The sequence below is a fragment of the Cucurbita pepo genome, chromosome 5 (assembly GCF_057944985.1).
Source record: "Cucurbita pepo subsp. pepo isolate OVF chromosome 5, ASM5794498v1, whole genome shotgun sequence".
Lineage (NCBI taxonomy): Eukaryota > Viridiplantae > Streptophyta > Magnoliopsida > Cucurbitales > Cucurbitaceae > Cucurbita > Cucurbita pepo.
Genome location: NC_141802.1, coordinates 1,047,321 through 1,168,764, shown reverse-complemented (window position 1 = coordinate 1,168,764; position 121,444 = coordinate 1,047,321). Strand labels below are relative to the sequence as shown.

Here is a 121,444-nt window from a genome sequence, read left to right as displayed (position 1 = left end):
GCATATTCTCACAAGCACATTTACATATCATTAGAATATGTTGTGTTTCACTTATAAATTAATTTTTTTAAAAAAAGTCCGGAATAGTTTGAAAATTACGAATGAAAAAAAAAAAAAAAAAACGAGCTAGCTCAATCTCTAGCCTCGGTATCTCTAACCCCACATAAGGATTTAGGCTCCGAGACTTATATTTTGTTATACTAGACCATACGTTATGATCGCTTTCTGGAAATCTTCGGAGCAACAGAGACTATTAGTCGGTCTTCTATATTTTTTTAAAAATCGTATCGTGAGAGTAAGAAAAAGAAAATATTCGAAGGAGAAATAAATATTAAATTAATGTCTATGGTTTTAAGAAAATGGTAGAAGTGAATGTTGACCTCTCAAAATATAAAATGAGGAGAAAATAAAGTAAACCAAGAAGCAATGAAGAGTGATGAGATTCGAGATGCTTTTAGGAGTAATTTTAACCAATAAATTGCATCTGACACACGATTTGATTCTTAGATACACTTTTCTTTTCTTATTGCCATTAAAAATTATGAACACAACAGACGAAATTCACTGTGAAGGTTCCATTCTGATGGCTCCTAAAACCCATCAACTTTTCTGAGGTAAAAAATTAAATAAACAACACAACCAAACACGACATGTTTTGTTTCACACCAATTTTATGTTGTTTTTATTTGGCTGTTCTGTTTGGATATTGTCTTCCAAACTGTCTTTCTAATCGGTTGTTTTTATTTGGAGCTTCATATATATATATATATATATGGGGAGAGAAACAAAACATTCTTTATAAGACAGCGGAAACTTCTCACTTGTAGATGTGTCTTAAAATCGTGAGGCTGACAACGATACGTAACGGGTCAAAGCAAACAATATCTGCTAGTAGTTGGATTTGACTATTACAAATAGTATCAGAGCCAGACACTGGGCCGTGTGCCAACAAAGACGTTGGGTTCCCAAGGGAGATGGATGGTTAGATCTTACATCGGTTGGAGAGAAAAAGGAAGCATTCCTTATAAGAGTGTGAAAATAGACACTGGGTCGTGTGCCAACGAGGACACTAGATGTCACAACCATACTATGGGTGCCATTTGAGGGTCGCGGAAATAGACATCGGGTCGTGTGCCAACGAGGACACTAGATGTCACAACCATACTATGGGTGCCACTTGAGGGTCGCGGAAATAGACAATGGGTCATGTGCCAACGAAGACGCTGGATGTCACAACCATACTATCGGCCTCTTGAGGGTCGCTACTTTACTTGTCTCGACGAAGGCCACAACCTACTCTCTTCATAGTATGGTTGTGACAGTGGACACACTCCTGTGCACTCAAGGAGGATGGATTGTGAGATGTTACATTGGTTAAAGAGGGGGACGAAGTATTCCTCGTAAGAGTATGGAAACCTCTGGTTTTTTAGACGGATGGCGATACCGAGATCCAAAAATTACATTTAAAAGAGAGAGAGAAAAAAAAAAGTAAAGAGAATATATAACTTTCCATAATATTACATAAATATTGTAGAGGTCCAAGATCCTCTCTCCAAACACTTATTTAAAAACCCCTCTTTACCTCCATTTCTCTCCATACTCCACAACAACAAGAAAAAGACCAACCCCTTTAATTTATTCCCTTCACACTCTAACCCTTCCTTCTCAGCCTCCCACCTCCATGGCCGCCGCCGTGAACTCCGCCTTCCTCCGCCACTACATCCACTCCCTATCTCAAACCCCTCACCGCCTCAAAAAGAGAATGCTAGCAACATGGACTCCTGATCAAGAACTCAACCAAGTCAGGCAAAGATCAGGAGCTGACATGAAGAGAAAGCTCAAGTGGTTCGATTTAATCGCTCTCGGCGTCGGGGGAATGCTCGGCGTAGGTGTCTTCGTCACCACCGGCCCCGTCGCCCTCCATGTCACCGGCCCCGCCGTCTTCTTATCCTATATCATCGCCGGAATATCCGCTCTCCTTTCCTCCCTTTGTTACACCGAATTCTCCGTCCATATCTCCGCCGCAGGCGGCGCCTTCAGTTACTTGAGACTCACTTTCGGTACGATAAAAACTCGCTAATAGTATGAATAAACGATTAAATTTATCGTAATCTATTATTCGAGTCGATTTGAATTTTTTATTTTAATTTTTCAGGAGAATTTGTGGGTTATTTTGCTGGAGCCAACATAATAATGGAATATGTGCTGTCAAACGCAGCCGTGGCAAGAAGCTTTACAGAATATCTTTGTGTTGCATTTGGTGAAAAAGAAGCAAATGCATGGAGAGTTGAAGTTCATGGCTTATTAAAGGGTTATAATATGTTGGATTTTCCTGCCGTGGCTCTCATTCTTCTCATCACTCTTTGTCTTTGCCACAGGTCTTTTTTCTCGATTGTTCGATCGTCGTTTTCAAATAATTAATAACTTTTGTTTTCGAACGAACGAGAGAAAAACTATTAAAAGTATTTTAATTTTGACGTGTTTTTGTGTGTTTTGCAGCACGAAGGAGAGCTCGACGTTAAACCTAATAATGACGGTGTTCCATGTGATATTCTTCGGGTTTATAATCGGGTGTGGGATGTACAAAGGAAGTGCAAATAATTTAGTAAAGCCTGGTGGGTTAGCTCCTTTTGGAGCTAAAGGTGTTTTGGATGGTGCAGCCATTGTTTACTTCAGCTACATAGGCTATGATTCAGCTTCAACGCTTGCTGAAGAAATCCAAAACCCTACAAAAAGTCTTCCAATTGGCATAGTGGGTTCTGTTATCATTACTTCAGCTCTCTATTGTCTCATGGCTTTGTCTCTCTCTCTAATGGTCCCATACAATCAGGTGACTGACACTACTTCTTCTCTCGTGACTTTGTTTTTTAAATTGTTTTTTCTCGATCGATCGATGAAAAAAAACATGTTATGTTGTTTAAGGTTTTGTGTTCGTAAAATGAAAACGGTGGTTTTTTTAGAATTGGGATTGGATGATTTTCTCTATATTAAATTTATTGATTGGTCTACATGTTGGGTCTAAAAAATGGTTCATCAAATGGGAAGCAATCATTATATGTATAAAGAATTCTAAGTGTTAATGGGTTATGGCTAAGAAATAGTTTCCTTTGGCCAATTGGGTCATTGCTAATAATTATTAATACCTATTATACAAAAAAATTGTGAACAGATATCAGAGAAAGCAGCATTTTCAATAGCCTTTCAAAGGATTGGTTGGAAGTGGGCTAGCAATTTAATAGGTGGTGGAGCAAGCCTAGGCATTGTGGCTTCTCTTCTTGTTGCTATGTTGGGTCAAGCAAGATACCTTTGTGCTATTGGGAGGGCGAGGTTGGTCCCTTTTTGGCTAGCCAAGGTCCATCCTTCAACTGGCACACCATTGAATGCCACACTCTTCTTAGGTAACCTCGGTCTCTAATTTTCGAACGAATCATTGTTTATAAGGGTGTAGAAACTTCTCACTAACAGACGCGTTTTAAAAACTTTGAAGGAAAGTCTGAAAGAGAAAGCCCAAAGAAAACAGTATCTGGTTACAATGGGCTTGGGCCGTTACACTATTAGTACCCATTTGTTCTTATGCAAATTTTTTTTTTTTTTTTTTTCAGGGCTTTGTACGGCATCGATTGCACTTTTTACTGAGCTTTACATAGTGATTGAAATGATCTCGATTGGGACACTCATGGTGTTCTACCTAGTAGCAAATGCAACTATCTATCGTAGATACGTTATGGTAAGCAAACATCCTCCATCTCGTGTTCTCTTGTTCCTCGTCTTCCTTTCGTGTTCGGCCATCGGTTTCTCCCTATCATGGAAGCTCAACCAACAATGGTGGGGTCTTTCGTTCTTTAGTGCATCGACCATCTTCATCATCGCCCTATTTCACTACAAAGTGCCGAGCCACCACTCGTCCGAGGAGTGGTCGGTACCGCTCATGCCATGGCCAGCTGCTATATCCATATTCCTTAATGTGTTTCTGATGACCACATTGAAGATGTTGTCATTTCAAAGATTTGGAATTTGGTCTTGTTTGATAACTCTGTTCTATGTGATGTATGGTGTTCATTCAACCTACAAAGCTGAGGAGATGGAGATGAATAATAGGGTTGGTGAAGTGACCAATGTGAATTCAACTCTCCAACCAAACAAGCTGGACATACAAGTTCTATGATCAAAGTTGACTTTCTAACACTACTTTTTTGCTCAAATTCTTTCCCCTTTTTTCCTTTTTAGCACTCTATGAAGTCTAGGGATATGTAAGGTTCTTTTTTGTGTAAAATACTATAGATTTTGAAGCTCGACCCATTTAACTGCCCTCTGTCAGAAATCACGATCCTCCACAATGGTACAATACGGTTCACTTTGAGAATAGGCTCTCGTGGCTTTACTCTCATATCAATGAAGATGTATTCTTTACTTATAAACTCATGATCAACCTCTTAATTAACCCGATTAGGGACTCTTCTATTGAATTGTGATCATCGTGATTCACTTTGAGCATAGGCTCTCATGGCTTTGCTCTCACATCAATGAAGATGTATTCCTTACTTATAAACTCATGATCAACCTCTTAATTAACCCGATGTGGGACTCTTCTATTGAATTGTGATCATCGTGATTCACTTTGAGCATAGGCTCTCATGGCTTTGCTCTCATATCAATGAAGAAGTATTCCTTACTTATAAACTCATGATCAACCTCTTAATTAACCCGATGTGGGACTCTTCTACTGAATTATGATCATCGTGATCATCGTATCATGGTTTCTTGAATTTGAGAGAGTGGGTCTCTCAAAAAAGACATTTTTATTCCACTTTCTTACAAAAACAGCCCTATTTCATAGGTTCTAAGAAAGAAATTGAGTTGTTTGATAATGATGGAGGACATTTCATGTGGAGATCTATATGGGTAATAACCAATAACCCTCTTTTTCCCACTCATAAAGGGAAACATTAACAAAGAGAAAAAGGGAAAGGGAAAGAAGAGGCTGTTCTACACATTCTTGTGTTGGCTGAACATTCTCTTTTGACTTGTAATCTGTCATCACAGCAACAACAAAAGCGTATGTCGTGAAAGAAGTGATCTTTTTGAGAAGTGGGTGAAGAAGATTGAAGCAATTTGGGACATATCCAAACAGTTTAATGAACTTTGGCACACAGTTTAATGAGCTATGTCTTGTCTTTTCCCAACTTGGGTTTGTGTTTTGTCTTGTTGCAAAATCAACTTGGGTTCTTTATGTTTATCGTCTTAATCTCAATCTAAGTAACTTGCATCCTAATATTCTCGATAAGATATTGAATCTTATTATAATCGTTTTAAGTATATCCATGTTGATTTTGCATTGGAAAATGATTCGATTTTTTTTTTCATTTATAAATTCTAGTCGTTTGATTCATATGATGTTGTATTGTGTATGATTTGATGTCGGAGGTGGGACGAAATGTGCATTATCTTTAAATATATTCTTATTGAAATGATGATAGGTGGATGGTTATCATTCGGTGGGATTTGATACAAATTTGTATTCTTGTCTTAATCTACTTTTGTAATTATCGCCACTTGAATCATTTTAAACTTTGATTGATATATACGATAAAAATATCAAAATTTTAAATTTTACCAAATTAAGAAGAGTACTAAATAGTTTTTATTAGTGAAAAAAAAAAAGTTGAATTGTGAAAGAATTGGCTTCAAATCGAGCTACCTATCTCGTCTATAATGGTATCATGTCTTGTCTATCAATATACTAATATGTTATATAATTGATTTGATAATTAGCCTTTTGGTGGGATTTGATGCAAATTCACAAGCCTAAAGAAAAAAAAAGACGGGAATTTGACTAATAAAGATACTATCTTATGATTTAACAAGATAATGTCTCTTTTCTTCAATATTTTCATAATGCGTCGATTAAGGAAAGATTTTCACACCCTTATAATGAATGTTTCATTCATTTCTTCAACTGATGTGGGATCTCACAACCGTTGGAGAGGAGAACGAAGCATTCGTTATGAGTGTGTGGAAACATTTCTTAGTAAACGCGTTTTAAAAATTTTGAGGAAAAATTTAAAAAGAATAATATGAATTTAGACGATTATATAAATAATATTGTGTGACGTTTTTGATAGAAGAGTCAATACGAAATGGGATGTGTAGATAATGGAGGGGAAAGGAAGGGATTAAGGTCCAAAGAATGAGAGGCAGAAGCCATTAAAGAAGCTTAAAACCCATCATTTTGCCGTTTAATTAATTTCAACATTTATTGGATCATTTGGATCCAATCATTCATATTTAGACTTTTCAAAAAAAGAAAAAGAAAAAGAAAAAAATTAATAATAAACAGAAGTGTGTGAAAATGGTGTTCAATCTGTCTCCATCTTTTAAAATTCTCAATTTTATTTTTAATGTATTAAAAACTTCCCTAAAATATATTTTATTCACCCTCCATTACCAAAGTTTAATCATCCATTAGTAAACTTAATAAAACTATAATTTAATGACCAACACATTTTAACCATTTTTTTCAAAATAATAAAATAATTGAGAATTGAGAATTTTTAAAAATTAAGCGCTGAAATTGAAAGGAAAAAAACGAGATTAAATGGCACTATACTGAGCCAATTTAAAAATCAATTAAGAATTTAATAAATAATAATAAGACAAAAAAAAAAAAAAAAAAAGAATCGAGGGCGGCGGAAGGAAGAGAAGTAGGATAAAAAGAAATGGAAATTAATATTCCGGCAGGGGCAAAAAGGTAATTCCGACGGTAGCTATATTTCGGGGAATTTGAACCCGACGTCAATCGAACACGCAACCTTCTGATCTGGAGTCAGACGCGCTACCATTGCGCCACGGATCCGAAGATGTTAGCATGATGAAATGCTTGTATATTATTTATTAAAATATGAAATTTATATTTTTATTGCAGGATATTTCATGATCGTCTTAAAATATTGTAATTCTCCGTCTAAAATTTTCAAGAGTTATTAAATTTAGTTATTATAAAAGTTTCGTTATTTTGTGTTTATTTCCTCTTTTTTTTTATTGTTTAAATCTGTACTACAACGTTAATGTTTGAAATGATAATATGTCTTATTCCTGAATCTTACGATCAAATTAGCTCTTTTGAATATTTCACAAGTTTATTTATTTTAAATTATGATTTATTTAAAGTAATTTATTTAAAGTAATTTTAGCGAAGAGGAAATTCGTATTTTCAAGTGTAAAAGTAAGTTAAAAACGTTATAAAATTAACTTAATTTAAATTAAAAATCACACTTATGAAAAAAAATCAAAAGTTGCAACATTAAAGAGCCAAAAATACATAATCCAACAAAACGTCAAATTTATTGTAATTCAATTAGTTTTGACATTATAACTTTGACCAAAATGTCAAAAAGTTCAAATTCTCAGATGAACTAATATTCTCTTAAAAAAAAAACATATAAATTCACAAATTCCAAACTTACTAAAATAGAATCAGACACCCTCAAAACGTATGTGACCAAATGGTTATTGCAAATATGAAATGAAGCATCTTGCAATCGAATCAAGAAATTTTAACAAAAAAAGAAACACATGCTAATGCAGCAGATAAATCTTTATTCAACTTCTGGATTCTGAAATCCAGCTAACTTCCATAAATAATTACACGCACACTCAGAGCTGGAGAAGAAGAAGATTCAAAGCTACAAAGTCTAAGGATCAATAAGAGAGTGGAACAATAATTTTACAAATGTAGTAAGAAGAACCTGTCCTTGTATGAACTAAAAGAACTGCTACTCTGAGAGCCTCTTTCCTTTACAGCTCTGAAGTTGGATCGAACATAAATAGAGACCTCAATCGAACAGTCATAATAAGGTTGGATACTTAGCATCAAGAAACTCTCTGAGAGTTCGAGCGGCTTGCTGACCACCCATTAATACTGCAAGCTTCTCAACAGGAAGAAGAGAGAGCTCTGCTAAGCTCTTGCATCCATCCATTATTGCCCTGTAATTTGAATCCGTCACACCCGGAAGCCGCCTTAGAAACTCAACCGCAGAGGTGTTGTAATTTTCCGCTCTGAAATGGCCACACCACCAAACAATTTACTTCATAATAGGTGGTTCTATAAATCGTATTACATCGACTCGACTTACGACAGTTGTGCTTTTTATGTTTAGTCAAAGCAGTGCCAACCGAAACCGATACTTGTCTAAGATATCAGCAGTACTATGTTCCAATGAAAAAGATTAAAAAGGGATGGAAGGGCAGACGATATATATCGAACCATTTTACCTCACATCGTTCTCGACAATGCCCTCCTCAGAGGGAACCCCAACTCTAACAGCCTTGGTTTCATCCGGTTCGTCTTGATTTGCCTTCAGAGAAGCAAATATTTCAGCAGTAGCATGGAGGCTGCGAGACCAAAGTATTCGAAGACGAGGAAAATGAAGAACGAGGAGAGAAAGCTTAGACATAATGTTTGTTGGTGTCAAATCATCGCCGATATCACTTGCGGACTGCAAGAGGCAAACAACAAACTATTGGTCATAACTATCACCATGAAATTAAAACATTGCCCTTTTCCGTGCTGAAACTCGAATTGAATTACCTGAAAAGAGAAGCTTTTGTCCTGTGAGAACTCAATCAAGAGAACAGGTATTCTGTAATAGCGCACCATTGTCTCCACTTGATGATAAAGGCGTCCTGACGCAAAGCTCATGAAGAGATCCTGAATGCTCTTTCTCTCAACGCATATAAGAGGTGAAAGAATATAATCCCCAACTTCTAATGTTATTGGAATTATGCGCATGCCTTTCTGGTGGAGAACATTTGGAAGGCTACTCATGAACTCCCTCATGTCCACTATGACCTGAGGAAGTACAAATTTATTGAAAAGGAAGTAATGGAAGTAATGGAAGGAAGCAGAAAAGAAAAAGAAACATCACATACCTGCATTTCTTTCTCCAAGTCTTTCCTTCCACCAGCCTTTCTGGTTGAATTCTGTGTAGTTGCTAGTGGTTCTACAGAAGAATTTATTCCTAAGCAGTATCCATTCTGATTGGGACAAAGTTTGTTTTAATCAGATATAAAACAGAAGAAATAAAGGAATTTCACATCTTAAAGTTCATAACCCAGTAAGCGATCCACCTTTGACAAGGAAAACCAACTATAAAAGTGCAACAATAAATAGAAACTAAAAAAGAAAACTAGAAGACTAATATGGCCACAAATTACTTCTAGAACATCATATAATACAATTGCCTTCCTAAATACACGAAGAACAATTCATTTCATGGGGAGTTAGGCATTTATAAATAGCATATTACTGCAGCAAACACCATCATTGTTTATCACCTCCCTTGAAACAATTTGAATATCCACAAACTTTCGACCAAGTTGGGGCAAAATGAGTAAGCATCTTCCATTTCATTGAAGAGAACCACAAATGCAAAAGAAAAACACCACAGCAGATGAACTTGTGGTAGATAAAATGCAATGCTCATCACGGCCATGTTTCTGCTCTACCAAGCAAGTTCTAATGAACTAAAAGGTTAAAACGTGCGCACACGCATTTATATATGAAAATGCAAGTGTGTCCACACACATGCAAGACAAACCATAAAATAACAATAATAAGGATTGGAGATTGTGAAAGGAAAAGGAGAGGGTTACTTCCCCCTTCTAAAGAGAAATATTAAAAAATCATTGACGGACAATAAAAATTCCAAATGAGAAATATAAATGTTCTTTACGAATTCCAGAACCATTCTAAAAGATGAAAAATAACCTGATCAACGGGGATCATCATCAGTGACTTCTGTCTGATCAAGGATTCAAATGCACTATTCTCCCTCCGAATGCTGGCCTGAAACTTTTGTACCTCAGTAGAATCTTCATAGAAAAGAAAATAGACTTTCAAATGTTTAGATGGATTCTCAGCTTTATAGACTTCTATCTGCCTCACAAAGGTAATGTCTGGATGGTACACAATAACAATGGAAGGCTTCAAGGTGTCTAGGATTGGTTGATCACTTTCAAGAGCATAAAAGTGCACTGGAGGTAGCAGCTTCGTCTTTTCTCTGCCCTTCTCTCCCTCCGGATGAGAAGGTGCAACCAGGCAAGTGGCTTCTGAAAAGCCATCCAAAGCCCCTGGATTTTCCTCATTTGTCCAATCTTCACAACCTGATACACATGCTTCGACTTTATCATTTATTGATGCTTTCCGATTGCAAACGTTCTTATCCTTAGATTCATTAGAATCGCCAACATCTACGGAATCTTTTTTACTCAGTTTTCTCTTTCCCTTTGAATATCCTATATTATCAGCGTCAGGCTGGTGATCATCAATTGCTACCTTCTGATCATCAACAGGTTTTTGATCCACAGAATTATTGATCTTGGAAGCACCTTCTCTACTCCTTCCTTTTCTCTTTTTGGTTGCCTGTTTTGTACTATCCTTGTCATTCCGTGGATCCTCCTCTACAGCAGAATCATTTTTTGCTCGATTTCTTATTTCTGATGCTGCTGCTAACAGTGCCTTACGCTCTTGTTTGTCTAAGCTGCTAGCTTCAGCATTTTCTGCAGGTGCTATCAGAACAACTCCATCAAGAACCCCAAAACCTTTGGGATCCTTATGCTTCTTCTTCTTATGGGGTTTTATGTCACGTAGCTGTATTTTATTCAGCAAGTATTTCTCCCATTCAACCCGTAGGACCTTCACAAGAAAATACATCATCATCCTATTATTCCTATATATCATATAACATATACCTTTGAGAAAGCTAACCGGCTTTGAATGGAAAAGAATAAGCAAACATTTGGACAGTATAGATCTTTGCAACCCACTTCAAGGGTTCTGAGAGAAAATTATGCTTCAAAATTGTATCTACATGTGATAGTATTTCAACATGTAAATAGTTTTAACAATGTCATTTCATTGGAAGCTGTGGACAAAATCTGCAAGTTTATTTCTTTTTCTTGTAAGACTTGTAAAAAAGAATAACCTACTGAAACATAAGAAGGGCATCATAAGGTCAATGATTCTGAAGACACTAATTCACCACATAATCAATTATTCTCCAGAAAATTGTCAGATTAATTTCTTTAACATTAAAACCAGCGTAAGTTTAAAATGAGAGACCCGCTAGTGAAAATGGATCAAGGAAGAAAAATATCTGCAACCATACTTCAAAATAAGATCTAACAAGGAAATCAGCAGTGCTTGGATTAAAATGCAGAGGGCTGTATGGATTTATAGCACATTTGGATACATTCAGATTCCAGAAAAAAACTATGGAACATGCTACATAACCAAAATAAATAAATAAAATGCATCGTGAAAGTTGAAGTAAATGTAATTCAACTGAACAGAAAAAAAAATATATATATCAGAACTAATAGAGAGTCAAATGACCTTCTGCGGGTTGTTCATAATGCACTCTTCAAGTTGCATGCATGAGCGCTCATCTTTGCATGCCACTAGAACGATTCCACTGCTGTCCTTGTCACTTTCTAGCAGATTCTCTTCTCCTTCAGAGAGCCGCTTCCGTCTTTCCTCTTCTATTTCTTCGAGAACCTCCTGTAAAAAATGAGAAGAATTAACTTTGAAAATCTGACAGAGCTTATTCTCTTGTTCTGCTTCATAAAACCATACAAATTTAAAGAATGTTGACATCTGAAGAGCATTGGTTCAATGACCAAAACTAAGCCATAGATCGCAAATTTATAACCAAGTTTATTACAGCCGTTCAACAGAAAATGTTGCACGGGAACTGGAACTCACTCACTCACACGTAAGACCTTCCACTTTGGCGCCTCTTCCAAAACTTCATCCAAAAGTATTCTACCAGTCGTACCTGATAAGATGGCAAACATCTATCACAAGAACTGTAAAAAGAACCAAATAAACATAATAATGTTCACGCAGTTTCTTCAAAAATTTCCCCTTGACCCCATTTCTACCTTATTCCCGTTAATTTAATGGATCCGAGTTGCTACCTTAATCTGTTTAGAAGATTTGGAGTCTCGGGATAGACATAGGAAAATAAATACATAAACTTATGCCCTCACCCTCTTCCTCATTACTGTCATCTCCTTTCGTTTTTCGCCTTTTGCCCACCACACCCTTACCCTGCTCGTGTATTTTCGAACCATCAGGTCTAACAATTCGATATACCCGTTTCTTGGCATAGTCAAAGATCTTGTAGCTCGATTCTGCAAATATCCAGACAGACCTAAAGCTCTCAGACACTCTCAGAGTGTCTAGATACTTCAAAAAAGTCACTGCATCGTACCTACCCAAGTAACATTTCAAAACAATACGCATCTTCTTGTTAGTATTTAAACATGTAGAGAGATTCTTCCACTATTCACCACCAAAAATTTAATTTCCGAACGAAGTTAAAATTAGATATTGAATTATTTTCATATGCTCAAAATACAAATAAGAAAATAGAATCAGAAAGGGAAAGGAAAAGTAACAATAAAACTGAATTCAAACAAACCTAACGAGATAATCCAATAATTTCCTCAAAGTTTTCAAGTCTGACACGAGCTGCTTCGTTCTCTTCCCTAACGTATGCCAAATTGGATCCAACTGTCGTCTCACAATTTCATCGAATGATTTGAATAACCCATTCTCCACAGTCAAATCCTCGACATCAACTTTATTAGTCTTCCTCATTTCTTTCAAGCACGCGTCCATAACCTCAATTATAGCTTTTTGTATCCCTACCATGTACTTCGTCATCGGCACTCTTATATCCACCACGTCCGGTGGGTTCCTCTCCAATTCCTCCGAAACATAAACCTGGAACCTCGGCCACAAATGCAACCTCCGAACATACAAGCACTTCATGATCCTCTCCGCCTTGGCAAACCCAGAAACCATCGCGTGTGGCTTATCAGAAAAAACTCGAACATAAGCATTTCGGTTGTGGGAACGGATGATTCGAACAATGAAAGCTTCAGTGGACGTTTCCGACAGAGAATGAGCATTGAGAAGAATAATCCCGGCGATATTAGAGGTGGGAAGCTTGTTCGTGAGAAGATCAACAATGAGAATCCGAGGAGTGACGAAAAACGCAGAGCCGGATGAGTAGAGAGAGAGACGGTGGTGGGCAGGGAGATCGGCGGTGATTTCAGAAGGGAAAGTTATGGAATCTGATTGATGGAGCTTGAGGTAGAAAATGATTTGGGATTTAAGCAAGAGTTGGAAGTGAGAAGAAGGAGATACGAGGAGGAGAGTGCCTTGAGCCGGAGAGTGAAGAAGGAGGAGAGAGGAAACAAGTTTTGCAAGATTTAGACCTGAAGAGATGATTACTAAGCCTCCATTAGAGTCTTCAAGAAGCTCTGTGATTATGTGCTCGTGAAATTGAACCATAGGATTCGACTGAAGCTCTGTCAACGACGAATTTGCTGTGCTAGGGCTTTCTTTCCAAAGGTGGCGGGAAAATGGGGGCGCGGGTGAAGAGGATTGGCAGTTGACGAGTTTTGCAGGGACTAGCAATACGACGTCGTGAGAGCCCAATGAAAAGCCCAACAATCGCCTTTCTGCGACCTGTAAGACCATTAGTAAGTGGTAATTGGGCCCAATGAAAAGCCCAACAAATATTGGGCTTTTGTCAAATTCAGCCCAACCTTCAGAGCTTTAATTGGATTTTTTAATTCACAAATTCAAATTAGGAGTTGAAAGTGACCACCTTTTGACAGGGTATATATATTGCTTAACAACTAAGTTATGCTTTAATTTGACATACAATATATCATTTAATTTTTTTTTTTTTACAATTAATTTATTGTTAATATATAAATAAAGGTTAAAAAGGTTTAATTATAAAATTAGATCTAATAGGACCTTAAATGTTAAATTTTAAATTCACAAGAGTTTTCAGAAATATCAAATAGATTATAAAATACTAAAATACTAAAATTATTCAATAAAATTTTATAGACTTGATAGATGCTAAAATATAATAATCTATTCAATAATTTAGCATTTTAATTATTTTTTGGAATTTAAATTTTAGTATTTGAAAAATATATTTTTAATTATTTATTATTATTTTTTCATTATTATTATTATTAACGGCATGACCAGACCATCTATTTGTTTATTGTAAACTTATTTTCGTAAAATATTAATCATTAAATTAAAAACATATATTTTATTTTCTCTTTCCTTTATTATTATTTTTTTTTTAATTTCCTACGTAGGTCTTCTTCTTTGGAAATTTGAGGTTACTTGTTGAGACTGCAACGCGTGGAGTACATTTGACTTCGTGGTCAGTTCACGCGCAATGTTCAAAAGCGGACGAAAATCGCCATTATCTGGCTGACACGTGGAATTTTCTGCTATTAAAAAATCAAAATGGGGTCCAAGCAAAAAAGTATTTATCCCCGCCAATATGCTTGGTGCCACGTACAGTAATGCGATTGGATGACGTGACATCTTGACTCTTGTAAAATAAAAACGCACTCTATCCTTCAAAAAAATTTCACGCGCTTCTGGAAGTTGAAGTGCACGCGCTTACAAACCCTAATTTCTTTCCCATGCTTTTTTTTTTCTTTCAATTTTCTTAAAATGATTATTGTACTTTTAAAAAAAAAGCATTTCAATTATCAGCCAAATTTCATTTTTTTCGTTTATTTACCATAAATTCTGTATAATTATATATTTAGCTCTCCTACCATATTTGACTATTTATCATAAGCAAATATTTTGACATTTAGCTTTCTACTAAGTTACAATCGGTATCATATTTATTATTTTATTATAGGTAAATATCTTATATATATTTATCGCTATTTTCATTTTCTTTTGTGCTTTATTTGATTTTGTAAATGATTATAAATATAAAATTTTCACCGATGTTTACGTGTGGCATTATCCGTAAGTATATGTATTTAATAGGTAGAAGTGTTTGTAAATTCAATTGAAAAAATAAAATTTAAAATTGAGATTAAATTATACAAAATATCCCATTAATTATTGAGATATAAGAAACGGTAAGAAAGATGTTAATTTTTTAGACTGTTATAAATAATATTATATATCAGTTATGACGTGTATTTTTATAATTTTATTTTAATGAAAAATATGTTTTATCTAGAACAATTTAATGTTCTATAGAAAAAGATTCGATTTTATTGTAATATTGTTGCTAAAAAAATGACATACCAAATCAGGGCTCTTCCGTTTCCAATTCGCGCTCCAATTCCAACACCGCTTCCTTTGGCCGCTGCTGCTTTTAGAATCAACTCATCAGTTTCGAAATTTGCGCGTTCTATTTCCAATTGCATTCCCAAATTCTCACGTTCCGCCGCTTATTTTGCTCTTAACATTTTGGCGGCGTCTCCTCTTTTTCATTGGGTCCGCCATATCTCTCTTTTGGGATTCTACAGAGTTTGTTTTCTCTCTGGAATTTCCCCTTCTCCTCCTCCTGAAGAACACTCCTTGGTGGGTCTCCTATTTCCTTCTCCTCGTTGTTATTTGGGAATTTCGATTGTTTTCTCCTCTTTTCTGCTGAATTGTTATTGGTAGGTTTTTGTTTTGGGATCCGATTTCTGTGGATTGTTGGATTTTGAATTGATTTCTGGGTTTGTTCAATTATTTTCGATTGTTTTACCGACTACGATTGAATTTAATACGCATGTTTCAATTTCTGGGGTCAACAAAAAGCTAAGTCAAAACGTTTTATCTTGAATTTATGCGCCGCAGTCTTAATTTGAATTATCTGTCGACTAATCCGAGGATGTTTGGTTGTTGTTTGAATTTTGGGGTTGTTAAATGCAAGGGGTAAGATGGTTTTCACCGTTGTTGTAGTGAAACCCAGAAGGCAGCTGTTGTTAGTGGGCTGTTCCATTCTCTTTCAGTAAATGGGCTGTGGTCCGTCTAAAGGAAGAAGGCAATACCTTGGATACGAGGATCCTGTTTCCCTTGCTTCACAAACGACCTGTAAGTTCTCTGTTTCATTTAGCTTCTGCATGATCTGCCCTGTTTGTTCTTCATAAAGAATTATAATTTGAAGTTTCCCTTGTAATTTGCCCCTAAAGTTTTGGTATTATTGTTTCGTTTCTCCCTATCAACATTTCTGGCTTTGTTTTTTATTGCATGGGGAGGGAAGGTCTCGACTATGATCTTGTATGATCGGGATTGAGCTCAGTTGACTTGGAATTGGTTGGATTTGGCACCAAATAAGCCAAGTTCTGCCCTGTATAAAGTCAAAGTTTCTTCTAGATCTTGATTGTGTCATCATTGTGAGATCCCACATCGGTTGGGGAGGAGATCGAAACATTCTTTATAAGGGTGTGGAAATCTCTCCCTAGTAAACGCGTTTTAAAAACCTTGAGGGGAAGCCCCAAAGGGAAAGCCGAAATAGGACAATATCGGTTAGTGGGAGGCTTGGGCCGTTACAGTTGGTATCATAGCCAGACACTAGGCGATGTGCCAGCGAGGAGGCTGAGCCCCGAAAAGGGTGGATACGAGGTGGTGTGTCAGCAAGGACGCTAGGCCCCAAAGGGGGTGGACTGGGGGGGTCCCACATCGATTGGAGAAGGGAACGAGTGCCCGCGAGAACGTTGGGCCTCAAAGGAGGGTGGATTGTGAGATCTCACATCAGTTGGGGAGGAGAACGAAGCATTCTTGATAAGGGTGTAGAAACCTCTCCCTAGAAAGCGCGTTTTAAAAACCTTGAGAGGAAGCCTGAAAGGAAAAACCCAAATAGGATAATATCTTCTAGCGGTGGGCTTGGGACGTTACATATATACTCGAGAGTGGGGACGGGAGCTGTTTGTATTATCCTTTGATTTGATGATCATATTATGATCTAATTTGGTTTTTGTTGTCTTGTTTTTCCTCATATTTCTCCCATTTTCATGCATCTTAGTGCTGATTTTCTCATTGTTGTACCATGTTCTGATTTCCAGTTAGTGTCAGTGAAGTCGAAGCTCTATTCGAGCTTTTCAAAACTATAAGCAGTTCAGTGATAGACGATGGGCTAATAAACAAGGTATTTTATTCATCATACCAAATCTTCTATATTATGCAATTGTTAAGCATGATCCCGAGAAACCTCAAGCGTTGACAGATGTTATTAAACGTGCAGGAAGAATTTGTATTGGCTCTTTTCAAGAACAGGACGAAAGAAAACCTCTTTGCAAGTCGGGTAATGTTTATTGTATGAACTAGTTTATAGTTCGATAATAATAATAATAACAACAACAACCCTTCTTGGGCACACATGAATTATCTGAAGCGTTGATCGACTCCAATTTTATTGGAATCAATCCAACTCACGAGCAGCACTAGCTGTGTCGATGCGTTTGTACTTACATGTCTGTAGTATCCATAGCTACGCTTACTCGGCTTATCGTAGAGGTTGCAGTAAAACTGAGGAGCCTTTTTTGTGATTGTAGATCTTTGATCTATTTGATGTGAAGCATAGAGGAGTTATTGATTTCGGGGACTTTGTTCGTTCGCTCCACATATTTCATCCAAATACTCCTTTGGAAGACAAGATAGGCTGTACGTATAAACGACACGTTCAAAATTTTATAAGTTTCTTTACTCGTACTCGGAATTCTTGTGGTGTAAACGTTAATGTAATATTTTGCAGTTTCTTTTAAGCTGTATGATCTAGATAACACGGGCTTTATCGAGCGCAAAGGGGTATGCCGAAGTTCTCTTTACTCCTTTCGTTTTCGTTGCTTGCTTCACCAATTAGTAACCGAGTTCTATTAGTTGGGGCTCGAGGCTCTAACTCCGTGTCGATCCCAATTATAATTATGACAGGTTAAGCAAATGTTACTAGCACTTCTTGGCGAATCTGAAATGAAGTTGGCGGATGAGATGATTGAGATGATACTCGATAAGGTGAATAATAGATAACCGATCTCGTTGTGTGACATGTCGTTTACATAATACGTGTGACGAAGTTATTCGTGCATTGCAGACATTTTTGGAAGCTGATATAAACCAAGATGGGAAGATCGACATGGCGGAGTGGCAACACTTTGTTTCTAAGAACCCGTCGTTACTAAAGATCATGACACTCCCTTATTTGAGGTAAGAATACGGGAATTTGGACTAGGTTTGTTCGTTCGTTGGTTCGTTGCGGAGTAATTTGTGAATTGATGTTGAAAATGCAGGGATATAACAACAGCATTCCCAAGTTTTGTGTTTAATTCTGAGGTTGATGAGGATGCTGCTTGAAGAGAGTAAATAGAATTAGAGTTGTGATTAACTTTTGTTATTCTTGGAGACCAAACTGTTTGAGCTGAGATGAAATAAGGAGAAGAATTTTGGCTATAGAAGAATTTTGCGGGAGGAGATGTCCTAGTGTGAGCATAAAAACTAGTGAGAGGCTCAGTTTTGTGTAAACCATCTTCTTCTTCCCACTTTTCTCATACTTTCAGATAATATTATTTCATATTATAAAATATTTTATTTTTAATTAGCCTTCTAGACTCAGTTTAATATTTAGTTGACTAATTTACTTTGATTCAAGTTCGGTCTGAACCTGAACTTTGACTTATACGATTCGAAATTGGTCAATACTTTGACTTATACGATTCGAGATTGATCAATACTTTGACATATATAAGTCCTAGAGTTAGGTAGTGAGTTTAACTATTTAAAACCAAGGTGACTTATGGGTGTCGTAGGTTGCCGGACTTAGACCTACACAATTCAAATAATTGAATGACGGTGTTAAATTTAAAATAACATTTAGATCAAATATATTTTTTAATCAATAAAATGATTTTTTATTATTATTTTGAAAAAATAATAGAGAAAATTACTATAATAAAATTACCATTTTCATTATCAATGAATATTTTAATTTTATTTTAAAATATTCAAATGAAAAATAAATAGAAAACCGAGAATGGACAAGGCCTCGAGTAAACTGTAAAACTGGGCCGCGATTTTCGACCTAGAAATGCAAAACGACGTAGTTTAACTAATACTTGGTTCTTCCCCGCCGTCCTCGGCCCTTCGCCGATCGGAGGAGGCGGCGGTTTTTTTTTTTTCTTCTCTGGTTTCTGCTAGCGATAGTCCTTGGAAATTTTCGGGTTAGTTTGATTGTTCATATTATTCATCGCCGATTCTGAATTTTTGATCCTCGTATTCGATTTTAAGTTTCATCCTTCTCTTCTTCTTTACCATTTGTTGTTTCCATATGAAATTTCATGGTTCCGGCCGCGCGCTGTATCTTCGTTTTCAAGCTAGGTTAATTTTCAATCGAGCGCTTAGTAAGCAATTTCTCTTTCGGTTTATTAATTATAATCCTATCGACTTGTTTTACCGAAGATATTTGCAGCAGCCGTCTTCAATTATTTTGTAAATTTCTAGCATCATATCTCATTCATGGATAATTTGTAGTGTAATCTCTTATTTTTTTTATGGCCTTGATCTTAGCAAGAGAAAGACTACTTCAATCCCGTGTATTAACGGGCTTTTCTTTGAAATCTGGACTAGTTTCAGCTCTGCAGAGCTCTGCTTCAATATCAGCTTGTAGTGAGAAACTGTTCTTCATTAAAAAATTAGTAAACCCTGGATTTGCTGAGCTATGTTGTATTCGATTTTGTCGTTGTGTTCATACTTCTGTAAACACTACAACATTATGTTGGGGAGGTTCCTCACATACAGTGCTTTTGGGAAAGCTAGAAATTGCTTTGAGAGATCATCAAATTGATGAAGCATGGGAATTGTTTAATGATTTCAGAAGGCTGTATGGTTTTCCAAAGGATAATATTTTGCTCATGTTGATTTCTCAATTATCTTATACTTTTGATTGCAATTGGCTACAAAAGGCATGTAACTTGGTTCTTCAAATCTGGAAAGAGAAGCCAGTGGTATTGCAACTCAATGCCTTAACTAAACTTACCCTCGGATTGGCGAGATCCCAAATGCCGATTCCTGCTTCCGAGATGCTTAGATTGATGCTGCAGATAAAGAGATTACCACAAATGGAACTGTTGCAGATGATTATTATGCACATGGTGAAGACAGAGGTTGGAACATATCTTGCTTCTAATATATTAGTCCAGATTTGTGATTGCTTCTCACAACAGGCTGCAAGTAGAAATGACCAAGCGAAATCAATGAAACCAGATACTGGGATCTTTAACCTGGTGCTCCATGCCTGTGTCGGGTTTCGATTATCTTTTAAGGGTCAGCAGCTTGTGGAATTGATGTCTCGAACTGGGGTTGTTGCTGAGGCACAGACAATTGTCCTAATTGCTCGGATTTATGACATGAATGGTCAAAGAGATGATCTAAAGAACTTCAAAATGCATATTGACCAAGTTTCTCCTTCACTGGTTTGTCATTACTGTCATTTCTATGATAGCTTGTTGAGCTTACACTTTAAGTTCGATAACTTTGATTCCGCTACTAACCTTGTGCTGGAAATATGTCGATTCGGTGATTCTCGTAGCATTCAAAAACGTTGGATGGACTTCCAAAAATCTAGCCTTGTTCCAATTGGATCACCTCATCTAAAGGACGGATTGAAGATAAAGATTATGCCAGAACTACTGCAGAGAGATTCTGTTCTCAATGTTGAAGTGAAACCAGAGTTTATAAATTATAAGAATGGGAAACTTGTTGCCAGTAACAAGACCCTTGCTAAACTCATTGTTGAATTCAAGAGACTTGGAAAAACTTCTGAGCTCTCTAAACTTCTACTTCAAGTTCAAAAAGGGTTGGCATCAGTTAAGGGTTCTAATTTGTGTTCTGATGTAGTTAAAGCTTGCATTTATTTAGGTTGGCTCGAAACTGCTCACGACATTTTGGACGACATCGAAGTAGCTGGCTCGGCAATGGACTCAGCAGTATATTTCTTGCTCTTGGAAGCATATTACAAACAGGAAATGCTCAGAGAAGCAGATGTACTGCAAAAACAAATGGCAAAGGCCGGACTGTCCACTGCTATGGCAGAAGACATGGCTAACCGAAGTTTGTTGCACGAAAACGAACCAAACACCCACGACACGCCTCTCGCTGAATCTATAGTTCAAGAAATGGAAGAGACCAGTGGCATATCTTCTAGAGTTTACAAGTTCAATTCTTCCATTTACTTTTTCTGCAAGGCCAAAATGATTGAGGATGCCTTACAGGCATACAAAAGAATGCAGCTGACAGGCATTCAACCTACCGCCCGAACTTTTGCCGATCTAGCTTTCGGTTTCTCTTCTTTGCAAAGGTATCGCGACATAACGTTCCTATGGGGAGATATGAAGAGGAATATGCAGAGTAAAGGCTTAGTGTTGAGCAGAGATCTGTATGAGTTCTTGTTGCTGTGCTTTCTTCAAGGTGGTTACTTTGAGAGAGTGATGGAAGTGGTTGGACATATGGAGGAGCAGAAGATGTTCACCGACAAGGGAATGTACAAAGATCAGTATCTAAAGCTTCATAAGAATCTTTATAGGAGCTTAAAGCCATCAGAAGCCAGAACTGAGGCACAGAAGAATAGATTAGAACATGTTAGAGCATTCAAAAAATGGGTTGGTATTTACTGAAATTTTGCTTGAAGCTTGAAACTAGTTTTGACAAAGATTTAGTTTGTTTGTTTTTGTGCAGAACCATCTCCAAGGCTAGTTGACAGCCGGTGAGAAAAAAAAAATTGTATGAACTAGGGATCGAAGCAAATATATTAGGTTCAAAAAGGTGAAATAAAAACTCTTACCGTGAAAACACCTGACCTAGGTCACATCGTCTAGTTTCAAAGTCGTTTGTTTTTTTTTTTTTTTTAAGAATCATGAAAGAAGTGTACTTTTTTTTTGAGATGTGATCCCGAAACCGACACAGGTGGGTAGGTAGAGAATTCCTAGGGGTGTGAGACAACTCTCTTTAAGGAACTCGGCAAATAAGCCCCGTAACTTCGGGAGAAGGGTGCCCAGTACGTGAAAACTCCTGACCTAGGTCACATTGTCTAGTTTCAAAGTTGATTTTGTGACCTAGGTCACATTGTCTAATTTCAAAGTCGTTCATAAATACTACTTACCAACCGTGATATGAACCACTTACCAACCGTGTTTTCAGAATCCTAGCCAAGTTTGGAAAACTAATATATATATATTAAGAAACTAAAAGTTATTAGCATTTTAACAATTACATAATTCTTAACTTTCAAAATTAAAAGTAATTTATAATTTCACAAATTATTTTGTATTTACATATGGGCCGAAATAAAGGAATGGATACATGATATGGGCCCAAGTATTCCCTCAAGGCCCAACGAGTGAGGAACCGAGTCCACTCACATTGTCAATTTGGCCGAGCTGTGAATCAGATTCCCGAAACAAAAAAAAAAAAAAAAAAGGAAGGAAAAGAAACTCTTTGCAGAGGGAAAGGAAAAACCTCTCGAGTCATATTCCACTGAGAGAGGCCGTTCAGTTCCCTCCCATCAAAATTCCAACTCTTTTCTGCTCTTAAATTGATCGAAACCATCGCAATTCGTCACCCAGATTGCCGGAGTTCATCCCTCCAATGGATTTCTCCGAGCAAGATGTAGATATATTCGGTGAAGAGTTGGAAAACGAAGGCAACAACGACAACGACAACGACAACCATGACCGTGATGCTGCTCGGTCCTCCTCTCAATCTTCGTCCTCTTCGTCTTCTTCGTCTTCTTCGGATTCTTCATCGTCCAATGCTAGCGATGGAGGCGACAGTAGTAGTGGAGGTAGTGGGAGTGCGAGTAGTGCTGAAGAAGAAGACGAGGAAAAAGGCGAAGAAGTTCAGCAGAATCAAGATAGGGGGCATCTGGGGTATGAGGATAGAGATCTGTTTGGTTCTGATAATGAGGAATATTGTAAAACACTTGCTGCTAGTCCTTATCCTGTGCCAGGTAATTTTAGTTGGGCTAGCTACTGTTTAATTTGTGTACATGTTTAAGAACTTTCCTATTTGGTGTATTCTGCTGGTGTTTTCTGGATATGTTACTGTTCCTCTTTAGGCTACTGTTCTAGTCTGGGTATGAATTTTTGGAGGGAGTAATTGAAACGTTTTCTTTGTTGATTTATTATGTTTAGTATTTTACTCTTAAGTCTTTAGTTTGAATTATTCGAAGGGATTTGAAAATTGGAACCATTTCACAATTTTGGGTTGATTGGGAGGAAATATCGAACTAATTGCTGAACTGGAATGAAAGTAGCATCTATTCACCATCAGTAATTCGAAATATTAAATATGTAGTGGCAGCATGATAAATTTAATTTTTATTTTTCTATAGCTATATTACTAGAGAAGTTATGTACAAATGATAGAAGAGTTAGGGGAGAGATTCCCAATTTTCTCAGTTGATTAATTTAATGGCAGTCTTACCTGCGGCAAGGAGTAATAACAACCATGCTAGAGGAACATTTGGGCGAGGTCGTTGGGGGAATGATAGAGGGTCAGGCCTCCTTCCACGGCCTGGACCATTTCCCCAAAGGCATGGTTTTGGTGGCTATGGATCGAAGTTTTCAAATGGGCGTCATGATGAACGCTTTGTCTCAGACATGAAGCTTACTAAAAGTGAAGAAACACTGGCGAGGAAGTGTATTGCTTTCCAGGAGGTATGCATATTGTTTCTTCCTCTACACACATGCACAGATTGACAACATATAGATTCAGAGTAATTTTCTCAAACTGGTTGCTTAAGTGGCTTGTGTTTGTTTGGTAAGTTGCATATTGGGTGGTGGTGAAAAGACAGTTTTAGTGTGGTTTTATGATGTTTTTATTGTATTGTGGTTCATAATGCAGTTTTCATTCTATCGTGCTTCATGAGAAGCTAAACTTTTATGGATGCTATCTTTCTGTCATAAAGTTCGTTCATTTATCATTTATAATTGTTTGCTGATCATAATTTATTATATAGCCTTGTGAACTTGCTTGCTATAGTCGTGTTGAAGGTGGAGATGTGTACTTTGATGATCGCAGCTTGGTAAGCTAATTAGAATTTCTTTCTTCATATAATTTTCATGAACTTTCTGTTGTCATATACAAGCTGGTAAGGAGGTTTTCTTTTTGCTCATTTTTCTTGTTAATGTGCCATTGCTAGAGACTGTTTAAGCGCTTCATTACTGAAGACATTGGAGCTGATTTGAACGAAGGTTTTGACACTTTTATTGAGAAGAAAGGTATGCAAGTTTAAAAAATATTTTGATTTCATTTTTCCTTAAAAGCTATGTATAAGATGGTATGGACATCAAATTGATTCTTTTGGGATCAATATGTTGAAAGAACTTTTTTTTATGCTTTTGACTATCTTATAACTTTCTCTTCCTTTTATTCAGACTTAGGTTCTCAGGGTTTTGGTGACCTCCTTGCTTGCATTAGGGACAAAAACATTCCTCTTCAAAACATTCATTTTGTGGTGAGCCACATTTTAGCTTAAGGATTTTACTTCAATTATCGGTCAATTACTAACAACTTTCCCCTATTGTACTTCCAGACTTTCCGTAACAATCTTAACAAGGTACTTTTGATTATGCTTTGTCCTTTTTTCGCTGCTCAAATACTCCTTTTCTGCTTCTCTTAGAATATCTGTGGGTGTCATGGTTCATCAATGATTATATTCTCCTGATGAAAGATATAAGTTGTATAGAGAATTTTATGTTGGCGCTACGTATGAAGTTTTAATTTTAAACTTTTTCGGAATCTACCGGATTTCTCATACAATAGCTGAAGGAAGTCGAGATTTCTTTTTGGTTCTAATAATGCTCATATTCTCCTGATACTAATGACGTTGGAATGTGTGAATACATGTTCTTTATTGTCTGGAACTTTTCTTCGGTAACGAATATTTTCTGACTGATTTAGAATGCTCAAGTATCAATGTCATGTTATGCTGCTTTTGATGCAGATATTGGCTACTGCTTATATTCGTCACGAGCCTTGGGAAATGGGTGTGCATAAAAGAAATGGTGTTGTGTACCTTGATGTGCATAAATTACCAGAAAGACCACAAAGTGAATTGGAGCGTCGAAGGTACTAGAGCTTTAATATGCTTGCTCACGTGTTGGAGGAAGATTTCATAGAACTAATATGAGCAGATGTTGGCATGATCTCATTAGGCTGAGAATCATGAGTATTATAGATGATTGCTGGTAGTGTTTCCAGGTTTCTGTGGTTATCATACATAAGAATAAAAGAATTAGCTGAATGTTATTGCGGCAGAAGCTACAGGTTTCTGTGGTTGGACAATACATACACCTGTTGTTTTGTTTTGGTTTGTTTGCTATTATTCGTTAATTTCTGGACAAAATTGTGCTTTATTTATTCGTTTGTATCAAAAAGTTCTCATAGTGCCTTGGAAACCCTTGTCCTATAGGTGCTATTGGGGTTACTGTTTTGAGAGCCTTGCTACGGAGGACCCAAGAAGAGGTGATGGAGAAGGGATCCATCATGTAGATGCAAATGCTGAATATTGTGCTGTAATCAAAACCAAATTAGGTGCCCATCGCATCCTGATGGGTGCTGAAATGGATTGCTGTGATTCAACTGATGAGGGAAGGAGGTTTTATGTTGAACTAAAAACAAGTCGTGAGGTTGACATCAATGAAAAAAAATAATATACTACTTAAAATATTTCTTTCATGCTTTAGATTCAGTGTTTGGCCTTACTCCGATCTTATAACATTTATCTTTACCTTGTTATTTGCAGTTGGATCAGCGGACTGAAGAAAAATATGAGAGAGAGAAATTGCTTAAATTCTGGGTATATTTGCACTTCCTGTCTGCTGGGTCGATTAGTGTCTACTTTTGTTATTGACTTTGTAGTTGAAGCATGGGAACTATATATAAAACAAGTACCCACAATCAAGTATAAACAACTTTAACCATTGCTGGCTAGACTCTGGAAACACTGGACTATTAGAGGTAGCCATAGCTAAAGACATGAATTTAAGATCCTTATGCGAGAAAAGATGACGCCATTCTTAGATTTTAGAAGAAGAATGAAATCTTCCATGTTACCCTGCTGGTTCCATTTGGGCTTAAAGAAGGTAACAAAATCTTTCATGGAGCTGAAAACTGTGACAAGGGGCGTGATAGATGGCCATTTTTTGTTATTCTTCACATGGGTCCAATACCCTTGACAGTAGGCTGATTTTTGATGATTCGTACATGGCTTACGTTTTTTTTTTTTTTTCAGTGTTTGCATAAATGTTATATGTCGGGTGGATGATTGCATGATACAGTTTTAGAACTATCCCTTTGTGTCACTTGGTCTATCCTTGAAAGTTCCAATAGCTGCGTACACAATGCTCTTTTTCTATGCACTCTATAAAATATTTTCTCTGCAAAAAAGATGATCGATTGATAATTCTAATGTTTCTTCCCGAAAAAAAAGTATCTTTGTTCCCTTGAAGATCTTAACTTTTGTCTCTGGATTCATCCAGTTTCTCCCCTTTTACTGTATGAAATGCTTATGTAGTTTTTCGTTCCATTCTAAGTACATGCATTGACTTGATTGCATTTTTTTCTTTTGTTGTTGTTGTAGATACAATCATTCTTAGCTGGGGTACCATATATCATTATCGGATTCAGGTAATTTATTCATCTAGCTGGGCTCTTTTATTTTGGTTGATTGAAGCTATTTGTTAATAGAAAGAAAGTCTGCAGGGTGAGTGGCTCTTTGCTAGGAGGTTTATCTATGAACGTCCCACGGAATTCCTTGCCTCACTTTGTCTTTCATTTCCTTCCTTTTTCTCATTTTAGAAGTGGTCAACGAAGTGTCAAGCAAGGAAATGGATTGAGCTTCTAGTATTTGGTCTTAGCTTGGGGATTGATGGCCACCTACTCATGCCATTTGTGTACCTTCTTGAGACTTTACCCATTTGAAGAATGACCATACTAGGGCCACGTTACACAGCCTTAAATATCCAAGTCCAAGACTTCTATACTCATCCAGGGTAGAGAAATTGTCTTCTAAATAACTTGGTGACTGCAACCCATCCTGAGTTTGTTTCCTTCTGGGGAAAATTGTTACTAAGCAAGCATTTGAAGTTGAATAAAACTAAAGTTGTGTGCTGTTTAAATCTTCCTCGTTTACACAAAATGTATTAGCACCCCGCAATTTTTCCTTTTTACTAAGTGATATCATTACCTTGTTGATGCATGAAGTATGTTGTAGGTTTTCGTATTTCCTACATCTAGTTTTAATTTTATTCACTGCCTTCATTTTATGCAGGAATGATGCTGGCCAACTAGTCCGCACAGAAAGATTGAGAACTAAAGACATAACACAGAGAGTGAAAATGAAGAACTATTGGCAGGTATTTGATATTTTGGAGGGGAGTTTCTTTAGAATTAATTGGATTAGGAAGCCTTAGCCTGGTCTAAGAAAGCTACAAAACACCCTTCCATTTTAGCCCAAACAGGAGATAAACGTAGTTTCTAAAAGGATAATATTCTGGAAGATAAAGCCGTAATAACATTACATGCCTAAAAAGTAAAAAATACTCTCTTCTACTTAGGGAGGCCCCTGGAACAAAAGTTAAAATATTACCGTTAGGATGATATGTCAACTGAAAGAGTTGAAGAGAGAATGCGGGAACTGAGAAGCTATTTTGTATGGAAAGATCTTCACCATTTTTATCAAATGTGCACCAATTTGGAGGAAGGGATTGTCCACGATCTCAATTTGTAATACCCTAAGAAGCACAAATAAGGATACGAGACATGATAAAACACAACACACTCATGGTAACATCATTTTCTTTTTAAATCTAGGATATGTACCGCACAAAGACATTTATTAAAATATACATTTTTATACAAGAAAGAAATTCAAATTGATACGTATTTGTCCCACCTCATTCTATGTCTAGTCGCATTTTTTCTCAAAGTTTTATGAATTTAGTTGTCTCTGTTTTTCTGTTCTCTGTTTCTTGTAATTTTGTTTCATACTGTTACCTGTCAACTCAAAGAACTAAATAATAATATCATATTTTTTTGTTAATTAAGCTTTGATTTGTATTGTTAACAGAAGTTTGGTACTTCGGTTTTTTTCTTCTTCTTATCCTTGTGCTCATAATGACAACTGATTGCAGGGAGGAGTCTGTCTGGCCTTTGCTGATGAAGTGTTATGCTGGCTTTATGGAACAGTCAAAGAAAGTAAGTTTGTGTTCTGCACTTCACAATACTTCGATTAGATTGGTTCAATTGGTTTCAGCATATTGTCATGGATCAAGAACTAATTTCAAAAGCTTCGTCTACTTGTCAAAGATAGCATGGATGAAAGAACTAATGTCTCATTCGCTGTCCAATGTTTACTTCAGATGAAGATTACATATTGCAGTTTGCAAATCCTTTCACTCGTTTAGAGCTTCTTCAAGCCTCCTCGTGCCCGGACGCTATCACTCATCACATGGATCTATTGTAGTCTTGTGAAGAACTCCCTCATTATTCCCTGTAAATCTGAAAGTCCAGATTCAAGGTTAAGTTAGCAATCATCTTTCTTTTCAAACTACAGTCGACCCTTATTGTGGTTTATTACACTTGTTATATGCTTCTTCGCCAATTAAAGTAAAGTTGAGACATGCCTGCCTAAGCTCTCAAGGAAAAAATGCAAAATATTGTATTACCTTACGTAACAGGTTTAACTACAACCCCGTAGGAGAGGAAAAAAATGGAACCAAAAAGGAAGCAAGGAGCTCTATTTTGCAGAGGTATTATAATTATCTTCTTGGGTAGTTTGATTTGATTCGGTGTTATCATGAGATATGAACTCCAAACTCCATTGGTGTTTGATAGATCACTTTTGTAATTGGTTAAGTTGCTGATTCGACCTGTTTCTATCATCAGAGAACAAGAAAATTTTGATCAGTTTTAGACCAAGGAACTTGTTTAGTTGATGATTGTTAAGTTGCTGGAACAAGTCATTTCTAGCCTTTTGATTTTCTTGATTAAGTTTATGTCTAAATTTGTTCATCCCAAACGAGTAACCTCATGGTGTAAGGGGTTGAGATGTTTGGAGAAAAGCTTTTGAAATCATAAGAATTTCGTCAATTTCTCTTAGCTTTTGGCCTTCAATTATGAGGAGTTTTAATTATTTGTGGCAGATTCACCTTTTTAATGTTTGCATAAATTTGGTGGACGTTTTAAGTGGCACTACTACTATAGGCTTGGCACGTGAAACATGTTATACCTCTTTTTCTTTCCCTTTTCCTTCTTCATACCTTTTTAACTTAAAATAGAAATTTAAACCAAAATAATAATAATAACAATGTATTAAAATATCTCTATTTTTAGAGCCTCATTTCTTCTATCAAAACATTTAAATATAATTATTTAAAAAAAAATACCACTTAATTTCATTATCCTCACGAGCAAGATCACGTCCCTCATTACGAGCTTGTACACATACTTCTAGAGCTACTCGGTTAGCAGTGAATCCACCTGTTAAGTAGTCATGCATTATGATAGGAACTCCCAATTCTCGAGCAAATATAGCACTTTTCATCATTTCTTCGCATGTACCCGCAGTAGCATTCGAAAGCTAGCTACTGAACCCATTTAGTAATGCAGAACTCCCAATTCTCGAGCAAATATAGCACTTTTCATCATTTCTTCGCATGTACCCGCAGTAGCATTCGAAAGCTAGCTACTGAACCCATTTACCTTATGAATGAGAGTGAACAGGAAGGGAAGAAAAAAGAAGGCGTCAATGAACCAAACATAACAGTGATGTTTTATAAACTTTTCAAAATTGTATTTTAGATGAAATATCTTAATGATTTGTTTAATTTTTTTTTTAAATAAAGAAAATAAGATTAAGTTGAAGAGTAATTTTCTTCAATAATTCAGTCGGAATAAAATTGGTTGTATATATATATAATGTATATAGAGACACACAGAGAATATAAAAGAGGACGAGTTGTCGCTGCCGATTAATCGTGAACCGTATAGCAAAGTTTAAAAGATTAAATCGCCGCCCTTCTCTTTCGCTGTGTCATTCTTCGTTGAGCTTTTGGAATCCCAGACAGACACAGACCACCATATCTACACATAGATAATGCCTTCTCTGCTCTCTCACTCTTTCTTCTCTCTCCCAGATTCTCCCTAGCAATTCCTCTGCTTCTCAATCCTTTTTCTTCTTCTTCTTCTCCTCCTCCGCTCGATTCCCTCTTTCTCCCCATGTTTTTCCCACAGATTTAGCCCCTTCTCCCCCTCTCTTTCCGCCCTACAACCGGCGGCGATGCACCGTGACCGAGGTGCGCTTGCCGGCGCCGGCGCCGGCGCTTCCAAGTTGGAGGTTACTCCTCTCGATCGGAAGCGTATCAACGAGGCTCTCGATAAGCAGCTCGAGCGATCCTCCCCCTCCACTTCTCGCGCGGTCCTTAACGGCAAGGATAAGCCCTCCGCGGCTCAGTCGTTGTTAATGGTGAAGCCGCCGTCTGATCAGAGAGACTCTCGTCCTTCGTCTCTATCTAAGACCAACTGTTCTGGTGGTTCCTCTTTTCCTCTTTGTTTTTGTTTTTCGATTTTTCTTGTCTGTGTACTATTCGACTTTTTGTTAGTTTGAGCTGTTTTTTTCCTCTCTTTTTTCGTCCTTTGTTCAGATTCGAATTGTGCTTGTTTTCTCTTGCGTGTTTTTGGGAATTTAAGGATCCGATACAGCCCTCGTATGGTTAATATGATTAAAAGTCTGGTTTTCTGGTGTATTGTGTTGACTGATATCAGTATTTCCAGGCCTTGTGCCTATGAAAGGATGGTTTTGATCACTACCTTTTGCAATAGCGTATACTTCCCATGCCATACTTTGTGGAACGATTGAATACTTGATTAGAATGATTGTTGTCCCCACTAATGAATTCTGACTTCGATTATTGGCTGATGAGAGGATAGGATAGGCTAAATGTTTGTGTGATTCTTTGTGACATAATTTCATAAATATTGATATAGATGTTATTCAGGTTAGTTTCCAGTCCAACTTTTGCTGTCTTCACCATTCTTCTCTATTATGAAACTAAAAAAAATAGCATATTGCTAATTACTCAATTGACAACAGGCAATAAATTATTGACATGCAGAGATAAAAATTATTGAGAACTTATATGCTTTGTTTGTCTGATTGTTTGGTTTTTAAGAGTTAGATAAATTAGTGACCATATGATTTTGTTATAGTTTGTTTATGTTTTGACTTCGAATCTTTTGGTATAATTGCAGAAGAGTCTGAGACTGACAGTGAAGATTCAGATGTCAGTGGATCTGATGGTGATGATACATCTTGGATTTCGTGGTTTTGTAATCTGCGAGGAAATGAGTTCTTTTGTGAAGTGGATGATGACTATATACAAGACGACTTCAACCTTTGTGGGTTAAGCAGCCAAGTTCCATACTATGACTATGCTCTTGATTTGATTTTGGATGTTGAGTCCTCTAATGGTATGCTTAATGCATTCTTAAGTATTCTGAAATGTTCTGTTTAGACGCATATCAAAGAAATCATTGATTGAGAAGACAAAGCTAATGCCATTACATGAGAAGTTGTATTTTTGTCTCTCAAAGATACTTTTGGCTGTTAAACATTTTGAAAATACTTAATTTTCCAACAACATTGCTTGCTTGACAATCCAAGGGAAGCCATCAATAGGATACTGAAAGTCATGGAACTCTTGAAATCGAGATAGTCATTCCATCCATTTCTTTGGAGATAAAGCTCTAAGTTGGGTTTATTCTCTCTCTCTCTCTCTTTATTCGTAAATATTTGGCCAGCTTGCGTGCACCTTGACCTATTTCATTGGCCATCTACTTGAACCTACTATATTTGTTGCTACGGAAACTCGTAGAACATTAAATTCTACTTGGTGGCTCCTTGCTTAAGCGCTTTACTTCTTTCTTTCTTTTTCATTTCTCACACTAGGTTCCATGTTGGTTTGTGCTTAATTTCTATAGTAATTATTGTTCTATCATTTGGGGCTTTTGACAGTATCCATTTTCAAAGTTCTTCTATATAAGTATTTGGGCTTCAATCTCCCATTTAGGTGCAGTTGTTACAAATCAATTTGAATGGGTGAAATGTGCAGGTGATATGTTTACAGAGGAACAGAATGAACTAATTGAATCTGCAGCTGAAATGCTTTATGGTCTAATTCATGCGAGATACATATTGACAAGTAAAGGCATGGCTGCTATGGTGAGAATCTTCTTTTGGGTTATGTTCTATTTTTATGCTTATAATGCCAGTGGTCAGAATAATCCATTATGGTCTTCGCAGCTGGACAAGTTCAAGAATTATGACTTTGGGAGATGCCCTAGAGTTTACTGCTGTGGACAACCATGTCTTCCTGTTGGTCAATCAGATATTCCTAGAGCAAGCACCGTCAAAATATACTGTCCAAGATGTGAGGATGTTTATTATCCTCGATCGAAATATCAAGGTAGTATCCTTTATTTGCATGATCATCTGTTCAACTACTTTCATGCACATTATACATTTCTTATCAATTTACTGCTACAATCATCCAATTTCTTTTGTGAGATCTCACATCAATTGGAGAGGAGAACGAAGCATTCCTTATAAGAGTGTGGAAACCTCTCCCTAGTAGACGCGTTTTAAAACCTTGAGGGGAAGCCAAGAAGGAAAAGCCCAAAGAGGATAATATCTGCTAGCGGTGGGCTTGGGCTATTACAAATGGTATCAGAGCCAGACACCGGGCGGCGTGCCAGTGAGGACACTGACCCTCGAGGGGGTGGATTGTAAGATCCCACATTGGTTGGAGAGAAGAACGAAGCATTCCTTGTAAGGGTGTGGAAATCTCTCTCTAGTAGACGTGTTTTAAAACCTTGAGGGGAAAGCTAGAGAGGACAATATCTGCTAACGGTGGGCTTGGGCTTGGGCTTGGGCTTGGGCTGTTACACTTTTTAGCGATAAATTAAACTTTTCATCGATGTGTAATAAAAAGAGACTAATACTCAAACTATACAATCTTTACATGGGAGTGAAAATGAAACAATAAATGAAAGCAAAACACATAGAAAGTTGCAGCAGGAAGATAAAGATATTCCAACAAAAACATCTATCTTATACAGAGAAATCAAGGTAAGACTTGGAGACTCTACAATGTAAGACTTAGAAGCATTGGTCTCCTTTGGGATTGTTTTTTTTTTAATTTGTATGTCGTATTTCTTTCCATTTGTTTAATAAAAGTTCAATTTCTCACCTAAAAAAGAAAAAAAAAGAAAACATAAGACATAGAAAGACAACACCATGAAGAAACTTCAAGACAAGCGGATTCAAATCTGTTTAACCAGGGAAGATTCTAATCATTCTAATTACCATGGTTGTTTCTTTGAGTTTATTTAAAAATCTTGATAAACTAGATATCCTCCTCAGTTAAGGTCTAGTGGGGAGTTATTCTTGAACGTTTACTTTTAAGTCTTGTTTCTTTGAGTTTATTTAAAAATCTTGATAAACTAGATATCCTCCTTAGTTAAGGTCTAGTGGGGAGTTATTCTTGAACGTTTACTTTTAAGTCTTGTTTCTTTGAGTTTATTTAAAAATCTTGATAAACTAGATATCCTCCTTAGTTAAGGTCTAGTGGGGAGTTATTCTTGAACGTTTAGTTTTAAGTCTTGTTCCTTCAAAATCCTATTGTACTCTAGAATAATTTGTTACTAAGTCAAGTAATCCGAAGAACTGTCAGTTTGTGGTACCCCTATTGGTGGGAGGATGTTATAGCGATCAGTTTGTCCTATGCCTGCAGGTTGAATTTGACTAATAGAAAATGGCAATTTTTCGATTTGACACGAAAGTTACAATCTACTCGGTGTTTATTTTACGTGAAACTGAAGTTGTCGGTTTTCAGGTTTTGTAGCACATGCATTTTAAGCGTACACAATACATGTTTTGAATCACTGAATTGCATGTAAGCCTTTGTAAATGATGAGAATTCAGTTTAGATAGACAGCAGTCTTCACAAGTTTCTTTAACTCTATATAGACATTGATGGAGCTTACTTCGGAACTACATTTTCTCACCTCTTTCTGATGACATATGGACACCTTAAGCCGCAAAAAGCCATTCAGAGCTACGTTCCGAGAGTGTTTGGATTCAAGATCCACAAGCCATGAAACTGAAACTTAAAAGCTTTCACTTGGGTGAGTTCTATGCATCTCGGACATACTTTGAGAGTTAGTGTAGCTCTGCCTCCTATGAGAATACTTTGAGAATTATCTGCGTCTGAATGTTATAATGAAGCATTCTTCTACCCCTTGTGAATGGAGGTGCCAATTCTCATGATGGCTCCTATTTGGTGAGCTTCTTTAGGATCCCCACACCCCCAAAAAAAAAAGAAAAAAAAAAGAAAGAAAAACTCTTTTTGGTAGGTTAAGTATGGAGATTACTTTCTTGTTTAATCTGTTTCTGCACCTAACAGTTTTATTAATGTCGATTCAAATATAGCTTTATCACTCTTCGTTCTATTGTTTGTCTTCTGGCTTTTGAGAATTTGTTCGACACAATATGAATATCTTTTTGAAAGATGGAAATTGCTTCGTTTTTCAAAGGCGTATTATGTGGGCATGGAGTCAAATGTTCGATCTTTTAAGAGACGTTAACTAGTAATAAAGAGAAGGTAACTTCTAGTATGCTTTTACTTATATTTTTCTATGCTTTAGAGTCGAAATTTCCTATATTTTTCTATCGTTTAAGTTCTCTATTCTTCTATCTTTATTGAAATTATAGGGATTCCACCCTCTTTTAAATGGTAGTATCCACCCAACTTCAAGCTCTATTGCTTTGATAATTCGATTAAAAATACGTGTGTAATAGAGAGGATGGGGATCTTATGGGGATCTTATTCTAAATTCTAGGTATAGTTAGTTGACCATGACATCAAAGAACTGATAGTAACTTGGACAATTGAACGCACATTCTCAACCTTAATGTCATCCCCCACTTCAAGGGATCAAACTACAACGAATTCAGTATATTCCTATCAACAATCAATTTTTTTTATCAATATATATATATATATAATAATAATAATTCTTTTAAATTATAAATTTCACCTCTAAACTTTTAACTTTTAAATTGGTATGAAAAAAAAGTATTTAATAAATTCTTAACTTCTCACTTTTATATATTTATTATTTATTAGATACTTGAATTCTAATGTTTTTTTTCTTATAATAATCCAAGTTCACCGTTAGAAGATATTGTCTATTTTGACTCGTATCACCATCGGCCTTACGATTTTAAAACATGTTAGGGAGAGATTTCCACACCGATATGGGATCTCACACAATTGTATACATATTATCAAAATTAAAAAAATAAAAATTAAAAAAAAGTACGTTTTCAAATTTTGGACCTTTTTTAACCTCTTTCTCAAATTAGTGAAAAGATATGTTATCAAACTATTGGGACCAAACAAACTTATTCTTAAAAATTTAAGGACAAACAAAATATTATATATATATATATATATATATTTCTTTTTATATATATATATATTATTACTATTATATATTTTTTTTTTTTGGTAGGTTGACTATTCTTCAACTTTTAGAAGACTAATTAGTTCATTCACAAACAAAATATAAAACTGAATTTTCATTTTCAGTTCAATAGGTGATAACAATTTAATAGATCGATCAAGCTAAACTGTTTGTTTACTATTTTTTCTACAAAATATTAAATAAAGAATTCAAACACTCCCATCCGAACCAACTCAATTTATTATATGAATGAATTGAGATTGCATCCTAATTTACAACGAAAATCTCTAAAAAAAGGGCCAAGTGGAGAATACCATTGAAGAACAGTCTTTCAGCCACTTGTATAATCATCAAAAGGTTGTAGTTACACCATGAATGCCACGAATATCTCTACTTTTATTCAAAGTTAATATCAATATTAAGGGGAAGTAACATATAAAAGAACCTCTGTTAGCATTTCCTTTTCACAGCAGCTTTTTCAGTTAAAACTAACTAAACTTGTGTATTCAATTTCTAACTAAACACTTTTCAAGATTCTGTAGTTTCTTTTGGGTAACTTATCCAAACGAAACTACAGTTCTTCGCTGTACATTGAGAAGTGAGACCAAAAAATTCATATAATATTTAACTGCCTGCTTCAAAAAATTAAGCACTCCATAAAAGACGGGGCAAAAAATGGCGTTACCCCCATCTAATGGATCCATTAAAAAAATAAATACGAGTTAGTAGTGCTTACGACCATTCTGGCGTATCGTCGCAAGAAGGCCACAAAAATCTGCAATATAAACAGGAAGACAGACAGATTTTCAGTGTTGCAGATGGTAGAAACCAAGGCCTAGCCTTGTTTGATAACTATTTAATCTTTTCTTTTGTTCGCCTATGAAAATTTATTTAATATTTTCTTTTGTTCGCCTGTGAAAATTAAGTTCGTAAATACTCAATTTCCTTCAAACTAGTAACTACAACCAGTTAGCCATATTTGATAACCATTTAATTTATTTTTTGTTTGCCTACGAAAATTAGGTTCATAAATACTCAATTTCCTTCAAACTAGTAACTACAACCAGTTAGCCATGTTTGATAACCATTTAATATTTTCTTTTGTTCGCCTACGAAAATTAAGTTCGTAAATACTCAATTTCCTTCAAACTAGTAACTACAACCAGTTAAAACAGGCACAGTGATATATAAACAAAGCTAAAGAGCTCAAAACTAATATAAAAGTAAAAATAGGTAAAATGATTGGTAAATTGAGAGTCGGGATTACCAGTGTCCAAAAGTACCACGGCTCAATAACTGTCTGTCTGCCAAGCTTCCGAAAGGGAATCGAACTTGAAAACAAAGGATGAGAGCATCAGGTTCCAGAGATGGTGATAACATTTTCAGTCCTAGTCTGCCAAGCCAAAATTCCCATTCATGCTGGACTGCTTTGATTGGTACGCTATCCTTTCGAATATATTTTTAAGCTTCTCATGTTGAAGAACTGCTTCCAAAATTCTGTCGTCCAGATCTGTGGATGATACTTTTACTTGATTACTGCTCTGTTCAGGAGAGAAAACTAACTCAGACAACCGATCTTTTTTCATTTGTCGACTGTATTTTTCCTCTTCCCTTGTCCCAGAGGTAATGAGATGATACACATAAACAACTTTTTTCTGCCCAAGTCTAAATGCACGGCATACAGCTTGCCTTTCCACTGAAGGATTCCATACAACATCAAGTAAAACTACCCTTGAAGCCCCAACAAGGTTTATACCTTCTGAGCAAGCCTTTGTTGATGCAAGCAAAACCCGAACCTCACTTGTCGGATCGTTAAATGTATTTATCAATGCTTGTCGCTTCTTTATATCACGCTTTCCATCCATATGAAATACCTCTACCCCTTCATTCCAATTAAAATGAAACTTAAGATTCTCATCTATAAAGGACAATGGTTCAATGTATTGGCTGAAAACCAAAACTTTTTCATTCAAAGCTTCACTCAGACGTATAATTTCCAGGAGAAACTGTATTTTCACTCCTAGTTCAGGATTCAATCTAACCTTCTCTAACATTTCCTTGTCGGTATCAAAATCTTCTTTATCACATTTCAGTTTCAGGGAAGGGTGTACGGATATCAAGGACTCAGCATATTCGACTTCAAAAGAATTGTTCCCTACTATGCTTTCAAGATACCTTTTCTGCAGCTCTGCTGGTCGTAGTATAACTATAGATTTCCTCAACCCCGGAAGCTTCTCTCGTAGAATGTTGCCCCTGTATACATGCACAAACGGACTGATCAAGGCTCTGATTTCTCTCAATTCCGGACTTTCCGGCAAGTTTTCAGAAGTTCTGTCAATGGAACTAATCAAAAGGTCCCATTTTCCTCTTGAGATATGTTTCGGGCGTCCACGCTTCTTATCTGGGCATTCATTACCTCCAGACTTACATACATCTGCAAAGTTTGGCCTCGCCAACCTTAGTGTATTAGAAAACTCAGTAAAATTATTCTGGAATGGTGTTCCGGAGAGAATGATGCGCCTTTCTGTTTTAATTTTAGACAAGGCCATCCAAATAAGACTATCATCGTTGCGTGGTATGTGCCCTTCATCAAAGACAACAAGATCAGGAAGCTCCAAAAGGACATTCCTTACTTTATCACATTTCGAATTCTTCCGAACTCCTGCAAGTCTCTCAAACAATCTGTAACTAACTCCCAAAATGCTTTTCTCCTTTTTCCAGGAAAGAAGTTTTACAAGCCGTACATTCTCCACAGTTTGTCCTGATGGAGAAGCTTGCATCAAGAACTTAAGAGCTGAAAAATTCTCCTTGAGAGTGAAATCTCTCTTGTTCAGGTTATGAAAGGGAATGCCAACCTTCCACTTCAAAAACTCCTCTTCCCAGGTAAGGAGCATGCTGCTAGGTGCAATAATTATAGGCCGGCAAGTTGGATTTAGTTCCATGTATGTCTGAAGAAAAACAATTGTTAGACGAGTTTTTCCTGTTCCAGGAGCATGTGATACAATGCATCCACTCCCCTTGTTTAAGCCGTTTATTTTTCTTAACTCATCAAGATAAATTCCTCCAGCTATATTTTCCCAAATAAATTCAAAGCCTTCACGCTGATGTGGATACATGCTCTCCCTTATACCGGGAATGATATCCCACACTGTACGTCCAACATGATATTGTGAATCAGATATGTCATGGGGGTCACGATCAAATTCCTGTTGAAGGTCATCAAATCTAACATGCTCAAATGAGCCAGATTCCCTCTTCTGCGACTTTCCAGATGGATTTGTACCCTGGAAGACATCAATATGCTTAACTCCTTTAATGTGAAGTCAACAAGCACATACTAACGACAGAACAATACATTATCTCACATCCAAGAATTTATTCAAAAAAACACAAAGATTGAGTTTTTAAAAGAAGAAGAAGACGAAAGATGATGTTTCAATCAGCAATGCAAACTATTTTTCTAACGTAATGAATGCAAGAAGTTTCAAACAAACACATCTAGATGCCACTTGACAAGACAAAATCAGATCCAACACACATCAACATCAAGGAATGAAAAATGGTTGATGCCTACTCATTCAACTATATTTCAATATGAAAGCATTCACAAAGACATTACTTCATCGAATATGCAAGGAAAGCAAATAATAATAATTAAAGTGATATCGCTCGAACCCTCTTAAAAGCCAGTTTTGTAGAATCAAACATAGAAAGCAAATAATAATAGTTACATTAGATTTGCTGTCCAGTCATTTACTGATTACTCATATAAAAGCATAATCTAAAGAAGAAAAAGAAAGTGCAAAAACTCACAAAACAATATACATCGATACACAGAAAAAGAAGATACTTTTCAGAACTACGTACATAAATAAACAGAGAGGTAGACGACTCACAAAAGAAGGTAGAATATCTTTGATTTCCAATTTGACATATGAACAACGTGTGCATCTAAGTCCGATTTGTTCATCAAGTATCAGCTGATGATCCCCACGAAGACAAAGATCCGCTTGGTCAAGCTTTGAAAGAAAGGCATCTTCATTTTCAACCTGCAAATCATTATGAATCACTTACTTCATAATCTGTAACAGAGAATTGGAGAATAGCAGGTTGAAAATCATTAGGAATATCTGTATTGAATAGAACTTGTCAACCTATTTGTGCAACTATATTAATGCTGTAATAACACATAACAAGCTTTAATCCAATGCTACAGAAAGGACCTACTGTATTAGAATCCACCGCACCAATCTCGCTGGATCTGAGAGCAAAGTCAAGCTCAGCCCACAGTTTATCCATTTCTTTTTCTTCCTCTAACCTCTCTGGAAGATGTGGTTCCTCAAATCTAAAATTGAACTTCAAAGGAAGAGGCATCTCAGGACAATGGGAGAGTGGACTTGTACGAGAATCTAAATCATCTGAAGGCAGTTCTTTGTCTGCAACTATGGAATCTACAAGAATATTGAAAACATCAAGATTTTTGCAGGCACTGTGGCCTTTTGTTTTGATAATACTATCAAACTCATGGAAATTCTTTGGGTGAACCTTCTGAAAATCTTCACAGTCTTCACTCCGTTTGTGTTTATCTGTTTCAGGAGAACTTTTACTATCCCAAAGTTTACTACCCCCATGAAAATTCTCGACCTTGTTTGTATGATCATCATTTTTTTCTGATAAGATAACATCATCACTTTGATTGTTGAACTGAGTTCTCTTTTTAATACCACTACTCCAGGCTCTTGGCTTGTAAATTCCATCATCAGCAATACGATCACGATCACGATCACTATCACGACCTCGACCACGACCACGACCACGACCACGACCACGACCACGACCACGATCATGATCATGATCACGATCACAAGCTCGACCACGATCGCTATCGCTGTCACTATCACAAGAATCTCCACTGTCATGCCTTGACGAAGAATGTATTTCTTTCTCATTGCCCTCAAAGTCTGACCCTTCCTCATCAATACAGAGTGGCTGACTGACAGTTCCAAGATCATTATTCATCTTTTTAACCTTCCAAACGTAGCGTGAACGGGTTCTTCGTGCAACACAATTCACCTGCTCACGAACCTTAACATTTCCATTTTTGTAATCAAAGTTATGATCATCCTTGTCAAGATCAGCCAATATGTCCAATCCATAAGCTTTACGTCTCTTTAGTCCACCTTCAATAACTTCTATCCTTTTCCTGCTTTCCTTTCTTTCCTTTCTACTTCCTGCTTCTACACAGTAACTTCCATTATTTTCCTCGTTTTCTGAACTACTAGAGGACTCTGAAATTGACTCTTCTGATTCTTCTAATTCATAATTCTCGTCACTCAATTCATCAGACTCCTCTTCATTTGATGATGCTCCCGATTCAGTGGACTCATCTACAGCATCATCAGGACAACACGCGGGCTCAGTGCTGTACGAGCAACCTCCACTCTCAAAGCAATTAGAATTCAAGCAATTACTTTCTCCCATGCTTTTATTTGGAGATGTCTCTAAAGCACCCTTTCCCTTGCCAGATGAAATCAAGCCACTACTACCATCTTCGTTATCCAAATCAAGGCAAGTGAAATCCCCGCCCTTCGCAGCAGCAGCAGCTGACTTAGAAATCGAACAGTTCGAATTCACAGAATCAAAACCCTCCTCCTCGTCAAGAAAAATCACCTCATTCTCTAAATCGATTACATCAACATTCCCCTTCGTACCAAATCCTTTCACATTCTTCAACCCCGAACTCTCAGAACCTACAAATGTGACCGAATCCCCACCTTCTCTACCAAACATAACAGCATCAATCTCCTCGACGCTCTCCTCCTCGCTATCAACACTTATAGCCACTTTTTCTACCTCCATTCGACGATTAACACTACAATTTTCAGAAGCATTAACCCACTTGCCTCGATCACGAAATCCTCCGCTCGAAAATTGACCTCGAACATTGTCACTAGCGGAATCCCTGCTCTTCTTCCTACGCTTCTTCCTCTGCTCCAAATGCTCCTCTCTAGCCATTGCTCGCCTCAGCCTCGTTCTCTTCGCTACGGAGTCCACCATCTTCACGTAAGCCCCAAATAAACTAAAAAATCACGCAAATAGTTCACAGAAACGGAATGGAATCGGTTGAAACAGGAAATCACAATAAAATCATTAGAACTGTTCATACGAATTGAGCGGGAAGCGTGTGTCTGAATGTGATAGAGAAAGAGAACCGACGAAGAAGCGCGAGACGGGCGCGAAGAGAATTAGTGCATGGTGAGGGAAGACTGCAAGTAGAGGAATCGACGATTTTTTTTTACTTTACAAATTGCGTTACGGTTACCAATTACTACTGATTTAAAGCACCATTTTCATTCTTTTACTATATATTATATATATATATATCATTAAATCCATTAATACTTTTAGTTTTCTTTTTTGGAATTTATTTAGTTTTAATTCCCCTCTTTGCCTCCTTTTTTTTTATTTTATTCTTTTTCCTATTCAAATAACAAAATAAATAAATATTTTTTCCTTTATTTTAATTTTTAAATATTATATTTCTTTTTTTATATTACACAAAATTATATAATATCGTCACATGCCCAAAATGTTCCCTTTGTCGGTTCACAAATCACGTTATTCACGCTCATTGACCGTTTAAGATAAATATAAGGTAACATGGCTGGCCACATTGTCGAATTCGAATCCCATGCACCAATGATATAAAAAAGAGACCGAGATTCAGGGTCAAATTGAGATATTTATTATTTTTTTTATTTTTAAGATAAAGTAAATATTTTTTTTATTCTTATCCAAATTAATTAAAACAAAATTTATTGTTTCTAGTTTTTCAAACTTAAACTTTTTTTTTTTTAAATATATATATATTTTCTAGTTGAAATTTGGAAGTAGTATTTATATAGAAATAATTTTAGAAAATAAAATCAAAATACATTCATTTGTTGGTATAAATTACCAAAAATTCCAAATAAATCCTAACAAACTTTTTTTATTAATTTATATTTGACGTCATGCACTCTGCGTCTCCGATTCTCCTATTTAATATATAATTTCCTGTTTAGAGAAAAAAAAAAGAAGAAGAAAATAAATCTGATAAGATATTTATTTCCGTTTAATAGAATATAGTCTCATAATTGAAGCTTAATTAAAGAAAAAATAGATGCTATTAATAAATAAGTATTGTAATTAAAATTATAATTTGGCATTTTAAGTTTTCCTTATTTTGTTTTATATTTCCTTTTATAATTTTTTAATATTTCCAATCTAGTAACTGGACATATAAGGAACGAGGTCTAGTTCCATTTTAGAAGACGAGATTGGAACCAAGGCTAAGGACAAAAGCTCCACTAATAAGAACCATATCATCAACCAATAAACCCGAAAATAGAAATCGACAAGCTCTCATAAAAATCCAACTAAAGAGCCATTCTTATTCAATTTTTAGGGTATTTTTAAAAAGTCCATTAAAAAAACGTAACAAATAGTGAAATATTTTATCAATATATAAATACGAAGAAAAAAAAAACAAACAAACTTAGCTTAAAGATAATTATAATTAATACATTTGACTTGTCTACTACATATAAAAATAATTATATTAAATTAAAAACATAGCTAAACACATGTGCTAAATTCCCTAGGCATCTTAGTTGCAATGCTATAAAAATTAATCATATAAAAAAGAAAAACTTTGCCATAAACACAATAATTAATATTATTTTATTTCATTAACATCACGTCACGGCACGCTTCATTAAAATTATATACTATAATTTGATTGGAAAATGACGCATTCTCTATCAACTTCCAGAAGTAAATTTATTTTTAGAAGAAATTCAATTATCGTTTCATATTTGTTGACTCAAATACACTGAAAAGTTCCTACACGCAAATGTCATAAATTGTATACTTGACTTCACATGTAGAATAATTTTATTGTTAGACTAAAGTTAAAACAAAATACGACCAAATTTGCTTTAAAGTTGAGCCGTTCAAATCTCTCACTTTATGCGTTGTAGAAACTTCACGGGAGTGTTGCCAATATGTTTTGTTAATTTAACCTAACGTGACTCGATGTCACCAAGATGAGTATAGTTTAATAGATAATATACTAATTATCATTCAAAAAGTCGATGATTCGATCCTTTAACTCTCCAATCACTACTAGAATTTAAATGAATGTCGACCCATTCTTTATTCACAATTTCTATACGACCCAACGAGGTCATCCGGGAATTAAATGTTTTAAAAATATAAACAATAGAAGAAAAAAAACCAGCCAAAGGGTATATTTGGTCAATTTTCACACAAGGGAAGAAATGTTGAGTAAAATGAAATTGGGTGGATGAGTTTTATGATACAACAACAAAGCTGTTCTGTTTGTCGTTGAGAAATTTTGGTCTCTGTTCTGTCTGATACCAGCCCACAGGACAACATTAAATCCTGCAAAACGCCCTTTTTGTTTTGCTCGTCCAATTGACCTCCAGCTGCAATGCCCTCGGGATTAAGGCACAATTTTTTTGCTGGCAGACATTAAATTCATTTCAATAATTTTTATTCACACTTGGCATTCTTGTTGGCACATCGTCCAATGTTTGGCTTTGATATCATTTTTAACGGTTCAAACCCACCATTAGAAAATATTGTCCAATTTAGTTCGTTATATATCACCGTCAGTCTCACGATTTTAAAATGCATCTATTAAGGAGAGATTTTCATACTCTTATAAAAATTATTTTGTTAAAATAGATAGAAACTAACTATCTAATTTGCGAGCGACTTTTCTAACCTAATTTGTAGAAGGCTTATTGTCAACAAATTAGACTTTACATTTTCCAACGTACAAAAGTTGTCAACTGGTCAAACAATTAAGTCCATTATCTCAGGCATATCCATTTAAATTGACCAATGTTTTATTGTTCTAAACATTATTTTACTTTTTTTAATATATATAACATATTAATATTAAAAACTGATATAGTTGAAAAGCAAAACATTTTTTTTCAACACTTTTGTCATTTCTCTAATTTACTAATTTTCAAATTATATCGGATGGGTTCGAAGCAATCAAATTTAAAAGATTATTACGGGTCAAACCCAATAATGATATGAGTTTCATTTCTTTGAATCAAAATGGGGTATTTGTAGAATGTTTTTTATCAAACATTTTCATGTTTCTTTTAAGATAAAGATTCGAACAAATTTTTCCTTTATTTAAGAGCTCAATTTGAAAAGTTAAATCTGAACATGTTGGTTTCGTTTGGCATATTTTTTCTTTATGGTTGAAATTTTACTCCCCGTAGAACAATTTCGTTTAATAAAATTTGAATTCAAAGAATTTTTGAAATGACGCGAAAATATTTTTTAAAATTGATATTTTATCTCAAAGAACTTACCATAGTTCTTTTTAAATAACATCAAATAAATAATAGAATTAAAATTTTATTTTTTAATCTCAAGTAAAAGAAAAATTATATATATATATATATATATATTATATATTTTTTTTAATTTGCATAAAAAAGGAGAAAAAAATTATTTTCAAATACTTAAATCTCACGTTGGTTGGTGATGAGAACAAAGCATTCCTTGTAAGGGTGTAGAAACATCTCTTTAGACGCGTTTTAAAACTTTGAGGGAAAACCTAAGAGCAAAAGTCCAAATAGAACAATATCTGCTCACCAGGGCTTGAGCTGTTACAAATAATATCATTAGCAAGGATGCTAAGCCTCTAATGGGGTGAATTGTGAAATCCCACAAAGACATTTGAGCCTTCAAGAGGATGGATTGTGAGATCCTACATTAGTTGGTGCGGATAACAAAACATTTTTTATAAGGGTATGGAAATCTCTCCGAACAGAGTTTTAAAACTTTGAAAAACCAATAAAAGACAATATATGGAGCTGTTACACTCTTTTTGTTCCACGTGCTTCGAGGCTTATTTAAGAATTTAGGATTTAAGAAGAAATGGTGGCCATATTTTAGAGATTTAAATATAATTTTAAAGATATCGATGTAAGGGCGTAACGATATATCCAATAATTATGAAAGTGATTATTATATTTGATTAGGTATATGCTACATGGATTAACTATATAATAATGCCATGATATGTAAATAAATCTAAAAAAATTAGAAAGATGGTGGCCAACTTCAAGGAATACGTTCAATAATTTAAAAATAGTCTAAGTGATTAGGTGGGTTTTTTATAACTATTTTCCATAAATTAATATATAAAATTTGGAGGAAAATAAGAGGGAGAATATTTCCTTGCACGCAACTAGTTTTCTTTAACGTTTAATTTATATATTTAATTATACTAAATATTCCTTAATCTTGGAATATTTTTCAATTATGTTAGTCAATCTGAACAATAAATTCAAAATTGATTAAAAATAATTTTATAAATATTTTTTTTCGTTAAAATAAGAATGAGAATTGACGCAACAAGAAAAAGTATTTTTAAAAATTATTTGAAATATATTGAATTATATATATTAAGGTTATAAGATTGATATCTTGTCTTTATATTTATATGTATTTATTTTTCTTTTAAGTTTTAACATTAAAAAATAAAATAAAATAAAAAAATTATAACTATTTAATCTCTATATTTAAAATTTATAACGATTCGATTATTGGAGGATAAAAGTCCAACATAGACTAATTTAGGAAATGATCATGAGTTTATAATCAAATAATATTTTTTATATTGGTAGGAGGCATTTTGGAAGAGTAGAAACGAAAGAAAATGGGTTAAATTATTGTTTTTTTTTAAGAAAATAGTTATTATGGTCGAAATCAATGTCTAAATATCTAAATACACAACTAACATGTAATTTAATAACTAATTGTTGATTTTTTAAAAAGGAAAATCAGAGGAAAAGGGACGCATGTGAAAACGGCGACTTTTCGTCAAGGAAGCCGAAGGGAAGCCTGTTTTAACCGCCATGCGTCGCTTGCTTGGTGCATTTGGCCGCTCGAATTCATGGAAACCATACCAAATTCTTGAAAGGTCTTCTTCTTCTTCACATAGTCTTTGTTTCATTTACGTGTACAGTTTTGATTCAGTTCCATAGCTTTGTCTATCTAATGGATCGATCTTTTCTCCCGTTTTGTTCACGACAAATCCTTATTTGATCAAACCCTGTTTTTTTCCATTTCAAGCTCTGCTGTTCCGCATCTGGAATTTCTCTACCTTTTTGAACCGTGTACACGATTGCTTGTCGGTTTCTGATTTTTCTGTATATAGTTTTCTTGGCATCCAAGTTTCTGCTTGGATTTTCCTCGGTTGATTAATTTGTGAACATAATTCTGCTTTGGGATTGTTAATCTCGTAACCAATTTGACTTTGTTGGGCTTTTGGAACTCTGTACTGGGTGCTCTTGTCTGCAACTTTTTGTTTTCCACGAGTGAATTGCGGAGAGTTTCATTTTTCGGGAGTTTTGAGTATGGGTTGTTTCTTCAATTTTAATCGGAAAAAGAAGATCAAAAGAGGAGCAGGACCGACTAAGGAACCGAATCAAAGGAACAAATCGGATCGTGTGATTGATGCATTGGAAACGTTGCCTACGCCCCGGAGCATACCTGAGTTGTACAAAGAGAAGGAGCATAGTCTTAGAGCCTTTACTCTCGAAGAGCTCAAAATCGCGACGAATGGGTTCAGTAGGTCGCTTAGGATTGGAGAAGGTGGCTTTGGGAGTGTATATAAGGGGAAAATAAGGCTGGAAGGTGATCAGGGAGAGGAAACCATAGTTGCTATCAAGAGGCTTAAGCCAAATAGCACACAGGTATCTTCAAATTCTTTGCCGTAGTTAGTCTTTAGTTGCCTAAGGAGCTTAAACAGGGCTGAAGATGATTGATTATTCTATTATTTTCCAATGTTTTTAGTTGCTAGTTAAGGAGCTTAAACAGGGTTGAAGATGATCGATTAGTATTTATTTCATAACGTTATTTTCTTCTTTTGTTCAAGGGTCATAAACAATGGCTTGCAGAAGTTCAATTTCTTGGTGTTGTTAGTCATCCAAACCTGGTAAAACTTTTGGGATACTGTTCAGAAGATGGAGAAAGAGGGATCCAAAGACTGTTAGTGTATGAATTCATGTCTAATGGAAGCCTAGAAGATCATCTCTTTAGCAGGAGTGCGACTCTTTTGACTTGGAAAACTAGGCTACAGATTATCCTTGGTGCAGCTCAAGGATTGGCTTATCTACATGAAGGATTAGAAGTTCAGGTACAATCTGACTTCTACTTGTTTGATTTATTTAGGGACCCCATCATTCTTTTGATGCATTTGAACCATAATTATCACCTGATGTTTGCATCAATCAAGGTTTCATGCTAAGTTCCACATTGTGTTGCCTTTGTATCATTTGGTTTTGCCCTCTTGAAGTGCTAAAGCGCATTTCATTTTGAACAACTAATGTCGAGTTGCATATGCTCTTTCGAGGCATGCATATAGACTGACGTTTATTCAATTTCTTGCTGTATTACATAATTTTCAAAATTTTCCTGGTAAATTGATGTATTTTGCTGCCTCTGCATTGAAAGGTGATATATCGGGACTTCAAATCGTCGAACGTGCTATTGGATGAAGAATTTTCTCCTAAACTTTCGGACTTTGGGCTTGCTAGAGAGGGGCCAACTGGTGATCACACGCATGTGTCCACTGCAGTAAGTTCCCGACTTAACGAGTTCATGTTAGTCTTCAAGAACGGCCATTTTTAGCTTGCTGCAATATGTGGCTAGCTTTCTATTTCATGTTTAAAAATAAAAGCCTCTGTTAACATCTCTAACAAAAGCTTGCAATAATAGTATTCCAAGGAACTAGACACCAGTGATCTTAAAATGCATAATATTTCTCAATGTAGTTTTGACATAGGAATTTTGCTACTTTGCCTTTAAGAATTGGGAAAATTGAAACATGGCCATGGCCATGGCCATGGCCGTGTTTTTGAGTCAAGTTACAGGAACGTGACTCAATAACGCAGGCACAAGACCTTTGAATGCAAACAAAGAATTCTGATTAACTTGGATGAGTTATATGAAAATAAGCATGTATGGTGAAGTTTGATGACTTTGTAAAGCTGATTTTTGCCGGTTGCACAATGATCAGGTGGTTGGGACATACGGATATGCAGCACCCGAATATGTTGTCACAGGACATCTAACAATGCAAAGTGATATATGGAGTTTTGGAGTAGTTCTATATGAGATCCTCACAGGCAGGCGAGTTCTCGAACGAAACCGCCCCACGGTGGAGCAAAAGCTACTCGAATGGGTTAAACAGTTTCCTGCAAACAGCAGAAGGTTCAAGACAATAATGGATCCTCGGCTTCAAAACCAGTATAACCTGGCTGCAGCTCGAAAAGTTGCCAATCTAGCCAATCAATGTCTCAACAAGACTGCAAGAGATCGGCCAACGATGTCGAAAGTCGTCGAAATCCTGAAACAAGCACTAGAAGAGTCCGAGGAGGATCGTGTTTGAGGATTCCTGTTAATCATCTGGGTGTTTACTGCAAAAAAACTGAAATGGTTGAAATGGTTGAAATGGTTGTGAGGTATCACTTTTTTGTATGAAAGCTTAGTGGAGGTGCCTCCCCTTTTGACGTTTGCTCTTCATTCATCATCTTTAAGATTAGAATATGAGTGGGAAGATTAGGCGATTGATTGATTTTGATTGGTTGCTGGTTTGAGATGCAGAGATTTTTTTTTTTTTTTTTTTTTTTTTTTTTTTTTTTTTTAAGTATCAGATTCAAAGTTTCTTGAAGTACAGAATATAAAAAATTTCATTATTTTATGATTTAATTGTCCAGACCCTTTACAAACGCGGTTTAATTTATTTTAATACAAGTGAATGCTAATATAATAATACTTGTTTAAAGCCCAACATTATTGGGCCTAAAGTATTTAAAGCCCAAAACATATTAGAGCCGAACATTAACCTCTTTTCTTCTCACCATCTCATTCGGTGAAAACCTGAGGCATGCATGTGTCCTGAATTGGGCGGAAATTCTCCAGAGATTGAAATGGAGAAATCCTTCACTCTGATTCAGACCATTGCAACTGCTGGAGCTTTCTCTGCGATTTCCTTCTGGTGCGAATTTATTTCTCATTTTCACTTCTTGATCCATTGTGCGTGAATTTGGTCGCGATTTCTTCTGTGAATTTTGTAACTCATTCATCTTCCTTCACTTTTGTTTGGTGTTTTTATGTTTGGAAGAGAGTCTGCTCGAAAAGACTTGGGAGATTTGTTTGAAGATCTACGTCGTGGAATCTCCTACTGCGATTCTTCTTCTGAAACTCCTCATTCTCGACCTGGCACTGTATGTCCTTTCCTTCAATATGTTTTGGTAGTGATTTTGGATGAACTAACGTTCGGAAGCTATTAATCTTACCGTTCTCTTGCTTTTACTGATCGGTGTGATTGTGTGGTAGAAGTTTAGTCTGGACTAATGAGCAACAGATTTTAACATAACGAACAAGGAGATTCGTAGTTTTTAATTAGAGGCGTTTGAAGTATCAATTAACCTAGGTATTTGAAACATCGTTTTTTAGGCATTTGAAAGGAAGAAGTGTTTAGAAAATTTCCTTTGGAAGGTAGATGGAGACCAGTGTTTTTACCATTTGGATGACATCTTCATAGTTGTTTAGACAAATTGGAAGTAATACAGAGAGGCAATGTTCCTCGTCATCTCGGTGGCTTCCTCTTGTTTGTTTTTAGTTCTTCAGTAAATCCTCATTAATCCTCGTAAAGAAAAGAAAGACAACTGAAAACCAATTCAAACCTTGACACTCGTCTCCAGCAGAAAGATTCTGAGACAAGTAAGAGATATAAAAACGATGCTGTAAACAGTGACAAGTATATATCCCTCTTGAACAAAAAGAAAACATGGGATGCGTAATTGAACAAATAGGATATGCCTCCTTAAATTTAAATATAAAGCAAGAACTGACTAAGGCCGAGACTTAGGTGATCAGAATTAGCTACAAATCTCAGTCCAATCCAAAATATAAATCATAATGCAGGAAGTTAAAAAGATGTGAATAATATGAGTATTATGTCGAGGGTTATTGGGAGTGAGTCCCACATTTATTGATTAATTTAGTGGAAGATCATTGGTACGACGCATTTTGGGGAAGCCCAAAGCAAGTCATGAGAGCTTATGCCCAAAGTCGACAATATCAATATCTCATACCATTGTGGAGAATCGTGATTTCTAACATATTATGTCTTGGAATACCTAATTCAATGACTTTAGCGCAATGTTGAGATTTATACTCTATAGTTTTGTAATTATGTTTTAATTTTGATTATTTTATTTGTTATCATCATCTATTATATGTAAAATCTAATATTATTAACGTAATATCGAACAATATATGATTGATACATAGAGTATCATGTTCAATAAATAACCTAAAGAAGTTTATAATATAGAAATAGCGTAGAAGTATATAGATAAAGTTATGTGACTTATTTTGATTTAAATTGCATCCAACTTTTATTCGTCTACGAATAATTGAATCAATGGGAAGCTCACTCAAATAAAATAAATATTTTTTATGTGTGTGAAAGTATAAATTTGAAATTAATAATTGAACCAACAAACTTTTTTTAAATATAATAATAAACGTATTTTTATTCTTCAAAGATATTTCGTTGCTCAGAATTAGAATATCTCGTAATTTGCATCATAGCATTAGTTGTAACTTGCAAGGCATCTAAAAGAAAATGAAAAGAAAAAAAAAGAACAGAGAAAATGAGTCATCCCTTCGAGTCTTCACCATTATTAATATTCCGAAAAAAAAAAAGAAAAAAAAAAAGAAGAATCTTGAATTCAGCAATATTCCAACTTATATTAAAAAAATATCTTATTTATGCTGAATAAAATAAGTAAATGAATAGAAACAAAGTAAATAAAAGAGGAATCCATCGAAATTCTAGTAAAAAGCTAAATTTCTCATTTCATTAGTATTTCTTCACCATCCATTAAAGCTTATAATATAATATACATAAACAAAGCCCCAAAAAGATGCACAGAAGAAAAAAAAACGAAAAGATGAGCAAATCCCAGTAGAAAAATGAACACAAGACTTCCTCACTGATCACCACCACCATCCATAAACATAATTCATTCACAGTTGCATAATTTTTTTTTTACGAGAATCTAAACAAAAACGAACTCTCTGCTCTTCCCGGTTTTCTTTTTCTTCTTTACTCTTCAAATTTTCTCCTCTTTTTCCGGGAATGATTAATACGTATAGGTATGAGTATCTATCGATCTACGCCGCCACCACCGTGCCGACGAGGAAACAGCAGTCGTGGTTGGTGATAGACTTGTCCGTAGAAGTGGATTGATCTAAATTTCTCATGGCTTTTATGGACGATGATAGATTCATCTTATGCTCTTTCGCTTCGTCCATGTCGATTTGCTTCTGTCGACACTCTTCGCTGCAAAATGGAGTGTCTCCTCTGCAGAAGATAATCGTAACAATATCGTCAGAATCAGAATCATGGCCGAGGATAATATTTGTCATCTCTTCGTAATTGAAACGTTCATATTTAAGATCTGATTCGAAAAATTTTCAGAAAAAGACGTTTTCTGATCTTGATATTTTGTTCGTCAAATACCGGAAGGAATTAAAAGATCGATCCTATTTCCACAAGGATCCATCGATATAATTAGTAAAATGCTTATCTGCAAAAACTGAATTCCTCTCTTGATCAGAGAATTAAATGTTTCTCTCGGATTCATCTTTGCTACGGAAAATTAAAACACAAAATGTCGAACACACAACAAATCTAAACCAATAACCAGATGCAAAATCTACAGTTCAGAATCCGAAAACAACTCTAATATAACTCTCATCTTCATCCTTACAGAAATCATAAGAATAAAAGGAAAAGAAAAACTAACCTGTACATGAAAATGTCTTTGTCATCATTAAGCGCCTTCTTGCAGAGAAAACAAGCTTCCAAGAAACGGTAAGGATGATCTTCAAATCTCCCGCGGCAAAACCTCGGAGAAATGCTCGAGCAGGAAATCGAGATGTTTCTGGAACCACCGCAAGGGTGAGCGCCACCATGGCAAATCCTCGGCCGGGGGAAGAAAAGATGAGGATATTGGCTGTACTGGTTTCCAGAAAATCCAGCTTCCACATCCAGAAAAGAATCTGATCCATCGTCCTCAACAAAGAAATACGGCATTCTCACAGAAGCATCCATCGTTCCTCCTTCCCGGACTGTAGAGAGAGAAAGAGAACGTAAAGAGAAGAGAGAGAGAGAGGCAAAAAAAGAGAGGAGAGAGCTGGAGGTTTCAGAGGAGTGGGGTGGGCTTTTATAAAGGAGACGGTAGAGTGAAAAAGAATCCACACCTAAACTAAACATGTGTAATGAGATAGTGGCGTTTGTGTAATTTAGAGGAAAATGAAGGGTTAAACAGTAATGAAGCTATATTTTTGTAGCTACCATGCGTTTGCCCGACCAGCCGGATCATATATTAACTTTTAAGTGGAAGATCTCATGACTTTACTTTGGGCTTCTCAAAAGGCCTAACCCTTCCATCATCCAACAAGGACCATGGCCCTATCCAATTCTACCAGCCTATCTGTCCTCCATCTCACTCACTTTTTATATATAAATACAAATATATCTATATATTTATATATGAAAATAAGGCGAAAAATATTTGAACCTAATTGACACGAACAATTTCTATTCCAGACGTCACAAAAATAAATGAAATTTATTGGTAACACGAACATTGAAATGGACATGCCCCATGAATATCTATAGTCGTGACCTAGTAGAACATTTATATTATATATATTTAAATTTCAGATTCTTCCGGTCGTTTTCCTACCTACCTCACGGCCCGGCCCACTTAGCCAGTTGTGGAAGATGGGCCCACCAAAACGGCCCTTTTGGAGAGTATTATATATTAACATATTTTTTTAAATCTATATTTTATTTTAATTTAATTACGAGGGAGCTGTTTTTCAAGGTTGTTGTCACCTCTGCCCATCAATAACGGGGCAGAAATGACTATAGTTTCCTTTACACGTGTATAAATTAGGGCCAACTTTATGGGGGCGTAGATGAAGACAATATTGCCACGTGTCCCCATCAATGCAGAGTCAAACCTAGCCCTCTCACTCGTTTAATACCAAATCCCAATACGTCGTCGTTTGCTGTTTTCAATTTCCATCCAATTATTTGTTAAAATTTTCCAAAACATACCTTAATTGTTAATTTTATTATACTATAATTTTTTTTAAAAAAAGTCATTTTTATTTAGTAACTATTTTATTTGAAATAAATTTAGTGGTTATTGTTTGATTAATTGTTAATTTTAATTTTGTTATTTTTCAATTAATTATTTCATCTTAATTAATAAATTATTGAACAGTGCAATTAAAACCATAACATTAGTTACATCACCTTAAACACTTAAGGTTTATTTGTTTTTAATTAAATTTTATTTAAAATTAACTAATTTTGATTGATAAATTTATGAAGTGATGTAAATTTTATTATTTTACAAATTTGATATAAATTATAATATATTATATTATATATTTTTTTAATTGAATTAAAATAAAGGGTGTGAATAAAGCGATTCTGACACTTTTTTCCACCTCAGGTGCAGAGAATTTGTCTAAGAGACACGTGGCAACGCCACGTTTGTTTCCTAGTGAACCAGCATGTCCCCTAAATTGAAGGCCACCCTTCCCTTAATTATTTAATATTTTATAAAAGAAAAAAAAATTACAATATGGGGAACTGCTTGTCCTCAAGCAAGGCAGGCGCCAACGGCAAAGTGCCCTAAAAAGAATAATTACAATAATTTAAAAGAAAAAAAAAGGAAAAAGAATAAATTCTCTCGAATAATTAAATATTTTATTCGATGCCACGACCGTCAAGATATAAGTGCCACGTGTTTGTACTTTTAAGACACGTGTGCGGGTGTCAATTGGCTCGCTGCACCAGAAAAGTAAAAGCTCGGGAACTAAAGTTACGAATCCGACTATGGTTTTTTTCGTTATAATATTATTTTTATATTTCTTTACTTTTTAAAAAATAAAAAATTCGTTCCTTTTAGTAAATCTCAAGTTAAATTTTCTACAAATTATTTTTAATTATTTTTTATTTTTTTAATATAAACTTTAGTAACAAATTTCCATTAAAAAATCAATATTAGTTATCAATTAAAAAGAGAAATTTAAGAATTTAAATGTGATATAATAGAAATATTGGAGGCTTTTAAAATGTTGATGGAAATATCGTTTTAAAAACAAAATATTTAAAAGCATTTAAATTAATAAATAACTATAAAACCCTTTACTTCCATGTCATTTCTTATTTATATTTTTATCGACATTTAAAATTATAAAAAACTTAAAATAGTATTTATTTATTTTTTTTCCTACTTTCCATTTTTACTACGGATCTTGTTGACCCTTCTTGGAGAAGGGCCATTGATGGATGGTAAAGATGGAATTACCGTCGTGGGCGGTGCTTTTTTTTTTTTTTTTACCTTAAAGAAGGGTAAATTATTTGGTAAAATTGTCAAAAGTGCTCGGTCATTGATGTGACTGTCCACAGTTATTATTTTAAAAGAAAACAAAAAATTAAAAAAAAAGGTAAATTTGGAAAAAGCCGTTGATGCTGCCTAAGAAAGCCCATCAATTTCACTACCTATACTTAATTTAACCTAATAGCCAAAGAATATAATATATATATATATATATCGAAAAAAAATAATAAAAGAAATGAATATTAGCGTGGCATGAGTTTGATATTAACGTCAAATTAAACATCATTGAACGAAAGACACGTTATTCTAAAGTCAGAGAGTAACACTATCTCAAATAGAGCACCTTCCTTGAGCTATCGTCTGAAATTCTAATGATTTGATAGATAGCAACTTTGATCGGCTATCACTGTGTGATTAATAATTGAGCAAAGTCGAGTAGAGTTACACCGACGTCTTCGAGCTTAATTTCTTACTTTGAGCATTATGTCTATCACTCTATAAGCTAAATTGAGGCACTTACCTTCTCAGTTGTGGTGTGGTAGGTCCCTTGAGAGTAAGTAAAAGTTAGAAGCTAAATTGACGTGCTTGACTAATATGCGTGGATTTTGACATGACATGTTTAACTTTGCTCGTGAGTGATAACGATTGATAAACTTTGAATAATAAGTCCGTTAGTTCAACCTAACTTCAACTTGAAAATTATTTTGATCGAGTATATGTTAAAATGAATTAAATATTATTTTATTTGAATCATAACCATTATAAACACAAGTATTTAGTATTAAAAAAAGCTAACCACTACACTAAAATAAGAATAAAATAAATGTTGGAACATAATGGGATGGGTTTTTGGAATAATTAATTAACACTAATCTTCATTTAATTTGAATAATAATGTGGAGAATCCAACTCCATTATGTATTGATTCGATTCTATGTGGCAAAAACATCAGACTCCAAGTCTATTTAGCCACTACACTACAATAGCTAGCCTTAGCTCAATGATGGCTTAAAAAAAACCCTTTTATTAATTTTTTATTCGCCTAAATTATAAAAAGTAAAATATATTAGGCTTAATGATACCTACAAATGTTAACCGAACCAGTCATTGGGCGATGTGTTAAGGAAGACGTTGGATCCCTAAGCGAGGTGGATTGAGATATCTCACATTAGTTGTAAGGTTGTTGAAACCGCGGTGGGCTTGGATTGGTACAAATGGTATCACACCCACGTATCGAATGGTGCGTGAACGAGGACACTGGCCCCAACAAGAGTGAATTATGATGATCTATAATTGCGACATGTAATGAGTGTTATGCTTGACAACGGTTGTTTCCCATTCATCTAGATCTCAATAATTCATGTATTTATTAAGGGAATCCACATTAAAACTCAATTATAAAGCTAAACCCAAGTAGCCCTAAGGTTTGTCATTATTTCAATTTAATAAGATTTAATTCAATGTTTCCGAGGTGGCACCGTGTAAGCTAATGACTCCATCCCACATTGACGTTATTATATTATATGGTTGCATCATATAAAAATTGGAGCAATCTTATTATATTATATAGTTCCACCATATCAAAAGTTGAAATGATGTTATGCGAACTCTTTATAACATTTGTGATGTCCATCTTCATTATACTATATTTAAATTAAAAAAAAAAAATAACCGTAAGAATAATTTTTTTATAATAAAGTAAGATTTGGACTTAAAGGCATGGGCCCATTTTGTTCAGGCCCATTTCGTTGAAGGCCCATGATGTATCCGGCCCAATACAAGCCCAAACTTTTGTAAACAAATCCCATATAATTATTTATAATTAATTAGTCGCAAATTAAGATGTTTTAATATAATATAAATTAGAAGATATAAATAAACCTTTAACCTAAGATATATAATATGAAAATATTCATTGACGTGGAAGAAGTTTTTTGAATAAATAATTTAGGAGATGAATGAATGAAATTCCATAAAAATTAAAATAAAAAAAAAAAAGGAAAATCCGCAATGTGGCCAATTTACATTACCTCCACGGCCATTCCAAAAAAGAAAAAAGGAAAAAGAAGGAAAAAAAAATAATTTCGGATGGTCTATCAGAATATTTCGAAAAATAATAATGAAAAAAAGGTAATGTAATTCTTTTATTACTTAAATACTTTTTTTAAAATTTTAAGAAAAAAAGAAGGAAAAAAACCGCCAATTGAACTGTCTGGGCCGGTTTATAGGCGTAACCCGCATTGGGCCGTGGGATTGGGCCCTACGAGAGAAAGACCTCTACGCTGGAGCTTCGCTGAATGTGGCACAACGGGCAAGTCTGAGCCACTCGATCACAGTCTGTACAGAGGCAGAGATGACGGCACGGCAAAAGCACCACCGACGCCAAGCGCTTTCTACACTCTCTGCAACTCGGTCCCAAAATAGCGACTCGGTCCGGGTCAATGTGAGCCGACTCGGCATCATCGGCGGTGCCGCCATCTCCTCCGTCGCCTCCGCCTCCACCTCCGCCGCCGCTGGACATCGCTCGTTGTAGTTGTGCCTGCAAAGATACGGCGGTGGCTTCTTGTGCCCTAGCTTTGGCTTGCCAGACTTGTGCCTCGATGCTAAGCTGGGCGGCTCGTGCTTCTAACTCGGCGTTTCGACGAGTTGCCTTTTCCACCTCTGCCTCCCTCTCTCTTAATCTTCTGAATACCGATTTCTCCACCGCATCCAGAAGCGCACGGTAGTGTCTCTGTCTTTTCTCTGCTAATGTGCGCCGGAGTTGCTCTTCCTGTTTTTGAAATGGAAAACGAAACTGATTCAGAAAAAGTTCTCTCGATATGAAATTTGTTTCTGCGTTATGGAGTGAGTTGAGACCTGTGCTTGAAGGAATTGATCTATTTCGTCTTGTTGCCGTTTGAAATTAGAGGCGAAATCGTCTGATAATAGCGAGAAGAAAGCCGATGATGATTGAGGGACGAGATTGTGATTATATTGATGTTGCTGTTGTTGTTGTTGTTGCTGTTGTTGTTGATGTTGCTGTTGCGGCGGTTGATTCAGTTGATGGTCGCCGGAGGACAGGCGGAGGCCAGTGGAGACGACATTGTTTTGGTGGTTGTGGAGTTTGGCGAGGTCAACAAGAAGAGGAGGACGAGGTTGCTGTACCGCAGCGAGATTGATCGGAGCCGCGATGGACGTAATGGCAGTTGAAATTTCTCTTCCTCTTTTGCGAGAATTGTTTCCTGCTTTCATCAGAAACCGGATTGATTGATTTATTGAAAGGTACGAACTCAAATTGATTGAAATACTTCCGGCGTTCTAACAGAAGAATAATTTCAGCCTAAAACAATGTGCAAAAATCTCACCGCCTATACTGTTGTTAAACACCATATGAGTCTGGTCAAGAAAACCTCCTGGTTGTGGCTGTAATGGATAATCATGCCCTTCTTGACCGTTTCTGCAATTAGAAAACCAAAATCCAAAACCCAAGCATGAGGGATTCGAAAAACCTCAAATCAAGAATTGGCATAGAAGAGAAAAACAGAATCATCCGCATATACATACCTGTTTAAGAGCAGAACATTAGAAGGATATTGAGCCTGAACAGCCATAGGGGAGAGAAACAAAGAAGGAATCGATTGATAGAAGAAGGGTATGGAGAAGATGAAGAAGAAAAAAAAGCAAGGGAAGTTAAAAAAAGAAGGTGGTGGTGGTGGTGGTGGTGGGTGTGTTTATGGAGCAACGTGAAGAAGAATTGGAATGAAGGATGGCAATAATAAAAGGAAGCATAAGGTAAGCATGAAAGACAAGGAAGATGCTGTTCTTCCCACCCTCTCAAGTCTTAGGAGTAGACGGAGTGTTGAATAGGAGAGAGAGAGAGAGAGAGAGAGAGAGAGAGAGAGAGAGAATGGAGTTCGTAGGGGAAATGAATTTATGTCTGGTAAGAGGGCACCACCAGTTTCACCTTCACCACCACCATTCCTCCCCTTCTCCTCACCATCTTTCCCTTTTCCTTTTCTTCCTTTCTTTGTTTTATAATGCTTTTGTTTCCCAATCTCTTATCTATGTCTAATCTTTCTTCATTGTTTGGGTAATTCAAAATCTCTCTGCCTCTCTCCTCTGTTATAAATAAAAAAATAAAAAAAAAATAAAAAAGTAAATGAAGGGAGAGAGAGAGAGAGAGAGAGAGAGAGATGCGATTGAAACGAATGAGTCCAAGAGGGAGAGAGAGGGCGCCCTGTTGTTGGCCTTATTATTCTGCTCCTCCTCCTTTTTTTTGCTTCCCTCTCCTTCTCTTCCTCTCTTCTCGTGGGGTTGGAATCGGTGCTGGCTTTTCTCCAGGATCACTCTCTTTCATCTTTGAAAAAATCCCTTCTTTTTTATTTTATTTTATTTTTCCTTTCTTAATTTCCCCAACTGATTTTCATCTTTATTTTTCTCCCTATTTTTCCTCCCTAAAATCCATGGATTATCAACAAGTAATTCCAAAAATAAAGTGGTTGATGGGCGTGCAGCTCTGCTTCTGTACCCATCTCCACGTCTTGTGTTGGAGTTGTTCGCAAATGGCCCATACCTTCTCTCTCTCTCTCCCCCCCCCCCCCCCCCCCCCCCCTCTCCCTCTCGTGGGACAATGGCTTCGCTAACTGTGCCAACCATCAACTCTAATTTTTCCTTCTTTTTTTACTTCAGAAATTACCATTTATTCTTATTATATTATATGAATTAAATGAACATTTACTGTTACGAAATTGTGAAGACCGTAAAATTAACGCACTATTTATGGGATTTTATAGTTAATTTATTTTCCTTTCCAAGCTATAAAGTAAAACAGATAGGTGTGTTCGATTAGGATTTCTTGTCTATGATTGTGACTGAAATAAAATAAATTTCAACAACCTACCTTCATCGTCATCCTCTAAAATAAGAAACAAAATGCAACAAAATTTGAATTTTTCTCACTTCACCTTCAATTTAGCATATACATTTTCTTCTCTTCTAAGCATTACCTAATTATATTATCAAATATTTATTGGGTATAGTTTTAAATACCTTTCTCTAAATAATTATCCATAATTTTAAGTTTAGAGTCTTTTTATCATAGCTGGTTAAAACATAGAAAAAACCCAGTTGGGAGTTTCAAACCTAACTTGAATCGACGAAAAAAGAGGGACTAAAAAAATAAATAATAAGGAAAAGAAGGGCGAAAAAGAAAAGAAAGAGTAGTGAAAAAACAAGTGCTTAGAAATGGGCATCAAGCATTTTTGTCTTTGGTTAGACCCCACAAAAATGGCTGTTTCTTGGTCTCATTAAATTTGCTTTAAGACAGCCTTTCCTTTTCACTCTATTCTCTATGAGTTGTAATAATGCCTTTGCTTCATATTTTGTATTGTCTTTCTTAAATGGTTGAACATAGAATGAGAGAGCCTTCTTTGTTTGCTTCTCCCTTTACTTTCCCCCCCTTCCTTACCCATAAATTATAACACTTTCTCTCTCTATATGTATGTATATATATATATATATATATATATATATATATATATATATATATATATTCTTCTTCCATCATACTCTAAATCAATCCTACATTATTCTCTTCTTACTATTCCCTTAAAGCCAAATATTCCGTCCATATCCCCTCCCGAAACTTCTTCTCGACCGTTTATACTCTATTACGTTTCGATTTCTGTCTCTACTTTATGCTTTCTACTTTTAAATCTTCTCGACATTTTCTTTTTTAAATTTCGTTTTCTAACAATACCCAATTCATATATGAACTTAATTCAACATCCACTTAAGAATATATGACGCCTTTCATTATAGTCTTTGATAAAACAAACCGTAATTCATATAAATTATAGGGACTAAATTTTAATTAAGGAATAATAAGGGTGTTTGGAAAAAAAAAAAAAAAAACTAGTGGGAAACAAACATCTGAAATTGTCAGAATATTATTTATGTGTGCAGGCTATAATCTTGCTTTTCTCTCCCTTAATCCGGTTTTTAAATCCATTAATTATTTATGTATATTTGACCAAATGGTGTCTATAATTTTAAATATGGTCCACATTTTCAATGCATTATTGAGAATCTATTGAAACCCACACACCCTTTCAATCACTATTCATATTATATATTTTAAAAAATAAAAAATAAATAATTTCTATATTAAAAAATATATAATTTTACTTTTAGTGCAAGAGATGCTAATCCGCTAATTAAGCATCTTAATTAGTCTTTATAGCCAAATATATCAAAAAGTTAGGGGAGAATAATGGGTGCAACAAATTAAACAAAAAAATATATTTTTTTTTAGATAAAACAAAATTATATTAAATATATATATATATATATATATATAAAAGATGCATTAATTGACTAAAATAAAGCCCAACTTTAATATGTTATGTATTTATAAATGGTGGATTTTAATTAGCTCGTAATGCAACACCTTTTTTTGGGTCAAAAATTACCTTTTTTTCTTCTTTTTTGTTCCTGTGCCAAAAATATAGGTCCCATTAATTTCAGATATTAACCAAATCCCCCCCTGCCATGCTGTGATTCTTCCAAACAATGCCTTTGTGAGTGGGTCACAAATGCAAATATAATAAATATTTGGGGTGTGAATAAATATGCAGGATTAATGGGACAGAGTGGATTAACATGTTGATTAATGCTAAACGGCACTCATTCAATATATACACGTAGAATCACCCAAGCACCTTTGACCTAATCTATACATACACATTGCCCAATGTGATTTTTTTTTTTTTTTTTTTTTTACCTTATTAAAATTATTAAAAATTTACTAAATAAATTTTAAGGGTTAAAACTCACAATTGGTAAAAATAAAAATAATGTAGTCCAAAAGAAAGAGCCAAAAATTGGATCTGAAAATTAAACTCACATGATTCAAAGCATTAAAAGACACATGGAAATGGAATATCATTGAAAACAAGAAAGTTTTAATTTGTTTATTTATTTTATTTTTTTGAGAAATGAAGCATTGTATGTAAGGAGGTTGGGATGTATTTATGACGTGTCAGAACAAAGGAGCCACACTCCTGTTGGTGGTTTCTGATGGTGAATTTCTTTTTTCTTTTTTTCATTTGCAATAATAATATTATTATTATTTTTTTTTTTTTTAAAAAAAAAAAGGTAACATTAAAGTGTGGGTGTAGTGTTGTTTTGGTATTTGGTTCTGAAATAACAATCAAAGCTCTCTAACCTATTCACTGTGGGCCACACTCCCTCGTCCCAAACTCACCCTGGGCCCCACCTCCCACCCTTCTCCTAATTATCTTCTTAATTATATCAAAATATAATAATTAATATTTTAAAAAAATGAAGCTGTTTAATTAAGCTATTATTTTCTGTAAATATTCAATTTAGATAATATTACGTAATTGAAATTAAGAGGAAATTCCAGAACAGGACAATTTCCCTTTTTCTTTTGTTTTTTATTCAAATAAAGAGAAAAACGACAGTTAGAATGTTGTTTCTGTAATTATTGAAATATATTATTATTATTATTATTTATTATTAATAATATATATGGAACCATTTTTCATATCCATTATATTAGGTAGTTGTTAAAAAATTAGTAATTCTGTATATTTTCGGTATAAATTATGGTATTTTTCATTCAAAGCCGACAGAGATTTCTAATGTTTTTTTTTATATATATATAAAAAAAAAGTCTTGTTTATTACTTTAAATTATTTTTATTAATAATTGAAGGCATTAAGCTGATCATATATTATATAGTTTTTAAAATTTAATGAAATGTTATAAATCATTTTCGGTACCATATTAAAAAATATCAAATTAAAAGCATAAATTGTAATATATGAAAATGGCGGTAGCTTTATTGAAATGCATATGAGCAAAAGAACACTAAATGAATATATACACAGAATCAGTGGTCCCCTGATCCAACGGATCACAGCGCAGGTTTCACATCAGTAATAATAGTACTGCACCCATCACATCATATACTTTTTTTTTTTTTTTTTTTTTTTTTTTTTTTTTTTTATAATTTGCATGGGTTTCAAAATTAAAATCGAGAACCCTCTCTCATTTTGCTGCCTAATCTTTCATTAATTTCCTTAATTTATGGCACTAAACTATAATTAATGTAACTCTGTTGGCCCATTCCTTTAATTTGTTAAATTTTCTTATCACCCTTTGCTTTGTTTTGTGTACTCTTCCAAATCAAGGCTTTTGTTCGTGTTCTTCACTTTAATCATTGCTACAAACTATTCATTTAACTTGACCTCTTCTACGTGTAAATTTAAGAGCTTAGCTTTCACGCTCACTATTCTTTATAAACGTGTGAAAACCTTTTCTTAGTAGACGCGTGTTAAAACTATGAGGCTGAAGTGATACGTAACGAGCAAAAACGGATAACATCTACTAGCGGTGGACTTGATTTGTTACAAATAATATCAAAGCTAGACATTGAGTTGTGTGCTAGCGAGAACGCTAGACCCTAGGAGGGGTGGATTATGAGATCCCACATTGATTGGAGAGGGAAACGAAATATTTATTAAAAGGGTGTTGAAACCTCTTCCTAATAGACTCATTTTAAATTTGTGAAGGCTGAGTGCAATATCTACTAATGGTAGACTTGGGCGGTTATCGTATATTTGAATACCTAAATTTGTGGGTACTAGAAGTCATAATGAAAAAGAAGAAAGACTTAGCTTGGATTACAAGCCCAAATGGAACAAAGTTTATCTAATTGCTTCAATATCTTGACCAATAAAGAGCCAAACATAAGCCACTCATTGTAATTTTGGTACCATCAAGCCTTTTCTTGTCTTCAAATTTTGATGTGTTTGTTTGACAACTTGTGATGTTGAAAAGGGTTTTGCTCTATAATGCATACCAATTGGGTTGGCATTTCTTCTGTGTGGAATGTGTCAAATGGCACCATTTTTTGACTTTGAAATCTTAGCCATTCCAACCTGTTAGAGCTTTTATTTCGTTTTCAAATCGAATTCTTCACACTGAGGCATTTGTTCATACCATTATCAATAGTCAAAATTCTTTCGAACAATCGAGAGTAAGAAATTTTAAAAGAAATTCGTATTCATTTTTGGATCGTAATACTTACCTAATTTAATTTTGGTACCATTGACACAAATGTGTAAAGGGATAGGGCACCCACTAACTTTGTTGAGCACCCCATTGATTCCTCTACAAATCTTTGTATATTGGAGCACTTTCCTTCGAGTTTCAAGAAAGTTTTAATTCTTTTTATGAAATTAAGCTAAATATTTCTATTTCTAATCCCTCTTTTTGTACCCATTCTTTTATTAGGTTATTCTTGTTTTTAAAACCCAACAATTAGGTCCTTAACTTAATCATTTTGATTCAAACTAAATTTATGTATCAAATATAGGTAAGAGATGGAGGAATTAATTTTTCTTTTTTCTACTAGACGTACACTCATCCAGTTGTAAGACTTTGAGGTTGACCGCTATATGTAACAAGCCAAGTAGACAATATGGACTTGGACTGTTACAAATGGTATCGGAGCCAGACACCGGACATTGTGCTAATGAGGATGCTAAGTTCTAAGCGAAGTGAATTGTGATATTCCACATCGATTGGAGATGAGAATAAAACGTTCATTCCTCTCCTAATAGGCTCGTTTTAAAACTTTTAAGAGAATTTTGAAATGAAAAAGCTAAAAAAAAGGACAATATTGGGGAGTACGTGCTATTTATTATTAATTATTAATTTGCTCCTCGTATTTATATATGACCGTGAATGAATAATACTCCTCATGTTCCCTTTAAAGTAAAGAAAAAAAATTTAAAAATAAAGCAAACAATAATAAAATAATGTGGAAGAGTGCATAATTTGGTTGGTTTTGATAAAATGGAATTAATAATGACGAAAATAGGATCATGATGTGCTTCAATTTCTCCAATCTTTTTTTAACTCTTACCATAGGAGATTCTCTCCCTCTCTCGTTACAATGTGACATTTTCCAAGTGGGACGTTAAAGTTTTATTCCTTTTATAATTTTATATTTTATTTCTTATTTAACAATTATTTCCTATTTAAATCATTCACATCCAGCTAACTAGTTGAGTTATGTTCAAATTGATGAGATACAATTACTTATCATTCAATTAAGAATATAAATTCAAAATTAATTTTTCGACCAAATAAAAAAAAAGTATTAGTAATAATTTTATTTAGTTTATAATCTTTAACTAGATTTAAAAAAAATTGTAAAAAAATTAGGAAAGAGCATGGCCGTAATTTCGAAATTTTGATTATTATTATTCTTTTTGTAAGTACTTAAATTAAACCGAAGCCAGTTATAAATAAAGAAAAAAATGTAGATTGCAAAAAATATAAATTAAAAAAGAAAAGGGTTAATAATATATATATTTTTTAAGGAAAGAAAGGCGAGGGCATTTTCGTCGATAATATTCACGCGTCAGAACAGACACGTGCAAAACCAAACACGCCCTAACCTCTCTCTCTCACACGGCCTGTACGAATCAAAGTCCAACTAAGCAACTTAAAAAAAAAAAATAATAATAATAACAATAAAACTCCTCATAATTCTTATTTGAATGTTAAGTTACCACTCGATATTGTCTTTTTTGGATTTTTACTTAGGACTTTCCAACAAAAACTAAAAGAGGGCAATATCTACTAGCGATGGATCTGGATCGTTACTTTAAATCTAATATAATGTCTTTGTCTTAGTAACTCTATGTTTTGGAGTACCTAACATGAACACCGCCCCCTTCCCAACACAAATTATTAATAATAATAACAAATCAAAAGAAAATTAAAAATTATATTAAATACATTTTAAATTAAAATTGAATTGATTTTGATTAATGAGTTGGGATGTTGTAAGAGATGATGAGGGCATCACATGCATCTCTTGAATCGGAAAATAAATAAATAAATAAAAGCATGAAGGAAAAAGAAAGAGAGAAGGACTGCAAAGGAAGCTCCTCTTCAATGCAACATTTACAATATATATATATACTTTTTACATGAATTGTAATGAATGATCTGTCAGCATTTTTCTTTTCTTTGCCTTCACGTTGTCTTGTCTTCCTTTCATCCTTCCCTTCTACAAAGTTCTCATATAGAATAAATTTGAGTCTCCCATTTTAAAGAAAATATATGAAAAATGCACATATAGTTACCGTTGTACGTTCACTTTTGCAACCGTTCGTACATTTATAACTTAAAATGATAAAAAATAACTTACTCTAAACAAATATGAGATTGTAAGCTTGAATTTACGCCGTATCTCTTTTAATTGTATATGAAAAATAATTTAACGTTTTTACATTTCATATAAAATGGAACAAATTAATCTCTAATATTCTCAATTACTAGTTTTTATTTTCAAATTTGGTTCCTTTTGGAATTTAAAATATATATATATATATATATATATATATATATATATATATATATATATATATATATATATATAAATCAAAATGTAGTATTTAAAAAAAGTAAAATAAAAAGATGAGAGTTGGTGGAATCATATTCATGCGGTGGCTCCCTCAACCCTCTCACTCACATTCACGAGCCTTTCGTCAAACACCATCTCAATAAACCTACCATCATGACTCACCACCCACCTTTTCCTTAGGGTTTACTGTTATTTATTTATTTATTTATTTACATTTTCAATTATTTTATGATATTTTTCCCATATTCATTATGGTTTTTAAATTTCTCAACAAAATAGGTTCAGAAATGTAAATATCACAACAAAATGCTATATTTATTTATTTATTTATTTATTTATTGAGAAATTAAGAGTTTTTGGGTACAAAACTAATTTATGGCCCAAATTTATTGTCTGAGAGGCTCTGTCAATATGGACCTAAGTTCCAAAAACAGCCCATCTCCAAGCTTCGTCAAAGTCAAAACGACATTTTTTGTTTTTTAAACAATAAAGATTTAAATTATTAATTAATGAGTTAAAAAGATGTATAAACTAAAAGAAACGCATTATATTTATTAGGTAAGATATTTTAGGTTGATATTAACTTTAGATTGTCTTTTATTTAAACCCTTTTAATGCTATTTACTCAATAATGACTATTATTGAAAGTTAAAGAGGATTAAATAACGCTTTATAAAGTTAAAAACGTAAAGCTAAAATGAAATTAAAGTTAAGACCAATTATAAATATTTTGTTTTTAATTTATATTTAATTTTAGAAAATCCTAACAAATTGTTTCTTTTAAATCATATTTTAAAATTAAATATTACATACAATAATAACTAAGAAATTTGAATTATATTTAAATAAATATAAATTAAACTTAGAGATATCAAATTTTGACCCAAAAAATGCAAACATGGTATGAAAAAGTATTTATTTCTTTTTAGCTTTTTTTCTTTCCTTTTTTTTAATTAATTATTTTTTTAATTTTGGGAAAAGCAATTGTGAGCCATATCTTTAGCTTTACTTTAGAGAGAATCACACTAGATTAGCAGCATTTATTTAAAGTTTTAAAAAATAACTTGCATGGGGATGATGCCTAATGCATATCTTAATTAATCAAACACAAAAGGCAAAAACAGATCTAACTCCATGCGAAATCATATGCTATATCTTCGATATATATCAAATATATATATAATCTCTCGATTTTTATAAAGGTCTAAAAGAAGTATTTGAGCATTCGATTTTAATTTTTTTTTTAGCAAATAGATATTTTTTAGATTAACAAAGTTATTAAACATGAAATTAAAAGTTTAATAATTTAATATTTACGTTAAAATTTGAAAATTTGTGTAGAGAGGGGTGGGATAGATTGTGGTGTTATAATATTGGGGGAATCCAAAGGAGGTGTATTTGGATGATGAATTGTTGGAAGACTAAATGCAGAGAATTGGTTGTTTTTATAATGAATTCAATGAAGAGATTTGCATCAATATTTGCAATGACTCAGCCAGAAATGTGGCATTCGCCTCCCCCACATGGACCTCACTGTTTCCTTGCTTTCTTCAACATTTAGGACAAGTCATGGATTTGGTTCACCATTTTTTAACCTCATCATATTTAAATACCTCCAAATACATGTGAACACAATAGTTATTAAAAAAAAAATAATAATAATAAATAAATAAATAAATAAAAATATATATATAATATGTTTAGGTAAAATGATTCAAAAAAAGACCATTTAATTCAAAACATTCATGATGATGACGTGTAAAGTTCCATTGCTGTGCAAGAAGGCGCCTCTGTAATTGAAGAGGAAAGATTTGAGGGTTGTCCCACATCGGAAAGCGTGCTGGACAACTGCACCATCTGGCACTATAAAAAACGCTTCCGGTTATTGTACAAATCATACCTTTCTCGGCCTTTTGGCTAAGATCAAGTGTAGTATCTGTTCTTATCAGTTTAATATCTGATACGTGGGCCATCGGCCCACATGATATTAAATTAATTTTTTATGGGGGAAGGCCCACTGCAATAGCTTGCTATTGGGGTCTTCGAGCGTCGCCCTTGCGTTGCACTACAGCATGGGCCAGGCGCACCCCTCCAAGCCCAGTTTAAATGCTTTTGTAACCTTATTTTTCAAATTGCTTTAGTGTCGATCAGTAAAAGATTTAATTATTTACTAGTACAATATTCATTTTATTTTTGTTTGTGAGATTTGGAATATTAGCTCAATTAAAATCCAACAGAGATTTTTAAAAAATTGTGAATACTTCCGACACTCAAATTCTAACCTTTAACCTCTTACAAGTAAATGACATGCAAGAAAATTCCTTTCATGCAACATAGTATTTTACAATAAATTTTAAAATATGATGGGCAAGTATTGTGATTTTATACGCAAATGAGGCCACTAAATGTGAAATTAATATGTTCTTATCGCGTGGGAGTGCAATTTTTATGTTCATTCATACTTGAGTTTTCTAAAGTACACTCATTTTTACTTATAATTACTTTTATTCTGGAGTCCTTTTCTTAAGGAATAATTGTTCCATATATTTCAAAAATTGCTTTTAACAAATAGAGCTGCAGTTGCATATGCATGGTAGCTGGAAATATCAGCTAGAAGCACAATAGTGATAACCGATGAGTTGAGCACAGCTGTATTAAAATAGGGGTGAATGGAGAATGCAATGAATGAACTGCAGCAGTTTGCTTGGGAAGAGGAGAAAACGTTTAGAGTTTAGAAGTCGTCCCACATCGGAAAGCGTGCTGGCAGCCTGCACCTTATGGCACTATAAAAGACGCCTTCCGCAATTTCACAAATCATACCTTTCTCGGCCTTTTGGCTAAGATCAAGTGTAGTATCTGTTCTTATCAGTTTAATATCTGATACGTGGGCCATCGGTCCACATGATATTAAATTAATTTCTGATGGGGGAAGGCCCATTACAGTAGCTTGCTACTGGGGTCTTCGAGCGTCGCCCTTGCGTTGCACTTATAGCGTGGGCCCGGCGCGCCCCTCCAATCCCAGTTTCAAATTTTGTTTTCCTTTACGCCCAATTTTTAGGTTGCGTAGATTAATTTTAGTACGTGTTTCTTTAAACCTATGATTATTTCTGTCTTTACTGAAAGAGAAATAGATTATTCTAATTCCAGTTATTTTTATTTTTTTACCTGTTCATTCAAATAAAGTTCAATAGCTCGTGGGCTGCACTGGCATAAACTCACAACTTTGTTGTATGATACGCGCACAAATTCTTCTAATTTATTCGAAGATTTAAGGACCCAAGCAAATAATCCTCATAAACCCTTGAAGAGATTACTGTTAGTGTTGCAAAATTTTACAGAATCTCTACTGGTTGAGTTAAGATGGGGGAAGAGTTTTGTCCATTGTGAATGTCAGCGAGGAGAAAAATAATATATTTCCTTTTTCTTAAAAAGGTACTAATTGCGTGGGCTAATGCACTATATTTACATTTATGCTGCTATCACGTAGGGGCCTTTGCACATCAATCTCAAAAACGGATTTACAAACTTGGACATTTACAATTCAAAACATCACGCCTATCTCAGTCGATAATATGCTCCAATACGCTGCTAAGCAAACTCAGCAGCCCAAAAAGCATCTGGGTCGGGACAAAAAAGACTAATATCCTTGATTTCCAAATTGGCAATGTGCCCATCAACTAATTTTGCTTGTATTGATTTGAATAGCAGAAGGATTACGGGCAAGATCCACCACTTATCAATCTCCCTGTTGTCAAATAAATTCAAAAGCAGTTGAGTTTAGGGGAAAAAAAATATCATTTAAAAGATTTGACATCTTGTCAACTGGTCACACACTCCCAATTTCTGGTTTCATCATCCATTTCAGACGTGGCGGAAGGTAAAATATTAAAAAATGAGTTGAAAATCACCTTCTGTTGCTCCAGGTATTTGTCTCATCAGGTGGCTGGAATGTTGAAAATCCGTACAGGAAAGTGCCATAAATGAGGGCCACACCCTGTAATGACCAAAATGATGAAAATATGATTAGCGGAAGAAAAAAATTAAGTTCTAATCGTAGACAGCCTTTTAAAAAGGAGGAGAAGTAATTTTAACTATGACGAGCATCCTGAAGCATACCCTCCAAACAATATCAAGTTAATCGGGAAAATTGTGGTGATACTGCAGTCTAGAACAACTTACAATATTCGCAAAAGAGGTTGCATTCCACAGAGCATATATTCGAGAAAGTGATGCCTTTCTAGGCTCCTTGCTGAAAAGTGCATTCAAGCCAGCTGGGAAAGGAGAGAGTAGAGACAAGGGAAGAACAAGAAGAACAAGAAGAAAAGCAACCAATGAAATCCAATAGAACTGCAGCAGCATGAGAAGGGTAACAGAAATATCCGCTAGAAGCACAGCAGTGATGAGCAGCTGCACAGTATCCTGAAAGATTTACGTCTCAAGAGTTAGAGGATTAAGCTATACAAAATTCCTCTGTTGTACATCTAAGAAATATATGGTGATATCAACTAACCAGATGTCCAATAGGTTTTGTGTTGCGTAATAAGAGAGAAAAAGGATAGAGAAAGTCCCATTTATAATGCAAAAATCCCACGTTAGCCTTGTTTATAAGCCCTCCATTAACTACACCTGTAATCCTTTTTAGAGATAATGCTTGCCAACTCTGTTCAAACTGCATGAGAGATTCTGTTGCACTTGCAGCGTCTTTCCTATCATAATTTGATATACAATATAGTGAGAAGCCGAACTTTAAGTTGTTAAATTATGTTGAACATTCAAGTGTACCTTGACGGTTCATTAGTATGTTGGCTCAGCATATCCGATCTTTCTAACTGGTGAGGAGAATAATCACCAAGTGCTACAACCAACACACCAAGCTGATAGTAACCAGAAGCAGTACCTTGAAACCATCCAACCTCAATTTTAACGCCATGGAATTCGAGTTGGGGGTTTGCATGACTATTTATCCAATCTAGAACAGGAATCAAGGAGGAACGGATGGATCTATTCCTCACTATCCTCAATTGAGCATTCAGGCCAGCAACCAAGCGATTCCAAACAGTTGCTGGGACGTGCTAGAAACGCAGAAGAGTTTCTCTGGGGTCAGAGTCCGTTTAGTTAATATTAATAAAAACGCATACTGAAGCAGACAATATCTACCTGTCCAATGAGATTGGTCAACAAGGCATCACTGTGAAGATTATAAGGAGTCATATAGCTTCCATCCCCACCAAAAATGATGCACATTGGATATCTCTTTTCAATAATTGAAACTATATCTAAACGCTTCTCATCACCACCAAGAAAAAAATCAATAAAGGCAACCATTAAATCAGGTGTTGCTCCAACCTGCATCAGTTTCAATTGTGTTCGGGCTAACATCAAATTCACGTGACTTCATAAAATCATGCACGAGAACCATCGGAAATATTAGTTTTTATATATTAAAGTCATACCTTCATTCCTTTGTATAAGGCACGAGATCTGCAGGAGCGCAGACATGAATGGTCATATTCAGACTTGACATAGTCCTGAAGGCGGTGGATTTTATGCCTACGTCGCCATTGTTTCCACGTCCATGCGCAAGGATATGCAAGAATTGAGAGTATGCTATGCACTGATCCTTCCCACCAATCATATGCAGCCACCGAATTTATATCATCGATGAATCTATTAAAAGCATCTTCGTACCTAAGCATATTGTAAGGAAGATGAATTAAACATCATTGAAAATAAATAGTTCAAACACTTCTACTATAGACAAGCTTATCAAATTACAGTTTTCTCACACAATTTCTATAACTGCATTGGGAGGAGAGTAAGGAAGATGCCATGGCTCTCTGAACGTATTGGGACCCATAAAATACATTCTGTAAACATGACTTTGAGCTTCATCAGCTCTAGTTCCACGTACCTGTTTACAAACAAAAAATACACCTGAATAAAACGTCATAGCTGCAACGACAGGACTGTATGGAAATCCACAGTTATAGTAATTGGTACCTCGGATAAGGACAGAAGATGTGGGAAATGATGATGACCGTGGGGTTCAATCGAATCAGCATCACGATATGAACCATATCCAACGAATTTAACTCTCAGTGTACTCAACAGAAGAGCTAAAAGAATCAACAAGCATGACAATATAACGGAAAAGGGCAAGGGACCCCCAAAAGTATACATCAGCTCCTCAAGAGGTGTAAAACAATTTGGCATCCTATATTTGTCAGATATGCATTTATATGGACAAAATGGATTATCAACGCCTCCTGTCACAAGAGTGGACGCCTTAGCAAGAAGAAGATTTGAAACCATTCTAAGGAAGAAATAAAGCTAAAACAATAGCTTCAATGACCAATTATCGTATTACCTCGTGTATATATAAAATTTGCACGATTGGGCAGAAGGTCAAGAGAACAAGGAAGGCAAAGATTTGCATCAGACCCATTAACATCTTTATAAGTGCCAACAGGGCATTCCTGTAAACAAAGCCAAAAAACAATCCGATGTTACAATACGCTACATAAAAGATTCATTCTCGATTAAATGGTGATGCCAAAGTAAATATATCAGCCAACACAACTTTACATGTGCCAGTAGACAATCTAAGAACTTAACCGGCTAAACTTATCTTCTAATTTAGAACACATGCATGGATGCTACGCTTAAGCATGGAAGCACCATGTGCGTCCAGAAAAGCATGATAAGAAAATTTCTAGATGGTGAAAACGGTGGCATGCCCACATGTATTCTAAGATTTATGTTATCGTGAGGTGATACCAAATCCAATTGAACGTACTTCGCAAAATGTACCGTAGAGGCCCTTCGGGCATTCTTTTCCGGTAATTGTGCCTTTTCCACCATAACTACCACCTCTGTTGCTAGCACCTCCACTGTAAGACATCAGACGAAGTACATTATCATAGTATCACAAACTTCAAAGACGAATTGAAAAAACAGTTAGAATTAAAGGTTTACGTTGTTTATCTCTGGAAAGTAAATGAACAATAATTTTATATTGTTCCTTGCAATCCTATCATATAGTTAAGAAATTATTTTGCAATTTTTGTTCTTTCTCTTATCTCCCTTATCATTTTGTTTAGAGCTTAGAGTTAGAAGTCCCGTACCTAATATTAATGGAGCCACTTATACTTGCAACAGGTGTATATTCATCCCCAGCATGTATATTGGACCAGTGAAAATGTACCCTCCCACCCCCACCTCCACCTCCACCTAGAGAACCACCATTGCCGCCAATAACAGTAATTGATGAATTCTTGAAAAGCTCAAGTTCCTGAAGGAACAGAAGAATAGTTCCACCTGAACCTCCTCCACGTCCACCAATCATGCTACTATTATGATTTCTCGTTACTTTAATAAAGCTTTGTCCATCAGCCGTTAAAGATCCATAAACTTCAAGAGTTAACAAAGGCCACGGGATGGATCCCATCACTTGCAGAAAACAGCATATGCATTTGCAAGGCAAGAGAACAAGTTTAGAGACTAAGCAAGCAAACTGATCAAGCATTAGAGATGAAATATATATATATATATATACACACACACATACATCTTGTTAATCTACATGAGAGGAACTTTCGATAGTAGAAGAAATATTTACCAATCATTCCCCCTCCAGCCACAGGTGTATCAAAATGATCAGGGCCTTCTGCTCCACTTCCAAGTTCACAGGGAAGATCAGCATTGCCATATTCATCACCTCCATTACTCACCCACCCGTTAAAATAGCCAGAACCTCCTCTTCCTCCATGTCCAGCTCCACTACCAGCACCATTTGAATAGTTTCCCTTACCAATTCCTTCATTGCAACCTGACCATGAAGGTATACTAAAATTAAGAAGCTTAAAACACTACCAATTTTTTCCAAGTATCGGTTTGAGTTTTTTTTTTTTTTGGTTAATGAAACATTTTAGAACAAAAGAAGAAACATTTGTTTTTTTAGGAAACAGATTTTCATTTGATAGAATGAAAATAACCAAAAAAAAAAAAAAAAAAAAAAACAGTTATAAGAACAGTTTTGTGTATGATGTACCTAATTACCTAATTCTGATGCAGTAATCCAGCCGTTGCTGTTGACAATAACAGTTCTTGCCCGGTGGATTTGAATAATACTTCCCTTGATAATTCCATTAACAACAAGATCCTCAACACGACAAATCTAAAAAAGGTAAAAGGAAACCATTTAGATTGATCTATGATAAATTGCAAAGCTGCAATCACCACATTAACACTTCTTGGTATAATGGAATAAAGAACCAATTTGGAAACAAGAATAAAAATTACAGAACAATTGAACAAACACGAATATAAGTTGGGAGCATCATAACAACAAGATCCTCCACCAAATGAAATCTATCTCTTACTTGAAGTGAAAAGGATAGTGTATAATTGAAATGACAATCATCTGGTGGAGTCATTAAATCCAGAGGACACGTCTCACTGTCACACAGTGCTTTTGTTACCCTACAAATAGAAACTTAAGTTCTCTAAGGATTTCAATACTCCAATGCTGAATGATTAACAAGTGTAGCCAAAAGGCATAACATATAACATACTCACAGGCTTCTACTGGCATCATTATCATCCAATGGAGCTTGAAGCAAAGAGCCGATTCCAACCTGTTATTGCCAATAGTCATAAATAGATGTACCAATGGTTTCATTTAGTCTTTTCCTTTTTTGGAAGGGTGAAGGGGTAGGGATGAAAATGGTAGTCACTATGTAAAATGAAGAAGATAAATTTGCAACTGTCATTTTATTTCTGGTTTTTCCTAGCTCCATAGTGGGGTTTGCATCTTGTCGAGCATTAGTTCTTTTCATTTCTTGTAAAAAAAACAATTAAAAAGCTCTGGAAAATAGAACATAACAAGAACTCTATATTATGATGATGACTTGCAGTCATGTTATAAAACAGAAATAAGACATATATATATTAGCTTTCGTTAAGATAGAAAAATGCTTAGAAGCCCTACAAAATAGATCATAACAAAAACTCAAAGATGTGACAAACACTTACAGTTATGTTATAAAATAGCGACAAGGAGAGTCGCAGCCCTTTGATTGTGTCACCTTGACCAGTAAGATGCAATAGCCCTTGGCCATACATACCCAAGTTTGAATTTGAGCTAATGCTTGAGTTTTGCTGTAACATTTAAGGTATCACAGCCAGCTTAGATATTATAAGATGTCCAAAGGAACACAAATGTAAAAATAAATAACTTTTTTTATAAAAAAGTTAATCCTAGTCTAGTCTAGTTGGCAGAAGGGATTTAAAGGATAATACCTTTAAAACAACCAGATTCCTGACTTCAAAAACTGAAGCAGTAACGAACGTATTCCTCCCTCCGTCTACCAGGATTTTAGAGTTCCACATCAGCAGCATCTTAACAGAAACTCTGAGAGCGCCAAAAACCTTCAGTCAAAGAGAATTTTAGTCACTTTGGAAACAAAAAAATATGGAATGTCATTCAAACTACATTAGGAGACTCTGATACAATAGGTAGAAACAAGTATCTAGAGCGCGTTTAGAATTCAAAAGGTTAGTGTCTAAGTGAAGCAAGCACGTGTTGGAATTTAACCAAAAGATAAATTATTAAGGGTGAGCATAATCTGTTAATCCCTCAATTCTCTTCCAAAGTCATTAGATCCATCGAAAATTTTGTGAGAAGCTTCTTTTGGAAAGGATGCTTCAAGAAACCGTGGGTGTTAGTTTCGAGAATGGGGTGGCTGTTGAAGCTTTAATTCTGTATTGGAAATGCATAAAGCTTCTTTGCCTCTTGTTATGCCTTTGGAAGCCTACGAATATTGATGACCCTTCACCTTCATGCATTAATGTAAAGGAATTAAATTTGGCTATTAATGAGGAATGTCATGTATCTGCTTTTGCTATTATGAAGGTTCCTTCATCTTCAGTAAATTAAATTTCTGAAATAGTTGGCCTTTTGTATGGTAAGCATTTATGTGAAATTCTAAATAAAATAATTAAAAGAAAAAAACAAACAAACAAACACGAACACAAACCCAGAAAAAGAATCCCTATTTAGAAACATAAGAAAATCTAGACTCTGGGTATAAATAATGAACAAGTTTGATATAGAAAAATTTGAGTCAAACCGTTATGATGGAATCGCTCATCAAAAGTTCTTCAGCAACTAGTTCAAATTCTGATATTGGAAATTCGGAGAGTCCAAACACAATGCTGCCTCCACAGTATAAGGTAATTTGGCCTCTAACCTAGAACCATGGAGCCAAAAGATACAAGCAGTAATCACTTGAAGAAATTAAATTCCAGGATAGGTTAAGCAACCCTGGACAAACAGAAATAGTTAAGACAAAATCCTATGCATGGCAGTAAGAAATGCAATGATCGAAAACATCAAATAAAATTTAATTAAAAATTTGAACTTCAATAGCCAACTTAAGAATAGCACAGCTCATTAGGACATTATATCATCGACAAAAAAGATTAAAAGTTTGAATTCTCACCCCATAACGTGGTTGAACAAAAAAAAAAAAAAAAAAAAGAATGGAACTTAAATGACCAAAGTAAAAGTCAGAAACCTTCATACCTTCATAAATAACAGTCTAGATGATAAGCTCATTACGCTGTTTGACGGAATATAAGTTAAGAACATGCAACATTTTTTTACCCACCAATAATTTTTGTCTTGCTTTGATAAGAAACCAACTTTCCATTAAAAAAAAAAAAAGGAAATAATGAGCAAGGCAACAAAAATAATAGAGAAGGCCAAGTTAAACAACAGGAACCAGAACTTACATTTACAAGTCAGCTAAGAACCAAAATTGTATATTTGGGCGTTATTTTTCCCTTTGAACATTTGAGTAGATAACATTAAAAAAAAAAAAAAAAAAAAAAACCATCCTGGCTCTAAACCATGCCCGGGGATATGCCAGATGAGGGAACTTTGAATCAGCTCCTAGAAGACAAGAGGAAACTTATCTAGTGGGTAGAGATGTCTACGGGTAGAGGATGGGGAAGCCTTCTCTATCCCGTCCTCATCTCCTATTTCACTCCCCATTCCTGCGAAATTTCTTGTTTATTTTCATTGGGATCGAAGTGGGAATTGGGGAACCCAGAGATTTTTTTTTCTTCATCTTTTTAACTTTTTTTTTTTAAAAAAAAGGAATTTGTTTCAAAGGATAATTTCCATTTTCTAATATAATTTCTATTAAAAAACGTAAAACTTTATAATATATTCAACAGCATTTCATAAGCAAAAGTGTAATATAAAGTTCAACATAATTTCTCGAAACTCAACTTTCAATATTGCAACATAATCTTCCACATATTTACTTATTTATTAACTAACTAACTAACTAAATAAATATATATAAAATAATATAAATATAAATAAGTTGGTTTTGTGCCTTACTTTTGATATATATGTGTGTATGTATATGTATATATTTATATTTATACATAAAAAGTGAGGCGAGGTGGGGCAGCGAGGGGATATAGATGCTAGGGTTTTCTCATAAGAATCTTAACCTTCCAGAGAGGCAAAAACAGAAGCCTCAAGAGATAAGGGACGGTGGAGGTTTTGTTTCATCCTCCATTTAGAGATAAGGGAGGTGTCTTTGGAAGAGGTTTGATCATCAATTATACTGACAATGTAATGCCTAATTGCATATCCTTTCATCTTCTGTATGAAAGCTCGGACATTTTCTCAAAAGTTTTGTAAAAACCAAATGAAAGAGATTATAAAACTTTTTCTTGCATACATAAACTCACAACATGCATTTCAGAAGTTTTTATTTAATAATTGATGAATAAACCTGCAATATATGCATTCATCGATTAATCAACAAAAATTATAAGTTATAACGGAGCAAAAAAGTGGAAGGAAGAAATATCACTCAATACCTGGACTCTTGTCCACAGCAATGGGACCAAAGCTTTTGCGTTATTCTCCACAAAAACATTTGACCATAGTGGAGTAGTTGAAAAGTCTAGCAAAGGGGTTTCAGTTTCTGTCGTGATATTGTCATTTCCAACTCTTAAACTTAGCAAATTAGCATTGAAGTAAGTGCCGGCTGCTCCAGCATTATCAGGACACCCAATACTTACACCGCCTGAAACAAGGATGGTGTAACATAGAGTTACGATGATACAACGCCAGAAGCATTCAACACACTCAAACAAATAAACTTAATTATAATTATAATTATAGAATATTTCATCCATACGAAGTGCATACCATGTACAGTAACTTTAATATCTTCTTGAATGCCATAACTATCCAGAGAAATTCTTCCCCCACCACCTCCACCCCATCCCTTCCCACCAGCAGCTGATATAGTTCCACTTCCCTTTCTAGATATACAAAGAAAGCCGAATATAAGCAACAGATGAGACAACGAAAAGTTTATGATCTTTGTAAGATAGCCAATACTGAAACCAAAATGGATGTGAAGAAGACAACAAAAGCATCATTCATTCGTGAGACTTTTGCATCCTACAATGAGAGCTCTATTAAATAATCAAAAATACTTCAAGACTTCTCTTCATTTTTTCTCACAATCTAAAAGGGAGGAGACAAGGAACTACAGTCCTATTGGATCAAAAACAAATTTGGCTACAAACCTAGCAGTTGAGGAGCTGAAACATAGCACCCTAAGAACGAGAAATAGGTAACACTGAACTAACTAAATATGTAACGCTGAGCTAACTATACATTTTTTTACAAGAAATAATTTCTCATTGATATATGTTAATAAACTCTCGAAGGGAGTAAAAATAAAAGGAAAAAAAAAATACAAAATCAAGAACTTCGAAATGATTACAATCTTCTTCCTCGTGAACATTAATAAAGACTAAACAAACTTGAGGAACGATGCCTAGAGTCCCCAAAAGGCTGAAACTAATGTTGTTTTGAAATGGAAGAAATTTTGGACATACCTTCAATGCCTCTAAAAAACTGGAATAAATGCCGGATGAAAAAAGCCTTCTTCCAAGAAAGCCTTCCGAAATTCAAACCAGAAAAATAAATGATGACTTAAACAATCCAACATCTTGATGAGAAAGAACCATAAAAGACTCACAATTCTTCAACAAAAACCACATCAAAAAGAGACAAAAAAACATTATCAGCCTCTATCCTCAAAGATGGAAGAAGCAAAGGAAAGATCAAGTGCCGCAAAATGTTATCAATGATTAACCTTCCCACATCCGAAATCCCTGCAGAAATAACATCACTAATACAGTATAGGTTGTGTCTTCAATTTTGTCTACAACAAAAAGAATTGTGGAGGATGAGAGCTCAGTGTGTGTGGTTCTATTCTTGAATCAATGGGGAGATTTCATGCATCTCGAAATCACAAGTTTCAATAAAAGAAGCGAATTTGGCAGGTATGAAAGATGGAGGAAGAGGATTTAGAATTCTATCACCATGATAGTATTTGTCGTACTCATTCATTCAATAACATTGATCAATTTCACAATATGCTTAGTTATACTGACAAAGAAAAATCTATGAAAATTTTACAGAGTAGCTGAGAGGTCGGTCTTTCATCATTCGTTTAAGCCTAAAAAGCTAAATAGCAAAATACCAACACAATATTATCACAGATCATTCAAGATACAAAAATTGTTACAAAATATCATTCCGAGTTTTCACATCATGACCAAATTACTTAAACACCGAACTTCATATTTTCAACGATATTCTTCTCTTAACAGTCAACTTCTGGATCCGGCTTGAATGAAGTACTACTCCACATAAAATGTATAAAATAAAATGGATAAGATACTTGTTCTTTGAGGGATGCATACATATCAATTTATTTGTAAAATGTTTGAATATTTCATAATTGAATTTACAATTTCTTTACATTCAAAGGAATGGTCAATCATCTGACAGTTCTAAATTAAAATTGAATGACATCACTCATCGCCAGTAATGTTTTTGTTCAAATTTCACATTGTAAAGTTAGCAATAAATATGCAAAAATCGTATACGGGTTTCAAAGTAGGTTAACAACAATAAACAACAAAATGCTTCAAATTCAATATACAAAAAAAAAAAAAAAAAAAAAAAAAAAAAAAAAAAAAAAAAAAAAAATCTCAGCGATCAAACTTAAATTATGTTAGCAAAAAGGTATGCATCATAACTTTAAGAGAAATCACTTGAAAAGTCTAGACCAATCCATAAGCACGAATTGTACTCACAACTTTACTGCATGCACAAAGATACTTCCACCAGATCCACCTCCACCTCTTGATCCTCCGTCTCCCCCTTCTGCAAGGATAGAACCATTTAAATATAATACATCCACTACGAGAAGTTTCACGCGTCCTCCACCAAGCCCTCCATATGGCTTTTCCTCTGATATCCCACCACCCTTGCTCCCGTAGCTCCAAGGATCAAACAATGTAGACCAAGCATAGACATCACCACCCCAGTTGCTTGTCTGATTACTTTTCAAACAGGAGGCCCCTCGGCCACCATGACCTCCACCAGATCCATCGTAACCAACTGGTGTGCCACTTGTTTGAGAAGGAGGTGCTCCACCAAGGGCAGTTGTATTTATGTATGAATTGTATTCCAGCGTCAGATTAGCTGCAGAAAAAACCACGGAGCCAGCAATAATAGCTGCGTGCTTACTGACTTTGATATTGCCAGACATGTTGAGAGTAATCATACAACCTTCTATGGGGCAGAAAATCAGAACGTGTGGAAGTATCTCTAGGTTCCCCTTTCCAGATATGTAGAAATCAGAATCTAAAGACAAGTTTGTGTTTAACAGGCAGGTTGTGTTAAATGACCCAACACCACCCAGATCCTCACATGATACAAAATGATTCGAAGAGGAAAAATGTATTGGACTAATGTTCTGAGTGGCATTTCCTGTTACTAGCCGAAATTCATCCCGCCAATAGTTTGAAAAATCATTTCCTCTTTCATACTCGAATGAATTAAGGGAGAGGGCAGACATGTATAGACATCCCAAAAGAATATACCATCTGATGTGCCGGTGCAACAGGGAAGAACACATCACTGCCGAGTATTCAGTTCTTCTGGTGCACCAGGAAACTGTAATATCAATATCACATGACAATCAACAAAATAGCTATGGCATAAAGTCCAAAACGTACAACTTGCCAGTAGAATGCAAAGAAGTAAATAATTGGTTTCTAAAGGAAAACATGACCAATAGCCAACAAGAAATATAAGAATCATGTCTGCACACTTATTTGGACATTCGGAAACAGTTTTCATGAATGCATCGAACCGGCACAAATGGGATCGGTTTCTTATTTCTTGATGATATGTGAACAGCCTGATAGGTTTAATTCTGAATCCTATTCAGTAACAGACATGCCCTTGAAAGAAAAATTTAACCAGGCCTCGTGGCTCCAAAGTAGCATTCTAATTCAGATTACTACTCAGAGAAAACTCATGCTACGCGCCATGGCTTCAAAGTTGCACTCTAATACAGCTCATTACTCTTAATGAAAGTGATTTTCTAGCAGACAAATTAAAATCTGTCATGAAACCAGAGCTTGATGAAGCCGGTGCCTGAGAGAAAACTCATGCTCTGCGCCATGGCTTCAAAGTTACATTCTAATTCAGCTCATTACTCTTAGTGAGAGCGATTTTCTAGCAGAAAAATTAAAAACTTCGATGAAACCAATGTTTGAAAAGGCCAGTGTCCGCTACGCATCATGGCTTCAGAGCTGCATTCTAATTCAGCTCATTACTCTTAATGATACCAATTTCTAGTACGAAAATTGAGACCTGTAGTGCTTGACAAAGCCGTGTCTCTAAGAGAAAGCTTTCGCTCTGGCTTCAACACTATATTCTAATTCAGCTCATTGTTCTTAACGAAAGCGATTCCTAACAGGAAAAATAACAAAACTATATTGCGAAATTGTGTAAAAGAACAAAAACAGAAGCCATGAGGTAAATCACTTGCAGCTCGCAACCACTGAAACTATAAACAATTCAGCAACCTGAGAAAAAAAAAAAAAAGAAGAGAGAGAGAGCAGAAAATCCAGCTACTTACCTCATCAAGAGTCAAGACGCTCGAAATGATCTTACAGCAATCATCCATTTGATGCAAGCCAACACTTCAGTCCCATCCCTACGGCATCTTTGCAAGTGTCGTTGGGCCGATCTTATTTCGGAGGTTAGTTTTATAATATCTTTACAAAATTTAATTTTGTTACTTTTTTTTTTAGGAATAATAAATTGCTTTCCATCATTTCGTCGTGTTTGATCCGCGGTGTTGTAATTATGTTTACAGATTTATAAATTTTTTCAATTTAATATATTTTATTTAAAACCTAAACAATTATTATAATTTATTAACTTATTATTTCGATTAAATCTCCTCGCTATGCTAAGTTACAAATGTGAGATCATGATGACGTATGTACGGTCTTTTTTTTTACATTGGAAAATATAATATAGTACAACAAGAATAAAGACAAGAAATATATAATTATTAATGAAGTAACATTATCAAATAATTATCAACACTTCTAATTATATTCCTTATATTTACATCTTCAAAAACAAAGTTCTATTAAAATATATAGAAGGCATGCCTTAGCATGAAATTAGTTGATTATATTAAGTCAATTTCAAGGGTTCATTGTATAGAACCGATTAAGAAATGTTTGATTTTAATATTAAAAAAATGATTGATTTTAATGTAAAAAAAAAAAAAAAAAAAACGTGATTGGCAGGTTTTAATACTCATATTCAATATCAATAATTTTTTAATTAAAAAAATATAAATCAGTACCATAATTTTTTTAAAAATGAAGAGGATGATTTTCTTTGTATAACTCTTTATATTGTTTTAAAGAGTCGTTTGGTTGAAATTTTCGTTTAAAGAAAATGCATAAAAATCAAATAATTGTGTTTAATGTTGCATAAAAAATGTTATCGTATAAATAAAATACTTGTAATCCTTTTATTATATTATTTAATTTTAAAATAATTAACTATGGTTAATTATTTTACTTTTATTAGTTATTATTAAAATAATTTAATTAATTAAATTTAGAATTAAAATTTTATGGTATTTTAAATTTTAGATTTTAAGTTTATTTTGTAATAATTTTTAATAATTATTATTTTAATAAAATTACATAAACTTTTAATTATAATGATTTACATGGTTTATATTTCAAAAATTAGATGTTGTATATGGTGAAATGAATCATTACGCGAGATATACTTATATACTATTATAATAATTTATCAATAAAATAATAAAAAATATTTATGTATAAAATAATTATTACAATTAATGCTTAATTAATTTTTATTAACTTATAGTTTACTATTAATAATTACAACTACAATTTGAATAAATTAATTGTACTTCTAACATAAATACATTTATTAAAATAAAATAAAATATTATAATTTATTAAATACAAAATTAAATTATAGTTTAAATATAGTAATTTTAATTAGTTAGTTGTAGTTTGTACGGTAACTTTTAAGGAGGGAAATGGGACACGGAACAAATCAAATGGAGGAAGGTCAAAATAAAGGCACGTGAAAGGTTCGAATCCTTAAAAGACCAAACAAAACCATCAATTATAAAATGCCTTCATTTATAACTATAAAGAATTTCCACCAATCCATCAAAGTCTAGATATAGTGATATAGTAGTAACTGTAGTCCGTCTAAACCAGATTTAGTAATGACTATAATTGTGTCTAAAATATTAGGGTTGTTACACTGTTATCTAATATCTATTTGAAGTTATTATTGATCGAAAACTATATAATATGTATGTATTTGATACAACGATATATTGGGGAGATTTGAATGTTTATATTTTAGTTAATATTATATTAATGTAATAAGGTGACTCATACTCAATTTGAGTTATTATTTGAAGCAAGACCAAAATATATAGTTTTAAAACTTAGAAATGGAGAATTCAATAAGTAACGTGCTGTCACAATTCAGTGTTCTCCGTCAAAGCCTATCAAAAGTAGACACTCAAAAAGGGCATTCCATTTGTTTCCCCAAGTTAAAGGGACTCAACATATTCATATTCATACATAAATTACGTGCCGAACTTGCTTCTCTTCTAAACGTGCTGCCCATGAAACCCAAACACAAAGCCAGAGCACTCAACATTATAAACCCATTCTGTGTTCTTCCCTTCATCCTTCAAACACCAAAATGAAAACCCATTTCCCAGCATCGATTTTAATGCTTTTTTCTCTTCTAACCCTCTTCCAATTTGGGTTCTCTTTGGACATTGTTCAACGCTCCTGTAAACTAGCTGCAAAAAGAGACCCATACGTTGATTACAAGCTCTGTGTTAAGAGCCTACGAGCCAACCCCAGTTCAAAAGATGCAACGTTCAAGGATTTGGTCCTGATTTCGATCGAGCAATCGAAGGCTAATGCGACGGCAATTGGGTCGGAGATTACGGGGCTCTTAAAGGGCGGTGGGAAATGGGGGAAGTATTCGACGAGTTGTTTGGAGAGCTGTTTGGAGGTTTATTCTGAGGCTGTTTCGGATTTGAAATTGGGTTTGGTTGCTGTCAAAATGGGGGATTATGAAACTGCAAATACAGAGGTGAGTGCCGCCATGGATGCACCTTTGACTTGTGAAAATGGGTATAATGAGAAGGATGGGGAAGTTTCTCCTTTGACAGAGAAGAACGGTGGGTTCTTTCAGCTGACTGCAATTTCTCTGGCTTTTATCAGTTTGTGTCAGTGATGGCCTCTGTTTTTTAATTTTCAAGAACTAATATGAAGTTTTCTTTCAAGTATTTTGGTGTTTGATATTATGTTTTTGTTGCAGAGTAATGTGATTTTTGGTGTTTGCTATATAAGTACTAAATTTGCGTGTTTATATCTAAGTTTGAGAACGATTTTGATGTTTTAAGTTATAGCTTGGCGGTAAGAAGAGGATTAAAATGTTTAAAATGTTTAATTATAAATTTAAATCTCTAAATTCTCTATTAAATTATTCTATTCATAAAGCGTTTAGTTCAATAATAACGGAAAATAAAACATTTGAACTTGTAATTTTTCGGTCCAAGGTAAAGTTGAGATTTTTATTAGAAATAAACGTCTTTAATTAATTGAGTTATGTTCATGTTGAGTTTATGTTTACGTCAGATAATTAATGAGTCACTAAAATTTTCAATTTATGTCTAATTAGATTTTAAACTTTTAATTTTCTTGTCTAATGTTTTTAATATAAAAATATTAAAAAATTGAAAATTCTATTAAATACAAAATTATAAAACGACAGTTTATATATTTTATAAAGTTTAAGAACGTAATTAATAAATTTGAGAGGTCGAAATAGGCATAAGTAAATAATAATTGACATATACTTATTTTTTTATAATATTAAGTGATATATTTACTTTCGGATGGACGAGAATAAAAATGTAAATATACATTAATCTAAATAGAAGAATTCGCTATCCCTCGTTTATAAATAATTTATAATATTATGTGATACATTTACCTTTGATGGACAAGAATAAAAATTAATTCAAATAAAATAAAAGAATGTGTACTATCCATCATTTATAAATAAATAAATATAAATATTTAGTCAAAGACATCAGGTCAAATATTACATCCTAATATTTCATATAATAGAGTCACATTTCTTTTAAAATTATTTTATTTTCCTATTTTTAGAATTTTTACTAAATTCAACAAAATATATAAATATTTAAAGTTATATTATTTTCCTGTTTATGAAATGTGAAAGCTAATATTTCAATTTATTAGAAGAATTGAATTACGTTTAGAACAAATTACAAAATTCTTTTTTTTTTTTTTTTAATAATTTAACCCAGGAATGTTTTGAATAGGGAATTGGAGCGGGTAAGAACGAACCGATTATAGCCCGACCGACCCGTTGGCTCATATCTTAGATCCTTACCGAGTAGTGCGAAACTGAAAGCAGAATCAGATCAAAGGAAGAAAGACAAACTGAGCCAAAAGCCAGAGTTCCATTGCAACTGGCCTCGGCTTCATCGTCTCATTCAGAAATCTCCATCTTAATCCGATAATTATTCCTCTGTTGGAAACGAAAACCAGAGATCTCTGCGGATATGGCACCGACGTCAGCTCTGGCGAAGTACAAGCTGGTCTTTCTCGGAGACCAGTCTGTTGGAAAAACCAGTATCATTACACGCTTCATGTACGACAAATTCGATAATACGTATCAGGTAATTCCCGGATGAATCGTCAATTGTGTAGATCCTTGTTTGTATCACACGTCGGGGTCGGATCGGTTCGGAAACTGTTACTGAATGCCTGATTCTGTTGGTTTCATCTTTAATTTTGGTTTATCTTGTTTCTATCTGCAGTTGTCTTTGATTGTATTTGGCTTTCTGTCCTGTCGCTTCTGGTTGTGTCTTTGAGGAGGATCAGAATTCGATGTTTTAGTTTTTAGATCCTTTTGATTTTTATTCATATGCGATCAGCATTATCTTTGCTCAGTGTGTATTTGTTTGAATATATTTGTTCTTAGTCAAGAATTCAGTCATTTAGCAAATTTTTTTAAGTCTGTGATTTTCACCTTGCTGATTCCGGGTGAATGATGTTCAGATTTTACAGCTGTTTGTTATCAGCAGCTTTAGTCTGTACTGTAGTGCTTGAATACTGAGTACGCCTTGCAAAATTGAATCGAAATGAGGAGAAGGGCGGATTTTCTTTGATGCTTCTCTTTCAGCTAAATCGAATTTAGATCTTTATCCTGGAATCTTGCTAACTTTTGTGGACTGAAAAGCTTTTTGGCTTTTACTTCCCCGATTGTACTTTGTTGGATTGTTAGAAGAGTATGTTGGCTGACTTTGTACGATAAGTAACCACTGTTATACGACCTCGCATGTCAAATGTGTAGTCCTCTCATGGAGTTGAGTGGGCATTATTAATAATTCAACTGCTAACTTGATAGTGCAATTATGTGTTCTATGTATGTTAAAGGTGCTTTGATTGGACTTTTGGGACATTTTTGTCATTGCCTCTATAAAGAGCAGGATGTATAGAGGAAACAGATAAACAGTGATTGATGTCCAGTGGATATCTAGGTTGTCCTCCTGATTAGTTTTTAAGTTGTTAAGAACTATGAAGATACTAGATTCATTATTTTTTATGGCACGTTAGTATTATTTAAAAAAAAATTTACTTGGATGTTGTTCTTTTCAGTGCATCAATTGGAGCTTTTTGTGATTATTCTTTTTTAGTCTTGACCAAATAGAGAGGTTTCGTAATTACTTCTTGATTGTATGATTGCACCCTTGTAGATAGATACTTCCATGTCTCTTAATCTTTGTTTCCCCCCCCCCCCCCCCCCCCCCCCCCTTCTTTTTCTTTGTAATTTCTGTTGAATACTAGTTCTTTTGAAATTTCAGTTTCAAATTCATACCCCATATTCGCTTCTTGCAATATATTAATGTCTATGCCTTTGTTCAGGCTACAATTGGTATCGATTTTCTCTCAAAAACTATGTATCTTGAAGATCGCACTGTTCGACTGCAGTTGTGGTAAGATTCATTATATTTTACAGTTGCTCACACATAGGTGACTACTTTCTATCGGTTTTGCTATTTGTCATTACTCTTCTACAAGAATAATCACTAAATCACATTTTGTGCTTGTATATTAAGCACGTGCTTTGTTTGTCCTATAAATTAAGAACTTATATGTTTTACTTGCATGAGTCCATGACCTGAATGATAGATTTCAACAACATGAACATTATGATTAACCCAAGATAGCTATTTCTCCTGACTAAGTCTATTCTCTTTGTAAATTTGAAAACAAATTCCAAGGTACATCCCCTTGAGGGGGAAACCTGAAAGTTCTGCATTTGGAATTCCTTTCTGAAGTAAAATTCTAAAAAATATTTGAACTGGTATGCCGCTCCTTTATGTAGAGGCGAGAGGCTCATTTTCTGCGGGGCAACCACCATATTGGATGCAATGCGGCTTCTCTCCTGCTTAACCGATGTCTAAATAAAAGCTCCTATAAAACTCATCCCCATCAAAAACAATTCGCTGAACAAATGGGGAGTCATTCCATTAGAGTTTCGTGACTCCTTTTTGAGCCTCTGTCTCGCTAATATTTTCTGTCATCATTCTTTCTTTCTGAACATGGCCAATTGGAGAGCTATTATTTTTTAAAGAAATTTTCCTAGGCCTGGCTTTGTGCCTTTCATATCTACTTCCACTCAAGGTTGAAAGGAGATACAGAAAAGCTCTTGAAGAATTAACAAATACAGACTTTGGGCAACTAGACAAGGAACTAATTAGCTTCTTTAGGAACTTCATCTAGAAGCTAGGTAACAAGCAATATTTAATAGATCTCTGCCATCTCTACATTTTCCTTCAAATAAAAAATAATGTTACAGGTGGCCTAATTAAATTTGTCCTTTGTCTGATGAGCATGCACATCTTGTAAATTAATGCATTACTTTTGACTTCTGTGCACTTGTATTTATGATACTTATAATTCCATTTAATTGGAGTGATCAACTGTCTTTAATTGTCTTTCCCAGAAATATGGGTTGCTGCACATTTTAATTTTTTTTTATTACTTTGTTTCTCAGGGACACTGCTGGACAGGAAAGATTCAGAAGTTTAATACCAAGCTATATCAGGGACTCATCTGTCGCGGTCATCGTTTATGATGTTGCAAGTATGGATTCTAAAACTTTCTATAAAATGAGAATAATTAAGCAAAGAAAACCACTTGAATATGTGTATTCTGTCCATGTGGATTTGTCATTTGATGTTGTGGTAAAATGAAATGATTTATAAACTCCTGGGTGGATCTGGGTTCTGATATCTGAGCTTTTTAGGTTCTTAAAATCATATAGTTACTTGATTACATGCTGCGGAGTAATTTCTGTGCCATGATATGCTCAAAGGATTGTTTTTTACTGTTTTCACCCTGTTGCTACTTAGGCCGGCAGACTTTCGTAAACACTTCGAAATGGATTGAAGAGGTGCGCACTGAGAGGGGCAGTGATGTTATTATAGTGCTTGTTGGGAACAAAACGGACCTTGTGGAGAAGAGGTAATAGTTGGCTATGGATTTTATTTCATATTAAGTGTTCAAATCTTTCCACTCAAATGTTCAACTCAAATGTTCATGTTGAGTCTTTCCTCTATATTGTCCAACTCAAATGTTCATGTTTAGTCTTTCCTCTGTTGTAATGTCGAGGTGTTCGTGTATCTCTATCGTATGGTCTTATGTTTATATTGTGTTGCGTGGGGCGAAAAAGTACATAGTGTTTATATAGCACAGGATATTATGGTCCCCTGCTGTTCTTGCTCCTATATTTTCTAAGGGAAAATAGGTTTTAATTTTAGTAAGCCTTTTCTTTTACATTCCCAAGAAGTTTAGTCTTGTTTGGCATATTGTTTCACCATCTTCTCCTACGCATGATTCCCAGGCAAGTCTCCGTAGAGGAAGGAGAAGCCAAAGCCCGTGAACTAAATGTCATGTTTATCGAAACAAGTGCAAAAGCTGGATTCAATATCAAGGTAAGCCAATATGAAAATGTATCCATACTCGGATACCTCCAGATTGAATCTAATACCAATCGATGCTTCTCATCTGCCGTATACTCGGGAACTTGAAGCAAATACTTATAATTCCTTCATTCTTTGATAAAGATTTAAATTGAACTTTAGAAAGGCCGCTATTTTCTTAGTATCTGCTTATGGTCTTTCTAATGGCCATATTGCCAACCCTATAATTTATGCAGGCACTATTCCGAAAAATTGCTGCAGCATTGCCCGGAATGGAAACTCTCTCTTCGACAAAGCAAGAAGACATGGTTGATGTCAACCTGAAGTCATCAGGCAGTGGTGCTGCACAATCCCAGCCGCAGTCCGGTGGATGCGCCTGCTAGTGAAGCTCGACATTGAGGACTCGCTCGCTCTTTCTTGCCTTTTGTTTTCAACACCTCAATCTTCTAGAACTGTGGCATTCAGGTACAAGGTGTGGTTATATCTATCAATGCCTGCTTGAGCAATTCGTAAAATGTAATAGGTGGCAAGAGTAGGCGGCTGTTATTTTATGGAGTAATTTGATGTATTGGTGGAGTCATTATTTGGGTTTTGGGAGATGTGTAAAAATTAGAAAATTTATCTGTCGGACTCGATTACAGAATTTTGCTTGTCTTGTAAGTTGTAATTCATCTTTAGAAATTCTGCAAATTTTATTTGCTTTTACAATGATTTGTTGAGTTGGTTCATATTATGCTTTTGGTTAACAAATTGGCATCTTATTTTAGCTTATTATAGTGGCTTGGCAAGTTACTCAAAATTCTCGATCGTTCCCGTATTACTTTCTGATCATATCATATGCAAAATTTATTGTATCAAACATTGAAATGTCAACCTTCATATGCTAAATTGAGGAATATATTTATAAGAATTATCAATGAAAACATTAAACCTGTTGCTCAAATCCAAAATTCGTATCAGTTCAAGAATTCGCTAAGATGACCTTCTAACCGTCAATTATAATTGAATATTAGATCGACGCTTGTTGCAGGATTCCTTCCTATCATAACACAGCAACTGTGGAAAGTAAACCAACATTTGAAACTGGGCTTGGAGGGGTGCGCCAGGCCCATGCTTTAGTGCAACGCAAGGGCGACGCTCGAAGACCGTAGTAGCAAGCTACTGTGATGGGCCTTCCCCCTTAAGAAATTAATTTAATATCATGTGGACCGATGGCCCACGTATCAGATATTAAACTGATAAGAACAGATACTACACTTGATCTTAGCCAAAAGGCCGAGAAAGGTATGATTTCTACGGTCATCGAGGGCTTCTTTTATAGTACCATATGGCGGAGTCTGCCAGCACGCTTTCCGATGTGGGACAATATGGCGCAGTCTCGACTCTCTATCAAGAAAACTACGTCGTTTGGTCTCAGTGCAGACCTATATAAAATCGTAATGGTCAAACCTTTTGCTCTCCAGCTCTGAGCCGAAAATGGAGTTCCTCGATGAAGATGCGAAGCCCAGGTTCCTCTTCCACTCTCGCGCCAATCAATCTTCGGCGCCTGAGCTCCATATCGAACCGCAATCCTGCAAGCTCTTCTGCTCAATCACCGTCGTACTATCTTCCATTTTACTCATTCTCTCAATTTTGTTCGTCCAGTTCGAACCATTCAGATCTATTCTTATCTGGATGTCTCTCTCGCTTTTACTCGGCCCATTCGCCCCCATATCCATCACCGGCGGCGACATTCGAGTCGGTCGAGGTCCGATTCTCGAAATTCCAGACGAAGAATCCGAATTGGAGGACGATTCAAAGAAGAAACCAGTTCAAAAACGCTCAAAACCGCGCAGATCCGAGGAAGTCGCCGCTGGTGTAATAGAAGTTGTCGAAAAGGCCTCTTCAAAAGTGGAGAACAGGAATGGAGCTCTTGGGAGTAGCAACAACGGTGTGGATTTTGCGATCGAGGAGGCGGAGTGGGACGAAGGGGAATTAAAGCTTTTAAAGAAGCAGTTAGCGAAGCATCCTGTGGGGAAGCCGAGGAGATGGGAGATAATTGCAGAGGCGTTTGGCGGGAGGCATAAAGTGGAGAGTGTGATCAAGATGGCTAAGGAAATGGGAGAGAAGAAATTAGGCGATGAGGATTCGTATGCCCAATTTCTGAAGAAAAGGAAGCCGATGGATAAGAGAATTGAAAACGTGGATGAAGAAAGGGCCGGTGGCGTCGTGGACGGTCAGGCCGTCTGTTGGAACTCTAGTGAGGACATTGCGTTGCTCAATGCTTTGAAGGCTTTTCCAAAGGAGGTGCCAATGAGATGGGAGAAGATTGCAGCTGCTCTACCAGGGAAGACGAAGGCAGCTTGTATGAAAAGAGTTGGGGAATTGAAAAGGGATTTTCGAAATTCGAAGGCTGGGAATGACATCTGAAGGAATATTAATGGAGTTCTTAGAGATCAACATCTTGAACTGGTGTATCAAAGAGGTAATAGAAAATCTCGAATTAGCTATTGTTCATCTCAGTAGATCTTTTCCCCTGTTACACATTCTATTGATCATATCGATTATCAAAAGATTTACATTAACTTAGTTCCATATTCAAATTTGTTGCAACCATAGGGTTTTTACAACGATGATTTAGGGAATTTTATGTGTGGATGAGTAAGCTGGTAAAGTATTATTGAAGTTTTGGAGTATAGATTACAAAACTTGAATACTAGTGGTCTTCATGTAGGTTTCGATCTCGGGAGTCAAAAACCTTCATGCTTGAAGGTTTTCAGATCCATTTCTGCCTCTGGCATCAATCAGTTTACAGAATTTGCGTCTCTTTACTCTGTTTCTGAATGAATCGCGGAAGATTGGGCACTACGAACTGTCTTAATGGAGTTTCTTGATCATTTTAAGTTCGTTTGAGCAATTTTCCTCCAAAAATAAACATCCTACAAATTCTTGTACGAAAATGGACTAACCAGTTGCTAGAACATATATAAATCAGTTTAAGTTTTCGGTAGAAGACATCAGGCGCAACGCGACCATTCAAAGCCTTTATCCGCTCGAAACAATTTCAGTTCCAAAATCCTAAACCAATCTATGCGCTTATCGCCGGTGAAATCCTCCGATGGGGCTTCTCTCATGGTGGAAAGGGGAATCGATGCCATGGGAGGCTCAAACTAACTGAAAACATCAAACAGCGATGAAATTATTAAGTTCGACTCGAACTAAATCGAAGGCTCTTAAAATCATGATGAATTCCGATTAGTTCTAATTTGGGCTCGAATCTGTGAAGAATATACAGCGGGTACGATGGGAATTGGAGAGGAAGACGAAAAGCCTGGGAAATTGAATTGTGCTAAATTATTATCCATTAACCTAAAATTAAAACCTAAAAAAAAATCTAAATTTTAAAAAATAAGAAGAAAATGGGAAATTGACAACATGCTTCAAACTGGAGAGTTAAATTTGCAATTTTACGGAGAGAAGAGAAAAAAAAAAGGAAAAAAAAAAATAGTAGTTTTCTGACGTGGAAGGGTATTTTTGTCAAAACAACCAAGATAACCTAACCTACACCATAAATGGAGGGTATTTTGAGAAAATTAATTTTTGTACCGCTCACGAAGCCCAATTTTCCAAAATTAAAAAAAAGGAGGCAAAAGGAACGAAGCTGGAGAGGACTGAGCGAGGCCGCGAAGAACGACGTTTATCGATGTCTTCAACTCCGAAGAGGCGAACGAAATTCAAGCATAATCTGAACTCTGATGTCGCTTCTAAACGCGATTCTTATGGTTCATCTTCTGCAGTGTTGCTGAATTCTATCAAGGGACCGCCTCGTGATTTCTTTCCCTCCAAGGATGATCTTACTAGGCTAATTACTGTACTTTTCATCGCCGGCTTGGTTTTTGTGAGTTGTAACTTCTTTGTATCTAGACTTGAAACTCGCCGCCCGAGGCCTTTCTGCGACTCCGACGCCGATTCTTTTGATTTGCTTTCTGGTAAGTCGTAGCATTGTCCAACCTTTCCTGTGTGTTTGGTATTTAAAAACTCGAAGATGAGGAATTTGAAAATGAATTTTTTGAATGATGATTTCTAGCGTATGTTTGTTCTTTCTGAAGTAATGCTTTGTGTCTTCACAATTTTGGTGCACATTTTAGCTCATTTTTGCACGTTGCATTTAGTTTTTCTTCTTTCGTTTGCCAACAATAAATTCCGGCCACTTGAAATGGTTGTGTTATGCATAATGGCGCCATTAACTGGTACTTTCTGTTATGCTCTCGTGCAAACTTGTGGAACCATAATATCATATCCTCTATCATGGGGAAGCGAACATACTAAGATAAAGTCACCATCTCCTCTGATGAGAGAGACAAGATCAGCATCCGACGTAGAGCCCTTTGATAAACCTGATTAAGTCGGTGGTTAGCGATTGCAAAGAGAACGCTCCTTGATTAAGTCAGTGGTTAGTCGTCTGTAGAATGTTTGACTCGAGATCAACTTGTCATCCATTATATTGTTTAGAGGCGATAGATTAAAATTTGTTCTGTTTTATTCTTTGTTCATATTGCATCAACTTTTTTTTTCTGTTAAAACTTGCAGGCCTTTTAGCTTTACCCTAACATTTGCTTCTTCTAACTTTCTGTTTATTTATTGAACTTCCAAGTTGAACGTAAAGGCAGTATAAGTGATTACATATGAAGTAATCTGTCGATGGTGATTAGTTTGGTTTTGTTCTGATAGTTCATACTTCTAACCAAAATATATATAACTAATTTCAGATGCTTGTGAGCCTTGTCCAAGTCATGGAGAATGCCATGAAGGTAAGTTGGAATGCGGTCATGGTTATAGAGAGCATGGAAGGTTATGTATCGAAGATGGAGTAATCAATAAAGCAGTTAAGAAACTTGTATGTGTGAGGTTTTTTCCCGTAACTGTAATTTTCTCTCTCCGTTTTCTTATTGGTCATAATTTCACACTTCTTTATCCTATTGTTGCAGTCAGAATGGCTAGAATCTCACCTCTGTGAAGCAAATGCCAAGTTTTTATGCGATGGAATTGGGATAGTTTGGGTTTGTTATCTCGGTGTCCCTATAAAAATTTCAGTTTTGTATTTATTTCCCTCTTCAATAGCACTCTAGCCTTGCTCCTTTTTGTTGTGGCGCCTCTATTTTTGTTTCTCTCTTATTTAGTGTTAAGTTTAATGGTTCAAATTTAGTTGCACGTTTAATGTGGAAGGACCTAGTATTTTTGTTGTCAGCACACGGAGTTTTGATTTTAATTCATTATCAGGTTCAAGAGGATGCTATATGGGATGATCTCGATGGTAAAGCGCTGGTGGAAAACATTGACTCTGACAACACCACTATTATGTATGCAAAGAGCAAGGCATTGGAAACTATTGGTGGGTTATTCCAGGCACGGCAAAATGCTCTTGGGTATGCCATTCAACTTTTTGTATAAAGTCAGAGCCTTAGTGGAAACAATGTATCATTTGATTAAAATATGTGCTGATTGAATTTCTTTGCATCCTCCTCGTTGTGTAGTATCAAGGAATTGAAATGCCCAGATCACCTAGCTGAAAGTTACAAGCCTTTTACTTGCCGTATTCGTCACTGGGTTTTGCAGCATGCTTTTGTTGTTTTGCCAGTTTCCTTACTGGTATTCTACTCTACAAGGGAGCTTTGAACTGATTAGGTTTTAGTTGCAATATGTTGAAGCTAGTTGATGATATTGAGATGTACAGCTCGTGGGATGCACATGGTTACTATGGAAACTTTGCCGGAGACAATATCTAACTAATAGAGCTGAAGATCTGTACAACCAGGTATAAGCTATGGCTTTTTCAATTTTATTTTTCAAGTAGTCATTTTTCTTTGCGTGATTTGCTTCGTTGTTAGGTTGGTTCCTATTTGAAGCTAAAATTTTGTCCTCTCAGCATGCGTAGTCTGATTAACATCGTTAATTCACTACATAGATGGCAAATAAAAGATCTTCCAACTGATGAATTCTAGAATAGAAAATAATTGTAGCATGCATGCTTATTAATTCTTTTCTATGTGGTACTTTGTGATTGATCCTCCTGAAACAATTTCAGTTTCTTTCCTCTAAAGTTGAGACTTCGTTGAGATATGAAGTTTTATGCTATTCTCTAGTTTGCAATCATAAGTACAGAATTTTCAAGTTGTTGATCTCCCAAACAGGATTGTTTTAGAAGTTTATCACATTGAGTATTTGAAGTCCCAAAACTTTTTTTATATTTATTGACTAAAAATTTTTATCTTCTACTGTCAAGATAAATTGAAGTGTGACCAGATTTTTCACATACAGTTCGTGTGGTAATAAGAGAGACCCTTACCCCAAGACGTTTTGCCAACTCCGGTAGATTTTTTTCACTCTAATGCTAATCTCTCGGTCTTCATTACAGGTTTGCGAAATACTTGAGGAAAATGCTTTGATGTCAACGAGGAACAGTGGACAATGTGAATCATGGGTTGTTGCTTCTAGGTTACGTGACCATCTTCTTTTGCCACGAGAGAGGAAGGATCCTTTATTGTGGAGAAAGGTATCACGTCCCTCCTTGACTCTCATTTTTTCTTATTTCATTTAGAATCATTACATTTTGTTTTTTGTCGCATGGATTTTTAACGCTTACTGAAGTTACAATCCGAGTGGTGGATGTAGTTCTGAATATTTGGCAATAGAGTTTGCTAAAATACTTAGGTCGTTCAAATTCATTGAAATGTACATAGAAAAATGTTTTCTCGATTCATATGCGAGATGGATTTTGATAGATGAATAATTCTTTTTGGATATAGCCATGGCTAAAATTTGGAAACCAATCTGAAATCCTAATTTTTTCCATCAACAAAGATTAAAGAGATCACCTAATCTGTTTGTCCTCTCCACATTCCAATTTATAATCACTTCATTTGATGTTCTTCTTGATGCTTTCCCTAATTAAGTTAAATTACAAGTTTTGTTCTTTAGTTTATTTGTAATTATTTTATTTGTAATTATCCTACTTGTTTCCTTGTTTCCAACATTAATGAAATTGTTTGCTTCCTGAAAAAACACTTCCATATTTGTGTTTTGGTCTCTAAACTTTTTTAAAAAATATTTGTTAGGTTTTGAATTTAAATTTTATGTATAAAAGGTCTTTGATATATTAACAAATTATTAGATATAGAATTGAATTTTGTGTCTAATAGGACATTAAACTTTTAATTGTATTTAACAAGTTTGTAAATTTTAAAAAATGTCAATGAATTGTATTTAACAAGTTTGTAAATTTTAAAAAATGTCAAGGATCTATTAAACACAAAATGAACACAAATTTGAAAGTTTTGAGAATCATTAATACATTTAAAGTTTAAGAATTTGTAAACAAAATTAAAAGTTCAAATATCCTTTTAAAGCTAAGGAACATGTTTGGCACAAACATGAAAGTTAAGGGATTAAATTTATGATCTTACCATTACCATTACTTTATTTTATGTAGGTAGAAGAGTTGGTTCAGGAAGATTCACGAATAGATCGGTACCCGAGATTGGTCAAGGGAGATGGAAAAGAAGTATGGGAATGGCAAGGTATGAAATATTTTTTCTTTTCATTTTTAATTCCTAATATAGAATGAGATAACCTCGTCTATAAATAAAATCGTGATGACTAGATAAGGAACTCGTCCCTACACAGAATTCATATATTATGCCAACATGCACCTAACTTTCCTCATGAGGTTGTGGGTTTGAATTCCCAACCTCACATGTGATTTAATATTCTAAAAAGGAAAATACGTATATTATAACAATATAAACATGGTTAATTTTTAACTGGGGATGATTTGTGCAAAATTCTATTTGGTAGACATTTATGCAGACACATTTGAAGGGTTAATTTTAAATTTGAAAAGTGGAGAGATAAAATAGAATATTAGGAACTTTTGGAACGCAGATGAATCGAGGACTTGCATTTAAACCCATCTTTTTAAGTTAGAAGCACTAAGCTTGGGGACTCAAACATGAATTGTTACAAGACAGAGCGAGCAAAACGATTCTTTTGGCGTTGTCATCTCCAGTACAAGTAAATCTGATATCCTTGTTCTTGTTGAACAGTAGAAGGCTCTTTAAGCTCTTCAAAGGAAAAGAGGCTGGCTAGCAAATCCAGTTCCAGAATGGCGATGGGAGTAAATTCCGACGTAATATACTCCAAAATGGAGAACGGTGAGTCATATATATGCTTGATCGAGTTACAGAATCGTGTTTTTTCTCCATTGTCATGCTATCTCGACTTTCTTCCGTTCATTTAGTTTTGAAAAATGACTAAACTAATGCACAGAGCTGAAGGCAGTAGTTTCGTGACATGGCGCTCGTCCATGAGGATATTGTAGCTTAGCTGGTTAATAGAAAGAATGAAAACAAGAGGTACAAGATTTAAAAGTCCATAATTATTTTGTTTGATTCTTGTGTGAAGTACTTGTTAAGCTGGTTCTTTTGCGACAACTGGGGCCTGTAGGGGTATGAGGTACTGTAATATTAATCCCTTCCTACTGTTCTTTCCATAGCATTTCGTTAATCTGCTTCTGTTGCGACAACTGGGGCCTGTAGGGGTATGAGGTACTGTAATATTAATCCCTTCCCACTGTTCTTTCCATAGCACTTCGTTAATCTGCTTCTGTTGCGACAACTGGGGCCTGTAGGGGTATGAGGTACTGTAATATTAATCCCTTCCTACTGTTCTTTCCATAGCACTTTGTTAATCTGCTTCTGTTGCGACAACTGGGGCCTGTTCTTTCCATAGCACTTTGTTAATCTGCTTCTGTTGCGACAACTGGGGCCTGTAGGGTACGAGGTACTGTAATATTATTCCCTTCTACTGTTCTTTCGATAGCACTATCTTGCCCCCTCCCACCTGGAGAATCCCATAGTATTTTAATGGACTGTTTGCGTGTACACTTAAAGATCTGTCTTTAAAAACTTCTTATGGGTTAATATTTTTCTTAATTGTTTTCATAGGAAAGCTCGGTTTGTTTTTATTTTAGTCTATTCTTTTTTTTAGTCTCTTTGTTTATTTCTTCCTTGTATTAATCTTAAAATATTTTACACTTGAATCAAGTTATACCCTCTCTCATGTTTCTCAATGTTATTGTTGAGGGGAAAAAGTTGCTTATTCTGACTTCAAACAACAACAAAAAAGTTACTATTTTTACTAAAGTTGCTTCTTTTTTGTCCTTTATTTTATTTTGGTCGCCCCATTTAATTTATTTTATTTGGCTTTTGAATTTTAAAATTTTATTCTATTTTATTTTATTTTATTTGGTTTTTGAACTTTGTTCTATATATATATATATATATTCTAACTTTGAAATGTCTATTTTTTTTGTCTTTAACTTTAAAAAATGATTATTTGATTATTTTTATTTTGCTTTTAACAAAATAGTGTAATTTGATTTTGTGTATTATTATGGTAATATGAGTGATTTTACGCGCATAAATATGCACAAACATATATCTCAATAGTTAAAGGTATTAATCATTTCAAATGTTGATTGTTAGTTCTAAAAAAGTTGAGGGGTCAAAATTGACGAACCTGGTCAAAATGGAACATTTTGTTCAAAAAGTTCAAATTACACTTATACTTGTTAATTTTTAATGAATATAAATTAGTTTTAAAATATTTTTTTAAATTTATTTATGAGGTTTCATTCTTATATTTATAGTTATAATTATTTAATTCTTAGTACTTAAATATATATATATATATATATATATAAAAGCAAGTGGGTAAATTAGATGGCCACGAGTCATATATATGTATATGCTTTGGATCAAGTCTCCAAATTTTAGTATCTAAAATGACATTTTTATGTTAATAAAAGACATTGTTTTAATTATAAGACGACTAGTGAGTACATAATTGAGAGTTTTCTAAGCTAGAGTAATTTTATGAGTCACAATTTGTAAATATGGGTGAATTCATGTCCTATGAACAACTTTTTTTTTTTCTCTAAATTTATCATTAATATTATTTATTTACCATAGTTGATCAAACAAATATTATTCCATTTAAATGAAACTCCTAGCTAAATAAATTATACGTGATTTCATTCTCAAATCTTAACATAATTAAGAGAAGGGAGTTCATAAATAAAATAGAAATCACAATATTTATCTCTAAAAGGTGCATTGAAAACCACAAGGGAATCATAGAAATTAGATGAATAAAAACATTTGTTAAAAGCCAACCTCCGTTAGTTAGCATGTTTCAATTTTAACCGTCAATATTTTAAATTTTAAATTTTAAATTGAATTAATACGAATATTATAATACATTTATGGCAAGAATTTTAGAGTCGAAAAAGGGAAAATATCTCCCGCCGAAATATGAGGAAACCACTGTAGTCTCTTACGAAAAGAGAAGAGAGTCCCCATGAAAATAACTTACGACGACGTAAGAGTGTTTGTCGACGTTGCTAATTCCTGCATTTTCAACTCTAAGCTTTCCTCTTCCATTTCACTTTTCTTTGAATTCTTCCAATCTTTGAGCCGAACAAATATTCGACATGTTTCTTGATTGCCATGAAGGCAGATGTATGGTCCGCACTCGTCGGGATCCGTACTCTCTCACACTTCCGGTCTCTTTCGATGTTCTCTCTTCCTGTTTATTTTTCTTCTTTTTCTTATTTTTACTTCTGTATTTATGTAGATGCAGAAGCTGCGATTCGGTCAGAGGACGAGGCGAAAGCATGATTGAGGTAATCTCCAAAGCGCCTTCTCTAATGTATTATCGTTTTCTCCAAAATGTCTCGCTCTTGCACATTTGTGAAATTTCGATTTCTGTTCTTTGTTTGTTGTACATATGTTGAAATTTCCATTTCAAATGAAGATGATATGAAGATGTATGAGTTTTTTTAGCAGTGACCTAAGAATCAAGCCGAGCGAGCTATGGTTTGCACTGCCGACGAAATCCAAGAATGGAAAGACTTTCCTAAAGGTCTGAGAGTTCTTCTCCTTGATCGGGACGGCCACTCCGCGGCCGAGATAACATCAACACTTGAGGAAATGGAGTATGTTGGTGAGGAATTTTCGAACTCCCCTTTTTTTTCATTTAAGATGTTTTTTTGTTAGAAATCCTCGTTCGTTCTTATAAGGCACTGTTGCTCTGCTATCTTCTTCAATATTCAAATGTATTTGTATTCTGTTTATATCTTTTTAATGCTAAAATACATGTATTGTGGGTGAGTTGGAGTTACGAACCGATCGAAAATGCACTTATTTTTACTTTCTAGGAAGACTTCAGAGTTTCATGGTTTCTTCCGGAAAATGTTTGTTTCCAAATATTAATTTGTTGAAGATCTGAGTTCTTTCTATTATGATGCCATTTCCACGTCTCTCTGTTCCTTTAAGAAGTTTTCTTTCTAGTTTCTTTTCTATGATATAGAGATTTCACCTCTGTGTTGAGAAGTTTCACTTGGCATATTGCAGTCTGTTACTGTAGTGATGAGAAGGAAGCTTTGTCAACAATTTTGAACACACCGGAAAACTTCCATGTTGCAATTCTGGAGGTATGTCTAATCACTTTCAGAGAGGAACTATGCATGTACGCCATAAATCTGACTCCTTAAGTTTGCGTGCTTGATAATATCCAGTTCTCGTGATGATTGGACTAATCAGCAGCGATATAACTTCGTTATTCTGCTTCAGTTCTCTGATCACTTTTAAATTGTAGCTCCAAAATGTTCTTATAGTAACATTTATCTTTTTAAATTCTTGGATCTATCTCTGATTCAGATGTGCAAAGGAAATTATGATGAGAGTTTTAAATTGCTTGGAAGTTCCAAGGACTTGTCAATCATAAGTAAGTTAACAACCAAAACTGGTTTCTTCTCAAAAGAAAAAAGACGGTTTTGAATAGCATATTGTTGGATGTTTTTGAAAGCTTCCTCCAACAAACTTTACGGTTCGTGACCTGACTCTGAGATTATGTTGTTCTATGGCACAGTGACTTCAGATGTTTATTGCCTAAGTACCATGATGAAGTGCATTGCAGTAAGAACTCCAATCTGATTTCTCTTTAACCGACCTTTTTGGTAATTCTAAAACTGGACTTTAGTTCCTTTCAAGGGTTTCTTAGGGACCGGTAACCATGTATGTTCTGCAATAACTGGTTTTGGTTTCCACTTTTCTTGTTGGTCTGAGATACCAGTTTCTAAAAAAAGCTAATATCTATAGTTTTTATTTGGTTTCCAGTAGAATTTGATGCTCAGATTATAACTATCTATGGATCTAGATTTACAATTTTCGTTTAGCTTGGTGCAGTTGAGTTTTTGCTGAAGCCACTCTCTGAGGAAAAATTGAGGAATATCTGGCAGCATGTCCTTCACAAGGTATTTTTCCAGTTCTGGAAAACTTTGCATTGCTAAGAAAACATCGAATATAATGAGAACATATTGACCAACGATGTTCTGAAAAGGCATTTTCCAGTACACCAAAGCCTGAAGTAGACTCCGCAGCATCCTTGATGCAGCTCCAGTTAGAGAGTGAAGATAATAATGGAGTTCTGGAAGATACGGAAGTTCTTTCTTGGATTCAAGATGTTGTATGGGAGCAAGAGCAACCAGAAGGAAGTGTTATATCTCAACTGAACCAGGGATCATCGTTGCAAGGTTGCTGGGAAAGTGAAAATCAAATGAACTGTCCAATGGAAACAGATTGCAGTGACAAAGATGTACAGTCTAACTTCGTCGAAACTACTTCACATGATTTGGTTTGTGAAGACACCCTTCAGGAGGGCCAACCTCGATTATCTGGCAAGGTAATGCTGGAAGGAGACAGGAACTTTGTAGTTGGCTTAAACGCAGAAAGCGACCTTTATCTTCCCTTGCAGAATAAATCTGGCGTCAAAAGTGGTCCTTCAGCCGCTGAGCACTCAATCCAAGGATCTGATGTAAACCCTTCAGCTAGTTCCAAAGCGAGGAAAACAAAGGTAATTTGATTATCTGATACGAAAACGCAAAATTTTGAAAAGTGCCTTCTATCTGTATTGCTCTAAGGTCATATATCTAGATTACAAAACTCATTCAAATCTTGGGACGTTATCATGTCTATAAATATATGTTTTCAAATGCGACTTCTACTGTCCATTAGGTGGACTGGAGCCCAGAGCTACATAGAAAGTTTATTCAGGCAGTCGAACAGTTAGGCATAGATCGTGCAATTCCTTCCAAAATACTTGAGCTGATGAAAGTTGAAGGTTTGACAAGGCACAACGTTTCAAGTCATCTCCAGGTTTGCCACCTAGGCTTTTTGTTCCCTTAGATATTAAACTTGTTTCATGCACTTGTTCATATATCCTACAAATTCATGTATCTATAAGTGCATGAAACAAGTTTAATGTTTAACATGTTCTTCTAATGCTGTGTTAACTTGCAAAATTAAGACCGTATTGATTTTTCTGTTTTCAAGTATCAAATAAGTTTCCTCTTTTCCTTTTCCTCTCTATGTCGTTTATGCAGAAGTACAGGATGCAAAGGAAACATGTGATGCACAGGGAAGAAAATCCAACAAGATATTCAATGCAAACCAATCACTCCCCACCACTCATGGCTTACCCTTCTTCTTATCCTTACTGTGGAATATCCATGTCCACCGTCTATCGAACATGGACGCAGACCAATGGCCATCCAGCTAATGTCAACATGCGGGGTCCGCCTGATTATCGCCATTGGCCACAACCAGGAACTCAGCCATGGAACTCTTATGCTGGGGTAACGTTTTCCATTCTTAAATTTCACTGTGAAATAGCGAGATTCCATCCACAACCATCCAAATTAAAAACCTTGTACGTCACTGCATTAGAAAAATAGTAACATGTTTCTTTGAAAAATTCATTGTTCTCGATACGCGTCAGGTACAAAGAAACAAGAAACAGAGTGGTTTTTTCGAAAATTCTACTTTTCTTGATTCTCAAAATTCATGTAATTTTTTTTTTTTTTTTTTTAAAAAACCAAAATCTTGATGTCACTAACCCGTTAAAGCTACTGGTCTCTAAAAACAAACAAATTGGTAAGATTAAAAAAAATGTCGTTTGTGATAATTGTTGTTCAAACTGATGTGTTTTAGATGCAAGCTGATGCATGGGGTTGCCCTGTGATGCTGCCTTCTCCTGCTCCATATTTTTCATATCCTCAGGTGAGAGTGTATTTTTTTTTTTTTTTTTTTTAATTTCTTGCAAGAGTTAAACTGAAAATAACTTTTTTATTTTGTGTAATCATGGCAATTGTTATTATTATTTTATTTTTTGCCATATTGCAGCAAATTTCATCATCACACAATGTGTATACAGCAAATAAGAGCTACGGCACGCCTCAAAGTTCATTTGATCTTCAACCAGTAAATAAAAAGGCTTCAAAACTTTATTTTAGCATTTGCAAATAATAATAATAATAATAATAATAAATTATAGTTGTTTTCCTTTTTTGTAGGATGAGGAGCTGATCGACGAGATTGTAAATGAGGCAAAGAGGAAACCATGGTCACCTCTTCCATTGGGGCTTAAACCTCCTTCTGCAGAGATCCTTCTGGAAGAGCTTCCAAAGCAAGGAATCTCCACTCTTACACCTCAAATCAACGCCTTCAATCCTCCCTGATCCCACTCTCTCGACCTTCTTACTATAAATATGTTTGGGTTATATTATAAAATAAATTTATGTAATTTCAATTTTTTATTTGAGGTACCATTCAAAATTTTTAAACTATTCTACATTTTTTTATTTAAAAAAAAAAAAAAATGTATCTATCCAAACTTTTTAAACGACTCATTGAAATATCTACGAAGAGCAAACATCAGACAAAAAAGTTGAGTTTGGTGCGTTGAAAAGCTAATGTGTTTTGTTTTCGATTAGTTTTGACGAGATAGGTGATGTGATTTGTCACCCAGCGCTGTTGGCAAAGATATGCTTACCTGCCTGTGATCTTTTCTTGGCCCCATTTCCTCCCTTGTGGCCGACTACTTTACCATGTCGCCACGATGGACCAATAAAATCAAGCCTTCATGTACCCGACGGTATCATATGCCAATTATTGTTCATAACATGATAATATGCTAGATTTTTGGAAAATATTTTGCATGCCCAGCTAGTTAGTTACTCCACCATTGGAGTGTTAGCATCTGAAGTAATGTAATAGCGAAGTAATGTAGTAGCAGATATTACTCGCTTTGACTTAGCATCTAAAGTAATGTAATAGCGAAGTAATGTAGTAGCAGATATTACTCGCTTTTGACTTAGCATCTAAAGTAATGTAATAGCGAAGTAATGTAGTAGCAGATATTACTCGCTTTGACTCATTACGTAGGATCGTCAGTCTCATAAATTTATAAGAAGAGGTTTTCAGTGTTTTATTTCTCTAACTAAGATTTTATAATCCACCTCCTTGGGTACCCAATTCCTCATTTGCACGCTGCTCGGTGTTTGACTCTTATACCATTTGTAACCGTCAAAGCCTACCACTAGCATATATATATCCATTTTGATCTGCTACGTATCGTTGTTAGCCTTTAAAACATGTCTATTAGAGAAAAAATTTCACATCCTTATACAAAATGCTTCGTTTTCCTCTCCAACCGGTGTGAGATTTCACAAATAATTTTATTAATAACACTTTTACTAATACAGATGAATTCGTGTTAAATGTACAATTTTTTTTATTCTATGCTTACCATGTCAAAGAGTTTGACGAAAAAACAACTATTATCTATTTGAGTAAAATTTCTCCTTAAATTATGTATCATTTAAAACCATATAAGCATATAAATTAGATTAATAAAAACATTGGCTATAAGCCAACTTGGTCATCGAATTCTAAAACTTTAGTTCAGCAAATTCGATGAGTGGATTTAGTATAATGACAAGGACATTTTGGAGCATTGTTCCACAAATGCGATGACATAACTCCATTTTAACCGCTAATATTTTAAATTTTCAATCGAATTGATGCGAATATTGTACTAATATTCGTACTATATTTAACTTTTTTGCTCTCAAATCATATAATATAAATATCGTTATTTCATTTTAAATAATTTTTCGACTCACACTAAAATTTGAATCACACGATTAAATATCAAATAAAAAGTTTTCAACATAATCACGGTGGACACTCGTTAGTCTCGCAATTATTTATTTATTTAATATTTTTATTTTATAATTGCTTGAATCAAATCTAAAAATCACCCTAATTAATGGTTTTTGTTTTTACCTTTCTTTATCATAGAGCTTTACAAAATTCCACACGGTGCCACGTGGATAGATATTTCCCATTTTGTTCATCTCAAGACCAACGTCAACCACCCTTCTCTTTCTTTAAACATAATTTTGAATTAAAATTGAAAAACCCAATATTTAAATAAAATAAAATAAAAATTATATATATATATAGTTATTATTTATTTCGTATATGCGCTATATTAAAGTTTTTTTTGTATACAACATAAAAAAAACGAGTAAAAGAATAGTAAGTGAATCATCTCGAAGTTATCTGGAGAGTTGAAACATTTACATTAGTAATATTAAATTTTAATTTGGACGGTTAAAATAAAATATATATTTTAAAATTAAAAAGTTTAAAATATTGATAACCACAAGAGTAGAATCTGTGGGCTGGCAAACCATGGACGTAAAAGAAGAATTGAAAAACAACCATAGTTTTAGTTGCATCTATAGAGCTATGGTTTTGACATAACATCCTAATGACTCCAAAACCCCTAAACAAAACAATACACCAAAACGCTAAAATTCATAAATTCATAAATTCTATGCCCTCCTTCCCCTTTACTTGGAAACAAATCTGTCTTTTTCCGTAATCTTGCTTTGATTTTTTTAATCTTCTTTCAGATCAATTTAATGTTCAGATTTGATGTATCTTAATTTAATATATATTTTAAAATTAAAAAGTTTAAAATATTGATAACCACAAGAGTAGAATCTGTGGGCTGGCAAACCATGGACGTAAAAGAAGAATTGAAAAACAACCATAGTTTTAGTTGCATCTATAGAGCTATGGTTTTGACATAACATCCTAATGACTCCAAAACCCCTAAACAAAACAATACACCAAAACGCTAAAATTCATAAATTCATAAATTCTATGCCCTCCTTCCCCTTTACTTGGAAACAAATCTGTCTTTTTCCGTAATCTTGCTTTGATTTTTTTAATCTTCTTTCAGATCAATTTAATGTTCAGATTTGATGTATCTTAATTTAATATATATCCAAACCTTACCATTTTAGATTCCTTTCCCTAAGTTTTCTTACCCGTATTCGTTACACCAATTTATTATAAATCGTATCAAAGCTAGATATCGAGCGCGATGTGTCAGCAAAAACGCTTGGCTCTCGAAGTGTATGAATTGTGAGATCCCACATCGGTTAGAGAGAGAAACGAAACATTCTTATATGAGTGGAAATCTCTTTTTAAGAGATGTGTTTTAAAACCGTGGGATTGACGACGTATGTAATATCTTACTGCAGTAATCAAGAAATATCATACTTACCCTTTTAGTTTCATCCAAATTTGCGGTAAATTTGGACAAATGTTACCATTTTTTCGTGTGGAATTACGATTCTTGGCAATGGTATGATATTGTACACCTTGAACATAAGTTCTCATTGCTTTATTTTGCTTTGGGCTTTCTCAGAAAGCTTCGTAGTATTTCTTACTTATAAACTCATGATCTTCCACTAAATTAATCAATGTGGACTCACTTCCAATAATTTGAACGGTAGGTATGAGATTTTAAATAAAACACAACATTGAGATAAATATTTTTTTAAATTATAATTTTTGGTAAAGTTATTTAATGATTGGCTTAGTAAGCCAATTCAACTTAATTTTGATTTAAAGTTCAATCATATTGGAAATTTTAGAAATCTTTACCAACACGCTACAAACTTAACCTTAAATATTCTAACAATTTTACTATAAGAAATTTTATTTTTTCCAACACACAAAAAAAAAAAAAAAAAAAAAAAGTTGAAAAAATATATCCCGACAAAATATTTGTGTCGAATTATATATATGATGTAGGCATATACCTCCTCAAATTTAAATATAACCAAACCACAACATTAGCCGACAACCTCGGCATACATCGAAGTTACGTAATAAAATTGGTAATATATATGTATATATATAATTATTAAATTGTTTAATGTTACCCCCATAATATAAATAAATTCAAACTAGTAGCCAATTATTTCATAATATTTAGTTAGTGAGTTTCAACGTGCATATCTTATTTGAAAGTGTCGTTAAAGTAGATAAAGATTAAATTATAGTGTGGTCTCCCAATTTCCTAGGTTATTATATCGCTTTAATTTGCTCGTAATTAATTTAATTTACATATTTAATTTTTCCTTCGAGCTTTCCTTCAAGGCTTTAAAACCCGTCTGTTAGAGGAAGGTTTCCATACGCTTATAAAGGATGTTTTGTTCTCCTCCCCAACGAATGTGGGACATCACAATCCATCCCCTTCAGGGCCAGCATCTTCGCTGGCACTAGTTTCTCAATTGCTATGTCGGGAAGCCCAAAAGGGAAAGTCCAAAGATGACGTTAGGTGGATGGTAATTTTAATAGTTTAGTGATAAAAGTTTTAAATTTAGGAATAAATAAATGAAATGGATTTTTATTTTTTATTTTTTTATTTTTAAGAAAATATTACACGTGTATATATAGCTACAAAAACTGATAAATGTGGAGCATACTTTTTTAGAAAAGAGGAAAGAGTCCCTATAAATATATGATGGTTGAGCGGGGAAAAAGATTACAACTACGTAGAATGTTTGTTGACGCTGCGAAGTCCTGCATTTTCCACTGTAAGTGTTCGTCTTCCATTTCCCTTCTATTTGAGTTCTTCCTATCTTTGAACTGAACGAATATTCGACAGTTTTCTTGATTGCCTTCTATGCTGAGGTGCGGACCGCGATCGTAAGGATCCGTACTCTTCTCACACTTCCATTGTCTTTCTATGTTCTCTTTCTCTATTTCTTTATTTATGTTTGCAGAATGTACGTGTTGGATGATGGAAGTCCCACATCGACTAATTTAGGGAATGATCATGGGTTTATAAGTGAGGAATACTAACTCCATTGGTATGAGGCCTTTTGGGGAAGCCCAAAGCAAAACCATGAGCACTTATGCTCAAAGTGGACAATATCATACCATTGTGGAGAGTCGTGTTCGTCTAACATGGTATCAGAGCCATGCCCTAAACTTAGTCGTGCCAATAGATTGATAAATCCTCAAATCCTCAAATATCGAACAAAGAACTCCTAAAGAAAAGGAGTCAAGCCCCTCCTCGAAGGCAGTCAAAAATGACTAAGACTCCAAAGGAGTCGAGCCTCGATTAAGGGGAGGCGCACTTTGTTCGAGGGGAGGTGTTGGATGATGGAAGTCCCACATCGACTAATTTAGGGAATGATCATGGGTTTATAAGTGAGGAATGCTAACTCCATTGGTATGAGGCCTTTTGGGGAAGCCCAAAGCAAAGCCATGAGAGCTTATGCTCAAAGTGGACAATATCATACCATTGTGGAGAGTCGTGTTCGTTTAAATCAATGTGCTTAAAAACAGAAAAACAAATGTGGTGTTAATTTTGCAAGTTAACAAAGCAATTAGAGGTGAAGTTTTAGAATATGGAAGAACAAAGCCTAGGTGGAAAACCTGGAGATGACTTGCAACGTTGTGCCTTGTCAAACCTTCAACTTTCATCAGCTCAAGTATTTTGGAAGGAATCGCACGATCTATGCCCAACTGTTCGACTGCCTGAATAAACTTTCGATGTAGCTCTGGGCTCCAGTCCACCTAATGGACAGTAGAAGTCGCATTTGAAAACATATATTTATAGACATGATAACGTTCCAAGATTTGAAAGAGTTTTATAATCTAGATATATGACCTTAGAGAAATACAGATGGAAGGCACTTCTCAAAATTTTGCGTTTTTGTATCAGATAATCAAAGTACCTTTGTTTTCTTCGATTTGGAACCAGCTGAAGGGTTCAGATCAGATCCTTGGATTGAGTGCTCTACAGCTGAAGGACCACTTTTGACGCCACATTTATTCTGCAAGGGAAGATAAATGTCGCTTTCTGCGTTTAAACCAACTGCAGAGTTCTCATCTTCTTTGACCATTACCTTGCCAGATAATCGAGGTTGGCACTCCTGAAGGGTGTCTTCACAAACCAAATCATGTGAAGTAGTTTCGACGAAGTTAGACTGCACATCTTTGTCACTGCAATCTGTTTCCATTGGACAGTTCATTTGATCTCCACTTTCCCAGCAACCTTGCAACGATGATCCCTGGTTCAGTTGAGATTTAACACTTCCGTTTGGTTGCTCTTGCTCCCATACAATGTCTTGAATCCAAGAAAGACCTTCCGTATCTCCCAGAACTCCATTATTGTCTTCACTCTCTAATTGGAGCTGCATCAAGGATGCTGCGGAGTCTACTTCAGGCATCGGTGTACTGGAAAATGCCTACTCAAAACATGGCTGGTCAATATTTTGTCTTTATATTCGATGTTCTTTAGCAATACAAATTTTTCCAGAACTGAAAATACCTTGTGAAGAACATGCTGCCAGATATTCTTCAGTTTGTCCTCAGAGAGTGGTTTCAGCAAGAACTCAACTGCACCAAGCTAAACGAAAGAATATCTGGATCTAGATTTACAATTTTCGTTTAGCTTGGTGCAGTTGAGTTCTTGCTGAAACCACTCTCTGAGGACAAACTGAAGAATATCTGGCAGCATGTTCTTCACAAGGTATTTTCAGTTCTGGAAAAATTTGTATTGCTAAAGAACATCGAATATAAAGACAAAATATTGACCAGCCATGTTTTGAGTAGGCATTTTCCAGTACACCGATGCCTGAAGTAGACTCCGCAGCATCCTTGATGCAGCTCCAATTAGAGAGTGAAGACAATAATGGAGTTCTGGGAGATACGGAAGGTCTTTCTTGGATTCAAGACATTGTATGGGAGCAAGAGCAACCAAACGGAAGTGTTAAATCTCAACTGAACCAGGGATCATCGTTGCAAGGTTGCTGGGAAAGTGGAGATCAAATGAACTGTCCAATGGAAACAGATTGCAGTGACAAAGATGTGCAGTCTAACTTCGTCGAAACTACTTCACATGATTTGGTTTGTGAAGACACCCTTCAGGAGTGCCAACCTCGATTATCTGGCAAGGTAATGGTCAAAGAAGATGAGAACTCTGCAGTTGGTTTAAACGCAGAAAGCGACATTTATCTTCCCTTGCGGAATAAATGTGGCGTCAAAAGTGGTCCTTCAGCTGTAGAGCACTCAATCCAAGGATCTGATGTGAACCCTTCAGCTGGTTCCAAATCGAAGAAAACAAAGGTACTTTGATTATCTGATACAAAAACGCAAAATTTTGAGAAGTGCCTTCCATCTGTATTTCTCTAAGGTCATATATCTAGATTATAAAACTCTTTCAAATCTTGGAACGTTATCATGTCTATAAATATATGTTTTCAAATGCGACTTCTACTGTCCATTAGGTGGACTGGAGCCCAGAGCTACATCGAAAGTTTATTCAGGCAGTCGAACAGTTGGGCATAGATCGTGCGATTCCTTCCAAAATACTTGAGCTGATGAAAGTTGAAGGTTTGACAAGGCACAACGTTGCAAGTCATCTCCAGGTTTTCCACCTAGGCTTTGTTCTTCCATATTCTAAAACTTCACCTCTAATTGCTTTGTTAACTTGCAAAATTAACACCACATTTGTTTTTCTGTTTTTAAGCACATTGATTTTCTTCGTTTGTGCAGAAGTACAGGATGCAAAAGAAACATGCGGTCCACAGAGAAGAAAATCCAAGATTTTCAATGCTAACCAATCATTTGAAACCAAACATGGCTTACCCTTCTTATTATCCTTACTGTGGAATATCCATGTCCACTGTTTATCGAACATGGACACAGAACAATGGCCAACCAGCTAATGTCAACATGTGGGGTCCGCCTGATTATCGCCATTGGCCGCAACCAGGAACTCAGCCATGGAATTCTTATGCTGGGGTAATGTTTTTCATTCTTAGATTTCACTGTGAACCAGCAAGATTCCATCCAAATTAATAACCTTGTACGACACTGCATTTGAAAAACAGTAACATGTTTTTTAAAATAAAATAAAATAGAAAAATCCTTGTTTTCTATACGTGGTACGTACAAATAACTAACTTGTTAAAGCTACTGGTCCTTGAGACCAAACAAAATGGTAAAATAATTAAAAATTTTGAAAAATGTCGTTTGTGATAATAGTTGTTCAAACTGATTCGTTTTAGATGCAAGCTGATGCATGGGGTTGCCCTGTGATGCTGCCTTCTCCTGCTCCATATTTTTCATATCCTCAGGTGAGAGTGTATTTTTTTATTTTATTTTAATTTCTTGCAAGAGTTAAACTGAAAATAACTTTTTTATTTTGTGTAACCATGGCAATTATTATTATTATTATTATATTTTTTTGCCATTTTGCAGCAAATTTCATCATCACACAATGTGTATACAGCAAATAAGAGCTATGGCACGCCCCACAGTTCACTTGATCTTCAACCAGTAAATATAATCCTCCTTTTCTTTTATATTACATAATTTCTTGATGCAAAATGAGCTATTTATTTTGATAAATTATAGCAAGTATCATATTGATTTGATATTATTATATTCGTATGATATGTATTATTTTCCTTTATTATTTTTTTTTTTGTAAAAATACATAATTCGAGTGTTCTCATTTGATGTGTTTTGTATTCAATGGTGTGGTGAGGTAAATATATATATTGCAAAAAATAGGTATAAGATGGAATTTAAATAATTAATTATAGTTATTATTTTTGGTAGGATGAGGAGCTGATTGACAAGATTGTGACGGAGGCGAGGAGGAAACCATGGTCACCCCTTCCCTTGGGGCTTAAACCTCCTTCTCCAGAGAGTGTTCTCAAAGAGCTTTCAAAGCAAGGAATCTCCACCGTTCCTCCTCGAATCAACGGCTCCAAACCTCCCTGATCCCACTCCATGATGATTGATTTTGGCTCAAGTTTGTTAAATATCAACACTTATGTTGCAATGGAATAATAAATATGCTATAAATGTATTTGGATTACATACAAATTTACGTACATTTTTGTAAATTAATAAAAAAACATTTGTCTAAAAAATATCCTTAAACTCTAAAGAGAAAATCTAAAAAATATTCTTGAACTAGAGAATATCAAATTTTGAATAAAATTATTAATATTTTATTTTAAAAATACACTTAATCCTTTAATAGAGTTTAAAAAATAAATTTAAATTTTCAAAAATTTCATTAATATTCTCAATTTTTTAAAAACTTCAAAAACACCTTTAAATTTTTTTAAAAACTTTGAAACTATTTTTAAAATAATTCAAAATTAATGTTACTTACCATTGGTATCATATTAAAAAATATTTTTGTATTTTCAAAAATAACATTAAAAAGTTTTGAGATAATATATGAGGTAACCATTTTTTATAATAATTATTTTGATTTTTTTTTTAAATTAATAAAAGGATGTCAATCATATTTTTAAAATTTTATGGGTATTTTTTAAATATAATGTTAATGGTAAATATATTTCTAAACCTTTAAGAAAGTAGAAGAATATTAACGAAGTTTTTTAAAATTAAAAGTATATTTATATTGAATTCTTATGAGATTGAATGCGACAAAATTCAAGGTAAAACAAATATTTAATTTGATAGTTCATTCAAGGTAAAACAAATATTTAATTTGATAGTTCAATCGAGGTACAACAATAATTGAAATGACGTTTTCTTAATAATAATAAAAAAAAAAATTAATTGATTCAACGTGTAGCAATTTTAACACAAATGGGAAGTAAATCATATTTAAAATTAACTGGTTGGGTATAAATGTTTTGTTGAGCCCAACTTTATAGGAAAACACTCACATCTTTTATTAAGATAAGAAATCACGATACTCTAATATGTTTGTAATTTTTTGGGATGAAAACCAGTGTGAAATGGTATTTATAGAAGAGTCTGGATAATTTATTTCTAAAATACTTAAATTACTTTTCTTAAAATATATAGATAATGAACTCATATAATTATCGATGTTAACAGGACTTTAAACTTTTAAAATAAAAAATTTATTCATTTCAATTCATACAAAATTAAAATTTTATATTTCTATTTAATAGATGAGGTCTAAATTAATAAAAAAATTATTAAACACGATAATATTAAAAAGTTTAGGAATTATTTGGAGTTTCAAATTCAAAAACTTCTATTTATTGTGTGTGGCGTAAATAAATATTTATTGAGGGGTAAATAACAACTATTATTGTCTGAACTGTCGTCATCCGAAATTGACAATATTGTCCCCCTAACATCCGGACACCCGAGCTTAGAGGGTAGGGCAGAAATGTCTTCCAAATTAAAAAAGCCACTAGGGTGCAATTCCAATCGCCAACTGGCCTCATTAGAACCGGACCGTCTTTCCATTTCCTACCTCTCTCTCTCTCTCTCCCTCTCTCTCTCCCTCTCTCTCTGATTGCAAGGTCCGAGAAAGCAAACAATCTGATAATCATCGTCTTTGAATTTGTAAGTTTTTCGATTCCTTCTTCGATCCTGTTGATCATTTCAGCTAGATTACGTTCGCTACCTATTTGCGTCGATGTTTATTTGAATGATTTCATTCTAAATTGAGAGAATATGGATGATATCGAGGAAAAAATTGTGCTGGTTTTTGTTATAATTCCACCTTGATGGCCGATGTATGGAGGAAGGGGAGTGTATTCCCTTTGGTTGTTGAGAAACTACGATGCATCTTGAAGGTCATGAGGATTTTATTTGTTCATGTGTTTTGGATATTGGAAGTTGTCGTAGCTAAATTGTAGGTCGGGATCTGTACATATTTGTTAATTTCGTGCGTAGAATTCTTAAACGCCTGGATATAAATATCACTTAATGCACGAATGTACTAGAAAAGTTTTAATTTGTCTTCTAGCTTGGGATTTTATTTTTTAACTGTAGAAATAACTAGCTGCATGTATTGCGAACTTGTTGATTTTCAATTGATGAGATGCACATTTCAATTGTTGTTTTAGGGATCGAACGTATATAGGGGATGGCCTGCAGAGGGTGCTTTGAGTGCCTATTGAAGCTTCTGAACTTCTTCTTATCCCTGCTGGGTCTTGCCATGGTGGGCTATGGGATTTACTTGTTAGTTGAGTACTTGCAATCTTCTAGTGATGTTCCAAGACCTCCGTTGAGCGGTGATCATGATGTGATTCAGCTTGGTCGACCAATGCTAATGGCCGTGTCTCTGTCTTCTAACATCTTTGATAACCTTCCAAGAGCCTGGTATGACTTTTCTTTCTAAATACATCATCTATGTTTCTTGCTACTTGTAATGGCTGACTTTAGGCAGCACAAGTAGTCTGGAAAATAGCGAAGGACATTGAGCTTTCGTAAGTAGCTCATTGATTTGGTGGCCATGTTTCCTCCCCTAGGTAAGAAGTTTGAGCCCCTTCTCCCACAAATTTGTGGTGTAAGAATAGGATAACCTTTTGGGGAAAAAAAAAAAAAGAGATAATGAGGGATGTGAGGTACATGATCAAATGATGTGGTGGAGTTTATGAAGTAGATAAATTATGGTTCCACTCATTGAAGATATAAAAATTCTGGATTTCCTACACATTCCACAATTGTGCTATATCATTCAGTGTTGTAGAAGTCACATTAGTTCTAAGGTTCAATTTATTTGTTTGGCAACAGTTCAGTTTTAGTCAAAAGGATTTGCTTCTATTTTTCCAAGAACAGTATAAAGTTCAAGGGTCTTCTGTCATTGGTCAAATTTATGAACTTGTTGATTTCTCACGTTTGGATAAGTCAACAAACTCGTTGAGTTTTTGGTTGAGCTCATGATTATTGCTTGAATAATTTTTGTTCTCCTTAGGTCTTCTTTCTATACATGTTTTTGTGTTTACCCCCAAATTTATGGTCTACTACTTAACTTCTGCAAAACAGAAATTCTGTTTCTATGCAAACTCATTGAGTTTTTGGTCGAGCTCATGTTGCAACCATATGATCCATAAAATCTCTACAATCGCATACTTGCATGAGTGGGCAACTGGCCCGTATGCTGATTTTTTTTTTTTTTTTTTTTTTTTTTTTTTTTTAACTAAAAATAAACAGATAAGGTTGGCTGTTCTACTTTTTTACAGCAGAAATGATTGAAGTGCTTTGTTGAATCAACTTAGAAATCTTCTTCAATACAGATGTCGAATATATATTGCTGACTGGACATGTCATCAATTTTCAACCAATATTCTTATTGCATAATTTCATGAAAACTTGAGCCAATTTATTGGAAGTCTCATCTAAATATGGGAACTGGTTTACATATAGTTTGCAATAGAATGCAAAATAAGTATTGCCGGGAATATAAGATATTTCATATTTAAATAATGATATGCCATTTCAAAAGTACTGGATGTTACATCCTTGTCTCTTCTTTTCATTCAATCTGTGTTTTTCTTTCATTTCAAAGGGTTCTATTCCTCAATCTTCACACGTAAGCATATTCATGCCATTAATTAGTACCCTTTAGCAGCCATAGATGATACAATAATATGGATATTTGTGGCCTCTGTTTAATCTGTTTCTTTTCTTTTATTTCTTTTGCAGGTTCATATACTTGTTCATTGCTGTGGGAGTCATTATCTTCGTTGTCTCTTGTTTTGGGTGTATTGGAGCTGCCACACGTAATGGATGCTGTTTAAGTTGTGTATCCTATTTGCCTGTCTGGCTGCATTGTTGTTTGATTTAAGAATTAGTAATGATAGAATTAGGCCACCTGGGAACAACTTATTGGCCTTGGGATAACTACACTGTTCATAGAGATTAGATGGTAACCTTAAATATAATACAACATGGTAATGATTTCCCATACAGTTCAATCTAAAAGATTTGACGCCAATTTTCATTTCAGTTTTATGTTACTGTATCCTTAATGATCACAGTATTCAGTTTTGGTGCTTCTACTGATTTTGGTGCAACTAGGATGTGCAGCATTCATATTCTTTGACAAACATTGGAGAGATGTGAGTTGTTCACTCACAAGCTTAAATTGAACATTTTAGTTCATTTTCTTATGTTTTTTTATTCTATAGGAAATTCCTGGGGATAGAACTGGGAACTTTGATAAAATCTATGAACTCCTGGAAGACAAGTGGGAAATCATCAGATGGGTTGCATTAGGAGCTGTAATTTTTGAGGTAAGCGAATCTAGAATAAATGATTAACGTGCTAACCTCAATGAGATATTCAATTTTTGCGTTTGAATTCAAATCACATTGATTTTTTTCCTTCTAATTTTTGGTTAATTTTGTTTTTGTTTTTTTATTTATCTACTTTGCACTGATTTAATGTATGCATTCTTTACTATGTTTGTATGTCCCAGACTTTTTGCTTTTCAAGAAACAGATTGACACTGCTGAAATTCTGTCAGCAAGAATGTGCACTTTTACACCCTTCATCAAATTTTAGAGATCCATTTTTTTTTCTCCTTTTTGTTGTTTCGTCTCTCGTGAGTTCTGGTTTAGGACATTTCTTTCAGCATGAGTAATATGCGGTTGAAAGGTTCTTTAACACCCACTTGTGATTTGCAAATAAATACATTTTACTTCCACATCAGTGATTCAAAATTTGTTTTGTTGGGCACTAGAGGATTCACAACATGTAACACTTTAATGTTGTTTTAACATTGTTTGCTTTACTTCTGTTTCCCCCCTTATTGATTTAATAAACTAGGTGCTTTCCCCTAAGCCAATTAGCTACAAACTCCCTTTCACCAATGCATGGCCAAGGATTTGCTTTGCACTGATTATAACTTAATGTTTCTCCCAATGAGAACAAAATTTACCCCTAGTAATATTCCGTTTCATTTTATTTTCAGGCTCTCCTTTTCTTGTTGGCCCTTGTGGTTCGTGCAGCAAACAGACCTTTAGACTATGACAGTGATGATGAGTACATTGCTCCAAGGCAACAAATCCGACAACCGTTGATCAATAGGCCTGTTGCTCCTGCAACTGGTGTGCCTGTTGCTGGGACACTTGATCAACGACCAAGCCGAAATGATGCTTGGAGTACACGAATGAGGGAAAAGGTATAAATTTTTCTAGGTTGAATTTTATTACTGAAAGTAATGAAAATGTAAAGATATGCACGACAAAAGGTCTTCCTCTACTTTTATTCTTGCATTTTTACTGTAACAAACTGATACTGATAGAAACCAAGTTTGCAAGATAAAATGTAAGACTATGAGCCTTCTACATTAACTCCCAAAGTATCCGAGTTACTTGGACCCTACCACTTTAAGCCACTAAGCAATTGCATGCCTTCTACTCTTCCCACTGATTCTATTTATAATTAAATCCTACTGACAAACTCCTTGGCTAATGACTAACATGCCCTTAGTACTCTAATAATGTTTTTAACCATCCACATAGCTAGCATTCCTATCAGATACTAGGACTTCTCGTACTACTTTATCATGTTCTGTACAAGTAGCTCATGTGAACAAGTATTCATTGTTAAATATTCTTTCTATTCCGCTTAGGATTTTAAGCGATATCTTTGTGTACTCATGCTGATCAAACCTTGACTTCTTGATTTAAAGCTCCCTGCAATAATTTGGATGTCATTATTGATTCATATTGAGCTAAATTGCCATTCTGACGCTGTTCCTGTTTTTCTTTTCTGTTTGAAACAGTATGGGCTGGATACTTCCGAGTTCACATACAACCCATCTGAGTCTCACAGGTTTCAGCAAGTTGCCCCACAGCCAGCAGAAGAAAAGAGCCGCTGCACCATCATGTGATAAGTATGTCTGTCTTGTATTATTTGTTTCACTCAACTCTAGTGTTTTAGTGGGTCGGATGCTCGTTCTGCTTTGTGTATAACCAAAAGATTTTTCCAGAGTCTGTACTTGTTGTGTAACCTTGACTTCCAAGGAAGCAAAAAAAGTTGTGTATTTGTTGTGTGAAACCATTCTTCTACATTTGGATTTCCTTTTTGTTCAAGATGGATGGGTCGACATTAAGGACAAAGGAAAATGCTCTGCTTGCTGGAAGTTGCTTTTAATTGTGAGTTCGATCCAAGTAAATATGCAATGTTATTTTTTGTCCTGCTAGGCCTCTGCACTTCTCGAGTCCTTTCGACCTCCCTCGTCGTCTTGATATATTTATTCAATTTCTAGATTGCTCGGTATTTCGTCCATGTATTAGGCCTCGTGTTTGGAGCTCTGTTTCCCTATAAACTAATATTGAAATCATAGAGATGTAATTTTACATTTTTTTTAGTTCACCAAGATTTGAACTTTTTGATCGAGACCCTCTCTGGGTCTCGAGAATATATGCTTCAATTCAACTTAGTTCAACTTTTTGAGAAGTTACAAAGCAAATAGTTGTATGAGATTTCGTCGAGCATGTAAATCTTTTTTCAAATGACGTCAATATCATCAATTAATCATATTATATATATATATATATATATATATATATATATAATGTGAACAAAATAAATGTTTAAAAAATACTATAAATTCTTTCTTGATCACTTTGAAGAGTAAGAATTTCATCAACCTTATCTACATGCAACTATCGACCTTATCTACATGTAAATATACCACTTATTGAGATTAAATCATTATATTGTAATCAAAAGTTTCATAAGCTAACCCATATATTGGTGCTTACATACCATCATTAAATGTTTGAAAATTAAAGGTCGAATATAAAAAAGTGTTTTATTTTTTTACTGTTCTCTACTAATTATTTAAAAAAAAAAAAAAGGAAGGTAGTAGTCCTCTAAAATGCAGAGGGATAAGAACAATATGATGGAGGAGAGAGAGAGAGATAAGAACGCCAACACTTTTGGACGTGGAAAAGTGAGCCGATGAATTCAAGTTTGTCAAAAGTTTCATACATAAAAGGAAAAAAAAAAAAAAAAAAAGAGAAATGCTTACGTGGATGAACCAAATCACTGAACTTTGTCTCATTCTCTCACACTTCCCTCGTAATTCATAGAGTTTGGCTGACCATCGACGCTACAAATTTATTAGTTTACTACTTAGAGTGTTTGAATGGTTGACGATTACCCAATTAACATATAGTATTGTGATAGGTCTAATTTTTTTTTTTTTATAATTTTATAAATCTCATCTTTCGACAGCGACTTATTCTTACAATTTACATTATTTACTCAATGTTTTTTTACTGTGAAGTCTATCATCACAAATAACGAGTCATTCCAGCATGTTTTGTCCTCAATCACATGCATCCTATGAAAATTTTCAGAAAGTTGTCCTCAACCTAAAATTGCTTAAAGTAAAACATGTTTAACTATGAATTTTTTATAACTAACCTATATAAGAGTAATATATTAATTGACCAATTAATAATTCATGGTATATGCACGTGAAAATGAAGAAAAATATACATTAATATTTATAAGAGAGGAATAAATATTACTTTAATGATATTTATTTAGAATCTTGAAAATCTAGTGGATGGTAAGTTAAGTATTGAAATTCTTTCACTTAATTGGTATCAATTCCGTTACATATTAAACCAATCGTTAATCGAGTAAAGCTATATTTTAAAATTAATAATATCGATTAAATGATGGCCTTAACAAGAAAGTAGTCCTAGTGTTAAAGCTTATCTGGGAATATTGGATTTATTGGTATCTCCATATGTTACAATCATTTTCAAAATATAATTTATTTAAAAAATGGCATATTTTCAAATATCAATTGAATTTAAATTTGGTTATCTCTATCTTGTTCCTACAAAATAAAATAATTTATTCTATTTATCTATTATCTATAAATTAATATATATATATATATTGATAAATAATCAATTTTTAGACTAATAATTAAAGTTTTATTATCATGATTTGATTAACTAAATATTACTGTTTTATTTATATTAATTAATGTTACCATTTTTTATTTAAAATTAAAAACTTGAAATTTATGTTTAGAATAGTTAAGATTTAAAAAATAAAAACAAATAATTGAATAAATCGAATCACTTGTTTGAATTTTTTAAAAGCTTGGTTAATTATACATATGAAATTTGTAATTTAATTATATTATGAAAATTACTAAAAATTAATACAAAATAATCTAATATTTGATTGATTTATGTTGGATTTTGATTGGTGGGTGTCCCCACTCTCCCACAATTCCGAAGCCATAAGCCCCATTAAAAAGCCGAATAACTTTGCGTTGAACGACGCCGTATCGGGTGCCTGATGTGACGCCTTTTCTCCGCGAAAAAGGCCCCAAGATTTTAAATTTAATTAATTTTCCTTCAACACCGGAAAATAAGCGTAAAATTTAGCAGTACCGCCATTGATATCTATATATATATATATAAGAAGCTCACAGAGCTGCGCTTCATCGTCTCCGAATCTTCTCC

General features: G+C 34.7%; 17 protein-coding genes, 4 non-coding genes and 2 pseudogenes across 38 annotated transcripts in view; 15 read left to right on the top strand and 8 right to left on the bottom strand.

Moving 5' to 3' along the window:
• Positions 1-1,573: 1,573 nt before the first annotated feature.
• LOC111795731 (cationic amino acid transporter 6, chloroplastic-like) lies at positions 1,574-4,562 on the top strand. Its single transcript, XM_087124134.1, has 5 exons — positions 1,574-2,060; positions 2,156-2,378; positions 2,500-2,830; positions 3,170-3,398; positions 3,603-4,562. The coding sequence occupies exons 1-5, from the start codon at positions 1,682-1,684 to the stop codon at positions 4,163-4,165; spliced, it is 1,725 nt and encodes a 574-aa protein (XP_086980260.1). The 5' UTR covers positions 1,574-1,681; the 3' UTR covers positions 4,166-4,562.
• A 2,219-nt stretch (positions 4,563-6,781) lies between these two features.
• Positions 6,782-6,853, bottom strand: TRNAW-CCA (transfer RNA tryptophan (anticodon CCA)). The gene has a single exon. It is a non-coding gene; the product is annotated as a tRNA-Trp (tRNA).
• A 726-nt stretch (positions 6,854-7,579) lies between these two features.
• UVH1 (Restriction endonuclease, type II-like superfamily protein) lies at positions 7,580-13,454 on the bottom strand. The gene is made up of 9 exons (XM_023678067.2): positions 12,483-13,454; positions 12,049-12,272; positions 11,770-11,834; positions 11,393-11,557; positions 9,767-10,693; positions 8,929-9,033; positions 8,588-8,848; positions 8,272-8,495; positions 7,580-8,055 (listed from the first exon to the last, which is right to left on the bottom strand). Exons 1-9 carry the CDS (start codon positions 13,358-13,360, stop codon positions 7,845-7,847), a joined length of 3,060 nt encoding a protein of 1,019 aa, XP_023533835.2. The 5' UTR covers positions 13,361-13,454; the 3' UTR covers positions 7,580-7,844.
• A 1,779-nt stretch (positions 13,455-15,233) lies between these two features.
• On the top strand, positions 15,234-18,434 carry LOC111794617 (calcineurin B-like protein 1). 3 transcript variants are annotated; one of them, XM_087124195.1, is made up of 9 exons: positions 15,234-15,436; positions 15,774-15,934; positions 16,906-16,988; positions 17,085-17,144; positions 17,395-17,503; positions 17,595-17,647; positions 17,771-17,851; positions 17,931-18,043; positions 18,127-18,434. In XM_087124195.1, the coding sequence occupies exons 2-9, from the start codon at positions 15,856-15,858 to the stop codon at positions 18,188-18,190; spliced, it is 642 nt and encodes a 213-aa protein (XP_086980321.1). In that variant the 5' UTR covers positions 15,234-15,436; positions 15,774-15,855; the 3' UTR covers positions 18,191-18,434. The 3 variants fall into 3 exon arrangements, with proteins under 3 accessions (XP_086980321.1, XP_086980322.1, XP_086980320.1); XM_087124196.1 differs by having other exon boundaries at positions 15,234-15,516; positions 15,803-15,934; XM_087124194.1 differs by having other exon boundaries at positions 15,235-15,436; positions 15,803-15,934.
• A 452-nt stretch (positions 18,435-18,886) lies between these two features.
• On the top strand, positions 18,887-21,679 carry LOC111796175 (Pentatricopeptide repeat (PPR) superfamily protein). Its single transcript, XM_023678900.2, has one exon. It carries the CDS (start codon positions 19,384-19,386, stop codon positions 21,502-21,504), a length of 2,121 nt encoding a protein of 706 aa, XP_023534668.2. The 5' UTR covers positions 18,887-19,383; the 3' UTR covers positions 21,505-21,679.
• A 606-nt stretch (positions 21,680-22,285) lies between these two features.
• Positions 22,286-28,512, top strand: LOC111795464 (glycine-rich protein). The gene is made up of 13 exons (XM_023677908.2): positions 22,286-22,835; positions 23,306-23,544; positions 23,847-23,912; positions 24,030-24,108; positions 24,265-24,344; positions 24,423-24,446; positions 24,834-24,958; positions 25,302-25,518; positions 25,635-25,688; positions 26,472-26,518; positions 27,162-27,246; positions 28,024-28,087; positions 28,252-28,512. Exons 1-13 carry the CDS (start codon positions 22,475-22,477, stop codon positions 28,353-28,355), a joined length of 1,545 nt encoding a protein of 514 aa, XP_023533676.2. The 5' UTR covers positions 22,286-22,474; the 3' UTR covers positions 28,356-28,512.
• Positions 28,513-29,849: 1,337 nt separating this feature from the next.
• On the top strand, positions 29,850-34,399 carry LOC111795420 (casein kinase II subunit beta-1). Of its 3 annotated transcripts, none has more exons than XM_023677832.2 (5): positions 29,858-30,420; positions 31,142-31,360; positions 32,002-32,111; positions 32,193-32,358; positions 33,918-34,399. In XM_023677832.2, exons 1-5 carry the CDS (start codon positions 30,171-30,173, stop codon positions 34,046-34,048), a joined length of 876 nt encoding a protein of 291 aa, XP_023533600.1. In that variant the 5' UTR covers positions 29,858-30,170; the 3' UTR covers positions 34,049-34,399. The 3 variants fall into 3 exon arrangements, with proteins under 3 accessions (XP_086980360.1, XP_023533600.1, XP_023533601.1); XM_023677833.2 differs by having other exon boundaries at positions 29,859-30,420; positions 32,193-32,355; XM_087124234.1 differs by having other exon boundaries at positions 29,850-30,420; positions 32,002-32,358.
• Positions 34,400-35,638: 1,239 nt separating this feature from the next.
• Positions 35,639-41,738, bottom strand: LOC111794578 (SNF2 domain-containing protein CLASSY 4). 3 transcript variants are annotated; one of them, XR_015421000.1, is made up of 5 exons: positions 41,583-41,738; positions 39,644-41,495; positions 39,313-39,465; positions 36,684-38,700; positions 35,639-36,191 (listed from the first exon to the last, which is right to left on the bottom strand). XR_015421000.1 is itself a non-coding variant. In XM_023676622.2 (3 exons), the coding sequence occupies exons 1-3, from the start codon at positions 41,471-41,473 to the stop codon at positions 36,805-36,807; spliced, it is 3,879 nt and encodes a 1,292-aa protein (XP_023532390.2). In that variant the 5' UTR covers positions 41,474-41,738; the 3' UTR covers positions 36,293-36,804. The 3 variants fall into 3 exon arrangements, 1 of the variants encoding a protein (XP_023532390.2); XR_002815116.2 differs by having other exon boundaries at positions 39,644-41,738; XM_023676622.2 differs by lacking the exon at positions 35,639-36,191 and having other exon boundaries at positions 36,293-38,700; positions 39,644-41,738.
• Positions 41,739-46,439: 4,701 nt separating this feature from the next.
• LOC111794740 (putative serine/threonine-protein kinase PBL19) lies at positions 46,440-49,245 on the top strand. The gene is made up of 4 exons (XM_023676871.2): positions 46,440-47,208; positions 47,391-47,651; positions 47,969-48,091; positions 48,534-49,245. The coding sequence occupies exons 1-4, from the start codon at positions 46,870-46,872 to the stop codon at positions 48,903-48,905; spliced, it is 1,095 nt and encodes a 364-aa protein (XP_023532639.2). The 5' UTR covers positions 46,440-46,869; the 3' UTR covers positions 48,906-49,245.
• A 2,114-nt stretch (positions 49,246-51,359) lies between these two features.
• LOC111796157 (FCS-Like Zinc finger 2) lies at positions 51,360-52,779 on the bottom strand. The gene is made up of 2 exons (XM_023678877.2): positions 52,339-52,779; positions 51,360-51,893 (listed from the first exon to the last, which is right to left on the bottom strand). The coding sequence occupies exons 1-2, from the start codon at positions 52,644-52,646 to the stop codon at positions 51,704-51,706; spliced, it is 498 nt and encodes a 165-aa protein (XP_023534645.1). The 5' UTR covers positions 52,647-52,779; the 3' UTR covers positions 51,360-51,703.
• A 4,180-nt stretch (positions 52,780-56,959) lies between these two features.
• LOC111786578 (BOI-related E3 ubiquitin-protein ligase 1) lies at positions 56,960-59,283 on the bottom strand. The gene is made up of 4 exons (XM_087123925.1): positions 58,501-59,283; positions 58,302-58,393; positions 57,814-58,178; positions 56,960-57,727 (listed from the first exon to the last, which is right to left on the bottom strand). The coding sequence occupies exons 1-4, from the start codon at positions 58,545-58,547 to the stop codon at positions 57,218-57,220; spliced, it is 1,014 nt and encodes a 337-aa protein (XP_086980051.1). The 5' UTR covers positions 58,548-59,283; the 3' UTR covers positions 56,960-57,217.
• A 9,016-nt stretch (positions 59,284-68,299) lies between these two features.
• LOC111796297 (U2 spliceosomal RNA) lies at positions 68,300-68,495 on the top strand. The gene has a single exon (XR_002815342.1). It is a non-coding gene; the product is annotated as a U2 spliceosomal RNA (small nuclear RNA).
• A 724-nt stretch (positions 68,496-69,219) lies between these two features.
• LOC111796265 (U2 spliceosomal RNA) lies at positions 69,220-69,416 on the top strand. The gene has a single exon (XR_002815313.2). It is a non-coding gene; the product is annotated as a U2 spliceosomal RNA (small nuclear RNA).
• Positions 69,417-69,791: 375 nt separating this feature from the next.
• On the bottom strand, positions 69,792-82,607 carry LOC111794973 (uncharacterized). 3 transcript variants are annotated; one of them, XM_087123977.1, is made up of 23 exons: positions 82,447-82,607; positions 80,609-81,473; positions 78,639-78,754; positions 78,305-78,513; positions 76,534-76,653; positions 75,704-75,832; positions 75,437-75,562; positions 74,981-75,039; positions 74,785-74,884; positions 74,462-74,579; positions 74,022-74,231; positions 73,528-73,852; positions 73,200-73,293; positions 72,771-72,879; positions 72,404-72,669; positions 72,190-72,314; positions 71,857-72,091; positions 71,561-71,749; positions 71,186-71,475; positions 70,914-71,109; positions 70,583-70,822; positions 70,312-70,397; positions 69,792-70,148 (listed from the first exon to the last, which is right to left on the bottom strand). In XM_087123977.1, exons 2-23 carry the CDS (start codon positions 81,433-81,435, stop codon positions 69,992-69,994), a joined length of 4,326 nt encoding a protein of 1,441 aa, XP_086980103.1. In that variant the 5' UTR covers positions 81,436-81,473; positions 82,447-82,607; the 3' UTR covers positions 69,792-69,991. The 3 variants fall into 3 exon arrangements, 2 of the variants coding, with proteins under 2 accessions (XP_086980103.1, XP_086980104.1); XM_087123978.1 differs by lacking the exon at positions 76,534-76,653; XR_015421114.1 differs by lacking the exons at positions 69,792-70,148; positions 70,312-70,397 and having other exon boundaries at positions 70,681-70,822; positions 71,301-71,475.
• A 1,908-nt stretch (positions 82,608-84,515) lies between these two features.
• LOC111796182 (putative invertase inhibitor pseudogene) lies at positions 84,516-85,285 on the top strand (annotated as a pseudogene).
• A 1,042-nt stretch (positions 85,286-86,327) lies between these two features.
• On the top strand, positions 86,328-90,656 carry LOC111795287 (ras-related protein RABH1b). Its single transcript, XM_087124232.1, has 6 exons — positions 86,328-86,616; positions 87,866-87,936; positions 89,001-89,089; positions 89,359-89,470; positions 89,850-89,940; positions 90,165-90,656. The coding sequence occupies exons 1-6, from the start codon at positions 86,500-86,502 to the stop codon at positions 90,309-90,311; spliced, it is 627 nt and encodes a 208-aa protein (XP_086980358.1). The 5' UTR covers positions 86,328-86,499; the 3' UTR covers positions 90,312-90,656.
• A 364-nt stretch (positions 90,657-91,020) lies between these two features.
• LOC111787202 (U2 spliceosomal RNA) lies at positions 91,021-91,216 on the bottom strand. Its single transcript, XR_002813919.1, has one exon. It is a non-coding gene; the product is annotated as a U2 spliceosomal RNA (small nuclear RNA).
• Positions 91,217-91,329: 113 nt separating this feature from the next.
• LOC147792562 (transcription factor MAMYB pseudogene) lies at positions 91,330-94,804 on the top strand (annotated as a pseudogene). Of its 2 annotated transcripts, none has more exons than XR_015421195.1 (2): positions 91,330-92,392; positions 94,677-94,804. The product of XR_015421195.1 is annotated as a transcription factor MAMYB pseudogene, transcript variant X2 (transcript). The 2 variants fall into 2 exon arrangements; XR_015421194.1 differs by lacking the exon at positions 94,677-94,804 and adding an exon at positions 92,642-92,810.
• LOC111795284 (Man1-Src1p-carboxy-terminal domain protein) lies at positions 93,500-98,549 on the top strand. Its single transcript, XM_087124229.1, has 10 exons — positions 93,500-93,896; positions 94,677-94,804; positions 94,896-94,967; positions 95,188-95,333; positions 95,442-95,556; positions 95,642-95,722; positions 96,323-96,460; positions 97,397-97,484; positions 98,010-98,117; positions 98,233-98,549. The coding sequence occupies exons 1-10, from the start codon at positions 93,611-93,613 to the stop codon at positions 98,253-98,255; spliced, it is 1,185 nt and encodes a 394-aa protein (XP_086980355.1). The 5' UTR covers positions 93,500-93,610; the 3' UTR covers positions 98,256-98,549.
• Positions 98,550-100,593: 2,044 nt separating this feature from the next.
• On the top strand, positions 100,594-113,125 carry LOC111795282 (two-component response regulator-like APRR2). 7 transcript variants are annotated; one of them, XM_087124227.1, is made up of 13 exons: positions 100,594-100,648; positions 100,812-100,968; positions 101,379-101,458; positions 101,685-101,751; positions 101,896-101,942; positions 102,203-102,280; positions 102,367-102,708; positions 102,781-102,879; positions 103,041-103,181; positions 103,409-103,660; positions 104,016-104,084; positions 104,208-104,285; positions 104,378-104,650. In XM_087124227.1, the coding sequence occupies exons 2-13, from the start codon at positions 100,839-100,841 to the stop codon at positions 104,540-104,542; spliced, it is 1,548 nt and encodes a 515-aa protein (XP_086980353.1). In that variant the 5' UTR covers positions 100,594-100,648; positions 100,812-100,838; the 3' UTR covers positions 104,543-104,650. The 7 variants fall into 7 exon arrangements, with proteins under 7 accessions (XP_086980353.1, XP_086980350.1, XP_086980351.1 ...); XM_087124224.1 differs by having other exon boundaries at positions 102,367-102,879; XM_087124225.1 differs by lacking the exons at positions 100,594-100,648; positions 104,378-104,650 and adding an exon at positions 112,809-113,125 and having other exon boundaries at positions 102,367-102,879.
• Positions 108,885-110,600, bottom strand: LOC147792561 (uncharacterized). 2 transcript variants are annotated; one of them, XM_087124231.1, is made up of 4 exons: positions 110,512-110,600; positions 110,087-110,428; positions 109,916-110,014; positions 108,885-109,754 (listed from the first exon to the last, which is right to left on the bottom strand). In XM_087124231.1, exons 2-4 carry the CDS (start codon positions 110,408-110,410, stop codon positions 109,500-109,502), a joined length of 678 nt encoding a protein of 225 aa, XP_086980357.1. In that variant the 5' UTR covers positions 110,411-110,428; positions 110,512-110,600; the 3' UTR covers positions 108,885-109,499. The 2 variants fall into 2 exon arrangements, with proteins under 2 accessions (XP_086980357.1, XP_086980356.1); XM_087124230.1 differs by having other exon boundaries at positions 109,916-110,428.
• A 1,288-nt stretch (positions 113,126-114,413) lies between the features above and the next one.
• Positions 114,414-119,143, top strand: LOC111795286 (tobamovirus multiplication protein 2A). The gene is made up of 7 exons (XM_023677616.2): positions 114,414-114,554; positions 115,061-115,316; positions 116,643-116,742; positions 116,978-117,058; positions 117,128-117,232; positions 117,913-118,122; positions 118,729-119,143. The coding sequence occupies exons 2-7, from the start codon at positions 115,081-115,083 to the stop codon at positions 118,834-118,836; spliced, it is 840 nt and encodes a 279-aa protein (XP_023533384.1). The 5' UTR covers positions 114,414-114,554; positions 115,061-115,080; the 3' UTR covers positions 118,837-119,143.
• A 2,140-nt stretch (positions 119,144-121,283) lies between these two features.
• The window catches only part of LOC111795285 (ribose-phosphate pyrophosphokinase 1), a 3,723-nt gene continuing 3,562 nt past the window's right edge, over positions 121,284-121,444 (top strand). The window contains exon 1 of the mRNA XM_023677615.2: positions 121,284-121,444. This exon is cut by the window's right edge and continues 213 nt beyond it. The gene's annotated coding sequence lies outside the window, so the exon portion shown is untranslated.

Bases quoted from the DNA above. Each gene is read 5' to 3' on its own strand.
- LOC111795731 (XM_087124134.1), top strand. From the start codon at position 1,682: ATGGCCGCCGCCGTGAACTCCGCCTTCCTCCGCCACTACATCCACTCC. The intron at 2,379-2,499 runs GTCTTTTTTCTC...TGTGTTTTGCAG, and splicing joins ACTCTTTGTCTTTGCCACAG to CACGAAGGAGAGCTCGACGT. The intron at 2,831-3,169 runs GTGACTGACACT...AATTGTGAACAG, and splicing joins TAATGGTCCCATACAATCAG to ATATCAGAGAAAGCAGCATT.
- UVH1 (XM_023678067.2), bottom strand. From the start codon at position 13,360: ATGGTTCAATTTCACGAGCACATAATCACAGAGCTTCTTGAAGACTCT. The intron at 11,835-12,048 runs GTGAGGGCATAA...CCATCTTATCAG, and splicing joins TGACAGTAATGAGGAAGAGG to GTACGACTGGTAGAATACTT. The intron at 8,496-8,587 runs GTAATTCAATTC...TGCCTCTTGCAG, and splicing joins ACAAAAGCTTCTCTTTTCAG to TCCGCAAGTGATATCGGCGA.
- LOC111794617 (XM_087124195.1), top strand. From the start codon at position 15,856: ATGGGCTGTGGTCCGTCTAAAGGAAGAAGGCAATACCTTGGATACGAG. The intron at 17,504-17,594 runs GTACGTATAAAC...AATATTTTGCAG, and splicing joins TTTGGAAGACAAGATAGGCT to TTTCTTTTAAGCTGTATGAT. The intron at 17,852-17,930 runs GTGAATAATAGA...CGTGCATTGCAG, and splicing joins TTGAGATGATACTCGATAAG to ACATTTTTGGAAGCTGATAT.
- LOC111796175 (XM_023678900.2), top strand. From the start codon at position 19,384: ATGGCCTTGATCTTAGCAAGAGAAAGACTACTTCAATCCCGTGTATTA.
- LOC111795464 (XM_023677908.2), top strand. From the start codon at position 22,475: ATGGATTTCTCCGAGCAAGATGTAGATATATTCGGTGAAGAGTTGGAA. The intron at 22,836-23,305 runs GTAATTTTAGTT...ATTTAATGGCAG, and splicing joins TAGTCCTTATCCTGTGCCAG to TCTTACCTGCGGCAAGGAGT. The intron at 27,247-28,023 runs GTATTTGATATT...AACTGATTGCAG, and splicing joins AAATGAAGAACTATTGGCAG to GGAGGAGTCTGTCTGGCCTT.
- LOC111795420 (XM_087124234.1), top strand. From the start codon at position 30,171: ATGCACCGTGACCGAGGTGCGCTTGCCGGCGCCGGCGCCGGCGCTTCC. The intron at 31,361-32,001 runs GTATGCTTAATG...TGAAATGTGCAG, and splicing joins GGATGTTGAGTCCTCTAATG to GTGATATGTTTACAGAGGAA. The intron at 32,359-33,917 runs GTATCCTTTATT...AACTCTATATAG, and splicing joins TCGATCGAAATATCAAGGTA to ACATTGATGGAGCTTACTTC.
- LOC111794578 (XM_023676622.2), bottom strand. From the start codon at position 41,473: ATGGTGGACTCCGTAGCGAAGAGAACGAGGCTGAGGCGAGCAATGGCT. The intron at 39,466-39,643 runs GTAGGTCCTTTC...AATGATTTGCAG, and splicing joins GTGCGGTGGATTCTAATACA to GTTGAAAATGAAGATGCCTT. The intron at 38,701-39,312 runs GTGAGTCGTCTA...GATGTCTTCCAG, and splicing joins AAGATATTCTACCTTCTTTT to GGTACAAATCCATCTGGAAA.
- LOC111794740 (XM_023676871.2), top strand. From the start codon at position 46,870: ATGGGTTGTTTCTTCAATTTTAATCGGAAAAAGAAGATCAAAAGAGGA. The intron at 47,209-47,390 runs GTATCTTCAAAT...CTTTTGTTCAAG, and splicing joins TTAAGCCAAATAGCACACAG to GGTCATAAACAATGGCTTGC. The intron at 47,652-47,968 runs GTACAATCTGAC...CTGCATTGAAAG, and splicing joins ATGAAGGATTAGAAGTTCAG to GTGATATATCGGGACTTCAA.
- LOC111796157 (XM_023678877.2), bottom strand. From the start codon at position 52,646: ATGGATGCTTCTGTGAGAATGCCGTATTTCTTTGTTGAGGACGATGGA. The intron at 51,894-52,338 runs GTTAGTTTTTCT...TATCTTCTGCAG, and splicing joins AAAGACATTTTCATGTACAG to AGGAGACACTCCATTTTGCA.
- LOC111786578 (XM_087123925.1), bottom strand. From the start codon at position 58,547: ATGGCTGTTCAGGCTCAATATCCTTCTAATGTTCTGCTCTTAAACAG. The intron at 58,394-58,500 runs GTATGTATATGC...TTCTAATTGCAG, and splicing joins AATGTTCTGCTCTTAAACAG to AAACGGTCAAGAAGGGCATG. The intron at 58,179-58,301 runs GTGAGATTTTTG...TGATGAAAGCAG, and splicing joins GTTTAACAACAGTATAGGCG to GAAACAATTCTCGCAAAAGA.
- LOC111794973 (XM_087123977.1), bottom strand. From the start codon at position 81,435: ATGTGTTCTTCCCTGTTGCACCGGCACATCAGATGGTATATTCTTTTG. The intron at 74,885-74,980 runs GTGAGTATGTTA...TTCTATTTGTAG, and splicing joins AATGATGCCAGTAGAAGCCT to GGTAACAAAAGCACTGTGTG. The intron at 72,670-72,770 runs GTAATACGATAA...CTCTTGTGACAG, and splicing joins AAATTTTATATATACACGAG to GAGGCGTTGATAATCCATTT.
- LOC111795287 (XM_087124232.1), top strand. From the start codon at position 86,500: ATGGCACCGACGTCAGCTCTGGCGAAGTACAAGCTGGTCTTTCTCGGA. The intron at 87,937-89,000 runs GTAAGATTCATT...TTTGTTTCTCAG, and splicing joins ACTGTTCGACTGCAGTTGTG to GGACACTGCTGGACAGGAAA. The intron at 89,090-89,358 runs GTATGGATTCTA...GTTGCTACTTAG, and splicing joins CATCGTTTATGATGTTGCAA to GCCGGCAGACTTTCGTAAAC.
- LOC111795284 (XM_087124229.1), top strand. From the start codon at position 93,611: ATGTCTTCAACTCCGAAGAGGCGAACGAAATTCAAGCATAATCTGAAC. The intron at 94,968-95,187 runs GTTTGTTATCTC...ATTCATTATCAG, and splicing joins ATGGAATTGGGATAGTTTGG to GTTCAAGAGGATGCTATATG. The intron at 98,118-98,232 runs GTGAGTCATATA...ACTAATGCACAG, and splicing joins ATACTCCAAAATGGAGAACG to AGCTGAAGGCAGTAGTTTCG.
- LOC111795282 (XM_087124225.1), top strand. From the start codon at position 100,839: ATGGTTTGCACTGCCGACGAAATCCAAGAATGGAAAGACTTTCCTAAA. The intron at 101,943-102,202 runs GTAAGAACTCCA...ATTTTCGTTTAG, and splicing joins CCATGATGAAGTGCATTGCA to CTTGGTGCAGTTGAGTTTTT. The intron at 103,182-103,408 runs GTTTGCCACCTA...TCGTTTATGCAG, and splicing joins ACGTTTCAAGTCATCTCCAG to AAGTACAGGATGCAAAGGAA.
- LOC147792561 (XM_087124230.1), bottom strand. From the start codon at position 110,410: ATGCCTGAAGTAGACTCCGCAGCATCCTTGATGCAGCTCCAATTAGAG. The intron at 109,755-109,915 runs GTACTTTGATTA...ACTGTCCATTAG, and splicing joins CCAAATCGAAGAAAACAAAG to GTGGACTGGAGCCCAGAGCT.
- LOC111795286 (XM_023677616.2), top strand. From the start codon at position 115,081: ATGGCCTGCAGAGGGTGCTTTGAGTGCCTATTGAAGCTTCTGAACTTC. The intron at 117,059-117,127 runs GTGAGTTGTTCA...TTTATTCTATAG, and splicing joins TTGACAAACATTGGAGAGAT to GAAATTCCTGGGGATAGAAC. The intron at 117,233-117,912 runs GTAAGCGAATCT...TTTTATTTTCAG, and splicing joins TAGGAGCTGTAATTTTTGAG to GCTCTCCTTTTCTTGTTGGC.